Genomic DNA, 138016 nt, shown 5'->3' on the forward strand with positions numbered 1-138016 from the left:
CGCGCCATGAACCGGCTACTCGGGCCACGCACCCCGAGACCCTCTTACGCCCCACTCCCTCGCCGGTCCTGCGCCCTATTGTCCACCATCGTAGCCTGGGATCGTGACCCAGCCCAAGGCGACACCGCGCCCCTGGGCACAGACAGCCAGAGAAGCAGCGGGAAGGCATACTTTCAAACCGAACCTCACATTTGCCAGGATTGGCCCAATTTCCCGATCCTCCAGATCCTGCCACTCCAAAATAAGGAACTGACACCCTCGACCCTAGATAAAATCAGTCTCTCTCCTTTCTTGGGGGGTGGAGTGGGGTGGCAGATTCTTTTCCCGGTGACTTAGAGGCCGGCAATGTAGTATGTAAGTGTTTCATGAGGTGCCTGCCACATACTGGGTTTCAGAGTTTCTACTCCTCCTAGCTGAAATTTACATACACTTTTCTCTCCAAGTGTCTGGTGCTGGTAAGAGGAGTCAGAAATGAAGAGTGAGTAGAGATGACACTTCCTTTGGCCTGACCCTTACCCCTCCAGGGCAGGCAGAGCAGAGCGGAGAGAACTCTATATATTACCAAATCTGGCACTTGTTGAAGGAATCTGGAAATTTAAAACAATCCCTTCCCCTTTCTCCCTCACTCTGAGATCTTCTGCCCACCCCCCTGTCTTCCCTTCCTTCCAGTTCATTCACTGGGCCTGGGGGAGGAAGAAGCGGGAAGCTAGAACTACACACTGCTTCCATGGATGAGGGGTTTGCTGGATGAGCCTATGTTGCAAACACAGAGTCAAAGAGAAGAAAAGCAAAAAAAAAAAAAAAAAAGAAAGAAAAGAAAAGAAAAAGTAAGTAGAGAAATGAAAGGAGATTCAGGTCTGAGAAAGGGCTCCTGGTCTTGGAGGGCAGATGAGCAAAACTCCATTGGCTCTCATTTCTCTCTGCTCCAAGGAAAAGGAGCTCCCTGACCTGTGAGTTTTAAGATATTTGGGGGGAAAGTCCCATAAGTCTCTGGTTCAAACAGCACATCCTATCATTTTAAATTCTAATTCTCAAGAGGCTGCAGGAGAGCTACGGGGTGATGGGGTGCAGGCTGGGAGATGTGGCCATTTCTATCAGAAAGATTGGTCAGAGGCAAAGACTATTATATTTTCCCCACCAAATTCCCCAAATGTTTATTTTGGGCTTTTGCCCATCTAGATAAATCAAACTAACAGATTAGGAAGTTCATAAAATCATATTCTTAGGTAATGACAGCCAGAAAGGTAATAAATATTCCTTCTGTTCTGGTGGCCACTGAAGTTAGGGAGATTCTCCATCTTTTTTGCTAAGCCTAAGAAGGTTTGCTGGGAAGAAAAGCTTTGGAACTACAACCAGCTCTTTAACGATGGGGTACCAGATAGAAAATGTGGACAGCCTGGAGAAGTGGCTTTGTGAGTACAATACCAAGCTCCCCTTAGATCAAGTTTGGGGTCAGGGGAAACAAAACTGGAGGAAAAGGATCTGCCTGTGATTGCTAGTCCTCCTTTAGGGCCCTGGAATCTTAGAAAAGCAGAGAATCCTTCCCTAGTAGAGCGTACCCTGATCACAAGCTCCAGCACAACCTCTTTGTGCGTGTATACACACACACACACACACACACACACACACTATCACAGAGAGATCAAAGGAGAGATCTCTGGATTTCAATCTTGCAGGAAGAAAGAGTACAGAGAAAACTTTTGTAGGAAACTTCATATATAAACAACAGTGAGAAACTCTCAGAGATACAAATCTTTCCCTCAAGTCTCAGGCTCTCCTAAGTTCTCGCTTTCCTTTTTGAGCTAAGTTTCTTTACTCCCCAGACACAGAAACTCCACACTGAAACTTCCGTTTCCCCAAGCAGATGCTCTCCATCCACAATTGGATTTCCCGCCTTCCTTCCCAAACACTGGGAGTTGAAACAAAAATCAAGTGGCAGACAGAGCTAAACTTTTGTGCCCTTCACCCCAGAACAGATCAAGTGCTAACTACTTACATGTCAAGGGAATTTGGGGGCCCATGGGGATCTCCAGGTGCTTGGAGGAAAGGACCTTAGAAGATGGGTGTCGCCATTTCGACCCTGGTCTTCTTTTTACTTGGCCATTGAAGATACAATGCTGCGGGCATTCATGCGCCTTGCCTCTCCCATAACTCTGGGCAAGAAATCCCCAGTCGTACAAAAGCAGTGGCATAGGATCTGGAGACCAGGGACTGAGCAAGGACTGGCTTGGGAGGGTTGGAGATGGGGGTGGGGGAGAGGTCAGAGGCGCTGCTGAATATAAAGGCAATGGGAGAGAAAATGCTGTGTCCTCCCCGTGAACCTGGGCTGTGTCCTCCCCCTCCACCCCAGTCTTTCCCCACTGCTCAACACAACTTCAATAAAAGCCTGGCCCTCAGCTTCCCAGTGAGGCTGTAGAAGCATCCAGAGGAGGAGTATTAGACACCAGACTGTTTGAGCTTGGGGCCCCATTATAGGTTAGGAGTCCCCCCCCCCCACACACCAACACACACACACTTCACCTCATGCCTGCCTAGAGAGCTAGATTCTTTTCTGGGTGGTCAGCCCCAAAGCAAAGGAAAGCTTTGGGAAAACAGCAAGAAAGCAAGCTCATTGGCAGTCAGAGGCTAAAATCTTCAAAAATGCAAGTATAGAAGATTAAAATTTTGTTTCATTTGTCAAGAATTTATGGACTTCTCATGTTCCCCCCCCCCCTTCTGATCAAGGACAGAAAGAGACACATAGCAAATAATTATGTATGTGTGACAAGAAAATAAACAAAAAACAACCTAGCAGCTGGTAAAGAAAGGGAAATAAAATAAATATCCAAGCCCCTTTAAGCTAGTTTTCCAGTGTTGAAGAATCCCTTTCAGTAAGTCATGAAGAAACTTAAATAAAATGTAGCCATTCCCCCTCCTGTTTTCATCTCTTCAAAGCAGCAAACTGAGGAAAGAACTATGGATCTGAAGTTATTTCTACCTCATCTTCTTTCGCAGGTTTAAAAAAGATACCCTGGTCTACCACTCAGACCTTCTTTCTCTTTTTCTAAGCACAGTTACCCCCCCCCCCCCCTTTTCCTGCCCAAAGGCAATGGCCTCAAGATGATAGGGGCTACAGTCAGATCAGGCCCCTAATTCACTCAATTACATAAAATAACTCCAGATAATTGTTGGCCCTGCTTCCTCATACTATAGACAACATGTTTTGTTGTCTCCAGGGGACCGTTGAGAGAGGAGAAAGTAGACCTAAAGGATTAAGCAATTCCTCCCCCCCCACCCCATCCACAGGCAAATGTGCACACCCCCCTCCCACATACACACATTCAGCTCCAAGTGCCAGCCAGCAAGTGGTTTAGGATGAAATGTAAAGCACACCAAACAGATTTTCACAGACTGATAGCCCCTAACCTGCTGATGCCTTTCGCTTTAGAATTTGGGATAAAGGAGGGGTATCCCTATGTACTCCTGATTGCTTCTCCCTGTCTCCTACTTCTCATTGTCCTTTACCTAAATTTGTATAAATTGCCTGGGGGGGGGACTAAACAACTGTTCCCTCCCACCAAAAAAGAAAAAAGAGAGACAGAGAGACAGAGACAGAGAGAAAAGTAAGTAGGTTAATCTAGGGCCTGCTCTAACAGGACCCGAATTATCTGGGGGGGGGGGGTTGGCATGAATTAATTCTTCAGGTGAGTCCATGCTAGTACTTTTTCCTTAACCCCAAGAAAACTATTTATTTACTTTTATTTTATAACCTGAGTAGTACCTTGTTCAGTCTATAACCAAGCTCTGCTAGGACCTGCTAGGTTATAGGAATGGGGAGGTGGAGCTGGCCTCTCTCGGAGTCTCTTTCTTAACACCTGGCAGGTCCAAGATAAAAGTTACACAAAAACATGAAAGTCCTTCATTATCTCCTGGCATTAGCCTTTGAGGCCTACTCATGCAAGGGGGCCTCCCAGGCCTCTGGCCTCCACTTCACCCTTTTTTTTCCAAGTCTAAACAAACAGAGATGGCATCCTGACAGGTCACTTGGCTGCTTCAGAATCATCAACTCAAAACCTTTCTTCTTTTAAGGAGAATGCAAATGGAGGAGTGGGACATCTTCTACAATCTTTTCATCCCAAGGAGTTCTGAGAGGAAAACTTTTCTCCTTTCTATTCCCTCAATTTGCCTTCCAGTCTACAGATTAGACAGGCCTACTGGACAGAGAGAAAGGAGAAGGAAAGAGAAGTGAAAAGTCTGTGTCTAACTATGGAAAAGTGAGGACATCTCCCCCACCCCTAAGCTTCACCCCCCAAATCTGGCTTCTCTGCAGACTCAGAGAGAGGAGACACAAGAATTTAGCCACAATTTTCCATATCCCTTACTCCAGACTCCTTCCTGATTGGTTCTTTTAAAGACACTGGAAAGCTGAAGTTAAAAGTTAAGGTTTATGTGTTTGCTTAGAGTAAACTTAGGCAACTATATAGAAGGTAGGATGTTACCAGGCCAGAAGGAAAGGAAGAAAAAGAAACCATCAGACATTGACGTAAAACTAATTCACAGCCACTGGTTTATTATTGATCACGGGGCATTTCACATCGACACTAAAATTCTTTATTGCAAGTTTTACAATAATCAAGTAAATTCAGTCCAAAAACACAATAACCATGATGGGAATGTTGGGAGGGGCGACAGGGAGATTCTACCTATAGACTGCCTCTCTGAACTGAAAGTTCATTTTGATTTTCTTTTGGCTCCTTAAACTGAACAGCTCTGAGAGGCTCTCCAGATGCATTTAGCTTTGTCTTCTGTCCTCCCCCCTCCTTCCACCCCCCCCCAACAATAATACAAAAGAACTTCATAGCTTTGTTCTCCTTAAAATGACTTCCCCCTCACTAACCTCCCCTGGTGCATTTTCAATGCAAAAGGCCTAAGGAAAGGGGGGGGGGGGGCGCGGAGGAGGAGGAGGTGGAGGAGGAGGAGGAGGAGAATTGGCTTAAAAATCTCCCTTTCCTTTTTTCTTTTCCTCATTTCTCCTGAAATTCCCCCAAACCAGACAGACCATCGTGCCTTGCAATATATAATTCTTGCAGCTTTTTTTTTCCCCTTAAAAAATAAATAACCCTCCCCAAATGGCCTTAAAAATAAAAACAAAACAGCAGGTACCATGCTAAAACATCACATGCTTAAAAGGGTCTTTAACAGTGGAAGGGAGAGAAGGGTTGGGGGCTTGTTTGTTTATCTGTTTTTGTCTGTTTGGAATTAACAAGGGAGGAGGCAGGAGGAAGAGAGAAAAAGAACCAAAAATATATATTTATATATTAAATTCTATAAATAAGAGTCAATTTGTGTGTGGGGGGAGGATGGGGGCATGGGGTGGGGGCAGGGGTGTGAGTTATGTTTTATAACCTGGTAATATCCTCTGCCCGTTGCTGCTCCGGCGGCGTGGCGCTCTGGGAGTGGTCTTCAGAAGTGCCCGGGGTGGCTGCCGAGAGGGTGCTGGGCGCAGCGCCCGCCGGGGGCGCTGACCTGACTTTGGTGTTGGGGAGTCGGTGGTCCTTCTTCCATTTCATGCGACGGTTTTGGAACCAGATTTTGATCTGCCTCTCAGATAGGCACAGCGAGTGGGCGATCTCGATCCTTCTCCTTCGGGTCAGGTAGCGGTTGTAATGAAACTCTTTCTCTAATTCCAGGACTTGCTGCCGAGTGTAGGCTGTCCTCGAGCGCTTGGGCTCCCCTCCGTTATAATTGGGGTTCACTGGGGGGAGGGAGGGGGGAATGGGGGAAAGCAAATAGTGGGGTTCAGAGGCATCAGGTTCCCCGCCCCCCCACCCTCCACCCCATCCTCAGCTTTGAGGAACAGGAGGAGGGATTGGTGAGAATTAAGTCATCAACCTAAATGGGTTATAAAGAAGTTGAAGGAAGCTGGAGACTTTGTAGTGTAATAAGAGGGGAATCCTCATTGTAACGACACTGAATTATTTATGCGCCCTTAGAAAGCGAGCATAGTTTTCACACATACATAACAGATCGTAGCACATGGCTCGGACTGCCCAGAGTAGCTAAGCCATAAAATTTATGGGGGATGTAATTACCCATTCTCGCTCGTAAATCCAGTTCAATTGTGCTAACCCAGAGTCGCTCCTGGAGAGAGAGAGAGGGGGAAAGGAGAGAAAGGAGGACAGGGGGCCGGAGGGGGCCAGAGAGGGTGGGGAGCGCCGGGAAAAAAAAAGAGGGGAGGGAGGGTAGGGAGCAAAAAAGCAAAGTTGCCTACCCGTGCTAACGTGAATTTTTTTCATCCATGGATAGACTATGGGTTGCTTGCTGGCGGCGCTGGAGGGATGGTCGGGGGCTGGCTGGCTGCAGGCTGGCGGGGCTGGGGAAGGGGAGGCGGAGGCGCCTGAGAGGGGCGCCGGCTCGCAGAGCGGCTGCGATTTCTCGGGGTGATGGTGGCCCGCCTGGGCCGGCCCGTGGCCTCGCGAATTGCCCGGCCCCTGGAGACTGGTGCAGCTATATTGACGCTCGGGGTAGCTAGGGCGCGGAGGCGGTGGTGGGTACAGCTCCTGATGGTGATGCTGGAATCCCGATTCCCTGGTCCGGCCGTAATATTCCGGACTGTGTTCAGGGATGTAGCTATTTTGCGAATATTCTTCGCATGGAGGAAATTTCGGATCGATGTAGTTAGAGTCCATCAAATACGAGCTCATGATCATTAATTTCTGGAGTGGAAAATAATTTTTCTCGCTTTGTCGTTTTTCTGCTCCATAAAGCCCTCCTACTAGCTAGCGACCCTGTAAAGTTACTTTCACCATGTGACTCCGCCGGCCAATCACACGGAGCAACCCAGTCCCCGGATAAGGAACCGAATCGCTTTATTCAAAATGTATCCAATTTTTTGTGTGTGTGGTGGTGCTGCTGCTGTTGCTGTGGGTGGGGGTGGGGGGGTGTGAGGTGGGAATAGCTGGTAGGGGGTGCTGGGGGTACCCACCAGTACACACCCCACCAGACTGACAACCCTTCTCTGCAAAAGGAGATGAGAAGCTCCCAGCTGCCCTCCAAAAGCCTGGGCACTGGGATGAGGAGGTGGGAGGGGTGCTGGCCTGAGACTGTGATTCAGCCCCCATCCAGGGGTCTCTCCTCGCCGGCCTCCAGCGGGCCCGGTGGGCCTTGGCTCCAATGATTTTCCAGCGCTTTCCATTCATGGCGAGCCTGTTTCAGCTTGTGTAGGTCACCGGGCAGCGCCCCTCTTTCGCAGGAAGAGGAAGTTGGATGAGGACTGGAGTGGAGGTTGGATGGAGAGGGCCCCAGGCTGAGCCCAAGAGGCTGAAGAGCCTGGGGTAGCCCCCCACATCCAATGGTCCAGCCTCCCCCTTCCCTACACACTCACCCAACCCTCTGGCCTTGGGGCAGGCGAGGCAGGGTCCCAGCTGGACCAGGCAGGTAGAGGCAGCGGGATGCAAATGATTCTGACGTCATTTCTGGAGGTCTGGGGGTTGTGGCCCCTCTGAAGAGAGACAGGAAGTGGTTGGCAAAAGCAGAGTACAGAGAAGCCTCGCCTCCCCCTGGCTACCCACTGACCCTCCCTGCCCCTGCCCCTGCCCCAGAGCACTGCAGGACCTCTGCTGTTGCTGCCTTTCCACTCTTCAGGCTGCCTGTCCTGCTGTGGCTGACAGCTACCTTCCAGACTGGCTCTAAGAAGCTCTGGTAAAGAAGGGCGCTTTCTGCCCTGTCAGTGCCCTGTGATGGTGCCCAGCCAAAGCCCTGAGAATTCTTCTTTTGTCCATCCCCATAAAGAGTAGATCTAGAGCAGAGTAAGGCCTGTGTGGGTAGAGCCTACTTGCTTCAAGCCAGGGATGTATCTATGTAACACGTGTGTTTACATGTAAACACATATTCCCCAGGGCCAACTCTAGGCTGTCTTCCAAAAAGGAGGGGTGAGGTCACAGAGATCGGGAGGCAAAGCAGACCTGGGGGGGCAGGCCTCATACCCACCCTCTCCCTCTGCTACCCACTCACAGGAAATACCCAGGATTTTTTTTTGGGGGGGGGGGAAGCAGGGTCACAGGGGAGGGAGGGAGCAAAGAAGGGCTGCTTTCTCAGCTCCCCTCCCTCAGCTAGGGGTGGTCACGTCATGCTACTGATTCCAATTAACTGATCATCCATAAGTCAGAGTTGGGGGGGACGGGGTAGGGAGGTAGGGGGGTGCAGCAGAAGGGAAAGCCCAGGGAGGGAGCTAGGTCCCCTTGTTGTACTTGATAACAATTATAGTTTAAAATCATAGCTTGCCCAGGCTTGGCTATATTTTACTTGATAACAATAAAAGTGACACATAAAGTTAACTGTTTATGTTTTATTTATTAGACTAAATCTGCCAGCGGTGGTAGGAGCGCTTGCCTCGTCGCTACAGCTTTTATAGGGCTGTAAAACGTCATAAATCAGTCTCGGGGAATCGCCCGCACTCTTTGTGTCGGCGGCGGCGCAGGGCTGGCGGCCGCTGCCTGCCTGCTCCCTCCTTTCCACGAAAAGTCGTAATGTGATTTTTTTCCCCTCTGATTTTATTATTATGATCGCCGCCGTGATTAGTCAATCTACCTTTAATTCGCCGCCCTCTGCTGCCTCCTCCCAGCCCAGCCTGGTTGACACTTGAATAAGTACCTTTTAAAACGGCATAACAACTATTTGAGGGTTTAATTAGAACATCTGCAATTAAGTGAATGAGGAGGGGAAAGGAAAAAAAAAATATATATATATATATAAAGCCCTGACAGAGGGAGGGTGAAAGCAGTAGTTTCCCAACCTCCTCTCACAACCTAGGGATGTGAAAGAGGGTCCCCCCCCGCATTCAAATTAGGGCTCATCCTGAAGGCTATAGTGAGAAGGTGCCTGGGCCACAGGAGATGCCCCAAGATGCCCCTGGCTGCCTGCCCTGTTTTGGGGCTTAACCCCCACCCAGCCCAGCCTATGGGGGGGTGTCTTCTATCATCTCCCCCTCCCCAGAGGATAGGATCCCCTATCATAGGCAGAATGAGGGAACAGTAGTTCCCTGTAGGGCCCCCCCAAATTTCTTACAGATGTCACACTCCTAGAGTAGATGGGAGACCCTTGCTCTGGGGACCCCCTGAATGTGAGGAGTGAGAAGCTGTTTGGTTGGTAGAGGAACTTGAGGCTGTGAGCAAAGGGGAAGGCAGCTGTTTGGTTGGAGATGCTGGGAAATGGTGTGAAGGTTTTTCATTTTCTTTGTAATTGTTTGGGGTGGGGGGAACGGATATATTGCAAGTTGCTAGAATTGGACCCAGGGAAGTCAGTACTAAATCCTGAGCTACACATATCTAAAGGATAGCCCCAGATTACCCCATGGGGGAGATCCATAGCTCCAGACAGCTCTGAAAAGGCAGAGAATATAGGTAAGAGAGGGGAAGGCTATTGTAGCCTCACTCCCAATCTCCTTTCTAGGCCAACACCTGAAGGAGGCAGCCCTACCTGGCCCAGATGGGAATATTCTTTTCTCCACCTGGAAAGGTGAGCTGCCTGCTGGCTCTTTCCCTCCCGGCCCTGCTCCCTTCTACCTTCTTTCTATAGCCCTGCTCCCAGTCTCAACCCTCTTTTCTTCAACTCTCACCACCATGGCCTAATTAGGGTGCCCTTCCTAAGATATGACCCATCCTCCCAGGTTTCTAAGCTGCTGCAAGTGGGTCAGGAGACCCTTTTGGGGCAAGTCTGAGTGAGTAGACACAGAGGGCTCAGATGCTTTCCACTAAAGGTCTAGTCTTTCTTTGGTTATTATGGTTCTCAATAGATATGCATACATGGTACTCATATTTACCAAACTACTAAATACCTCTGCTGCAGCCCTAAGTACATGGGGTTTCCACCAAAGGTTTGTACAGCAAAAAAATTTTTTTAACATAGAGATTCAGGAAGTGAAATCTAGAAGATTTTTCCAAGTGTGCTCACATATTAATCTACATCAATAAAAAACAAATTCCCAAACCAACAACATAAAGCTATCTTTGGGCTCTTACAGCTTGCTGGCAAGGAAGCAACCTATTGCATGGGTAAAATACTTCTCCACACATATACACACAAACATTTTTACCTGGACATTATTACAAGCATGGGAACCAAATCCTATCAGGGGGCTCCAGTATTTAGCAATGGCTTAATGATAATAGGCTGGGGATACTTGCTTATGATGAACCTTAGTATCTGGTCCTCTCTTTTGTGCTTCTCCAGCCAGCCTCCTTGACAGCCAAAAGTCCTCCACCTCCCCACTGCCTCCCCACTTCACTCTGTCCCAATTTTATTTTTACATTTTTTTCTATCTTTTGCTAGCATCCAAATTCCCTCCACACGACATCCCACACCCCACTCCTTTCTAAATCTCGATCTGGTTTCTCTTTCGGAAACATGTTTCAGTACAAAGCGCTTCCCTTCTGACACCACTGAAGAAAAATATGTGTCCATTGTGTGTGAGGCCTTATTGTGTCCAGATTACCATACTGACCGTTGGATAACCCATATTCCCCCCACCCCTTCCCAGTAACAAGCTGCCGGCTGAGAGAGCTCAGCGGCTCCACAGATTCTGTGCTGCATTAAAAAAAAAAAATCTCACCTCTCATACTCTCTGGGTTTTCTGAGGGAGAAAAAATAAATGGAAGAACCAAATCAAGATTTGGAAAGAAAAAAAAAAGGAAAATGAGGGTCATTCCTTCCCTACTCTCCAAAGTGCAGTGTTCTTTTTGCATGTGTATGTGTTGTTGTTGCTTTAAGGATTAAAAATTACAACATGTCTCTTTCCTTGTTCCTCAAGTAAATTGACTTTGAGATGGTATGCAATCAGGCAATTCATTTCATTTTGATTTTTTTTCTCCCTGGGGCAACTTAAAAACCCCCAAACTGAAACAAGACTCAAACCATTTTTTTTCCTTTGTGCGTGTATCTGTGTGTACATGAGTATATGTGTGTTTTTGTCCCTTCCTAATGCCAGCAGGCAGGGCTAATGTATGCAAAAGAATATGCAAATGCTTAATTGATTTTTTTCCTTAAATCTCTTGTCAGTAAAAGTAATGAATTGGTCTAAAATGATTTTAATAACCCGGACATGTCACCAGAAAATACTCAACCTTTTTTTCCTCCTGAAATTGCTTATAGTCTCAAAAAAAAAAAAAGCAATCATAGAATGTTAATTTGCCCCCCTTTAAAATATTAAAGATGAATTTTTCTTGTTTGTTGGGAGACCATAGTCAAGGTCCTCTCGTGTATTTCCCCCACCTTGCCTTGGCTTCCTTGGAATTCAATTTTCCTCAAATCTCGTTTAAAGTGGCTTTTTAAAAAGTGGCCGCATTTTAATATTGGTTAGACAGAGTGACCTGCATTTCACCTCGGGTGTTTGACTTGTTCCAATAGGTCACTGCCATGGGGTTATTGATGGGGAAACTCCATTGAAATTTGTCTCTTCGCAAATGGCCTTTAGATCTTCCAGCGAGTTCAATAACTAGTTATAATGTGGAAGGGGAAAAATGAAGGCCCTGGGCTAACGAATTTGATGTTTCATTTTTATGCTGGAGAAATTGTTAGTTAGAGGTTGGATTCCCCCACCCTCTTGGCTCATCCCAGCTTCAGTGATTTCTCTCCACGCCCCCCCCCCCCATACACACACCCCATTCCCATCCAACCCTGCTGGATTATATACTCTTTAAAATTTGGATTGAGATATCCCTTTCTCTCACTGATGCATTACTTTTTATTAATATTATTGTTTTTGGAAAATCTGACCTGTAGATTCAGGAAGCTCGTTCTGCTGGAGGTTTAAAACCTAAAGTTCCATGTTGGAAGGAAGACTTTTAAAGGAGCCTAAATGTGACCTGAAAAGACTTAGAAATTAGTCTGTGCTAGGTTTATAGAGAGTTCCCTGGCCTGGTGCCCTCAGAATTGAGGAAAGTTTCTAGACTCTCTGGGGGAGTTAATGAAGGACCTCAAGGTGTTCTTGGCCTCTAAGCTCCCAGAGATTCATGGGATCAAATACCCAGGACCAAGGAAGAGGAGACTTGGAAAGGCTGAAGATAGAAGGAAAATTCCATGGAGTAGGCAAGAGAATCTGGATCCACTCTGGTGTCACAGAGTGTGTGAGGACAGGGTTGGGTAATAGCTTGAGGAACTCTGCTCTTTCCTAAAGAGGAGATTGTCTTCTCCTCCAAAGCGCAAAGACCAAAGAGCAGAATATGTTAATAAACTAAAGAGGGGAAGGGAGAACAGAAGCAGGAGAGTGGAGAGGTGGTGATAAAATGTTACAAGGTTTCCCTTTTTCTGGTGCTCTCAAAGAAAGAGAAAGGAAGGGAAGGAAGGTCTTTATTTTATTCTTCCTACACATGGCCAAGTTAGGGAGCCCTTGGCTCCTCCAGAGAAGCCTCTTCGAGAAGAGACTGCACTGTGCCTGCAATCTCCTCGCCCTTTGCAGCTCATTACCATTACTAACCTCAACCTCAGTAATAAACAAGAATGCCTTTCCGCCATCACCAAACAGTCCCGTTCCCCCCCCCCCCCCCAACCTTATTTTCTTCTTCCAGGAATGGTTCTTTTTTCCTGCCTAAAGGTGTTTGTTTGCTTGGCCTAAAGTTCCTCCTTTATAAGGCCATTGGCCTCCCATCCTCTTGCAAGCCTCTGCCTGTAGAACGGGAATCATTCTAAGATAGGACCTGAATCTTGGGTTAGGGATGAAGGCCTAAGGAAATATTGAAGTGTTTGAAACTGGGATGCTATACATACACTCGCTCTGTTCCCTCACACCCAGAGGCATTCAGTGCTGGAATTTTCCCACAAACTTGTCTCACAGATGCGAGGCACCATTGAGATTTGGGGAGCAATCTTCAAATACAACTGCGGATGCCAACCCCATAAAAGCCGGATTAAGGGTCATGGGTGGCTTCAGGATCCTGCTTGGGAAAGGAATACACACTACCCTTGCCAGACAAGCAGAGATCAATAGCGATCTGTAATAAACTTCCCGCAGCCCCAACGCGCTCCAGCGGCGGCAGATCTGATCTCCACGCCAGCCACCGCTCTCGCCCGACTTTGACCAGCACCTTGGTCACCTCTTCCGAATCCCAGACCCCCAGGCGCGGCGGGCGCTGGTCCCTTCCCGGTTTTAATTACTTGATTGATTTTCGCTTGGGCCTCTTCGGGACGCCTCAACCTCGGACTATTTAAATCTTTCGGCTCCTCTTTTGTATGTGCGAGTCCTCCTGACGGGTTGTAATTCAGAGAGTGTCTGTGGGCGGTGGGCGCGCGTCGGTTCTGCTTGGGTCGGGGTCCCGCGGCTGCTTCTCCCTACATTCCAACGAAATGGCCTTGTCATCGTTATTATTCAGTGCGGCCAGGTCTGCAGCCGCCCCAAGGCGCCGGACTCTGGTAGTTCTGTGGTCTTGCCCATTTGCCTTTCTTAATTATTTTGTGCTCCATTATTCCTGATTGAAAACAACGGCCACAAACCATCAAGCCGTCCCTGTGTGCGTGATCATTTCATGCCTGGCCTTGAAGCTGGGATTTCTGCGTTTTTGTGTTGTTGGGTGTTGTTTTTTTTTTCTTTTTCTTTCTTTCTTTCTTTCTTTCAAATTTCACCCGAAAAAGGTGTGGACGAAGACCGGAGGAAGCAGGCTCGGAGGGAGCCCCAGCCCCTTGCGCAAACACCTGGGCCGCGCGCAGACGGACGCGAAGCGCCAAGAGAAGCAAATTCGGCCACAACTTTCTGCGAGTAAGCGCCGCCAGTGGGGTCAAAGGGCTGGCAATCCTGGATGCGGGGGCCCTTTAACACTCAGTAGGCAATTTTCACCCTACACTTCCCTTTTCGCAGATCCAGCCCACCTTGCCCTGCCAGCCCCAGCGGGCACCCGGCCCGCCGGGTCACCTCCGGGGGTGGGTGCGGGCATCTACATCCAGGAATAGACCCTCTGCTGCATCGCAAGGATCTGAAGGTGAGGCGAAGCGAGGGAAATGTTCATCTATGAGATTTTAATTTATGAGATTTAATTGGGAGAGAAAGTGGAAGACAAGACTGAAGAACAGGGACTCTCCTGGTCCCACCGTGGCTGACCTTTTTCCCTTTTCTCATCCGGTAGGGGAAACTCTTTTCCTCCCTAAACTGCTGGGTTTCCGCTTAATCTCTCATTTATTTACAGCTAATAAACACTTCTCTGTTGATTCTCCCGCGTCCTGTTCATTCTTTGATCCTTCCTAACGAGGTAGCAATGAGTTATTGGTAGCAATATTTTATGATTATATATAATATGTCCCACCTCGTGGAGAGGAGGGGGTTAGAACGCTGTCTTCACTGCAGAAGTTCAGCAAAGCTTGAAGTGGTCACAATCCTCTCCCTGTCCACTGTCCTTATAACACCCCAATTACTTCCCCCCCTACAAAAAATTAAAAAAAAAACCCTTCCCCCCACAGCAATGTTGCCGGGTAAATAAGAGTCCGCCTGGCTGGCTATTAGGATTCTGGAGACGCTGGCATCTGTAGCGATCATTAGTCAAAGCCGCCAAAGCCAAAGGAGCCGAGGACTTGGACAGAAAAAATCTTGGAAATGATATAGAGGAGCCGAGAAGGCATCAATCCCGCCGATAAGAGCGGGCTGTGGGGAGCGAAGGCGGCAGGCTTAATTGGGCTCTGGGCACCATGAGCAATTGGAAAGGGGGTACCAATGGCTTGTACAGTCACCCTGGCATCATTTGGGCACCCTCCAAAAAACAGACAGTTAAGGCTTAAATACTCTTTTCTTTAAAATTTAAAAACCTGTTGTGGGGGGGGGGGCAGAGGAGTTGCACCAGGAGATTCTTGCTTTTGCTTATGGAGAGCTCCCATTTGTTTTTAAATGACTGCCTTGAGAGGTACTTGCAAGTTGAGGAGTTTAGATTGGGGGTCTCAGGCCACAGAGACAGCCTAGAGAAAGGATGGGATCTCTAGAGTAGGTTTTCAAGGACCAGATGACACTGTTGAACTAGAGGTGGAAGCAAGAGACAAAAATGGCCTGTTTTAATAGGCAGAGTATCTAAAAGATACCTGTTCCCCACCCGCACCAGGAGATTTCTTTATAGAGAACTGAGAAAGAGGAAAGAGAGGGAAACAGAGATGCAGTAAGTTTGAGACTTTCTGGAGGGAAATCTACGCCCTTAAACTCAGATATGTGCACTGCGCGACTCTATTTCAACATAGACTCTATTTCAACTAGTTGTTTAAGTTTACAGAAAAACTGTAATGACTATCAAGTTCTCTACATGTGTGGCTTTAATAAGTAGCTACTTTATGGGTTATATCCCTTGAATAAATGTAGATAAAAATTTCAAAATAGAGACTGAGCAGCACATGCATCATTCCTCCCAACTGAGGAGGAAACTCTCCAAATATTCATGGGGATGTTTAGAGAGAGCTATACCAATATATTCTAGCATATGTATACAACCATTATAGAAAGATTGGCAATATATACACAGGAATCTGACAGGGGACTGTTCTGTTCACTGTGGATCTATAAATCTAAAGATCTATAAATCTGCATGGAAATGGGGAGCAGAAAAGGGTGAGAAACACACATCCTGATATAGACAGAGAAAATGCATAAGTACATTTTCATGTATGCGATTATAGCTCTCCATGTATTTGCACAGTGTCTGTCCAGAGGAATAGGTGCTTATGGGTTTGTCATGCCCCAGCCAGGACTTCTTGGCAAAACTGATGAGGATAAACTAGAGAGTCTTTGCAAGTACTGAGAACGTCCAGAGATTCTGTCATATATGATTCAATTTTCTGAATATATGGATATTTCATAGACAATGGATATAAGCTCCTCTGGCTGGGCCTCTGAAAGTGTCCTGATCAGATGTAGACTAAACTCACCTTAGCCTTCTAGCTCAGGGGGAGGGACCTGTGAGGGTTGGGGTGTCTTTGCATGGTAAGGCTCATAATCATTGCAAAATGGAGTCATTGGGTTAAATATATATTTGGCTTGGAGACAGCTTGATAGAGATGAAAATGAGAACACACACACACACACACACACACACACACACACCTCTACATCTACCTTAATTACATGAAACCCAGTCAGAGCCTATGGCTTCCTCCATTCCTGTGATACTAGATGAGGTTTCTACACACCTCAGTCCCATCTAGCTAGTTCTATTATACATCCAAAGTCCTTCCTTACTAAGAAGAGGCTGGGGCTTTGGGAAAAGGAGCACAGAGAGACAGCAGTCCTAGATTATAGGAGAATCCTTAGTAATTGTGGTATCTCCTGTCAGACTATGAAGCTATTAGCTTCCAAAGTTAGTGCCCTTGTGATTAAGGGTTTGAGGGACCACAGTCTCTATGGGCAAAAGGAAATGAAAGGCTGCAAGAGTTTTGTAGTGGGAACTTGGGAGGGTGAGGGAATTCCTACTGGCCCTTTTCTTATTGGAGGCAAATGACTAGGGGGCTCTAAAGGTATTGTTATTTTTTCTCCTTTGGTTTCCCAAAGAAGGCATTAGGGAGGAGGCCTCAGGTGGGTTTGGGGAAGTGCAACCCAATCTAGTTGGTCAATTTAAGGGAGAGTGATTTACAAAGCAAAACCTCAGATGCCACTTCCTGAGAAGTCACCAGATCAAAACAGCCTCCTCTAGGTGTTTATGACCCCATCTCTATTCCCAACAGGAAAAGTACCCTCAATAAAACCTTGGCAGCCCACGCCTCCATCTTCCACTGGGGGTGGGAAGAATGCAATCTGAAGTGAGGGACCTGACCCTTGCTATACACACACACGCACACACACACACACACACGCACACACACACACACACACACACACACACACACACACATTTCTAACCAGAAAGTTTACTGGTTTTTAGAAAATATTTTTTCCTCAATGTCTGAGCAAAGAAGCCTCTGAGGGTTTTGGAATTTGAGCCTGGAAAAGCAGGAAAGGATTTAATCACACAAGAACCTAGTTTTTAGTCCCAGTGGCCCTCCAATCTGAGCCTCTGAGAGTCACCAATAGCCTGGCTGCCATCATCCATACAGACTGTTACAGGGTTCAGGGGTTCACTAGAGAGGACAGAAGAAAGAAAACTCAACAGTTAATTGCCCAGGGCTTGATGGTTGAGGTGAGATAGGGAGGCCAAATGGTTTCCAGTCTGGTATGATTGGAGGTAAGGTTTGAGATATTTGTTGAAGGCTGAGTTGCTCTGTTCAATCAAGGCTTCTCACCTCTATCAAACCATAATTGGGGCACATGCATGTATTTCTGTGTGCTCAGGTGTTCTGGTGTTTTGGGTCAGGGGTGGGCAAACTAAGGATCTTTGGAGAGCTGCTCTGTCTCTTTGTTACTTATGATGCAATAGCAAAGGACCCCAGGGAACTAAGATCACATATTCTGCCCAGCCCATTTGAGGCTACAGATCATGATACTGCTAGATAGGTAGCCTCCTCCCTGTACCAGATTCTCAGCATGCCCAGAGCTTCTAATGGGATCTCTTATCATAGCTTCTAATGGGTTGTCATCAGAGACTGAACAGGCCCTGGATATCTTAGTCTAACTTCTCTGAATCCCATATTGCAAGCACTTGTGTACACACACACACACACACACACACACACACACACACACACACACACACACTTCCATTTCAGCACTTCACTGATCCTAAAAACTGGGAGAGGAGATGAATCTTTGAGTCTTATGGCTCAAGGACAAAGAAATTTCAATCACTGTACTTTCTTGGCCAGATACTTCCTGGCAACTCCTTGGACTCTTAGGGCCAAGACAGACTTTTTAAAAAAGCCAAACAGACACCATTACAAGGACCCAATACAACAAGTCAGGAGAGTAGGAAGGGATGTGTCTACCTTGGGCCTCTAACAGCCAATTCTTCTTATATTGAATCTTGAACACCCAAAGTCCTAGGTTGCCATCCTCATTCCATATTTTATTTCCTCTCCCTTTCTAAGACCATTAGAGACTCTAAAGCTATCCTAGAAGAGGCTCCACATGGCAGACCTTGTTTTGTCAGCAAAAGTGATGCCGAATTAAAGCCAATAACAAGGATGTTGCAGCATCTTTCCTCATCTGTCTCAAAACTAGCCTAAAGAAGTTACAGAGAGGAACAAAGAAAGACAACTTACTTGGACATTAAGGAGAGTTGAAACACTCTGAGAAATTTCTCTCTTCAGAGTCTGGGTAGACAGAGCCAATCTCTTTTTTTTTTCTCCTCATCTACCCTGAGATCTGGTAAGCCCCATGTGGGAAGTCCACAGTGAAGGTAAGAGTTGGTCTTAGATAAGGCTATAACACCCTTCACATGTAGAAAAAACAGATGTGTGCTTTAACTGTAACTCATAAATGAAAATGGAACAGTGGGTGTGAAGTTGGTGAGAAGTGGGGACTCAATGATTTCTGAGAAGATCTGCCTTCTTTCTGGTTGTTCATCCTAATCCTTCTCTTTGACCTATGGCATTGTTCCCAAAGCAGCCTAACCCAGAAGACAAACAGCAGAGGAGTGTTGACAAGGCCCAAGCTATTCTTCCTACTCCTACATTCTACCCTTAATATCTCTAAAGGAATGCTTAGAGGCCCAAGGATCACAGCCTAGCAAAACTCTTGCCCCTTAAGCTCAAGGGGCACAAGGAAATCAAGAGGAAAGGGGAGGGGGGAGCAGAGGAATCCAACCAGAAAACTAGCCCTGAACCAAGATGGAGGTAGGGAAAAGAATGCTTGTTTCTGACCTACCTGTGGACTCACTCAAGGCCTAGCCCAAGTGTTCATAAAATGTATTTCTGTCATACATGCACACTGTTTGTGCCATCAAAGGTTCTCTTTCAGAAGTTTCTCACTCATTGCTGGTTCTAACCTGCCCCAAGTAAACACAGCATCAAAATCCAAACATTTAGTGATTGTCTTGGCAGCTAATGGCCTAAACAACACAGAATCATCCCCCTAGTCTGTCACTCTGTGTGTGTGTGTGCGCGTGTGTGTGTGCTGGGAATGGGTCCAGAGCCTGTTACTGAGCTACACCCTCCAGGCCTTTTACTTTATTACACTGAAAGAAAGGAAAAGAAAAGAGCTTAAACAAAGACATTGACTGCTTAATATGGAGCCACCCCCTATGTAGGTCTACTCATTTCTAGAACCTATCTCCTAACTGGCTCAAAGGTATTTGACAATCTTCAGGCACCAAACACAACTTTTAAAGATAGTCTCTATCTTTTGCTTCCTTCCCTAACCATGCCTGAGGTAGTCTGACAAAGCTAATGGTTCCTGAAGCATTTCCTGAAAGGTAAGTGAAAAGAGGTCTTCTCTAATTATTCCACCTGCCCGCAGATCCGAAGGTAAATTATAAGGTGTATTCTCAGTCAGAATTTGAATTAAGGGCTGGAGTTCAGTTTCTATCCACGTTTACTAGGTAGCATGGAGATTATATAAAGCCCAAAGAATTAGATAGAATCACACTGATAAATGTGAGAATGTTCCAGATGTCCTCAACAAGTTCAGATGCCTATAGAACTGAGATTGATATTCACTTAGAATCGTTAGAAACTGAAGACACAAGCTAAAGACTCCGCAAGAGCTCATCCAGGGGCAAAGGAACAGACTAGAATATACTCAGTTCCCATTCTGTCTTTTCTGCTCTTCTCCTAGCTGAGATGGGGCAGACCCAGAAACGAGAAGGGGTGATTAGAAGGGAGGAGGGAAGGAAAAGAGCGAAACAGACTCAAACATTTTTCTGATTGGTTGTTGGAAGCCATGTGACCCTGCCTAACCCATTTCTGATTGGTTGCTTGACCTCTTCTAAGGTTAAAGACCTAGGAACAAAATTAAAAGCTTTGTGGGTTGGCTCAGCTATCTTGGTACCTGGTTGGTTACCCATCCCCCTCATCTCAAATTATGGCGAGGAAAAAGAATAGAGGAAACACGGATTTCAACCCCCTTGTGTGTTTTTACCTTCCAGGTGAAACTTGTAAAAAAAAAAAGCTGTATTTAAAAACAAAACAAAACGAAAATTCCTGACCTGATCAAAGCAAATAGTTTAGGGCAAAGGAGGATCTATTGTTACAAAAAGAATGGAATGGTATTTAAGTGAAACTTTTGAACCCAAAGACTGGAAAGGAGGGTGAAAAAGTATTGAAGCAATGTAAAAATCTGTAAAACATAGAAACACCCCTCATATAGAGAGAAAGGAAACGAATTGGGACTGAGATTTCGCTGGGGTCAAAGAGGGCAGTGCAGTCTTGCCTGGGAATGGGGCTTTGGCTGGGGTTAATTTCTTCCTTAAAGACTATCAGACTGCGGTAGTGCCCTAGGGAGGCCAGAAGGAGGGGAAGAGTCAAATTATAGACCAAGGGAAGCTCCCATCTTGAGTCTGAAATTTTCCACAAACCCTTAAAAAAAAATCACAAACTAGTGGAGAGAGTGGAGGAGAGTGAATAAGAAGGAGGGGAAATCCTAAGAGTTAACTTCCTGAATGAGCTCTTGAAGAGAATCCTCTGGGAAGAGAATCCTCCGGAATCCATTTGCTGACAAATAAAGGGGTAGGGATAGGGGTTTAGAGGCCCCCTTTTTTTGCTAGAAGATCCAGGTACTGAAAGAAGGCACAGGAGAGTCCTCCATGTTGGGTGTCTAGAGCAAAGTTGGAGCTTGGCTTGAACTCCCTGTGTTTTGGGGCCTCTGTCTTCACAGAATCTGTGTTGGCTATTTACCCTTCCCTGAGTTTCCCTCTTCCCTAATCGCTTGGACTACCTGGGCGGTGTTAATACTATTTCCTTTTCTCTCCCCAGTAGTACCTCTCCACAAAACCTGTGCCCAGATTTCTCCCCCTACACACAGACACACACACACACACACACACACACACAGACACTCACAGAGCTTTTGGAAAGATTTTCCCCTCTGTTCACCTCCACTTTCTCCTGAGATCTGCAGATCTTTAGCCCTGCTTTAGAAAGAAAGAAAGAAAGGAGAAAGGAAGGAAGGAAGGAAGGAAGGAAGGAAGGAAGGAAGGAAGGAAGGAAGGAAGGAAGGAAGGAAGAAAAAAGAAAAAACCCTGTGTTCACAGGCACATAGAAAAACCTGAGTTCACACGTTGTCATTTTCCTGGCTTAGCTCCCAGCATTGCACTGGGAGGGGGTGCACACTCGCAGGTGTGGAGGACACACGTGCCTTCCATGTCTACTGCCTCTTCTCCTTTCTAGAAACCTGAAGGGAGTCTCTCTTGAAGATTGGTCCTTGTGTACAGTGCCCAGACCAGAGCCCCTGCTAGCTCCATCTTCTGGGCTAGGAGCTTCCCAGCTCCACAGACATTGTCCCCTCCCCACCACCACATCCAACGCACATCACATCCCCTCCCCCGACACACACTCTCAGAGATATCTCCAGGCCTCATGGCCTTCACCTGAACAAAATCCCAGAAACTAGAATTGGGGGACATAGCCCCAGGCTGACTAAGACCCGACTTGGGAGGCTGGGACAGCTGCCTACCTCAGCCTGGTGGCGAGGCAGGGGAATATATTTTGGAGCCAGTCCAGGCATCAGGCAGGGGGCTCAGAAGGAGCCTTCTGAAGGAAAGCTCAGAGCCTTCCTTCCCTGCCTTTCTTCCCAGCTTCCCACTTTGTCTGGACTCTGGGCAACTGGCCAAAGGCTGAACTGGCCCCTCCCTGGAATAGTGGACCCTAGAGGCCCTTTGTGCTTGTATTTAGAGTTTACACACTCCTACAAACACCCAACACCCATGTTGGTGTCACTGGCTTTCTTCCCGAATGAGAGAGAGGCAGGAAGAGCTTATAAAACTGTAAAGAACCAAGGCCACCTTCTACCCCAATTAACTTGCAGGCCGAGGGAATGAGGGATAGAGAAGGGAGGCCTGGTTTGGAGAGACTAGCTCCCCATTTTTCCTACTTGCCAGCGGCTTCCTCTCTTTTCCCAACCCAGCCTGAGGAAGCCTGGGGAGGCCTTTTCTCCCCCACTCTTAATGACTGGAAATAGCCTTATTTCTGGTATGGAGAGGAGGGAGTTAGGCAAATAGGAGAAAGGGTCTGAGACACAGAGAGCGAGGAGAGAGAGAATTAACTTACAGATTTCGCCTGGGATTCATTTGCGAAGATGTAACCTCTTTCACCATCATCCCCAGCGCCGTAATCCCCTCTAACTGCCAGGCCCTCTGTCCTAGCATTAAACCTCACCAGCAGCTGCGTGGCTGGACAGTTAAGATTATATATGATGTAAATATATTGTGGGTTTGTCAGCTCTCCCTACACCATAAAACTTGGTTTAATGACATCACGTGGTCCCCCAAGAGCCACTCATGGGCTTGCCTTCGGGCCATTCACATAAATAACCTCCAAAAGTTTCAAACTCCTAAATTCACATGGAAGCTGCGCCTATTTCTCTAATGCTCAGTTACACTAAAAAGCCCTCATGCTGCTCCTTTGCCCCACCCCCACCCCCTTGCAGGGTCGGGAGGGGGGGAGAGGGTGGATCCTTATTTATTTATTTACTTACTCACTTATTTCCATAAGGACCTGTCGCCTTCCAGGTCGTGTTGATATTTTTTTTCTTCCTATTTTTTTTTTCCTCCTCTCTCCTCTAATTGCTCAGAGTGGGCCGTGTCCCCTCTTCCCACTCCCCCGGGAAGGTAAGTCACGCTTCTTCCCCCTTCTTTCTTGCTGCCAGCATGGGTGGGTTCCAGGGCAAAGTGGAGAAACTGGCTCCAGGGGCGGCTCCTTTTGGGAGCCAGAAGCCCCTCCACTTAACTCCCCAGAGCAATGGCAAGCCCTGGTCCTTGGAGATCGCTTCAGGAAGCTGCCTAGACGGTCCATTACCCCCAGAAGCTTCTGTTCAGGGAAAAAGCAAGGGTCTGGGCTTTACCTTCCCCAACACAGGAGAGAAGGTCGGAGGCCTCTGGCTCGGTTACTGCTGCCAGCATGGGCAGCAACACTAAAGCTGAGGCTCGGGCCTGCAGACTGACAGACAGGAGGGAGGAGAGTAGGCAGGACCCGCAGCGGAGCGGGCGGGCTTGTGGCTCCCCAAGCCTGGCCAAGCTGAGTCAGTCCTTCTTTCCTTCTACTCCTCCAGGGAAGGAGAGGCCCAGGCCCTGCTGAGAGGAAGCAGTCAGTGTATGCATGCATGCATGCATGCACTGCACACATGTATAGCAGGGGCTGATGCACCTTGCTGGGTCATACCAACATTGCCCCAGTCCAGGCAAAGCCTCTGGGTTCTCCCTGCTGCTTGTTCCCTGGGGAGGAAGCACACAGACTCCACAGCTTGGGAGGTTGGAGTGGGTGAGTGCGGGTGACATAGTCTCCTCTTTACTTAACTGTTACCCATCAGAGACGCGAGTGCTTCTTCATGCTTCACTGCTCCCCCAATAGTTTTACTCGGCATGGAGAAAAAAAAATTAAAATAACTCCCTGAAGAAAATTACACATTTTATTTCAGAGAGGGGGGGGAGGGAGGGAGGGACGGAGGGAGAGAGAAAAGAGAGAGGAAAAGAAGGAGCTGGAACTGGATCGTCCCTGTGGTGCACATGTTGAGTAGAGATGTTGCACGCACCCTAACTTGTCCTGAGTGCAGTGTGAGAGTGGGGAAGGGAAGAAGTCATGGGAGCATCAGTAAATACTTGGTCAGACCTCCTATGTGCTAAATATGGGGTGAGGAAAGGCTCACCCATCTTCTAAAAAAATTAAAAAGCTGGATAGCTTAGGCAGTGGGATACAGCAAAACCATTCCTTACAATAAATCCAAGGAGCATCAGCATTAATAATCATAAATATTGTCCCTGCCCCTCTCCAGAGTCACTCTGTTCCTTTTCCCTCTTAGCTGCTAGGCCAGCTCCCAGTCTAGCTCTCAAACACTGACTCCACCAATGTGGGGGGCCTAGGCTTGACTCCAGGAAATCACTCCATTGTGAGAGGCGGGAGAGGAAATGCTGTAAAGTTTTATGGACCCTTCCCACATTTGTTTCTCCTGTAAAGTACTTCCTCTCCCAGCTCATCCCAGGAGACCGGATAGGAGCAGAAGCAGAGTGTAGGCCTAAGCCAGCCTCAGGCACCACCTGAATTAGCTGTCTTTCCCCCTCCCTGTAAGGCCACTCTCCTCCTCCATACAAAAATCTCAGAGACTGAGATAAATGATAGCAAACAGACAGGACTCCAGCCCTGGACTAGCCAGCTCGTAACTTAGTTAATTGTCCTGCATCACTTTACACTCTCGAACGCAGATTAAACAGTCCGAAGATTTTCTACCAGGCAGGTGCACACTGCAACTGCATTTCCAGAATCCTTCTTTCCCAGGTCATGAGAAAGCTGAAGTACACCTTCGCCAACTCCCCCAGCACCTCTTGACCAAGCAGGGCATCCTTAGATTGAAAGGGTCACCCTCCTATGTCCAGTAAGGCCCCCCCAGAGACCAATTAGCTCCAGACAGGACCTTCAGAAGCCTGAAGGGCCTGACTCTGAGCACGGCGGAGCCACTGGTCCCTACTCATTAGCTCTGGCATAGAGTAGGATCTACTGCTAGGGTAGAAGCTTTACATTCAGTCAGCAAATGCGAGAATCAAGTGCCCAGGCCCGAATGTCTTAGACAGCTACAGCATGGGAAAATCTGTGCAGGAGGCCCAGGTGTTCTTCTTTCCCTCTCAAAGGCCCTTTTTAGAGCTAAGAAATCAGGAAACGAACTAATTTTCACTGCCTAAAGAAGTACCTCAATTTTTAAAAAGAGAAGTCTTAGAGGCCAGGCGTGGTCTTCTCCTACAACCTCATGTCCCACTTAGACACCTTTTACCACGATACGTGCCCTGAACAGACAGGAGCCACTGCATCTTTTAGTCCTGTTCTCTCTTTTATTTGATATGACAAAATATAGTTTCAGGAAAGACTAGGAGTCAATAAATAGTTGGGCAACAGCAATAGGTCAGGAGGGCAAGAAAGTCATGGCAGGAAATATGGGATAGCAAGGAGCCTTGAGAACCATTTGCTGGGGGGGTCCAATGGCAGGAAACCCCAATAGTTGAATTAGCTAGTAGGCTGGGGCTCAGAACCTGAGAGGGCATGCAGCAGGCATTGATTGGGGAGGTTCCCTGGGGTTTTTTGGGGGGGGGTGAGAAGAAGGTTAAGACAGCATAGGGAAGCTCCAGGGCCTAGGCCCACATCTACTCACCTCCCCCTTTCGTATGCAAATTCTTAATAAGTGAAGGACTTTAGTTACTATAAGTACCCCCCAAATCAGGCCATAGACTCTGCCAGGTACAACCACTCGCTCACCAGGTTGCAGCTGCCCTGTCCGCCTAGCCAGAAACAAAGGAGAGGGTGAGGTCGGGGTGAAGGGCCTGTGACTGACCAGACCCACCTTAACTCTGGCCCCGGCAGAGCAGGGTTAGGTGCCAGAGTAGGCGGATGAGGCTGAGGTTCGTTTGGTACCAGCCTACCGTGCCCTGCAGACCCCTGGGCAAGTCCTGCAACACATGCCCTGGGCCCCCTCCTCCAGTGCCCAGTGGAGTGGATGGGAAATGGACAGTTCGGGCAGCCCCGTGGGAACCCTGGGTCAGTGGGGATACGGAATGCCAAGGGGGGGGGGGGGAATTGCTTTTTGTCTGTGAGGCCCAGGAGCCAAGGCTCCAGCCTTCACCTCCAAAATACAGAAAGGAAAATCGAAAAGGAAAGGCGCAGGGAGCAAAAGCCGACTTGGGGGTTTAGGGGTTGGGGGTTCTCTCTGCGGGCGGGCGGGCGGGCCTTCCTTCCTGCGGCCTCAAAGAGCCTCTTTGCTTTTCATTTTGGAATCTTTCTTCCACTTCATCCTGCGGTTCTGGAACCAGATCTTGATCTGTCTCTCGTTGAGACACAGGTTGTTGGCGATCTCTATACGCCTGCGGCGAGTGAGGTAGCGGTTAAAGTGGAATTCTTTCTCGAGTTCCAGAGTCTGGTAGCGCGTGTAACTGGTTCGGGAACGCTTGCCGTCCGTCTCTGGAACAGAAATCCCCCCCCCAAACACACACAATGCCAGGAAGGGGGGTGAAGAGCGTGCAGCACCCCAACATCCCACCCCGGGCTCCAGTGCCTCCCATCCGCCCCGCAGCCGGGAGGGAAAGGAAGCCAGAGCCACAGGACAGGCCCAGAGGGCCGCAGACAAGCGGGGCCCACCCAGCCTAGCCCCGCGAGAGGCGCCTCCGCCTAGGCAGGAAACTTTCCACCGCAGCCTTCACTCAGCAAGCCGGAGGGGGGGGGCTGAGTGGGGGTGGGGGGAAGAGGGAGACCCAGGCTCGGACCGAACAATAAGCACCCTCGAGATCCGAGCACCGGGGACCCCCCTCCCGCCCCTCCCTGAGTCGCAGGAATCCTCCGGAGCTCGGAGCACCGGCCGAGCCGGCTCCGCAGGGGAGGGAGGGAGGGTACCGCGGGGGGGAATCCCCGTTCGGAGCCCCTCTCTCCTCACCCTTCAGATCCCTCTATTTTTTTAACTCCCTCCCTCGCTCTCTCTCTATCTCCCCCCCAAAAAATTGAATATTGCCTTTTATACACGTTTTGTTCCTATGATCCAATTATGTCGTCGTAAATTTGGGCGCACACAGCCTCTAAGCCTTTTAGTGGACAGTTTTACGAGCCATTGATGCCTGGATCGTAAAATTTATGGCCGCAGGTTTTTTTTTCTTTATTTGCCCCGCATGGCCTATAAAACCCAGGCGGACCCGAGCGCGCAAAATGAAGTCCTAAAGTTTACCGTGGCTCATGTGCAGTTTGGTCATCCACGGGTAAATCTGTGGCGGGGCCGGTGGCTGGCTCAGTCCGGCGGGCTGCCCTGTCTGCGCCTGTTCCTCTTTGATCTCCCCACTGCTCTTAGCTCGCTCCTCCAGCGCTGGGCGAGCCGCCTTCTGACTGTACATCCCGGGGTTCAGAGGAGCCGCTTCGTCTCTGCCCAGAGCGTGTCCCGGAGCGGCTGCGGCGCTGCAGGCGGGGCGGTCGGGGTGAGCCCGGGGGTTGGCAGCCATGTCTACCCCGTGGAGAGAGTTGGAAGGCGCAGGCGGTGGGAAAGTGATGCTTAAGTCCAATCCGCCGTAGCAGTACCTGGATGCCTGCACCTCTGAGGCCGATCCATAGTTCCCACAAGTTTGCATGTTATAGGCAGGGATATTGGGGCTCTGCTTATAGAATGAATTGGCTACGTAGGAGCTCATGGCGGGGAGGGCCCAAAAAAAATTTCTGCACCCTTTTTGATTAAGGGTGATTTGTGACTCTTTGAAGTTGAGGGGGTTTTTTTGTTCTCCAAAGTGCACAATTTATAGGTGGAGATATCTCTTTCTTTATCCTATGCGCTCTTCCCAAATAAGGGAGCCTTAAATAGAGTCACGTGACTTGAGCGGCCACTCATAAATTTGGCTTGATGACCTCCGGGAGGTTAGTGATGGAAGCCGGCGAAACGCATCTTGATATGTTGGCAAAGCCCAACCAAGGGGGAGAGGGAGTGAGAGAAAAAGAGAGGGAAGGGGGAGGGAAAAAAAAAATGGTTCTTGGAATTGGGGGGTAGCCGGGATAACGAGTCCACAGCGACACCTGGTGCTTACTTGAAGGAATTGCATTCTGATGCTGCGGTTCGCCTTCAGGCTGCTGGATTTTTCTGTCCTGTAGAGAAACTAACTGGTTGTTGCTGAAACAAACCCTTGAGCTGGCTTTTCTAATTCTATTTAAATTGGGGGGAAGAGGAGACAAAGCCCTATTTAGGATGCACTGAAGTACTTTTGGTAGTGGTCCTGTCCTCCCTGCCTTCAGAGCCTTTCAAACTTCAAAAGGCGACCAAGGATAGGGAATTAAGGTAGGGTGTCTCCTCCCCAGGCCGGAGAACCAAGGAGGCTTATCTCTGGTTCTCCAAACCAAAGGACAAGGTCTCTTGGCTGGGAAGTCTCAAGGACCCACGTGGGAGGAGGTGTCTATCCACGTGGGAAAGTGGACTTCAACTTCTGGAGAGGCAGATGGGATGACCAAGGAAATGGACTGAACTAGACTGGAAGGACAGAACTTGGGTGGACAGAACTAAATAGGGAAGTCATGACGTGGAGAATGCTGGGTACTTTCTAGGATGTGTTTGGAGATGAGGAGCCAAGTGGAGCTGCCAGCCCCCGACTTAAATGACAATGGGGCAAGTGTGTGTGTGTGTGTGTGTGTGTGTGTGTGTGTGTGTGTGTAGAACCAGGCACAATGGGCTGGAGGATTCCTCTATAGCCCTGTGTGTGTATGTGTGTGTGTGTGTGTGTGTGTGTGTGTGTGTGATCCTCACGTGGGATAGATGCCAGATATTTGAGATTCAAGATAGAAGCTACCTGAAGGCAAAATATTGTGAATAATGCAGAGGAAAAGGTCTGTTTATGCCCTTTGGGTGGAAGAGGCCTATGGATTAGGCTTTCTAGGAACCAAAAGCCAAAAAAGCCCACAGGAAAGCAATTTTGCAAGCATAGAGATGGGGCAGTGGGTAGGCTTGGATCTAGGACAATCCCTGCAGTTTTGGGCCAGGGTCTCTACAACTCTTAAGTCTTCTTTTCCTAGTTTCAAATTTTACACTTTCCTGCTTGCTTCTCCCCAGGAAATCACTGCCTCTGCCAGGAGAAGCCCCCCTCCTTGCTGATGGAAGCACTGGAGGGGGCAATGGTGATGCTCTGAGAGTCTGGAAAACTCTGGTGGAATGTTTTTTTCCCTCGCTTAGGGAGATCCCTCATTACTTGTCCCTTAGGCCCACTCAGGTTTCTCTGGAGGAACTCGAGATCGAGAAAGCTAGAAGTGAGAAATGGTCAGAGTCCTGCTGAGCTCTTCATCCAAAAGATTTGGGGAGGGGGGGGGGAGGAAGGAATCAGACTGGCTGGGGTTGTAAGGAAAGAAGAAGGAATTTCGTCTTGGCCACGTTAGGAGTCCCAGCGCAGGCGAGAGATCAGTTTCCAGGCTTTCTTTTTCGAGATGTCCTTGAATCGCTCAATCCCTGCGGAAGGACGGCGGTCTTCTGCGTCCCTCAGCTCTCCGTCTCCGCCACGTTTCGCAACAGCCGGCTTGGAGCTGGCTGGACACTCGCCGGTCTGGCTGAACGTCCCCCTCCCCACACCCCTGGGAGTGGGCAGGGGAGGGTACCTCTGGTGCCTCGTTGGTGCTGCTTTCCTGGTCGTTTGGGGCTCAGGGTTCAGAAGCTGAGGACTCCAGGCAGGCGGTCACAGGCAGGAAGAAAAGGCCTGTGTGTGGCTTGGAGCACAACTCGACTAAACCGGGTTCCGCCCCCCCACCTCCCCACCCCCCGCCCCGTCCCCAACGAAAACCTAAGAGGCTTGATTTTTGGCCCCGGGGTGTGCTTGACTTGCTGTTCGGCACCCCAGAGAGACCGCCCAGCCCCCTAGAGCGACCCCCAGGCCCAGCTCGGTTCCAGGGAAAGGCGACCCCAAGGCCCAGCTCGGTTCCAGGGAAAGGCGAGCGCACAGTATTGAGGATCGCAGGCGGCGGGCAGACGCAAGAGCACTTGGAGCCTTGCTCCAGGCCGGCGGGGGAACGAAGGAACAGAAATGCAGATATAAACTTTTAAAAATAATATCAATTTTATTAAATATTCGAGAACGGATCCAGAGATCGGATTTATACAGGAGGGTAACACGAAGGGACTTATTTATTCATTTATTTTCTCCTACTGGCTAAACAAACGTCATTCACCTTTTTTTTCTCCTTTTTTTTTTTTTGGTAGTTTTTCCCTCTTTTTTTTCCTTTTTTTAAAATGAGATTGGAACACTGACGGTGCTAAACATAAATATAAATACAGAGACCACAAATACAGCTAAAAATATTCACACAGAAACGGTCACAGTTTGTAATATGCCATAATGACCCCGAGGAATCTTTTAAATACAATTTGCCTGGGCTGGGCATTTGCTGGGGTAAAGGGGGGACCCGGATAGAGGTTACAGGGGAGGCCCTGGGGGGTGACTGTGGGGCCAAGGCAGCCCCCTCCTTGGGCCTCCTGCCTTCCCTGGCTCACCAGGCCAGGCCCTGAGGCCCCAGAATGGAGGCCCAGGCCCAGAAGCTGGCTTCTCAGCGCACGGATGAAGTGGGGGGCGGGGGGAAGGCATCCAGGGAGTATGGAGGGGGGCGGTACAAGTCCTCCATTTGGAGGGAAATCTGTGGAGTCTGAAGTGAGGTTCAGGGACTGGGCCCCCAAGGCCTGGGTTGGGGAAAGGGCCTGCGGACAAGCCAAGCCGGGGGAAGAAAAAAAAAAAAGAAAACACGAGCTAGCAAGGGAGCTAGGAGAAGGCGCAAGAAGAGTTGTGCAGGGAAGGGAAGGGAGGGGGTCCAGGGCTGATTTTTCAGGTCCATGTCTGACTCCTTACTTTTGTTTCAGGGAGTCGAAACATATCATTTGTGCCAGTGATAAATACAGAGTGTGTGGAGGGGGGGGAGAGTTGGGGTGAGCAAGGGAGAAAGAGGGAAGGGGGTGGCACTTGGTCACTCTTTCTGCTTCTCCTCTTCTGTCTCTTCCCGCTTTTCCTCCTTCCCGCCCAGGCTGTCAGCCGCAGCCCCTCCGCCGCCCCCCGAGAGCGTGGACGTGAGATTAGATTCTTTTTTCCACTTCATCCGGCGGTTCTGGAACCAGATTTTGATCTGTCGTTCGGTCAGGCAGAGCGCGTTGGCGATCTCGATGCGCCGGCGCCGCGTTAGGTAGCGATTGAAGTGAAATTCCTTCTCCAGTTCCAGAGTCTGGTACCGCGAGTAGATCTGGCGGCCGCGCCTCCGGTCCGCTCCGTAACCGACCCCTAGAGATCCGGGCACAAAACACACTCAAAGCAATCAGCAAGGCGCCGTGCGCTCACCGTTTAGCCTAGCAGAAAAAGTCCTGACTCTGACACTCTCTCTCTCTCTCTCTCCCTCTCTCTTTCTCTCTCTCTCTCTCTCTCTCTCAACTTGGCCAACAGCTACTGAGCCCCCTCCGGGGGGCTCTAGCCTGCTCCCTTTTGCTCTGCCCCACCCCCACTGGGGGGTACAGCCAGAACCCCACTTCATGCAGCGCTCCCATAGGGTGGGATATGTGTGTCCCAAAGAAAGATGGGGAGGTGGGGCGGGGCAAAAAAAAAAAAACAACCCTCAGGCAGCGAGCTGACAATCTAAAAGGTGAATTTTTTTTGAAAAAATCTCCAATACTGGGGAAAAGGGCTCCCCATTTCTCTAAGGATGGGGCTTTCCCCCACTTTACCAGGCACCCTAGTTCTTTGGAAAGTTCTCCCCCACTTCTCTGCCTTTTCGCTCTCCCTCCCTCCCCTCCCTTCTCTTCAGCCTAACTCGACTTTGGGGGGCTCCTCTGCCCTGTGCCCCCTCCCCTCAGCCCCTGCCCTGTTCCTGCCCCCTCAGCTCGTCTTGGAGCCCTCCAATCCGTCAGGGGCCGAGGGGGCCAGGCCCCTGTGAGCCAGCGCGGGAGGCGAGCAGAGGGGGCAGAAGCGGGGGCCCTGTCTCGGCAACGGAGGAGACGAGAGCGTGATTGTTTTTATGGGGCCATAAAAAACTCTCTCCGCCCGTTCTTCTAGGGAAGCCGGTCATAAAGCCAGTTCAGTTTATTTAATTTATATCTTGGAGCTGTAAAACTCACCACTGTGCGAATTCATTCGCTGCATCCAGGGGTAAATCTGGATACTGGCTTTCTGGTCCTGGGGCGCAGTCCTGCCCTGCTCAGAACTAAAATCCTGAGCGATTGAGGTCTGTGTGTTATGTCCTAAGGTGTTTTGTCTGCAGTTTGAAAGCATGTCTTTCTCCTGGTAAAAGGAATTAGATCCATAGTCATACGGCCCCCGGCTGGAACTGAATACGACATTCTCCTGTGGCGAATAAAAGGGAGTCGAGTAGATCCGGTTCTGGGCAACGGCTGCTCCATAGGTCGAGAAATGCCTCACTGGATCATAGGCGGTGGAATTGAGGGCGACGTTGGGAAGGACTTCCTGGCCCCCGGCGAGGTGGCAGGATAAGGAAGGGTTAGTGAAGTAGGAATTCATCCCTTTGCCTTTACCTGGTCGGGCTATGATTTCTTTAATATTTATTTCTGTCTCCAGTTTGTAGTCGGAACTAGATGGTTATAGGGACGGCTCCAATCCAGGACAGACAAAATGACAAAGTCAGCTGACCCCCTTCCAGCCAATCGCAAGCCAGATGTCAAGAAGGGGGAAAAAAATCGCTTCTGCTTCTGTTGATTCCCTAGTTGAGACTAAGTGTGTATGCTTTGAAAGTAAGACTTGGATTTCTTTTTAAAATATATATACATATATATATATATAAGGGAACTGGCTTGGGGGGGTGAAGGAGGGTACATATCCAAGAGCAGGGCTTTGGACTCCAGGGAAAGGACAGATGTACTTTAAAGAAATCGCTCAGCCCCAGCTAACTTTGCTGTGCTGTGGCCAGGGCCAGAGAATTTTCTGTATTTTCCATTTTATTCCATTTGTTAAAATATCTGCCCCTATTCTAAAATTACATCCTGACTGCTTCATTAAAGGAACCCCTTCTCAATTCAAGGGAGTGCTCACAATTCTACAGGACATCCTTGCTTGAAGAAGGAAGTGAGTCCCTGCCACTAGACTAGCACATTTCTCCCCCAATCACTAAAAAAAAAAGTCAAAAGGAAAAAGAAAATTAATAAAGCATGGTGCCCAGAGGGAGAAAAGCAGGGCTGAAGAACCTTGGGTGTAGAAGGGATGTGGAAGCAACTGGATCTAAAGGTTGAGGGTGAGATTTCAGGGTACAGTGGCAAAGCTGAAGTGGGCAGGAGACACATGCATGTTGTCTCCTCTGCCTTCTAGCCTCTTTCTGCCTTCTCCTCATGCCCACCCCCCTTTGGGGGAAACATAACAACTTTTATCTAAAAGGGAAAATGTACAAAAAATAAAATAGGTAAGGGAGAAAAAGAAGAGAAAAAGAGGGAGAAAGAAAGAGAGAGAGAGAGAGAAGAAAGAACACTGAGTCTTTCTAGAGACATCAACTCCTGTTTATGTTGGTGAGAATTTATGATTTGGAGCTAGCCAGGGCCAGTGGGGTAATTCATGTAGGTTCCAGGCAGAAAGAGAAAACTGGTGGTATTCTGGTGGACAGTTAGCTCTAGCAGGCTCAAGCCCCTGTACAGGTCAGAAGCCCCCAGCCCCTCTGGATTCACTGCCCTGCCAGGGGAGGCGCCCCTGAACCTGAGTTCTCAGGCTTGAAGACTCAAGCAATGGGCTGTTGGGGAGCTCTTTGCCCAAGTGTCAGTCATCTTTAGACTCTGAGCAGCCCCTACCCTACACACACTCTCCCCTCCCCATCCTATGACTGGAAAAATAAAAGAGAGAGAAAGGGACTGTTAGGAAAAGGCAGCTGTGTGGAAGCTTTAGAGGGAGCTGCAGTGAACTGAAACAGAGGAAGGTGTGCAGATGGGGATTTTTCTCCTGATTCATCCAAACTTAATTTGATGTCGCAACATACACTAAAAATGCTGTGAGTTGACAAAGGGGTGCAGTGGGGTGTGTGTGGAGAACAGTGAAAGCTCATATTCCCCCCCACACAACACACACACTATTTGGGGGGGGGGAGACTGGCTATAACAAGAACCCGGATGTCGCCAGATTTTATGATCTTTTCCTTCTGTGTAACAAAGCGGAGTAATCAATGGGTAGCAATAAAGCCATAAACGGGACTACGCTGGGAAAAAACTCGTTTATTCATCTTCTGTAACGTTAAGGTTTCCCTGGAGTGTCGCTAGGGGGGAAAATAAAGTTTCCAACCCAAAAGCAGACAGTGTGTAGGAGCTGGTGCAGACAACGTGTTAGTTAACACATGAACCTCGTTAGGGGCTGAAGCGTCTTCCTGCCAGACAACTGTGTTGGCTTTTAAAAATCCAGCCCCCATCCTTCAGACAGGAGGGAAATTGGTTGGTATTTTAAAAGGTAGAGGGACAGATCCCTATAATTATAAAGGTTCCTCCTTTAGGACTATTCATCCCAAAGAGATAAAGGTGAAAGAACAGAGCAGTGTGCTTCCATCAAGAAAGAAACGTTAAGAATAATTTCATTCTAGGGACACATGACAGGTACAAATATAGACACCAATGTGAGTTCCTTTCTGCTCTCAATCCAGCTGTCCTCCGATTCATGGCATGCCTGGGCAGAGGTTTCCAACAGCTGGCTGGGGCTCCAGTCCCCTTGGAGGGCAAGAAGGTAGGGAGAGAGATAACAAGGGTGAGGAAGTAGCCTGGGGCTGAGGTAGAGAACAAGTCAGTGCACCCCTGGACACAAGTAGCCTCTTTCAAAGTTCCCAGCCTCCTTTTTGCCCCTGAGGGTAGCGATGTAACAAGCAGGGGAAGCCGGAAGAAAGAGGAACTTCTCCCCCTATTTCAGAGCAAGATTGCTGGAGGGATAAATCATGTCAGTGATATTTCCTTCGAGATATAAAATTGTTGCAATGTACAACAAATTGAATGATGGAAGATAGGATGTCTTAATGAGGCTTTGCTTTCAATAGGTGCTGATTTTCTATGTATTTTCAAATCTCTTTTATAAGTGGGTGAGGGGAGGGAGGGACTTTGAAAGAAAGAAGGAGCTTTTGGAAAAGCATGTGCTACAGCCCCCACCCCCAGCAAGGTGGCCTAAGTTTCTACTAACCCCTCCTCAACTAGATCTGAAGAGGAAAGGGGCCCTCAAAGTTGGGGGAGATTATCTTTTGGGGCCTAAAGTCAGTGGGCTTGGGGGGTGGGTGACCTGAGGAGCAGAATGTAAGTCTCAGGCCGGGGAAAGTTAAGTGTTTTATTACGTCCCTAAACAGAGGGCAGAGACTGAAAGGTCTCGCCGATTTATAATGAACAGAAACCAGCTGCTGAGGGGAAAAGGCAGAAATGCTGGCAGGGGGAGAGTAGGAGAAGCACAAATACAAATAAATCCCCTCACTTAATGCTTAAAGACTTTTGGCAAAAATTAATTTCCAACACACTCTCCTCTGTCTCCTTCTGTTCCTAAGGAAAGAAGCTGCCTTCTTTTACTTAGATCTTTAATTATGCAGCTGAAATTTACTATAAGGATTCGCTCCAAGGGGGGAGAAACAGGTCATGATGAGCCCGATCTTCCCTCCATTGGCTTTTATTTTCCTTTTCCTCATTTTGTGTTAATTTAATTTTTTTTGGCAAAAGAATGGCTGTATAGGGTGGAGGAGGGGGAGAGCTGGGACTTGGCTTTTTCTAAATATATTTATATTTTCCTGTTAAATTTGTCTGAAAACAATTATGGAAACTCATCAGCAGAAGCAAGAACAGATGTTTTATTAAAACTGCAGTTGAGCTCTGTAAATATGCACAAGTCTCAGGAAGGAGGGAGCGAACTCATTCTTTGTTTCTATAAAAACAAGCCTAGAGAAATCAGAGCACACACACCCCCCCATCAGGCCCCGCAAGTCTCGGAGAGGCTCGGAGCCCTTCGGCCTTCTGAATTAGACATTTGCAGAGGGACTTGGGTGTCAAGAGCAGATTTTTGCTTTGGGAGCTGTAATTAGTGAATTCAAAAAAAAAAAAAAAAGACAGAATTTAAGGGGAAAATGCAGCAAAGGAATAAAGGGGGAAAGTGACCACGCAGCTCCAGTCCCTCCACCCCAATCCAAAACACATGCTTTTCATAAGCACTAATTACTAGGAGAGGAATTTACTGCCTGTGTCTTGGAACTGAGTGGGGTGCAGTCACTAGCCTGGAGTCCCCAGGGCAAAGGGTTTCAGGGGAACTGGGCACTTGGGTACACGTTAAAAGTTTCTACTTCAGCCTTGCCCTGTTGCAGGGCAGGGCAAGGCTGGGGATCCCTGTGGCTCTGAACTAGGTAAAGGGTGAGTGGAAGCAGATATTGGTCCCGAAGAGGTTCATGGGCAGGCCTCACCTTGCCTGCTTTATGGGGAGAGGCATTTGAAGAGAACCTGATGAGAACTGGAATTTTTGTGGGGGGGAATATATTTTCCAAAAGTCCTCCTTATTTTGTGTTCTGTCGTCTCTCTCTGTCTCCCTAGATCCTTCAACTCACTCCCAACACAGACATATACACTCTAGTCCTGGCCGTGGGCTGCTCCATCAACTAAACCTCCCGCACTAAGCAGGTACCCTAACACTGGAGCCATAAGACTCTCTAGTCCCTCCACCTGGGTGCTTGGCTGCTTGAAAGCTACTACAGCTGGCGAACCCCATTCTGTCACCACCCCTAACTCTTGATTTCTAGAGACTGAAAAGAAAAGTTACCCCCGTCAGCCCCTTTTGTGCCATTGGGCGAGGGCTGAAATCCCTCTTAGAGAGAAAGCCGAGTTTCAATAATTGCTCAGCTCACCTCACAATCACACTATTTGGTTAAGGCTTTGCTGTACTAGAGTGACTGTTCAGTTAACCCCACTGGAATAAAATTCGATTTTTTTCTTTTAAAAATTTAAAAGTGATCCCTGCTCCAAATGCCTGGTATTTTGTATACAAGCTCCTTTGATCTCCATGGAACACTTGGAGCAAAAGGATTGTAAAGAGCTTCACTGGCTACCAAAGAACCTGAACGCAGGGGCTGGACTGTTTGGGGACACCAAAGTCTGGCTTGCCCAAGGGGCTGCCAGTTTTCCTAACACAAGCCCCTCCATAAACATCTTGCATTGCAAAAAAGAAACACTCCTCCTTTCAAAGTTCAGACTTATAGACACTAGGAGGAAAGTGAAATTTGATGTATTCAACCTGGAAATAAATCCCATTTGTAGGTGCTGATATTTGGGGACAGGGCCCAGGTTGGACAGCTGAAAGGAGTTGGGGGTCAGCAGGAAGAGGAGGGGAGGAAGAAGGGACCAGATGGGGCTTGTCCAGCTGCTTAGAACTGGCCCAGACACCTCCTCAGAGGCCCTCACTGGTGACTCTTTTAATCTAAGAAGAGGTTGTAAGACTGCACTGTGTAGCTGCTTTGGCTCTACTGCAATTCAACGGAAAAGAAAGGTATATGGAGGGGGCTCTGCTAATTCATGTCATATTTCCTCTCTTTCCGGATTTCTGTCTGACCTTTCTTTACTGGCTCTCTACTTATTGTTGCTACCATCAGCAGATACAAGCCATCACATTGGCCTGTCTGGCTTTCCACAGTGTGATAGGTACTATCACACTGAGTCCTGAGCTCCCTTCCAGATCCTCCTGAAAAAAAAAAAATCACTTCTAGCTTTTAGGGACCTAGCCTTCAAGTCTCCCACCTTTATCCCAAGCAGCTAAATATCAGCTGAATCTCATGCCCATTGATAATGGAAAGGGAGTTCAGAAGCCAAGGAATATTTTAAAGGACAAAGCAAATAGCCCTATCTGGCTCAAGAGGAATATTTAAAACCTAGAACATTTAAAATATTTTAGACCACTAGATCAAGGCCTCAGGAGTGTGTTTGATAAAGAAGGCGGGGCAAGAGGGGGTTGTGCTCTGTGCTAGGATCCCCAACTATATCTTAGATTCCAGATCATGGAGCATTGATTGGACTCAGTTTGAGGTTTATGAGAATTGTAAAATTGAAGGGCTTGGCATTTATGACATCATGGTGGGTTATCATACGGAAATTGTGAATGTCATTAAAGTTATGTACTGTAAGAGTTTTATATGTGAATGCCTGGCCTCTTTTCCTTTCTCTCTTTTCTTTTTCTTCTTCTTCCCTTGGTCTGTTTTCTTGCTTGAAAATAAAATATTTTGTTCTGGAACTATAAGCCAACAATGAAACATCGTCCTCATTTCTCAATAAATAAATTTGTCCTTTATTGTTTGTGGATTGAAAGAACCATTTAATCCATGCTGGCAAAAAAAAAAAAAAAAGAAGGAGAGAGATAGGGAGGGGGAGAACTAATTTCAGAAACAAGAATATTACTTAGGAGATACTCTTTTAGGTTTGATAGCCAGGAGCAAAATTAGAGGCGAATGGCGGTCTCTCAGACTCTACACCTGACGGGATTGGAGATTTATAACAGCTTTAAAGAAGGGACAATTTAATTTTGTAGGATTTGCTTAAATTCACTACTGTTTTGGGGCACTGAAGAGAGCAAGGGGGGGGGGAAGAGGTACATGCATTATGAATCTGCCAACATTCTCCCAATGAAAAACCAACCATCTGAGTTTCAGAGAAACTCCTCCAGAAAGGAATACAGGGATGGGGTGAGGAAGGGGTTCAATATTTTCAATGACTGTTGGCCCCCTTAACCAAGCAGTTCCCAGAGAGAAGGAAGAAAAGCTGGAAGCAAGAGTAAGGCTATTCTTAAGTCTCTTCTACCAGGACACTGGGAGGTTTATGGTATCACTGTAATTCTTCCACCCTATCAACAGCTACCCTATTTTAGGACGATTTCTGCTTCCTTTCCTGGAGAAGGAAAGAACAGGAGAGCATGTGGGGGTGGGAAAAGGGAGGGAGTTGGAGATAGCGCCGCACTTTGTTCTCCTAGGCGAATTTGCTGGTTTGGCGGGTTTCTGACGCAGGGTGGCAGCAGACAAAACAAGTAAACAACTCACAGACACAATAAACAGGGGCGGCTGCAGGCGCCCAGCCTTCGGTGGCAGTCTGTGGGCTGAATAAGGGGCATGGTCCTATAATAATATCACCTTAGCACCCTGGGTGACTGAGGCCTAAGAGCTTGAGGTCACACTCAGTGATGGTGGAAAGAACCTGGAAGAAAGCATCAGGGCCTCACGCCATAGCAAGTCAGGACAAGAGATTCTGGGAGGAACGTGACAGTCTTGTCAGCAGCAGGAAACTCCAACAGCCCTGCAAGTATCCTCATTTTTATTTGCCCTCTGCTTGGTCTTTTGGTGGCCTGAGAAGTAAGAAAGCCTGCGAATGGAGGTTAATGCAAGCCCACGGAGGCCCACACTCAGTGCTCCAGGCCCACAGGCAGTAAGGCCCTGCTTTGACTCCAGAGTGGCAGTCACCACCTTTCTCTCTTAACCTGGCCTCACCCTGGCTCAGGTAGCAGACAGGATTAAAATACAGTCCCACCAGAAACCAGATTTGAATATTTGGAGAACCTTAGAGAGCTCTCAATCTGTGCCTACAGACACAGACAAATCTGGTGTGGGTTGAACAGCAGCAAAGAGAAAAGATCTCATTCACCACAATCCACTCCTTCTGGCTTGCCTTCTACACCAGCCTCTCCAAGCTCCTTGGCTGATAGCCACCCCAAACCACTGCCTGGAGGCCACCTTATTAACCACTCTAATCCTTTTGAAACCCCAGGGAGACTTGTAAAGCCAGGGCCCAACCATATCTGCTCAGAACTGCAGAACTGCATACAGGTCTGCAACACCTACAAAAGAGGCCATAGACCTTACTTTCAAGATGACCAAAATCACCTTGTGAGAGATCATCTGTACTGTTGGAAGAGTCTGTAAGGAGGCGAGGAGGGAGAACAGAGGGGTTTAGTATTTTCCAGCCAGGCGGCTTAGACAGCAAAATCCTTACACCTGAAAAAGCCCTTGTGGGCATCCGTTGGTATTGGAACCCGCATATTCCGATTTCAGCACACATATATATTTCCAGAAGAACAGCCCAGAGGCCTCCTGAGTGCCCCATTCTCTTCCACCGAGGGTTAACAAAATTTCACATGCACATAAAACGGCGTTTGAACGTATATAGCCATGGTAATATACAATTAACCACAAGGAAATATGAGTCTCTCTATATTCCTACAGAAGTCTTGAGCCTGTACATTTGAACCTGTATGTAGTAAATGTATAAAGCCACCAAGCCTGGTTTCAGAACAGAACAGCGGACCCAACAAGGTCGTCTTTTCCAACCAAGGTCACATTCTCTGTGGGGATCACAACTGTCAAACCAAAGAGAAAAAGGCATCATTGCCCTGCCCATTTCTCCATGGTTAGGAACCCTTGCATGAAACACAGTGGATAGTAGGGCTCACAAAACCCTTTAAGGGGCAGACCAGAGGGTACCTAAAGGGTGGGCTCAGTTGAGGGAGGGGGGGAAATGCATGGGCCCTGGGCTTTGGGGAAAGTTGCCAGGCCTTAATTCACAGATTCTATGTCTGCCCAGCCTTAGTCCTTGGATGTGCAGAGTCTTTGAGCCAAATTCTATTCTGGGCTACTCTGGCTATTATTAGATAATCACAGAAGAACTCCCTTGTAGTGAGGATCACATCTACAGAGAATTTGGGCTGCAGGGAGGTTAAGGATTGCCACTACTGGCTCCTCTTGAGGTCCTGTTAAAGGCAGGGAGTGAGGGGAATGAAAGTAACTAGGAAGCAGAGGCAGAGAGAGGCTTTATACTCTGGCCAGATGGGAAAATTGGAAAAAATAGGGCCAGGCACGGCTGCCTTCTTCGTCTGTATCTCTCTATCTCCCAAGAACGAGGCCAGGGGTGAAGGGCATGGGGTAAGGTAGGGGACCTGAACAATACTAGCAAGAAAAGGATAGGAAATCGATTAAAAAATAATATATAAGGACACCTCAGAATGGTGCTGTTAGTTAACTAATAACCTTGCATCCTAGCACCCCGATATCACGATATCACACTGTTAGCACATTAAGTTCGACCCTTGTAGGCCTTGAGAAATACCTCGGCCTCGCCCAGGCCCGCCCATCCCATGGGAGGGGGGCCCCCTCTAATATTCCAGGTGAATCTTACTGGCCTGGATAGCCCTTCTGCGGAAATGGTTTTCTTTCAAGGAAGAACAAAGAAGACCTGTGTCCCCCCCGCCCCCCACATACACACGCACACAATTCAGGGAGTTCATCCACTGGGGTGGGGAGGGGCAGACAAAATACAAGCGAAAGAGAGAAATAGTGGCCTCACCGGTTGGCGGTTCCCACATTATGCCAGGAGAAAGGCTCCCATTTTCGGGCCTCTCAGGCCCCTCCACCGTCCCACCGTTCTCCCCTGGTCCCTTTCAGGTCCCCACAGACTCTGAACCCGGTCAGCCGCAACCTGGTTGCTGCGGGCGTCCGCTCCCAGACCCGGCCTGGGCAGCAGGAGAGCGCGCTGCAGCCGGAGCAGGCGGCGAGCTGGGCCCATTTGGGGAGAGCCAAGCGCTTTTTCTCGATCGTAAACAAGGAACGCGAAATTAGCCCCTCGGCAGACGCCTCAGCCGACACACTAGTCCTATTGGGGGTGGGGTGGGAGGGGGAGAGAAAATGCCATTTCTTCCCCCTGGGAGAATACCTCCGAGGCCTTTATGCCGACTGAGAAAGGGAAATTTTAGGGGGGCAGGAGAGGAAGCGAAGGGGGTTGTTGGGGGAGGGGAGCAAGGATTCACCATCAACGCTCAGGGGGCCCAAGGGGTTTGATTTGAATGCAGACGAACTGTATTTTTTTTTTAACCCAACAATTTGATAAAGCCAGATTTTTTTTTTCTCCCCCACTCTTACCCCTCCCCAAGCGACGACGACGACGAGGGTCAGGGTTTAAACAGGAAATCGAGGCGCGTTCCCCTCCCCCCACACAGGCTTGGCGCAGAATCCCGGTGGCGCCTCTGGGAGAGCACCTCGGTGTGTGTATGGGGGGGGGTATGGTTGATCTGGATAGAAGGTGAGTCTGATGCTACCCCCTACCCCCGCCCTCCGACCTGATCAAGACTATGTCCCCCTCCCCAGCTCGGTGGTGTAACTGCTTGGGTTGTATAAGCATTTGCTTGTGCGTTGTCGCTCTTTAGAAGACACAAATTCACACGTGTAAGAGTGTCCCCGGCTGGGGGCGGAGGGGGGGGAGCAGGGCGGGGTCATATATCAAATTACAGCACTGTCAGGGCCACGTACATTTGGAAGAAATTAAGCCACTGTGTTATGAAACCATATGTGTCAGGTTAAACCTATACAACACGCCATTAGCACCAATTATGAGCGAGATCCTAAGCGCCCAGGGCTCCCTCGGCCACCCTATTCCGACGCCCCTACCGCACGAACTCACCGTCCCTCCCCAACGCCCCCTCCCCGTAACAGCTGGCAGCCCTCCGTGGCACCCGGGAGGCCCTGCCAAGCCCGGCCTGGGCCTGTCCCCGCCCAGCCCTGGGCCTCTGTCATTCCCATCTCTTCCCTGACAGGGCAGGTCCTAGTCTAAGAGCAGCCACGCGAGGCGGAGGCAGCAGTTCTGTGGGCATCCCGGGTAGAGTGGCCGCGACTGGGGGTAGTTGGAGGGTGGCAGGCCTGGGAAGGAAAGCCGAGTAGGCCTCTCCGAACACAAAATGGCTTTTGCTTACTGCATCCCCCCCCCCCTCCCCAACTCCTCCACCCGCAGCTCAGGGCACCTCCCACCCTTCCATCCAGCAGGGTGGGGGCGGGAGCAAGGGGTGGGCAGACGCTCTCCCCCCTCCGCTGACGCACACCAGCCACCAGCCTCCCCCCTAATTGCCAATTAACAGGCCCCGCCGCCCGCCTAGCTGCGCGCTCGCTTCCTGCTCCCTGAGCCCGGCCCTGAGCTCACACTGCGCATGTGTGAGCTTCGCAGACTCCCTCTCTGGGAGGGAGGGGGCTGCCAGACTGGGAGGGGGCGCTGGAAAGTTTGTTTGGGGGTTGAGGGGCTGACGTTGCTTCAAGGGGCAATGGGCACAGCCTACAGGTTCTTTCTCGTGCCCTGGAGTTTGAGATTCCCAGGCCCCTCCGTCCCAGTCTCATTAGCCAAGACAAGGAGGATTCTGTAATAAAGCAGGTACTACAGACCACACAGGGTATCCAACAGAAGGCCCTCGCCCTAAACCTAAACCCGGGGCTTGCACCCCGCGGGCCAAGTCCTCTTGGCCCCCTTGGCCTCCAACTGCGGCGCACGGTGACACCAAGACAACACACTCGCCCCACTCCCACTCACCAGTATTCAGTTAACCCTCTTCCTGCCCGCCCCCATTTCTTCCCCCCCATAATCACCCAAGCGCCCACCCTCTCACCTCTTCCCTCTAAGCAAGACAAGTCATTGCTTTCCTTATCTTGAAACCGCCACCCAGCTACGGACCATTAGTTACATATTTGAACCAATAAGGAAACACTTACCCGGCGCTGCTGTCACTCTCCCTCTCTCCCTCTCTCTCTTTCTCTCTGCCTCTCTCTCTCTCCCACTCTCTGTCTTTCTCGTCTTTCCTCTGTGCCGCTGCCGAGCCTGTCTCAGCTCCATACACACACATATTTTGTATGAATTTTAAAAATTAAAAAAAAATAGTCACGATAATCAAAAAGCCAAATAAAATTAAGGAGAGTTGCAGGAAGGGGGCAGGAGGGAGAGTCTGGGAGAGGGGAGGGGTGGAGGCATCCGCAGTTCTCGATCTCAACTCCTACTCCTGCATTCCTTCTGCCCCTTGGGGGGCCAGAGGGTCGGGTAGGCGAGAGGGTGAGATGCTCTCAACTCCAGCCTCTCCCCTCCCACCCCGCCCTCCCCAGGTCTCCCCCACCCCAGCTTCCAGCAACTCCACCTGGGAGGAGGGGAAAAAAATTAAATAGGGGAAAAATAATTATTAATTAGATTAATAAAAAAATTACTAGTAATGAAGGGAGCGCCCAGCGCAGGTTTCCCTGGCAATGGTTAAGCTCTTACAGGGAGGACTGCTCTGCGGAGCGCTCGGAACGGACAAACCACAATAAAAAGTTCACGTTCATGGATGGAATCCACATGACTTCTTGTGGCCAATCCAACTTGTGAGTCGATCGTAAACTTTTATTACTCAGCTGTAAATTTTCTGCAAACAACCGGGAATGCGATGCATTTGTGTAGCGTGTGCAAATGGGCGCCGCGGTCGCCATGTTTACCCAATTCTCTCAGAAAGGGAGCATCCTTGCGACCCCCAGCCCACCCCCACCCACTGCCCACTCCCCACTGGCCGTCTGCTCCAAGCCAGCGCGGAAAGCACAGAAAAGGGATCCAGGCAGGAAAGAGGGCAGGGTTCAGATGCTGGGGGGTGGCTGCCTCTTCTTCCACATACCGACTTTTAAGTATTATTCTTAATAAATGGAGATAATAGGGATAGATCTGAGGGAATTAAAGCTTTGCAAAGATTTGTAGCCTTGGGGCAGTGAAGTCTGGTGAGGTAAAGGGACTGAAAAGGAACACCCTCCTGTGCTTATCTCTTTCTTTTTTCTTCCCCTAGGGAAAAAAACATCTTCCCTACCAGGGTGCGCTCCCCCTGCCCCCCTACCTCTCACTGCACCCCAGACAGGAAAGAACGGTAGTCTTAGGCCATTGACCAACTCCCAACCAAGCCTACTCTAGATGTGCTCTGAAAAGCAAAGGCTGGACCAGCCCAGAACAATCTGGTGGAGGCAGCAGGAGGGGTGAAATAATGATGCAGCCCGAAGGACTCTCTTCAAGGGAACCACCTTCATCCCCAGGTGGTCCTTTCCTCTGGCAGAATAACCAAGACCATCCCTGTTTTCAGGTCCCCTAAATTCCTAGTTTCTAATAACCAACTTACGTTTATTTTTAGCATTAAAAAAATTGAGGGCCAAGATGGTGATCCCACTTTTTTTTGTTGTTTGTTTGATACCCAAGACAGTTTGCAATCTTTTTAGTTCTCACAGGTCAAAGTTGCTGACACCCACCTGCCATTACTACTATTATTATTATTTTGTACTCGTTTGGTGTCAGAGCAAGAGGATTGGGATTCAGAGTCCCTGTTTAAAAAAAAAAAAAAAGAATATCTCACCGTGACTTCTACCTTCTGCACTAAATTTCTGAACACCTCATTTTCCCAGAACCCTAATTTTGGTGGGTAGTAGATGATGGGGGTCCAGAAAAAATTCTTCTATAGAAACTATTCATAGGCTCTATACCCCAACCATTCTCTCCCCGCCCCCCATAGCTGGAGATCTGAGGGCCCACAGCTCTCCCCTTGGTCCAGCGGCATAGGGCTGGCAAAGGAGGCTCAAAGGTTGGGTGCCCCCGCCCCAGCCAACCAGGAATCCTTCACCTCCTCCTCAAACTTCCTCCACAGTAAGCGAAGCAGTTCCCTCCGCCGGATGCAGAGACCTCGTTTCTTTTACAAACCCACCCATAAATTTTATAACAGGTAGTTAAAAATTACGACGAGGAAGCTCTGGCCCAGCTTTTCACAATGGGCAGCGGGAAGAATGGGACAACGCTGAGGGCTGCTCACCGGAAATTTTTTTTTCTTCTAGTCTGTGGCACAGCCTGTCCTGAGTTCTCTCTAATTGGGGTTGGGGGCAACTTTCGCAGCCGCCAGGCAGTGGGCTAGAGCACCTCATTTGGGGATGACGAGTCGCGGGAGGTCAATCCACCCTCCTGTCCCAGGATTCCCCAAAGGAGACTTTCAGAGGCGCACTACCACCCCTACCCACCGTCCCCACCCACCCAGATTTCTCCAAGGTGTACACCTCCCTTGGCCTCTGAAATGAGGAACGGCTAGAGAGAAAATGCTGAGAATATGCATTTTTTTCCATCCAGAGAAACGAATTTACCCCCCAACTTAATAGCTGCATCATCCTGTCTCGACGGTTGAGATTAGAATAATAAATTCAAGGCGAAATGAGCGAGATGCTTCAACTCAGCATTCTGAAACATACTATTTTTCACAAATCACAAATAGCTTTCGGAAGCCACTTTGATTGGCTAATAAAAAAGTAAAGAATGGAAGAAAGTCCTATCTGCGGCAGCCGAATGGTACCCATTCCAGTAATGGGGCGGCGGGAGCCATTGGCAAACACGCATTTTTCTAAAGAAAGCGTATCTCGCTCGCAATTACGTTCTCCCCCATAAAACGGGTTTTTAACCTCCTTTTCTTTGCAAACGAGAAAACAGAGGCGGTGAGCAGAAAGAGCGGGGAAGCGGGTGCTGCGTGAGGGGGCAGCTGGGGCTCCTTCAGTCTGACCCTGCCTTCGCCCGACATTTCCATGGAAGCCGGGCGCCAGACGCCCCCCGCCCTGAGACGCGTCCGTCGGGCTTGGGGCCACGGACATTGCTGAGCCGGGCCAGGGATGAATGAGGACATTTGGTATGAGGAGTAAGCGATGAGGCCCTTCAGAGCCACTTATGGCTGGGTACACCCCGCTCAGCTACTGGGCCAGATATTTCTTTTTTTCCTTACTAATAGTACAAATGAAAAGGCCAGAAGCAGACCCTTAGAGTTTGAAGGGGCCGCTTGTGGAAGGCTGAGGTCGGAGCGAATTGCACTACTTTTAGGGTCCCCCTGGGCAGGAACGGGTGTGTCTCCTAAAATAAACGGGGCTACCTGGCTGGCACCTCAACTAGCAACTGGGACCTTACTTTCCCCAGACAGAGTTCCCTGGCGCTCTTGCTCAAAGCTGTTCCGGGCTAAGGGCTTGCCTGTACTTCGAACCTACAACAACCTCTCTGTAACTGCGGGCGTGTCCTACAGAAGCAAAATCCTGTGTCACTTTCCATAGGAGACAGAACTTGGGACCCCCAGTGACACACACTGAACAATAATTTGGCTTGGGCCTGGGTCTGGGGAAAATAATAATCCTTCATTGAATGAGAGAGAGAGAGAGAGAGAGAGAGAGAGAGAGAGAGAGAGAGAGAGAATATGAATCTAACTTCAAAAATATTTCTGTCTTTGGGGTCTGGTTTTGAAGACCAGAAGACTTCATCCCCTCCCCTTTCCTCCTCTCTCCTAGCTGAGTCAGAAGACTTGTATCTCTGGAATTTGGGATTATTTGACCAGAATCCTATTGACATAAACAGATTTCTCCGTCTAGGACCCTCCAGAGAGAAACGTGAGATCTCTTTACCCCTAGTTCCCTGAGCCTTCAACTCTTTATTTTAGGGAATGGAGTCCAGTGGACACCCCCCCAATCCCTGCTATGGAAGAATGTCCACTCAGTAGGCCCATCTCCCCCCCCACACCCCTGGTCCACACTGAGGGAGGATGGGGCAAGCTGCCCAATTGTCAAGGTGAAGCAGCTAGAACAGAGGCTGGAGTGGAGAGGACTCTGTGACTGAATTTGAATTCCAGGATGTAAATCGAGGCCCCTTGATCTACCAGCTCACCCATTTCCCCATTCTCTCCCCTCTCCCCAGGCTGAAGCTTCTTCATACCCCCTACACACACACACACACACACACACACACACACACACACACACACACACACAGTCTCTTTGCTCTTTCAGCATCTTCTAGTCTAGCCCTCCTGACAGGCCAGCTGCCTGGATCCTCACACTTCCCCCATCCTGTTCACCATTCCAGTGCTAGGTACTGGGTGCCAAGGGCTGGACACAGGGACATGGGAAGATGAGAAAGAGACCTACTGCCTCCTCTTCATCAGAAAAGGACATAGCCTGAGGAGGAGAATGGGCTGATTCTTTGTGTGGGCCCAGTTCAGAGCTGAAGAGAAAAGGTGAATGAATGAGGTCTTTCTTCCCATTGGGTCTCTAACACCTATGAACCCATTTTATTTGGAGCCAAGATTTCCCATGAGCATACTAGTATACTCCTTCCTATCAGTGAATGGGTCTTCATTCTCCTCCTCTTCACCCCCCTTCCCTGGCACCTGCCCTCCCAGCCCAGCCTAGCCCTCCACAGGAGTTTTATCACCCCAAAGCCAGACCAGTGGAAATCTTTTCCAGACTATTGATAAAAGGGAGGGGGCAGAAAATGGGGGGTGTTATAGAGAAAAGAAACCCAAGTCAATCCAGCTTCAAATATTTTTCACCTTTTTTTTTTTTATTATGACTCACGTATACAATACAAAGTACTTGGACCAGGAACAGGGCTGTCGGGACACAAAATCTACATTCATAGCTGGACATAAAGACAAATGACCAAAAATTATTATTATAGATATATTTTAACGTTTTTTTTTCCTTTCGAGCACATTGCATAAACAGAGAATTCAAGACAGAGTTAACTATACATTCAGTGCAATTTAGTTCTACTCTACTGGGGTTAGAAGCACAATAAAAGCGCACAGGACCGGCGAGCTAGGCAGTCTCAGTTGTTGGGTTTTTCTTAGTGAAATAAGCAGCAACAAACGACAACAAAACCGCATTACGAATACTCTCAAAGCAGGGTTTCTTTCTATAGGTAGTGATAAAATACGTCGGAGGTTTCTTTCTTTTTTTTTTTTTTAAATTCATTTTATTTTTTCTCTTTTTTTTTCTCCTTATAGTAGGATTTTTTTTCTGCTTCTTTTTCAAGATTATTGCAGGTTCCCTTTAGGTAGTATGTTAAAGATTATCAGTTTTATTATTATTATTTTCATGATTATGGTGATTTCTGAGTGCAAACACTAATGCAGCTCAGAAGAAGCAGGGCCCAAAAGAACAGAAATCCAACAGCAAAGGCAAGGAAGGCATGGGCCCTAGTGTCTATGGGATGGCTAGGTAGGTTTCAGAGATGACTATAGGCCCCTCTTGACCCTCTAGCAAGGGGAGGGGAGAGAGACACAAGTCTTCAGGTTTTGTTCATTTTCCTGGAGAAAGTCAAGGGGGTTTTCAAAGCAGGGAGCCCTAGGGGAGAGGATCTTCTTGCTATCTTTTCCTTATTTCTTAAAGTATTTTTTTTCTTTCTTTTCTTTCCACATTTTATCTTTTCCTTTTCAAATAAAACGTAGTGCACTAATCCTAGCATAAAAACAAAGCCAGAAGTCCACTTCTGCACTTTGAGGGGAGAAGAACTCTCCTCTAAAATAAATACCAGTCAGGCAAGGGGGTAGGAGTATGGCTAGAAGGGGCAGGATGAGGGGGTCAGGAGGCCTGGGCTCTGACCTTAAAATCCAGGAAGACTCAGAAGGTGCAAGTAGGAACAGGCATGTGTGTTGGGGCGTGGAATGGAACAGAGAGACAGAACTTTTTGCTGTGTCTCGGTCTCCCCCCCCCCTCCAGCCCCCAAACAAATAAAGAGCGGGGGAAGTCCAAAGGTAATAAAACCAGAGCTGCAAGTATCTGACAGGTAGTTAGAGTTGTGAGTGTCATTCTATTCCCTATAAAAGCAAATGACAGTCGTAAACTTCTCAATTTATCTGCTACCATAAAACGAAACTTCAAGGGAGTTGCTAAGGGGGGGGGGGGAGGATTTCTTCTCTCTCTCTTTTTGCTTAGTCCTTGTTTTCTTCCTTTTCCTCTTCTTCTTTCTCCTCTTCTTCATTTCCTTCTTCCTCCACCTTCTCCTCGTCTCGAGCCCCAGGCAGTTTATCTTTGTTGTTTTCCTTTTTCCACTTCATCCTTCGGTTCTGGAACCAGATCTTCACTTGTCTTTCAGTCAGTCCCAGAGCATGAGAGACTTCAATCCGGCGCTTCCGTGTCAAATAAGGATTAAAGAGAAACTCCTTTTCTAGTTCCAAGGTCTGATACCGGCTGTAAGTTTGCCGTCCGCTGCGCCGCCCCGGAGCTGGACAGAATAGAACCCCAGTCTGGTTATGTCTGGGTGGGGGCTCGATTTTCCCCCCAGCTACTCTGGCTCCCTTGAAGTTCCTCCTCTTCTCCCCCACTCTCCAGATCTCCTCCCTCCAAAGGATGAGGCAAGCGCAGAAGGCTGGCAAGGGCAGGGAAGTTTGGGGGATTGTTTTGGTTTGGCTTCACCTTGGGAGGTGGGTGAAGGTGGGGGGGGGGCAGGGAGTGGAGCTGTCTGGAAACTCGGGGCTTGAAGAGTCCCTACAGAGTCCTCCAGGCCTGCACTCCCCCAGGAAATGGTCCTGGCAGCTTTGTTTACAAGTGCAGTGTGGCGTTTGGTTAGCAGAGCTGGGGGCACAATCTGCTTCCAAAAGAAAAGCAAAAGCCTGGGGTAAACGAGAGGGGTTTTGCCCACTGTCTTCTCCTTGGCCTCTGTCTAATGCTTTTCCAATAAGGAAAAAATCATTGATCTCCTGGAATGTATCTCTGCTCGGCCTGATTGCTAACTGGGGACCAGCAAATAAATCACGGGCCATCCCTGCCGGAACTTGTCTTTATCGCTTCCCCCTGTACTTCGAAATTGGGCCATGAGGGGCCACCCTTGGAGGGGCTCATGACCTGAGCTGCTCTGCAAGTCTCAGGGAGACCCCATAAGCTCTTGATTGGAGGGGAGCTTGGCTGGAGTCCTCTGGATTTCAGAGACCCTCCCTAAGCTGTATGCTCCTCTGCTTTTGAGCACTCTTTCCCTCTCTCCTCAGGCTCTCTATCTTCTCTCCAAGTACAGATCAGAAAAGTTGGGCATAGTGGCCCTCAGGCTGATGTCTCTGAGATCAGGCAGTGGGGAACCTTAGACAACCAGAGTGCCTGTCCTTGGGGTTTGGGTACTCGCTCTGGCTAGGAAGGGGAAAGGGAGGTGTCTCCTTTCCACCCAAGACAGCTTGGTCACTGTCTTGGGCTGTCTGTCTTGGCAGAAACTGGTTATCACCTTCAAAGACAGATAACCTCAGGGCACCCTCTCCAGTCACCTCCCCAACTTTGACTTTAGAGGTGAGGAGAGGGAGAGGCTGGCAGACAGACAGACATGGATAAAACGATTTTTTTTTAACCCTGTGCACTCACACGTTACCTTTCTCCCACCTTCACCCCAAGCCCTCAAATGTCTCAGGCATCTCTCCCCTGTCCCAACCCCAGCCAAGCCTTCCCAACCTCAATAAACCCACCCCGCCAACACACAATGATGGGGATGAGAGAGACCCCCCCAAAGCCAAGAGGGAAAGCGAGAGCAGACAAAAAGGAGAGAGACAGAGAGACCGAGGGAGGGAGGGAGAGAGGGGGGAAGACCCCGGAGCGCGGGAGACCAAGGGGGGAAAAGAGAAAAGGCTTCTCACCGTGGGGTCTCATCCATGGGAACATGAGGCTGGGAGACGAGTTTTGATTTAAGTGGCCTTGTCCTTCGCTACTGTTAGTGTTGGCGGAGGATTTACAATCGGGATATTGCACCACGCTCGCCTCTTGCTGAGCCCCATAAAGGGACTGTCTGGGGAGCGCCTCGTAGCCATAGAATTTGGAGGCGTCTCCGTGGCAGCTCAGCGAGCACGGGTTCTGCTGGTAGCCCGAGTTGGAGATGCCGGAGGTGCCGTGGTGGAAGAAATCTTGGACGTGGTGCGAGGCGTGCTGGAAGCCGGGCGCCGAGCCGCCGGGCCCGTACACCAGCGCATGGCTCCTGCCCACGCTCTGGGGGAACCGGCAGTCGTAATAGGCCGGTTCCAGGGACTCGCCGCCTTTGTATTTGGAAAACAGGGGGTTGACGAAGTAGGAGCTCATGCTGGGTACATGAACACCCCTGCGGGCCCCCTCCCCTCTGGCTCCCGGTACCCCCTGGAAACTCCCCTCCCCCCCTGGGATCGAACCCCCCAAATCCGGGCCGGTTCTATCCTTCCCTCCCCCCACCGGACTGGGCTGGGTTGAGGGGGGCTGGGCAGGTCGGGGGGCGCCTGGATGGCGAGCTCCCGGGGTCTGGGGCGCGGGCGGCGGCGGTGGCGGTGGCGGTGGCGGTGGCGGCGGCGGCGCTCTTCACTGTCGGTAGGTAGAGCTCGCGCTCCCTCACTTAGCTCTTTCCTTTAACAGCCCAGGCGAATTCCTCAGACTCCCGGCGGTGGCGGCGCTTACACGCGATTCGCGTTCATCAATCCACGACATGAAGACAGGCGAGAGAGGAGAGAGAGGAGAGAGAGAGAGAGAGAGAGAGAGAGAGAGAGAGAGAGAGAGAGAGAGAGAGAGAGAGAGAGAGAGAGAGAGAGAGAGAGAGAGAGATGGTGGGGGTTGAGGGGTTCAGGGCTATGGGGGGGGGACCTGAAGGAAGGGGTGGGAAGAAAGGGGAGGGAGGAATGGATGGGGGGTGTGGTGTGGATGTGGGGGGTTGGCAAACCAGCCCCAAGCTAATGGCCGAGGCCAGCTTTTCCAAGGTACCGCAGTCAGATTTGAAGGGGCTCCCCACTTCCCTTTTCCTCCCTCTCAGAGAAAACAGAGGTACCTGAGCCAGCAGGTCAACTCAGGTTATGGGCAACAGGTATAAGACAACCCCCTCCCCAGGGGGGTGAGGGGGTGGTGGGATGTCAGTAAGTCAACCCAGAGCTCCTAACCCCAAAGATGAGTGCCTTAAGGGGTGGGGGGCGAGTCTGGGAACTCTGAGGAGGAATGAACACATCATGTTCTCCACATATTTCAGACATCAGACCCTCCAGTCTCTGGCTCCTCCCTAGAGTCTGAAGCTACACTATCTTCCTTAAGGCCAAGACTCTGCTTTGCCTTCAAGGGGTAGAGAAGGAAGCTGGGGAGGGAGGATGGGGGATACTCCACACACCCCATCAGAGCCACACTGCCCCTTTAGAATAAAAGCTTCTGCAAGAAGCAGAATATCTAGGCTATGGCCACACGCTTGGCTGAGAGTCTGAGAGCAGAACTGTTTATGGGGACTAAAATGGAAGGAATAGCTAAGAGTGTCCCTGTCTCCTGGCTTGGCAGGATCTAGTATCTATCCTGTTTCTTCCTCGGGTATTATTTGTATCCTAGTTGTTAGAAAGGACGAGGGCAGGCCTGCTACTGATCCCCACATACCATTACCCCATAGGAAATGCCAGCTCAGCCTGGACACCCCCTCCCTTCTCCGCAGCCCCTTCATCCCTAGGCAAACTGCCCAGGCCAGGATGTGGATGGGAACTGTCAACAGACACTCTTTAAATATTTACCCACACTTTCTCAGGGGAGGGGGGTTCCCCTCATCCCAAAGGCTGGACAAATTCAAGGTAATTCTAATGGATAAAAAAGAACCTTAGTTCATTAGTATCCTTTCCTGGCCACAGTGTATACAGTTATGTGGACTTGACATAGAAAAAAGAGAAAGTCAGAGAGAGAGAGAGAGAGAGAGAGAGAGAGAGAATGTGTGTTGTGTGTGTGTGTGTGTGTGTGTGTGTGTGTGTGAATGAAGATCAATAAGAACAATTGTTTTCCTGTCCTCTCCCTTAACACTGTACATGGTTGTTAAAAACAGGGCCACCCTGGACACACTCAGGACACACACACACACAATGAATGTGCCACATCCTCACCTTAAGACACACTAAGTGCAATGTCTCCTTTAAACTAGCACATACATTTTCAGAAACAATCCTGACACCTCACTGTACGCATGCTATGCACACAGTACAGAGACACTGTACATACACGTGCACACCAGGCACATGTGCGCATAATGCTTGACACAGATGCAATTTTTTTGCATCTTTACAGCAAAGGGAAAAATGACTACCTGTATTTATTTCACATCCTGGGGTTTCAGGGTTGAATGAGGAAGGAGGTGGTTAGAAAGCCAGATCTTTTCCTTTCCTATCACCATCCGGAGCCCAGCTCTGGAGTGAGGGAAGAAATCGCAGTGTATGGTAGGATGGAAAAGATACAAATGAGACACCCCACTCCCCGCCACCCCACCCCTCTATTAAATAATTGCTGGGGAAATGGTCAGTCTGTGCAAAAATTCCCAAAGGAGATTCACTGATGTCCCAAGGAAAGGGTCCCTTGCATTTTTAGGGGACTCACCGCCATCTGAATGAGGGACTGCTCAAACTCTTAAAGGCACCCAGAACTCTGGCCTTGGAGCAGCAGGAGGGGTCACAAGAGGACTGTGCCAGGGCCACAAGCCTCCCTAGGGTCCAACCATAGGGAGGGAGGGACATAGCATGGCTCTCAGAGCCTGCTGCATCTCTGGCTTCAGCCCTGCCATTTCTGAGGCTGCTCTTCGGGTGCCGGGATGAACAGAGTGGACTCTGAGCTCCCGGCATCTGGGTCCCTGGGGACTGTCATAAATACTTTTCTCTTCTCTGCCTGGAAAGAGGAGGCTCAGAGGGCCGGGCCGGATCCTCTCTGGGGCCTGCGCCTTATCTTTTAAGGGGTGGGGGAGATATTTAGACATTTTATGGTCCAGCGAAAACCCTGCTACAGAGCTATTCTTCAGGGCCTTTGTGTCTTGGAATGCGACTGTCCTGAGTGAGCGGCCACCACTGCCTGTCCAGAGAACCTCTGGTCCAATCCAGAAACCCATGGCTGGACTTGATTTCCCCTTTGGGGAGATGGGAAATCCCTTGACTTTCATTTGATTTATTATTTTTCAATATGTGTCTATTCATCTATTTATTTTTGGCTTTTGCACGTATCTCGTTTATTTGGCTCCCTGAGCCTTGGAAATAAAGGAACCGCAAGCAGCCATCCTCGCCGGGGGCCCATCTCTGTCCCTCTCCCAGAGGCCTGCACCGCCCTCTTAGGTACCACGGATTTATGTTCGTTTTTCCGGGTCATTCTGCCTTTCTGTGTTAATTATGCCGTGCCTGCTTCGCACTTATCTCCTCCTCCGCCAAGCGATGATCATTCCCTCCCCCCCCCCCATGCCTACCCTCCTTCGCCTCGCGAACCCGCTGCCAGAATGAGGGCTCGTCTCTCGCTGCCACTCGAGAATTATTTACACCTAGCAGGTGAGAGGATTGATTTGCTCAGAGCCAGTGGGGTCCCGGCCCGGCCGGGACTGAGACGCGGGGCCTTCTTCTTGGCTGCCGCTCCGGCTTGCTCGCGGTACAGCCTCAAATGTCAGTGCGGCCAAGCCGGCCGGGGCAACGCGGCCTCTAACATTGAGCAACAGCGCCACCTCGCGTCCACTTGCTCCAATGCAATCCGGCTCAGAAAAAGCCAACAGACATTGATCCCAGGCTTGGCCCAAAGGTGAGAAGTGGGAGAAATTTTTAAAAAAAGAAAAAAGAAAAGAAAAAAGCCTCCACAATGGGGTGCAGAGGAGAGATTCTCTGGTCAGACAGGAAGCTGCCCTGGAACGGTTGTTCTTTTGTTTTTTAATACGGTCTTGAAATAAACCTGGTGAAAGGTTCCACACTGTTCTTTCCTTTTTGTTAATCCTCTCCCTTCTTGCATTAAGAGACACTGTGCAAAGGAATGGCTACAATCTTCCCTCTACTCCGGCGCTTTACTGGCTCGTAACACCTTTGCGCACGAGGACGCACGAACCGAATCCCCAACCACCACCACTATCATGCCTGGCCTGCCTGCTCGAGGCGCTGTACCCTAAAACTTCTCCTTCTTCTTACCCTGATGCTGCCCCCACCCCCGCACCGCCCATTCCGCCGTCGCCTACAGGACTTTGGGGTGGGGACTCTTGACTTCAGATTGTTTTGCCCCCTGGTCTGTAGCCCATCCCTCGTGCGCGCGCGCCGCGAGACCGCGCGCTCCTGGCTCTCCACCTCTCCCTCCCAGCCAGTGAGGTCCTGTTCTCTGTTGGGGCATAGACAAAACATTCCTATAATCCGATTTCAAAGGAAAGAGTGTCCACCTTATTTAAACCATAAAACAATTAAGCCCAGACGTCTAGCCAGCTCCGCGCTGCTGTTTTGTTCGGGCCCCATTCAGAACCCAGAGCTGGGAGACAAACAGGGCCATAAAAGTGGCATTTCGGGGCTGCGGAAATGTACCTATCCACTGCCTTCCCAAGTGGAACAACCTTTAGGGTTTTGTGATTCTGACAAAGGAGCAGAGGAGAGGTGGGAGGGGAAGGTTAGGGGAGGAGGGCGGTCACTAACCCCCTCTCTTCCGCCTGCTTTCATTTCTTTCCCCAGATATGGATCGTGGTTGTTTTTAATTCATAAATGATCCGGAATAAAATTGAATCCGATTCCCGACCCTGAAGGCTGGAGGCTGGGATTCAATAGTGGACCGGGCAGGTTCCCACGCGCTTGTCAGCGTCCTCCAAGCCCGGCAGCCCTCCTTTCCGTCCCAGCACAAGGCCGGTTCCGGCGGGCAGGCTGCGGAATGCAGGCCGCGCTGACCAGCTCGGAAGGGAGGCGACAGGGCCTGGGAGCAGGGGCGGGGTGGAAGCCCGGAAACACCGCCGAGCTTGGGCTGGGAGACAAGCCCGTGCCCTGGCTGCTCTGACCCGGGGACAGAGGGGTGTCTTGGCTTCCATCAAGAGTGGAATTGGGGCCAGCTTCCAGAGCAGCTCCAAGAGGCCAAAGGCCAGAGCAAAGAAGTGAGAAAAAGAGAAAACTATAGGCAAAGCATCCTTCCAAAGGACCAAGAAAACAATGCTTCTGGGATTGGGGATGAGGTCTCTAAACCGGAAAGAATGTTCCAGCGACAGCTTAAGGCCGTTGCTGCCATTTCATTGCACCACCAAATAGTATCTGAACAAAAATGCTTCCTCCCTTCTACCTTCCTCCAAATACCCCAAATTGGAGTGTTTAATAGGGGGGGTCAGGAGATGCAAATAATGGGGGAAGAGACTGGTCTCCATAGCATTTCACCAACCATGAAAGGTGATGCTTTGGGGAAAAGAGCATATGGGCCGTGGCCCCCCAAAATATTTTTAAAACCACTGTATCCTTGGGTATTCAGAATGACACCCTGTATTCTCAGCAGAATGGGCAGCTTGAGATATTAAAGGGCTATATTTCAAGCAGTCTGATTTTAATAGTTTCCAGATTGGGGGATTTCCGAGAAAAGGGGCGCTGGGCCGAGGCATACCCGGCAGCTCATGTCTGCTTCTGATTAACAGATGAAAACTGCTGGTTCTAGAGAAGGAGCACTGGGGTTCAGCATAGCCAAGAAGCCCCAGCAAGCTGTTACACACACATCCCCACACCTTTTGTGCTTGGGGTCCCACAGCCACCAGGGAGCACCCCACTCCTGGCTAATTCTTCATCAGCATCCTTAAGATCCTGGTTTGGCCATCCCCTAGGAGTGATGCAGCTTCTTAGCATGGCCCTCTTACCCCTTGCCTCACCAACATCCAAACTAAACACCACAGAGACAGAGACAGATAGACAGGGACACAGAGAGACAGAGACACAGAGAGACAGAGACACAGAGAGACACAGAGACAGAGACAGATAGAGACAGAGAGGGAGAATAAAGTAAAAAGACCTAGAAGTGGAGCTGAGAATGAATTGAAGAGTAGAAACTCAATTTCATTTTAATTGTATTGACTTTACCATCTTCTTCCTCCTTGCCTCCTTCCTTCCTTTCCCTCTTTCTTTTCTTCCCTTCTTTTGTCTTTTCTTCTACCTTTCCTCCTCTTCCTCTCTGCCCTTTCCCTCTCTCTGTCTCTCCAATCCCGGGAGCCTATCTTGATCCCTAGGGGCTGTCAGGCCTTCCTCCAAGCCAAACATCCCTACCAGCATCCAGTCCCAGACATCTCTCAAAGCACCAATGTACCAATGCAACCCGGCAAGAATCCAGCCCAGGCCTTCACCCAGCACCCAACTTTTATCCTCACCTATCTCCTCTCCAATCTCATGTACTCATAAATTATTACAATTAATTACAGTCAAGGAAAACCATTCATGCTTGCAGCCACCTCCCACCCCCACCCCAACACACTCCATCTAGCCATCAGAAAACTTGTAGGCAGCCAGCCAGGGCAGGCACAAACTAGGCCTCCACTTCAGCAGCCTCCACCCCTCCCCTGCACCCCTACCCCCACCCTGCCCTGTTTGGAGAGAACCGGCAGGCTTTTGCCCTTCCAAGGTAGAAGAAGCCCCTTCTGTGGCCCCAGCCTTCCCTAGAGGATCACACCACTTGCCTCCTCCAAAAACAGCAGCCTGGGAGCCACAGGGAGGAGAAATAACGAGAACTAGATACAGTTGGGTTTCTGGTTTTTTTTTTTTTTAAGTGACTTCGATATATTAACACAGAGCTGTTCTACCATAACAAACAGAAGCACATTACAGGACGGACGCTGGGGACAGCCGCTGGGGGTGAGAGGGGACACTGCTATATACACGCCCGAGGCACCGGCCTGCGCCGCCCGACCCAGCCTGCAGCTCAGTCCTGGCCCTCGCCCCTCAGCTCCAGGGCTGGAAATCATCTTTGTGTGTGTATGTGTCTCTCTTTTTTTTTTTTTTGTACAAAACTGCACGCAGAGTGCCCAAGGCCCAGGAAGGGATGGCCTGAACCAAATACGATACAGGAGGAAAAAATTAGAAATATAGCAATTCAAGTACTGGCTTCTCTGAAGAAAGGAGAAAAAAATCACATTTGTGTGTGTCATTTATTTCAGTTGCGCTGGGTTGAGAGAACGTAGTTTCTCTGTTTCTCTCCTGCCTTCTCTCCTCGCTGGATAGAACTAACTCTAAAACATCAATTTTTCAACACTTAACCCTCCCAAATTGCAAGAGTTTTCCTTTTCCCCCTCCTCTCTTTTTTTTTTCCTTGTTAAGCTGCTTGACTTTTTCTCTATCTTGCTCTTTCCTTTTCTTTTCGTGCTTTCTCCCGCCTGGGTTGGGATATTTTTTGTGGGGTTTTTGTTGTTCTTTTTATTATTATTATTCTCTTGGCTGGTGCCGAGGCAGCAGGCTGGGGCAGGTTTTAGGATTGCTCCTTGTCGGTTTTCTCTTTATTCATCTTTTTCATCTTCATCCTTCGGTTCTGAAACCAGATTTTGACCTGCCGCTCGGTGAGATTGAGAACCCGGGCCACCTCATACCGACGGTCCCTGGTTAAGTACATATTGAAGAGAAACTCCTTCTCCAGTTCCAGCGTCTGGTACTTGGTGTAAGGGCAGCGCTTCTTCCTCGTGGAGCGGGCGTGGATCCAGTTGGCCACAGGGTTGCCTAGAGGGTCAAACACAGACAGGGGTCAGTGGAGCCCCTTTCCAGCTCAGAACCTCAGCCACCCAACCCCCAAGCTTACCCAGGCTCCCCAAACCCAATAATTGAACCTGAATTTGGACACTTTTTATTTTTTTTGCTTTAGAAAATCTCTCCCTTTTTCCTTTTGCATCCTACCCTCTCCTCATTTCCCCTTCCTCATCCGGTTTTCCAGCACCTAAAACTAGGAAATCCAAAGCTATCCCAGTCCCTCTGGTCTAGTCCTCAGCTTCAAGAGTAGTAATTCGAGAATATCCTCATAAAAAGTCCAAATTCCCAACCGTTTCATAGGCCCATAAACGCTTCTCTCTCTTGTTTTTTATTTTTATAGCGAGGTCTCTCTCCTCCCTACCTCCCTCCTCCTCTGCCCCCTCCCACCCTCCCAGCCCACGACCAAGTCCTGAAATTTCAGCAGTCCCTCCTGACCCTCAAAGTCCCTAAACCTCTCACCTCTTTCCACTACTGCCTGTCTCCCGCTCAGAGTTCAACCCTGCTGAGGCGAATTCTCAGGGTGATGCTGAACTAGGCAAGTCTTTCTCCTCTCCCCAGAGAGCTGCTGGCCTTGGGGACAAGACTCCCCCCCCATCTTAGCTTCACCATCAGCCTCCAGTGCCCACCCCCCCCTTCTGCCAGCCCCAGGACAGGCTCTCCAGGAGCTGAGCCTCCAATTTCAGGTTTATGGGAGTAGCTGAGGGTAGGGAGGGAAGCCTTCAGAGAGGTATAATTAGGCCCTGGCTTCTTATGGGGATAGAGGAAAAGATTTCCTGAAGCCCCTCCTGGAGTCCCAGACCCTTCCTCACACCTAGGAGTACTGCACCCCCTCCTTGCTGCTTTTCTTCTTTCCCCCTTTCTTGAGTTCTGCAGCTCACACCTGCCCCTCACCTACCTCTAGCCATCTCTTCTTTGCAATACTCAGAAGGCTCCTGTCCCCCTGATTTAAGTGTGTATGTGTAAACTCATGTGTAGAATAATCCATGATCCCTCCCCCTCCATTCTTAATCTTTCTCTGCAGACCCTCAGAAGAGGGTTCTCAAGTTTAAGGAGACTTAAATCTTACTTCTCTCTGGTAGAGTCCTGATCTCTCTAAGTTTCAAGGCAGTGAAATCCCCAGACCCCTCACACAGTGCTCCTGGAGCAGTCAGTGGACCTTCTTGTGTTTTATGAATCGCTAGTGGAGTGAGGACCCCCATGCTCACTGGCAGATAGGGATAGTTTTTCCTCTCTGAACTATTTACTCTACCCCCCCCCCCTCCAGAGTCCTCCTCACTTCTCTCCTGTCCCATCTCAAACCATAAAATGAGCCTCACCCCCTTGCCCCAGCTCCTGGATGTATTTTTCTTGGAAAGTGGCAACTGGCCCCCCCCCAAAAGAGCCTGGACCAGGAGGAGGGGGGGGGCAAGGGGGTCTCTCATCAGAGCCAAGCCCCTGGGAGAGGAGTCCCCCCTCGGCAGCCCTCTCCCAACCTGGCTGCTTGGGCCAACCCCCCCCCCTCCCCACTTCTTAGACCTTCCTGTCCCTGAAAGCTTCCCCAAGGTAATTCGCTTTTATTGAATCCTCGCCCCCCTCGCCCTCGCCCCCTCTCCCGCGCTCCCCTGCACCGCTCCGAGGGGCTGTAATCCGGCTGCCCCCCTGCCTGTCCTCCCCTCCCCTCCCGCGCCCGGTTGTAAAGGAAAATTGCTCCCAACTTACTGGGGTCCAGGTCGGCCTTCTCCTCTTTGTGCTTGCTGCCGGCGAGGGCGTCCGCCTCGGGCGAGGGCAGTGTCTGCGGGGCGCGGTCGCGCAGCTCCCCGGGCGAGCCATACATGTAGTCCGGGTAACTGCGGCCGTCGCCCGGGCCGCAGTCGGTGCGGCGCCCGGGATAGGCGTCCGGTTTGAGGGCGTAGTGACGACCCCCGGCCGGGAAGCTAGGGAAGGAGACGGCGCCGGACAGCGGCTCGAGCCAAGTCCGCATGTAGCGCGTGTCGGCGCCGAGGTGGGGCTGGGGGCCGTACGGGTGATAGACCACGGACGACTGCGAGGGCACGGGCGCCCACGACGTGCTGAACACTGCCGGCTTGGGCGCGAAGCTACAGGACGGAAAATCGCTACAGTCCGGCACCAAGCCGCTGGGTCTGGCGGCGGCGGGGTGAGCCCCCGTGGCCGGAAACCTGGACGCTAGGAGGTCTTCATTGTCGTGGGAGATGAGCGAGTCCACGTAATAGTTACTGATGGGCCCCGTCGCCGACATCGTAACGGGGTTTTACATACATAAGATTATTGTATGAACTGTATATGTACTTTTTATCTGCTCACAGAACAATCAAGGCAGGTAATTATTTTTCCAGCCTTTTCCCGGCAGCTCATTGGCTCTCCAGCCCCCACGTGATCGTATTTACCCAAAAATACGGCGCGGATCAATGCGCAGGGGCTTTTTTTTTTTTTTCCCCTCTGCCCTGGCTTTTTTTTTTCTCCCCCCCCCTCACCTCAACCCCTTTTCTCTGCTGATCCCCGCGACCTGCGCTTTCTTGGGGGTCTGCAACTAGAAGACCCAAGGCGCCTGCCAACCTCCCCCCCCCCCAGGACGGCTCACGTCTCATCAGGGAACCCCCCCTGGCCCGTGTCCACCCGTAAGCAGATGGCTCCCCCCTCCCTATCACGAAGATTTTTTTAATGGGGGTGAAAATGCCAGGTCCACCCCCTCCTCGGGGTTCCTGGACACCCCCCAGGGCCTGAGCTGGGCGAGGGAGCCCCCATAGGGGCGGGGAGGCCGGCCGAGGTAGGTGGAGGAACTATTTCTTGACGTAATCTGTCTCTGTCGGCCCCAACGCTCCCGCAGTCTCTCAGCGAGCCGAGATCAGCGATTGTCAGTTCGGAACGTGGCTTTTAAAAATGCGTTTTTAAATAGTGTGTATGTATGTATTTCTTTCAGGAGCAGCAGCAGCAGCAGCAGCAGCGAGGGAGGGATGTGGGAGGGGACTGGACAAGCTAGGATGGAGGGAGGGAAGGAAAGGAGGAGAAGAGAAGCGTCCTCTTGCCACTGGCCAACTCAGCCCCCCAAATCTGGGGAAGAGAGAAGCTTGGGGGAAGATGGTGTAAAGGTGGGAGGGGTAGAACTTCAAGATCGCGAACACCTTCCTCATCAGCCCCAGAAAGCTTCTCTTTGCTTTGGCACAGATACACAAGCGCCTTTATTTTAAATTTATTGTCTCTTATGTTTCTTTGCCAGCTTGAAGAAGTGGAGCAGAGATCTGCACAACTTAAGTGAGGCATCCCCATCCTATCTGCCTGCTCATCCTCTTTGGTTCCCCCCCCAACTTCATCTCTGCGACACCCTTCCCCCCCCAAAAAAACCCCAAGAAGTCACTCCCGGGTTCTGTCTGCAGAAAGCCAGGGTGAGAAGCGGGCAAGGCGAGAGAGCGACCTCGGTCGTGGGCAAGTAGCTTGTTTTTACGTCCTTCAATAAAAATTTTATGAGGATCATTTGATTGTTCATAAATGTGTCTTTCATTAAATAAAATTGTAGGCTGTTTTTGGAACGGGAAAAAAGCAACGGAGGGATGGGAGAAAGCAGTTTCTTTGGGGTCGGATGCAGGAATTCCGGAGGGGGTTAGTATGATTGTAAGGAAATATTAGACAACTTGGATTCTGCCTCTTGCCCCCCCTCTGCCTATTAGTTGCTACCCTCCTTCTTGAATTTGGGGTTTGTTTCACAGCCCTAGGCTTCCCATCAGACTATCCCAAGGTGGTTTAATAAATGGGGGCTAGAGGCTTTAGGTAAGCAGAAAAATCCTCAGTGTGAGCTGCAGGTGAAGGGGTAGGGAGGTTGGTTGGGGAAAGAGATGGACAGGAGCTGTCCCTAGAGATGTGGTGTACCTAGGCATGGCCAAGTGAGTTTGAAGGAGGGGTGCAATTTCAGGGTCAGAGAGAACAGACCCAGACTGTGCAAGAAGAAACAGACAGAAGCTCAGGATGCAGGCTCTGAAGGCAACAGAAAAGGCTTCTCAGACCCAGCCACCAAGCCTGCCCTTCTTCTCCCTCTCCTGTCCCCAAGAGGGGACCAAACGCTTAGGGTGGGGGCAGGGGCTGTTTTTCTTCCGTGTCACCATTGATCTGTCTCCTCAGGGGTAGAGAAAGACTGGGGAGTCCAGTACAAGTGTTGGGGGCAAGAAAGTTGGGGGAAGTATACTGATGTAGTCCTCAGCATGGGTTCCCAGCTTGTCAGGCCCCCTTTTTGCTCCCCCCCCCCCACCCTGGTTCCTTTCTTTTCGGTCTAGCGGGGCTGGGATTTCCAGGCACAAGGTGGGGGGGGACGAGAAAAGTGCCTGTCTGAGGAGAGGCCCTCATCCCACTAAGCTCCCATTCAACTCCTCTGTCTTCTCCCTGTGGCTGGACTGGCTGGGAAACCCAAATTACAACAAGAAACAGAATATCTCTTTGGCCTTGATGTAGCTGTCAATCAAAAAATCTCTCCTTCTAGTTCAAGGAAGAGGCAAGGGGTTACAGTCCCTTTATAATGGCATTCTCCAACCTCCCCCCTCCCTGGAAGTCAGCACCTCCCCCAGCCCTGGGTGGCTGGGGACCCAGCCTGGCTCTTGGGCTGCTGCTGGCAGCAAGATCTTGTAGAGACATTTAGCCTTCAGCAGGGCCCGGGGCCAGACTGCTACCAAGAGGACATCAAGGGACACAGCCTGAGACAGCCTGAGACAGCCCAGCTGAAACACGGCACCAGGCCCTATGAAAGAAGGAAACGGAGGATTCGAATAAAAAGGAAAAAAGGAGGAGAATCAGAGGAAAGGAGGAAAGCAAGATGAAAAAAGACAGAAGATCTGGAAAAGGAAAGCTTGCAGAGAGTAAGGAGGAGGCAGGGCAGCGATCCACAAGCAGGGCAGGGCAGGGTGAAAGCTGGCGGAGCAGAGCAGCCATGGCATTGTGCAGTTCGCTTGCTTGCCGGCCTTTGCCGGGACCCGCTCCTGGCGCGGCAGTCACTTCTGTCTGGACACAAAGGAGGAAGAGGCCTCCTCTCCTGCCCCTCCTGGAGGACCTGCTGGGGTGGGTACCCTAGGCCTCCAGGATTTAGAATCCCGGGTTGACCCAGGCAGATAGCCCAGGAGGCTGGGGGCTGAGCCACATTCTAGTCAAGGAGGGAGAAACAGAAGGGTAAAGAGGTTTCATGCCTGCTGTTCCTTTGGCTTCTTCGCCTGGCGACAGAGCCTGTCTGCTCCAACCTCAGCTTTTCTAAAGGGAAGAGTCCTTACAGATTCTCTCCTATAGATCTCAGCTATTTGGGAGAGCCCCTCATATGGACTACGTGGCTGTAAAGGGACACTCCCTTCTCTCTTACCCCCTTTGATGCCTTCTTTTCAACTTCTGAGCTGCCTGCACACCCAGCCTGCCTACTCTGAGGACTGCAGCAGCTGGGCAGTCAGGATCGCCATCCAGGCATCCCTGCTGCCGACAAATCCCCTCGTGAAGTCAGGGGAGAGATTGTCGCCTTCCTTCCTTTTGGAAGCAGGAACTCCGGACCCTCCCCACTGAGGTGCAGCACAGCTGTAGATCTGCAAGCAGGCCTCGCCCACAGCCCCCTCCTGGCCAAGGTCCCATTTCTCCCTTGCCTCTCAGCGAAAGGCAACCTTGGGGAGGGGTCTGGAAGAGACTGGGAGTCCTGAGTCCACTAGGCCCAGGCCCCCAGGGTGCTATGAGTGCAAGTGGGTGGGATGTAGCCCCCCCTTCCCACATTTAGAGGTAAGGTGTCAGAGCATGCTCTGACGTCTTCCAGACTTCTTCTAAATCCGAGCTTGTAGGTGTTGGGACCCCAGGAAGGGGCACCCAGAAGGAGAATATCATCTTCCTGGGGTTCAGTTACTTCTGCCGAATCTTTGGGAATATCCTAAAACTCTGTCTCTCAAGATCTCACCTATACCACACCACTGCCTTCGGTTTTTCTCAGCCTTGCAGGGACAAAACCTGAAGCACTGGAAGGTAGCTGAGAGCCCCCGTTGTGGAGGAGGAACCCCAGCTCTACCTAGCAGCTCTGGGTTCACTCTAGTGGTTCTTAGCATTTACCTCCCACCTCATCCCTGGGCACAGAAGAGCCCCCTAAAGGAGGAAGCATCCTTATGCCATCACCTCAAACCTGGACAGCTGAGACCACAATCAAGCTAACATCATGGGAAGGACAGACAGACGACAGGTTGGAGTCCACCCCCTCCTCTGGTCCTGCATCTCCATTTTAGTGATTTAGCCCCCCTCCCCCGGCTCAATCCACACCGTCAAGTTCGGATTAAATTTAAAACAGGCTTTTCCCGATGCCCCCAGCTGACCAGCCGGGCCTCCGTAGGAGGGGAACCCGCGCCCTGCTCCCCCAGCACCCGCCCTTGTCCTGCGCGGAGGAAGCCGGGCTCCATTTGCTTTCATTTTCCGTCTCCCCCTGGAAATGGGCTCATTGCACCTCCCCGCCGCCCTCTCCCCCTCCCCCCTCCTCCCTGCTTCCCGGCTTACTTTCCTCTCCTTCTCTCCGGATCCCCTCTTTGGGGGGGCGGGAGAGAAAAAAAAACAAAAAACACGGCCACACACAACTCCTAGCTCAGGCCTGCGCTGCTGGCAGCAGAACCTGAGCTTCTCCTGCCTGCCGCGAGGAGACCCGCGTCTTGTCCCCACCCCAGGTGGGTACCCCGGATCCCTACTCGTCAGGAGACAGAACCCTCGTCCACTCAAGCCCAGCAAGGAGTGCAGCCCCTCCAGGGCCTGTGAACGTGGCCCTCTGAACGCCACGGCCTGCCTGCCAGGCCTGCCTTCTCGCCGGCGACCCCCGCCCTGACTCTCCGCAGCAAACGGGGCTATTTCCGGCTCCCCCAACACGATCTGGTTTTCCAGCCTTGGGGAGTGGCTGGAGGGGGGGGGGAGCCGCCCCCATGCTAGGGGCTGCTCTCTGCCCGGTGTCCTCAAGGGCCTGAGCGCCTTGTGTTACCTGATCTTTTGTGTGATGTATGTGTCGCAAGGAAATTTGCAGTGACTTTGGAGCCCAGACTGAGGAAGCGGAGGTGGCGAAAGAAGAGACAATAAGGGCTCCGAAGTACAATTAAGGGGCCCCCCTGAGCCGCTCGTCTCCCCCCCCCCCCCCTGCCCACCCCGCCCTCCCTGCCCGACTGGGAGCTTGTCTGGCGTCAACTCTCAGGGCGACTGGCGAACCTGGAGCCGGAAACTCAGCCCCGTGGTGGTGGAGGGAGCCAGAGGACTCCGCACCCAGAAAAGAGGGTCACTCCCTCCCAACTTGGGGGCGCCGTAACCAAGCCCCGCTGAGTTGCACGAGAGAAGCAAATGAATGAAAGTGCACGTTCTGACGACGATTTCCCTCCCCACCCCATCACACTCTGATTTTGTTTTTGTTTTTCCCAGTCTTTAAGACAGAGAGCCCAGGGTTATTGGGGGAGACCATCTCAGACAGACAGTCCGACAGGCAAACAGGCAGGCAGACAGACAGGCAGACAAATCACATCTCCCAAAGCAGACAGACTCACAACATGAGTGTGAGCCTGAAATCATTAGACAGGTTCAACATTGCCGGAGACCTCTTTGCCAGGCCTGGCGGGCGCCGATTTCCCTACCTTCTCTCCCGCCAAGGCCTCAGGCAGAGACACCCAGAAGACTCGGTCCCTTCTTGGTTTGGTCCAATCCCGCCTCGGGAAGCGCCTTCGTTACCTGCTCCTCGGCTTCCCACGGCCACAGATGCAGGGCAAGCCTGCCTCCCGCCGGGGGAGGGAAGCCCCGGCCACCACCGCAGCCGCCGCCACCCACCCACCCTCCTTCCCTCCCTCCCTCCTTCTCGCCCTCCCTCCCTCTCTCCCTCCCTCACGCGCTGCCGATCGCGCGGGGCCCTCCCGCGGGCAACCTGCTCTGGACCAAATCCAGGTATCTCCGAAAAGGGCAGGGAGGAAAAACAAAATAAGGATCTCTTGTGCAGAAAAGAAAAGAAAACGCCTTAAATGCATTTATTTTGCATGCTCTGACCCTGCTTGGGACATAGCCCTGCCGCCGCCGCAGAGGTGTGCGGGGCCTGCCTGCCCACCGCGCCACCGAACACTGCGCGCTCCACTCTCCGGGGCCGCCGCCCCCTCGGCGGCTCAAACACCGGACAGACCTCAAGGTCCTTCCTACAGACTCAACATCCGGTTGCCGGCCATGCCGCTGACCACAGCCCTGGAGCCCCCGCTCTGCTCCGTCTACAGCCAAAGTCCACACACAATCCACCTTGTTGCTGCTCAGTCTGGACACCTCCTCCTAATCCAGCGGCCCTTCAGGCTACACTTGGGCAGGCCAGCCCTGCCTAGGACTTTTAATAAACAAACAAAACAACAACAAATCTGGTCACCCTCCATGAGGACCCACACACAAACCTCTTTGCACTAACTAGCATTCTCAACCAGAGTCCCCACTCCCCAGTTGCTGCTTCTTTCCACCACCACCACCCCCGCCCCTTCACCTGTTCCAGAGAAGGGTGGCAGCTGCTAGCAAGCCCGCCCGAAGCAAGGCCGATGGCCAGGGCTAGGGTGAGGTCCTGGGAAGGCCACAGCGAATTGACTGGGCTGAGCGGGAGCCCCCGCAGCCAGCGAGGTATGCCATAAACCAAGACTCTCCTGGGCGAGCTCTTGCCTTTTCCTCCTTCTCCCGCAAGTCTCCAACATTCGCACGCGAAGAGTTCAGCTCTATAAATCCTGCTCCTCTTTCCCATATCATAATTAAAAAAAACCAGTAGGGGAGGTTTTAACTTTTATTGCGATTTCTAGAGTTGGGCTGCCGAGCATATATTAAGTTTACGCTTATGCGCTCTCGGCGGGGAGGGTCCTTTAAGAAATAAAAATCCATCTTAATATCCACAGACGAGAGAGATAATTTTTTCCCTCCTCTTCACGCTGTTCTTTCTGAAGACTCCCTTCTAGCGAAGCGAATAAATGATTACCGTCATCGCCTTAGCCATGATCCATAGCCCCAGGGCCCAGGGGTGGGCTCTGACCACCAGACTGGCCCTCACCTTGGCCCTATGAGACCTTGCTCCGTTCCTAGGGACCTAGAGAGGAAGGGATAGTCTGACCCTTGGCTCTGTGGTCATCTTCTGTAAGCCCACCCGCTTTGAAATAAAAATGAGGGCAGAAGGACCCAAAGCACTGGAGTCCTTCCTTGGTGAATTTCGGCCCATCGGGGCTGATACTTCTAAGCCAAATATTCTTGCACACCCCGTTGCTGCCTGAGACTCTCTTGACCCCAACTAACTATATCCTGGGGGGCAATCTGAAGACTTGGGGGTTACTAGGTACTCTCAAGGCAGGGGAACCCCTTGTATGCCTCCCACCAGCTGGCCTGCCTTTCTGGAAACCTCATTTCCTTGGGAGCCATAGGGATTTGAGTATTCCACTCTAAGGGAAGAATTATATTTTCATCCACAAAGGAATGGGGGACAGACAGACCGACAATTCTATGGGGAGTTAAAAGGTTTAGTCTCATTTTTTTCCTCTAGTTTTCACAAAAGGAGTCAAAATCAATCTCTCTTCATATAAGAGAGAGAAATAAATACGTATGTAGATAAGTACATATAGAAGATTTGCAAATGCCTAGAGGAGACCCAGAGATAGAGACAGACCTACACTTATTCCAGGGTCACATGTATCACACATACCCTGCTCCAGCAAACCACTGTGCAGATATACCATTCTATGTATATATTTTGTTTGAAACATGATTTTATTCTCTATTTAAATTTTATAATGTTTTAACCATCATAATTATTCCAAAAGGAAGAGAGCCAAGAACCTGACCTCTTCCTTTCAACCTTATTGTACAGCCTCTGTCTGTGAACAGAGGTGTATCTCCCAATTCTCTAGGACCCCTCATCCCACTTTTTTCACTGAAGGCAAAGAAATCTCTTTTAAGATTATTCTTGTAGCAATCAAGACCAGAATGGAAGAACCAGAGAGGGAAAGGGAGTAGATAAGGCTCTGCAAAGTTTCTCACTGCTCAGATTTCCCTTTACCCTATACTTCTCCCCTCCTCCCCTTGGCATCAATCAACAAACCTTCCCAGCAGTATGGTAACCGTGGGTACTTGGTAGCTGCTGTTCAATCAGATATTTCCACACAACACAAAGACAACCAAATGCTTGATAGCCACAGAATGACAGGCACATAGACCAAGGCCTAAGGCAACAGATAGCTAGACAGTCCAAAGCCAGGCTTTTGCCCCGTTATCTCCCAGTAGGGTGTGTTGTTGGTAAGGATTTCTACTTGGACTTGGTAGCTTTCCTCTAACCTACTGACTCCCCACAGATGTCTTTCCCCTGGTGATGGAACCATAGACAGGGGAAGAAGAAGTGATCAGGGCTATCGCTCAGAGTTCCTAACTCTTGGGACCTCAAGACACCTTACTTTTTGAATGAGCAGCTCCCAGCCAACTGAGACCATGTTCTCTCTTTGGAGGTGGCAGGTGAGAGAAATTAACTATTCTAGAGACTCTGTCCTCTCTCTGTGCTCCTCTTTCCCCTAATGATTCTGCCCCACCCTGCTGTCCAACTGAGCTAGCCCCACCAGGCCAAACTCAAACTCCTGAATTTCCTTGGAATTGGCTGGACCTTCTTTGTCTGTCTCTATCAGCTGGGCCCAGGAGACAATAGCTGCTGGGGGGGAATAAAAAAACTCCTCTCCCTCAGTCACAGAGATTGGGACAGACTAAGGAGGGGACAGTATAAAGCAGGATTCTCCAGACTTGTCCACGGCCCCACTAGCCGCTTGTCCTCCTCAGTCTGCACCCACTTTTGTTTTATCTAGGAGGGGGTCATGGGGCAGTCCCACTGGGGAAGAAAAGAGCAAGAGAGGTGGGTGGGGGCCCTCGACGAAAACCGACTGATGTAACTCAGGCAGTTTCTTGTTGCCGAGTTCAAAACTCAATCCCAACAACATGAAACTACCTAAGCCACAGATCAGCTGAACAAGCAGGGCGGGAGATTCGGCTCTGAATCTATCCGGAGGAGAAGGGAAGGGGGTTGGGGAAGGAAGAAATTCAGCCCCGTCCCCCTTTCCGCCCCCCACAACCTCCCTAAGGACCAGAGAGTAGACTTTGGGTGGCTGAGTGGGTAGGGAGTCTGATTGCCTTCATTAGTTTCTGGACTAAGCAAATTGCTCAGAGAAAACCTGGTGAAATGGGACCACTGGCCGCCAAATTCCTGCCCCACCCCACCCCCTACTCCAGCACCGCAGTGGAGCTATTCCCCTGCATCTGGTCCTGGTCCTGGAGGAAGCTGGATTGTCCTTCCACTCTGGAGCTGGGTCCCCTGTCTTGTCCATCTGGCTCTCCAGCACTCTTCTCCCAGTCTCTCTCTGATCCCCTCTCTTCTCAGCTTGATTTTAGGCTTCCCAGCACATATGGGTGACCAAACCACAGTGCCTGTTCTCTGAAGCTACTTCCAATCAGGCCACTTGCCTGGCAAAACCCCACAGGCAGGAAGCATGAGGACCAAGAGCATGGACAAGAATCACACCCACACCAGAAAAAAAAAAAGAGGCAGGAAAACCTAGGCTTCAAGCTCCAACCCTCTCTTCCACTCCCTCCTCCCCCTCCATAAGACCAGACTGAGAGACACCTAGACCGATGTGTGGACCTCGACACAACCCTAAGAACCCGCAAAGAAAAAGAAGCCAAAGCCACCAATTTACCCCCTGTAATCACCGAATCTCATAAGCAATGGGCCCCCGGAGGCGAGAAGAGGGAGCTCACAGCAGCTACCTTCTGTTGCCAGCGGCTACAAGACAAGCCAGGGCTCTCAACAAGAACGGATGTCTGAGCCACCTTCCTCCAGGCTCTGCCCGCTGCACTCCAGGCACCTGGGGACGCTGCTAGTCCCGCACTCCACTCCGCCACCAAGAGAAGAATAAGAAACCGCTTCTCTTACCTTCTCGTTGCCTCCTCCTCCGGCTGCTGTTGTAGTCTCGGTTAGCTGCTATCGACGGTGCTGGTGTATGTAGGGGAGGGGGCTGAGCTCCTCGTGCCCCTCCGGTGGTTAAGTTTATTCCTTGGATAGGTGGGGGCCACTTGGGGTGCCCCCCATCAGCAGTGGGGTGCGTCCAGCCCAGTACCCCAGGCAATCAGATCCGTCTGCTCCTCAAGATTGCAGTTTGCTCTCTGCCTCTTTCCCTCCTCCAGTCACCTTTAAATGCATCTTTTACTGCAGCACCACATTATATTTGCAGATCATAAAATCCACCTCTCGCGCGCACCAAGACCGTCCTGACATTACTGTTTTATGACCTTGACTTATTGTGGTCACCTGGATAATATTTAAATCAACGTTATGGTCTCTCACTTACATTAAACCCGCCAAGAGACGTTCTAGAAAGGCTCTAGGAGATGAGTCAAACACAAAACACATACATTCATACACTCAGCTTCTTTGGGGGAGGGGGGTGTCGCTAAAAAAAAAAAAACCACTAAAAACAAAAAAACCACCCAGTTGAGGATTACGATTCCGGAAATTTATTAGGATTTTTTTTCTCCATTAAGGAAGCTACATGCAAAAGATACAACATACAGAATATCTTTAAATAACACAACTCCCAGACAGGGATAGGGCAATTTTTTTGTCAAGGGGGGGGCATTCTGTCTTTGCTTTGCTATATTCTATTTAAAAATTCTTTTTTTTCCCCTCTGGATGGAATTTCTGAGGTGTTAGTGGATGAGGGAGATAGGGGATCTGGGAGAGGGTGGGAGAAAGCAGAAAGCAGTACAAATACACGACTTCAAGCAGATTCTCAAGCGACTGGGAGGTAAAGACACGGAAAGGGTTTGGTGGAGAACGCTAGGTGCTAGGACAAACACACAAACACTAGCCGAACTTTCAAAAAATCTATTATTCTAAATAGGAAATGCAGCAAGGAGGTTGTAATTCTGACTGTGCTCTGCGAGATTACAGACCCTCTCTGGTTGATTTCCTCCCCCCCCCCATTTCCCCCCTCCCTACAATTGGGTGGATTTGATCTTAACTTTGCTTGGAGAACAGAACACTGTATGTAAGTGCGTGGGTGAGTGAGAGGTTGACACACACACCAGCCACACTCCCAACCCCTTCTAGGAGGGCACACATAACACCCCACCCCCCCCCAGCACCCCATTTCTCATGCTTCAGGTAGAAGCATAGTCCTCACAGCACAAACCATAGGTCCCTTGGAAGGAGAGTCTGAGGTCTTTGCCATTTTTTTTTTGCAGGCGTGTTGCATTTATACTCAGGGAGGAGAAAAAAAAAAATATCACCAGGCACAAAGGGAGGAGGGGGGCGGGGAAAGGAAAGAGGGGGGAGGGGGAGGGGAGGCAGCGAGCGTTCAGGTGAAATTAAAATTGGAGGTCAGTTCCCGGATTCGATTCTCTCGGTTCATTTTCTTGAGTTTCATTCTGCGATTTTGAAACCAGATTTTGACTTGTCTGTCTGTAAGGTTAATGGTCTTGCTAATCTCCAGGCGGCGCTCTCGCGTCAAATACATATTGAACAGAAATTCTTTCTCCAATTCCAGCGTCTGGTGTTTAGTATAGGGGCACCTCTTCTTCCTTCCGCTCTTTGCTGTCAGCCAATTTCCTGTGGTGTTTTCTGCCTTTATCTCCTCTGTTAAAAATAACATTATTTGCATAAGTATCCCTGGAAGAGGCAAACCCTGGGAGCTGTACTGTAGCCTTCACCAGCCTGAAATGGGGGCGACTGAGGGAGTATGTGGGGAGCTGTGGGAGCTGCTCTGGACTCCCAAGCCTGGCTGGTGGGGGTCCTCTTGCACTCAGAGCTCTTAGAATTTCTTTGGGACCTAGATTTACAGGAGAGGGTGGGGGTAGGGAGGGGAAAGGAAGTGGTTCTTGCCTTCAAAGCACTTACTACATTGACATTACCCAAGTCCTCCTTAATCTAGCAGATTCTGAGAATTCTGGCTCCCCTCCCTCCAGCTTGCTGATGCTGGTGGGTTCCCTAAACCTATTCAGACTCTCCCTTAACTCTATTCTGCCTCTGCTCTGGAAAAATACAATTGGACAGAAAAGTACTTTCCAGGCTTCAGACCCAAGTGCAGAGTCCACTTCTCACAGCTCAGAGCCACTTTGCAGAAAGCTTTCACCCACAGAGGGATTGTGTCCCTGTCTCTGTACCTAGAGGCTACTACAAGGGTCCCTGCACTAGGCCCCCAGCTCTTGATCCTTCCTGAGCTGCTACTGGAGTCGTTCTGCCCCCATTAGATCTCCCTTTGGCTATCTCTTTCTCTCCTGGCAAGGAACCTTAGGTGTTTCTAGCTGAGACAGGCAAGCTTGGAGCAACGTAGGTCAGGGGCAACAGCTCTGGGGCATGCTGAGAGGTCCTCAGACAACTTCCCTGGCCAGAGGATCTAAGGTCAAGGGAGAGAGATATCTTGAAGTATTATTACAGCCTTCTAGAAAAATTCCTATTCAGTCTGCTTACAGGTAGATGTATGCCTGCAAATACAGGTGTATACCTGCAGAAGTACACACACCTACACACACAGGTACGCCTGGGGATATATGTGTGTGTGTGTGTGTGTGTGTGTGTGTGTGTGTGTGTGTGTGTGTGTGTGTGTGTGTGTGTATACACACACAGGTTTACTCATAGGAGGAGACACCATAGTGTGTATATCTTATTGTCTTGTTGACAGCTTCTCTCTGTGGTACATATTCTTGCTAAAAAGGACCAGGCTTGCTCTTCCAGCAGTAGAAAGGAACTTGGCCATCTTTTAAAAGGAAAAACACAGAGTGTAAAGATCCGAAAGGGGACAGCCAGCTAATGACTCTGGCTAATGACTCTGCACTCTCTCTCCTCCCTAAGCCAAATGCAGCTGCTAGCTTCCAGGATCTGATCTTGATTGGAGGTAAGGAAGAATCCCTAGGGGACCCAGGAAACGCCAGAAAAAATGCAAACTTGAGGCAGCAGTCTAAAAGAAACAACTTCAAAATCTGCATGTATATAATCAGGTCTCCTCTCTTTACACCTGCAGATTTCCTGCCAAGTTGTTTACAAAGTTTTCCAAATCTTACTCCACACCTAAGTCTTTATTTTTTATTGGGGTTGTTGGGTTTAAGGGAGAGATGAGAAATTACAAATGGAGAAGTTTAGGCAAAACCTCTCTTATCTCTGACCTGCTGGAGACACCAAGAAGGGAAGTGAGGACCAGAAGAACAGAGGCAAAGTGCAGGCTGAGGAGATTAGTTTGGGATGGAAGGGGCAGCCAGGAGAGAAAGGAAAGCCCATCAGGGTGGGTTTGAGTGAGGAGGTGGACTGGTTTAACCTTGACTTTGCTTTCTGTGGGGCTTGCAGGCATCTTTCTCTGCTTCATGCTGCACCCCAATCAAGCTCAGGGTCTATGGGGAGGGTATAAAATTAAAGCTTTACACAGCACATGTGCACAACGAGGAAGGCTTTTGCATGTATGTGTGGAGGGGGGGTGCCTCCCGCTCCCTCTCATCATTCCAGGAGCACACCCATGTTCATCTTTCTTGCCAGGGTCTCTAAGGACTGATCTGCAAAGGCCACCTTTGCAGAGCAGACCCAAAAGGGCATGGCTCTGCCCTTGCCCGCCGAAAACAGTACATGTGTATGTGTAAACGGGAATGCATAAGTGTGTGAGGGACATGCAAGAGGTGTGTGTGTGTGTGTGTGTGTGTATGACACAAGTCACCGTCAGAAAGGCGTGTGTGCGTCGTCGCATCCATATACAAAGCAACACAGATCCAGTCTGCTCCCAGCTTGCTTCACTCTCAATATTTCATCTACCTTTCTACTCAATGAGTCCCTCTTCTATACTGCTGCCAGTAGCCAGGATTGTGGGGAGGTTTATTCCTCACCACCATTGGGCCTTTTCCAGTTTTTCTTTCTTTTTCTTTTTTCTTTTCTTCTTTTAGCTTCAACTTTTTGGGGAAAGCTGGTCCCCTCAGCCTACCATTCCTTGCTCTAGTCTCCATTCTTTTCTCCAAGTGTCTGAGAGAGGTCCCGAAGGCCCTCAGTTCCTACAGCAGAAATGAATCTTGAACCCTGAGCTTGAACTCTGGCTAGGCTTTCTCTCAACAACCAAAATCACAATGAAATCCAACCAAAGCCACACTCCCTTTCAGGAGTAAACCGCTTGCCACGCATACAGAAAAATTCCAACCACTCATTTGTAAGCTGTTTTTGTGGAAACCGATGGAAAAATGCAATTTAGGAAGGGGGGGGAAGGAAAAGAAAAAATTTAAAGAAGAAAAAAAAAACACCCTTAAAACATTTCAAATGCCCTGTTCCAACGCCATCTCCTCCAAGCCAGGCATCTGGAGGAGGGGAAGAGATGTGGCAGGCAGCCCTCTACCTCCACCTCTTCCGGCTTCAGCCTAGCTGCCCAAGGCCCCAAGGCCCAGCCAGAAACCGCAGGAGCCCAAACCGCATGCACAAATCAGATCCACAAACAACACATTGCATTTCGCAATAAGCAAATTTCAACTGAGAAAACGCACTGAGGAGCAATCTATTTTACTAAGCCTTCCCTAAGTCCCTGGCCCAGGAACGCCATTTTAAGCTTTTTTGTGTGTGTGTGCGTGTGTGTCTATGTGTGTTGGAGTCTTGGACCTGAGTGGGGGACATCAGCCCTCTCAGGACACCAGCCTGGAGAAAGCCAAGCCAGCATGCGGTCCGGAAACGGTCACCCGTCCTGGATGGCCCAGGGCACCCACAGGGGGAGGGTACTGCGCACCGCCCCTGCCTTAACACCCAAGGCCCCCAAGGCTGGCTCTGCACCTCCACGGCTCCACACGTCGCCGCTCACCTTCCCCAGCTAAATGACACGCCACCGGTCTAGCGCTTAGCAGACACTAGCCACCAGCCGGGGTCCATGGAGAGGGTGAGAGAGAGACCTCTCATTCCAGAGGCTAAAGGCCCAACCCTCCTCCCCTGTCCCCATTTCCTGACCACCAAGACCAAGTGTCCCCAGCGTCCCAGGCCGGGGAGGGGACCCCGCGCGGCCCAGGCGGCCTTACCTTTCGCTTCGTTATCCGAGGTGTCTGGACTGGAGTCGGCGGCCTTGGCCCGCTCCTTCTCGCTTTCCGAGGGGCTGCCTTTGGGGCCCGCCAGGCTCTGCTCCGTCTTGATCTCGTTGGGACTGGGGGTCTGGCTGTCGGACTTGGGGGTCTCAGGGAAACTCACTTTGCCCCCAAGCTGAGGCGATTCCAGATGTTCGGCGCGCGGGTTGAGACTGGCCCGCTGCGGCTCAAAGGGGGCTTCGAAGTCGTTGGCCCCGGCACAGTGGGGCGTCTTGTCCAGTGCCGAGTAGCTGGGGCTGGCGCGGTAGTAGCTGGGCACCGGCACCTCGTGCTCCCCGAGGCAGGACTCCGGCAGGGGGTGAGAGTAGAGGGCTGCCTCGGGGCCACTTTTCGCCCGCTTCTCTGCGCTGTACATGCAGCAGACATTCTCCTCCTTGACACTAGGTGGGTAGGAACAGGAGGACAGCGGCCTGCCAACAGGTTGTTCCAGGCGGTAGGCGGCTTTGGGGTCGCCCCAGGAGTCCAGCTGCGAGAGGTAGGACGGGTAGGTGTTGAGGGCGAGGTTGGGGCTGCCTCCCTCGTCCCTCTTGGAGAGCGAGGGTGCGAGCCCGCAGCCCCTCATCACCCCGCAGTTGAAGTCACTCCCAGATTGCATATACATGCCTGCGCCCCGGCTATAGCGCTCTCCTCCGCCGGGCGCAGCCAGGGGCTCCCCGTACGAGTTCGGAGTTACATTGCGAGGGCATGTCATTTTCAGAGAGAGGGGTTTTTAAGGAGCAATACTACAGCGGAGGAGCTGACATCTTTTTTTTTTTCCCTCTCCCCCATCCGGGAAGGGGGGGGGGAGGGAATCGGTTGGAGGGGCGGGAGGAAAAAAGAAGGGGAGGGGGGGTGGAAATATCAGCTCCATAATTATCCGCGCATTCGGTCCTCACCATGTGACGGCTAGACCAATGGGATTTGAAAATGGCCTTGATGATTCAGACGGCCGTGACGTCAGCGGGGTCAAGTTGTCGGCAGGCGGAGCGCGCAGCGTGGAGTAACAGCGCCACCTAGCAGCTGCCTGGGGGTAGGGGCACCCGAGCCCTTCCCTGCAAACAAAGGAAGTGCCCCCCGGGCAGCAAGGGGCAGTAGGGAGGGGGGGTAGGGGGAGATGGAAGGGGGGGTGGATTCTGGGGAGAGGGGGGTTTGTTTACCCGGGAACCAGCCTGTAACTTCTGGGGAGAGGGGGGTGTAGGGGGGGAAATGCGGGAAGAGAGGGAAAAGGAGAGGCAACTCTGGGCTCAAAACAGTCAAATTCAAAATTAAAAGGTCAAGACAGGACTCAGGTACTTCTTTCCCCTCTCCTCACCTCTCCTTCTCTTCTGGCTCTCTTTCCCTCTCTCTCTCCCTGCCCCTGCTGCTGCTGCTTCTCTTGGGTGTGGGCACAGGATGAGGGTTCCTTTTCTTTTTTCTTTCTTTCTTTTTTTGGTGGGGTGATAGTGCGTCAGTAGGCAAAGAATGGCAGAGAAAGTTAAAGAATTTCCAAAGAGGACTAAAGTTTCTATTTCCTGCATCCCATTCCACGGGTGCAGTTACTACCTAGGTGTGGGAGCTCGGAGCCTGCCTGCGATTGCGGGTGTTGGAGGTTGGTTGAGTGGCAAGTTGTTCCCTATGAGATTGACTGGGAATCTCTAAGGCTAGGGATGGGGGGGGGGGTGTCACGGTCACTTCAGGGCTGCCGAGGAAAGGACATGGAAACTCCGGCAGAAGGAAGCCTGAGACTAAAGGTACCCAGCTCCCGACCCTGGAGCTCACGGCCTGGGCCTGGCTGGGCAGACAGTTTTGGATCACCGCCTCACGGCTTTGGCCTTGGAGCCGGTTCGGCTGTGTTTGCTCCAGGCTAGAGGTCCTCCCTTTCCGCTTGACCTTGCCCTCACTAAAACCCAGAATGGTCCTGGAGAGAAAGATCCGAACCTGTGGGGGCCTAAATCGGGTTGGGGAGGGGGGAAATTGTACATCAACACGGAACACAGGAGCACAGGAGACTTAACCAAATCCGACCCAGAGAAGAAGAGTCCTTTTCTGAGCGATTGGGCTGGGAACATTTTGGAAAGGAAAAGACAGGGAGGCCAGTCTAATTTTTACTATTGTTGTTATTGTGGTTGTTGTTGTTTAATAAAGGAAAGAAAATTAGGGGGGGAAATGTATGTTTGAAACAATTCTTTCCGTTTCTCTGCCGCCTTTCTCCCAAAGCGAACTAAATTCTCCACCCCTTCCTCAGGAAACGGAATCGGGAGAATTACTTGTCTTTCCGGTAGTCCTACATTTTCCCCTGGACCGAGCCCAGGCTCTCGACTTCCAAGAGAGCTGGAGCCTGGCTAGGAAAGGACCCGAGGGCCGAATGCTCCCGCGTGGATAAGCTGGAGGCTTAAACCGCTGGAAGGGAGGCTTGAGCTAGTAAGGCTGGAAGAGGAGGACTTCTGAAAGAAATCCTTCGAATTCCCTGAACTAGGGATGAAAAGAGAAGGCTTAAGGATCTCTTAACTCTTAGGAAAATGGGAAGAAAATGTGGAGTGGTGTGACTTCCTTGCAGGCCAGCGGGGAGAAGATTTGAAATAGTTTTGTGTTTTCATTTGCAGGGCTCACCGTGGCCTAAGCATGGGGGTTCCCCAGGGCAAGGTTAGGCTGTTTAGGCCCCAGACCAGACTTGGGACAGTCCGGATAGCAGTCAATCCAAAGAGCCATTTGTCCCACCGCCCATCCCGCGGGAACCAGCCGAGCCTTTATGGCCACTCTGTTTGTATTATCTGCATAAGTCTTTCTCCACCAGTTTGATCGAAACCGTTCCCTTTTACGAGGACCCAACGAAAATTTCCCGTCATATTTATCAGCTGGGGATAAAAATTTAGTATGGGAACTGATATTTCCTCATTTATGGGACGATGAAATTAAAGACCAAAGCAATTGAGAATTATATGACTTTGGGGGGTTCCCTCCCCCCCTTTCACGTCTCCTTTATTTTCCTGCCTAGTGTGCCATCCATGGAGTTTTGTCATTTCAGTTCCCTGCCCTTGTCCCCTATTTTGGCGTGTAGTGAGCCCTTTCTCCCGTGGCCAGGTGCCGCTTAGCCACCTCCATTCTTCCTAGCTTTTCTTAGTGAGGGGCCATGACTGACCCACCTAAGCCTCCACTCAGGCCAGTGTAGACTGAGCCGAGGATGAGAAGGGGAAAAGCCTTGCAAGGAACTGATTAGAGCCCGAGCATGGGAGTTTGTTATGAGGATCAGCAGAAGAGGGGGAAAGTAAACAAATTTGAAAAATCTGCTCAAAAAAAAAAAACAAACAAACCCAACAAAACAAAACCCAAGCCCCCAGGCATAAAGTGGGGGTGCCAGCAGGAGAGAGGTCATCACTTGGCCCCTGGACGGTCTCTCTCTTTACCAGCCGGACCCCCGCCCCCCCACCCCAAGCCTACCTCTCATCTCCAAACCTTTTTCATGGGGAGGGGGATGAAGTCGCTTCAGAATCCCTGCCGTTATTAATGGAACAGAATACCCCCGGGCGACCCCCACCTCAACTCCCACCTCCTCACAAGAACAAATAGTGTTTAAAGTTGAAATAATTACAAGTATGATAAACACGGCCCATTAATGAAACAAGAAATCAAATTCATCAGCCTAAGTGGGACCCCCGGTGGGACAAATGTTTGCCTCTAATTACTCAAGATGAACGAAAATCCTGCGCTTGTTAAATAAGAGTGTGCTCGGACTCAGACTTCACTAACTTGTTGGGGTTTTTGCACACTTAGGGATCTGCTTTGGTGGAAGTAAAAGGAAGAGAGAAAGAGTGAATGTGGGGGCCTGATGGAGGGAGCATTTGTGTGGGTTCAGGCGAAGTCCAACCTAGTCTGGGTCCCAGCCCTGCCCCCTTGAGCTTATCTTTCCCCGAGGCCACGAGCAAAGGCAGCTTGCTTCCTATTGTCCAGGCCTGGCGTTCAAAGGCATGCAGACCGCCACAGCCACCAGCCTTCAGCCTGCATCGCTGCCATGCACCTAGCGGCCTCTGCCTACAGAGCCAAAACCCTTTTCCCACTCCCTGTGGCACTGGACTGGTGTCTACAAGGAAGTCTCTATTGTTAAAATCACCCATGTACCGATTCTTATTAAGCCATTTCTCCAACTTGCTCATTGTATTAAGAGAGCAGAGCCTTTGCCTGACTCCAGGGCTCCCTCCTCCTCTCTCTTTTTACCTCAATTTAGGGAAGGAAAAATCTGCGGGTCCACAAACCAGAATGTGGTTCAGATTATGCCTATGACTCCACAAATCCCATCTGCCCTAAGGGTAAAGCTCATACCCTTTTTGCTCTTCCAGTCACAGGGATACCGGGATCCTAAAGAGGCAACAAGGCCAGACTAGGCCTCCTGCCGCCTGTGAGTCTGTGAGCAATGAGCCTAGGAGGGTCCAGCAGCTCCTGGCTAGCTCCAGGAGGGCCCAGCAGTTCCACGCAGCCTGGGGCTCTAGGAGTCCTGGGGGAAAAGCACGAGGAGAGTGTAGTGCTCCAAAAGACCAGAAAGAAAGCTCGGCTGTCTTCTAGGCGGTAGGTAACCCTCAAATCATCCCCAGAAGCACCCCGATTTCTCCAATTAAAAATTGTTGGAGGTTTCCCCAAAAGGTTAAGGAAGTCATCTGGGAAATTTAGAAGATTAAGTCAAAAAGGAAGCGTTTCTATCCCTTTGGGGTGGAATAATAAACTAGAATAAAACCAAAATGTATTTATTGAAATCTCTTCAAGCAAAAGCAAAACCACACCAGTCATTGCAAGGATGTTTTTTCCCTCTTGTGAGGGAGGCCTAGATGAATCATTTTATTCCTAAATCTTGAAGGAATGGATTTGCTTTTCTTCACTAGTACCAGTTGAAATGGGAGCAGGATAATCCCAGGAAAAATGTGAAATAAACAGAGGTTCAGAAAAAAAAAAAAACAGATAAAAGGAAGGGTTTTTCAAACAGGTATGGAGCTGAGAGGCTGCTGGTAGTTACAAGGGCCTCACTGCTGTATTTCGGATCTCAGTTATCTGGGCAGGCTGGCGAGCGAAATTCCTCTCACATCTGAACCCTGGACGCAATTATGCCCAAATACCACTGAGTTGAGCATCTATACACATGTCCGACTTGCACTTAATTGTGTGTACCCCGTCACAAATAATCACTTTTACCCAAAATGTTCCTAGAGATCCACGAATCCTGAAGTCTGATAACCCGCATCAGCCCGACCGCTTTCCGGGCCCTGCCGAAGCCGATCAGCTATTTAAGTTTGCCTTCTGAATCGAAACCAGACTACAAATGCCTCCAAGAGTAGCTTTGAGAGGAGGAGCCAGATGAGAGAATGTCTTGGTGGGGGGAAGGTCCTGGTCCCCACTTTAATGGTTTGTTTCTAAGTTTTCCCTGTCGGTCAGATTTCCCTCCAGTATTGGGCTGTGGTTGGACTGCCTTGTTCCTGGGAAGAAAAAGAATCCCATCTTTCTTCATGGAGCTAAATTCCTTTTTGAAGATCTCAGTTTTCTTTATCTCTCTCTCTCTCTTTTTCTTTCCTTCCTTCCTTTTTCTTCTTTCTTTTTAAACCTTCCTTCTTCCTTTCTCTGTCATTTTCTTTATTCTTTTTCATCCTCCTTTCTGGTTGCTTTGTTCTGTTTTTCGTGCTCTTGTCCCTCCATGTATTTTTCCTTCTCTTTTTCTAACCCTGTCTTAAAAAAAAATTGTTATTGGCTTCCTTACTTTCCTATTTTCTTCTTCTTTCTTTGTTTTCAATTTATTCTTGTGCTTTTCTTCTCTCTTTTTAATTCTTTTCTTCCTCTTGACTTTCTTTCCTAGGTTCTCTTCTTTTTCTCTCTTGTGCTGGCTCAGACAAGGAAAAACAGCCAGCTCCGTCACAAGCTTCCCCATCCTGGCTGCTCAGGCTTGGAGTTGACCTTCTGCCTTCAGCCTCACAAGGCAAGGTATACAACTTCCAGTGGGCCGGCAGCCAGCAGTCAGGCCTCAGCAGTCGCCATTAAAGGGAAGGAAAAACCAGCTCTGGGGCTCATCCCTACAAATGCTGATGGCTTCCTTGAAGTGCCAGGTTCCAGAGGTCAGGTATCTTCTTTTCCTTCATACCAGAGGAGCTTTGTCCACTAGGCCTGCGTTTAGAAACAGTCCCCTCATCTTGATTCTGACTCCTAAGCTAAAGGCTAAATTTGCCAAAGTTCAGCTTGGTGCCCCCAAGACTGGAGCCAGAGGAAATGAGGGAACTGAGTTCTGTCAGTTGAAGTGGAGGGCAAGTTGAAGGGGTCATCTGTGGGCTTGGCAGCCCAAAGGCCATGTCCTCAACATGAGCACCTTTGTTCTCTGTGTTCCTAGACTGCAACCCTGCTGGCCTCTCTCTCTTTGGGTTCCGCAACAACTGTGCGCTCTGGGCAAGAGTTTCTTGGCATTTTGGACTGTTTCTTCACACCCATTTTTTACTTTACAGGCGACAGGGGTTCAGGGCTATGTGTTGAGAAACCCTCCAAAATCAGCAGTCTGGGTCAAGGTTATAGGACTTCTCCACTCTATGCAGTGGGCTGTGTGTGTGTGTGTGTGTGTGTGTGTGTGTGTGAGAGAGAGAGAGAGAGAGAGAGAGAGAGAGAGAGAGAGAGAGAGAGAGAGCCTGCTGGAGGAGAACAAGAGAATGAGATGGTCCTGGCTGGCATTGTACAAACTTTGGTGATTTATAAAATGCATAGTATACACAGTATTGCCCTGAAGGCCTGAAGCCACTGGTCGCTGGCAGCCCCCAAAAGCCAAGGTGAACCTCAAAAAGGACTGGCCGAAATCCAAGCCTTTTTGCCTTCAGCAAAGAGAGGCTACACCCACAAAATAGAGCTCCACAGCCCCTCTTGTTCCTCTTTCAAGAGATCTCATCCTATGGCACAACCTAAACATTTAAGCTTTTTTTTTTTTAAGGGAGGGGGAATCTTGTAAAACTTTTTATGCCAAACAAAGTTATAAAAACTTCCCAGGCGTTGCCTTTTGCAAAGGTTTATATGAATAATAAAGAGTATAGTCGCGTGCACAGTGTTCTGGCAGGCTCTGAGCAGGGAGGGTTGAGCCAAGAGCCCTCTCCAGCCCTAGAACTCCTAGAAACCCCGAGATTGCCCCCTTCAGGGAATATTGGCCTAGAAGGAATTGCCCTCCAGATTCCTGAGGTGGGGAGGGAGGAAGGGGTGGTGCCCTTGACTCTCTTGAAGTTCAAAGTTCTTCTTTGGCCTGGTGAGAAAAGCCCTTTCTTTTCTCAGTCCACTCGAGAAATTGGTTCAAAGGTGGTCTCTTCCCCTCTGCTTCAGGGGCTGAAGGCAACTGTAAGTCTGCGCACACACCAGGTCTGTACCTTTTCTTTTGCTCCTCCCAGACTTCCCCAACCCCTCCATATGGGGGCATCTAGAACCCATGAAAGCTCTGTTAGAGCATTCAATGGGGTGTTAGGAGCCCACCTCCACGGAATCCTTGCATTGCTATCTTCCCTAGCAGATACTCAGACCCAGGGTCCGAGTAACAAAGAAACTCCAAATCCAAGGCTATACCAAAACTACTTCTCATGTCAAGTACCCCTGGCTTCCCTTGCACCCCCAAAGCCCATAGTGGGAGGGGGTGGGGCCCAGAGTGCTCTCTTAGCCCACACCACTTAATACCCTTGTAAACTCCCACGTGCGCTATAAACTTGGATTTTTACAACCAACATTCCTCCTCAGCTCCGGGAAACTTTGAACTCGGCCTCTGGTTTATTTACTTGGGGGTGGGGTGGGGAGCTGGGAGCTAAGAAAGGCTAGAGGAAAAGAGGGAAAATGTGGGGGTAAAGGGATGATGGGGTGGGAGGGGGGGTCTGGGGTGTGCTGGGAGAGCGAGACCATCCACTGTTGAGTTTGTTTACTATTTAGGGCGGAAGCGTTTTCTAACACAGGCCAGACTGGGTCGTTAAGGGCGAAATGAAACTGGGTTTAGAGGCGCGGGGGGCACTTTATGGCGGCGTCTAGACGAAGATCTTTTGTTCCCAGGCAGCGCTGCGGCTGGAGGGGATTACCCCAAGAGGTTGAGCCCAGAGTGTCCCTGGACAGTAAGGGGGGCTGGACATACCAAGAGGCTGAAGGTGGATTGGTTGGGGGGCCACGGGTCCTCTCCCCCACCTTTTAGAAGGTCACCAAAGAATGGCAGGTTCTTGGGCTTGGGTCACAGAAAGTAATTGTTTTTCTTGCACTATGACTCTCATCCTTCAGGATATTCTGTATCTGAAGGTCTTTTCTGGGCTACACAATGCAGGGAAAATGGACCTGCCGGTTTAAAATATTTTTCTTCAAAATCCAAAGCCTTTTGGAGGTTAATAGTTTCCTTTATAAGCTGGTTTATTCTATCGAGTTATCACCATGTCATTTAAGAGGAAACATGGCCGCGAGACTAACAGTCCTTAAGACGGCCCGCTAGTGGGCAAACATCATACCTAGAAACATGTATGTGTGTCTCTCTGCACACAGAGAGGACCCTCAATTGCTGACCACACTCAATAAACACTGCTAGTGGTTACACCGTATGGAGGATGCGCACTCTAGATGTATATGTGGTCAAATGTATTCCACTACAGGCAAAAGCGTGCAAACAGGATTCCTCCTCACATACACACCTAGGTACACTGCCTTAAATAATGCAATGCTTGTGTTGACAAATTTTGTCTCAGAGACTCACATTTACAAATAAAGATTCAGATACCTCAGCTGCAAAGACCCCTGCCATCAAAAACAGGCTCAATGGCCTCAGTGCTTTTTCCTTTCATCCCACAAAACTGCAGTGACAAAAACATTTTAAATCACACAAGAACCAATGGGGGGAGAGATGAGAGAATCAGTCCAGAACCTCTGCCCTCAAACAACGAATATTGAACAGGGACTGACAAGTTTCCTTCACTAGAAGTGTGAAAAGGACCACATTAATCTTTACACAGAAGAAACATGCAGTAGATACAGACTGGTGTATTGACAGTCCCTACAGCTCACCTCCTTCCCCAGTGCCCTACTTTATGTCAGTTCCTACAAAACACATCTCTGAGGCTTTCTATTCTGGGACACCTAAAGTATAAACATCAGGGTGGCCCCAGCCTAGGTGTCTGTGGTGTCTGAAGGAGCCTGGCCATTTGTGCCAAAGGAGAAGGGGCCAAGCACCACCTCTCCCTACCCTGAGGGGCTGCAAAAGAGAAAAGTAAGGGACTAATTTCTCCTCTTCTCTCCTCCTTCCTTCCAAACTGTATATTAAAATTCCAGGGGGGAGTGAGGGGTGGGGGGAGAGAGGCGCGAGAAAGCCTTACCCTCAACCCTACGCATTTAACATAGACAGACGGAGACATCTGGCAGGAGAGTGGTGGAGCCAAGAAAATTCCTATAAATTTAAATTTGATGATGGTTACAATTAACTCCACAACAAATGTTCACTTAAACGGAAAGCTTTGCTGGGCATTTGGACTCAGTTCGAGCTGCACGTGAGAGAGGAGCTCAGGAGGAGCCATGGAATATCCTTCCCTTATAAAACTACAGGAACAAGCTGCTGCCTCACTGTTAGCCCTGCCAGTGGAGAGAGCAACTCCAGGTTGGCCAGCTCTGGCCTACCTCACCTCTGAAAGAGGGTCCTCCTTGGCTGGGTTCTCATGCTGCCTGCCTCCTGCTGCCTGCCTCCTGCCTCCTGCCTCCTCCTCCTCCTCCTCCTCCTCCTCCTCCTCTTCCTCCTCCTCCTCCTCCTCCTCCTCCTCTTCCTCCTCCTTCTCCTCTTCTTCCTCCTCTTCCTCCTCCTCCTCCTCCTCCTCCTCCTCCTCCTCCTTCTCCTCTTCTTCCTCCTCTTCCTCCTCCTCCTCCTCCTCCTCCACCTAGGAGCATGGAGGGTTTTAAGAGGAGAGGGGTTAATAAAAAGGTCAAATAAAATCATAATATTGAACAGAATGAAATATCTTTATTTGCCACGGGGAAAAAAATTCACAGCAATCCCTCTGGGACAGGAGCAGGGTGGGGATTGCACACGTACACATCGCACTCACACACATGGAGAGAGATGGGGTATCTGAATCTCATTCCAGAGGGTCCTCCCCATCCTCTCAGGATAGAAAGAAATACTTATGAAATTTATTTACAAAAAAAAAAAAAGTCCGGCCCCAGCAAGGGGGAGGCAATCCCATCTCCCTATTGCTTCCTCCACCCCAATCTTTTTTTTTTTTTTTAAGGAGGTAACAACTGCATAGACTAGCTGTAAATCCATGGTGAAGGGGCACTGCTTTAAGAGGTTAAGACAACGCACCAATTATTATTATTATTTTAAAGAGGGCTCGAGGAGGCTCAGGCGGGGCCAGGGCGCAGACGGAGGTAGGACACAGACTTTGCACACCTAACACCAGGTCAAAGGTACAAGAATTTCACAGCAAGGCAGGATCACATTTAGCTGCCCCCCTCCCCATTAGCAGAGGGGCAAGCGGAGTCAGGGCAGGGCGCCCGAGGGGTCTCCTCTGGCGCAAACAAGGTGTCTTAGCGAATCTTTTTTTTTCACTTGGGTAAGGGAAGGTTTCTAGTTCAAGGATTGTTTGGGCTCAGGCGCCCAGGCAGGCGCCCAAAGGCCCGCCCCTCCCCCACCCAATCCGAGCAGCAAGACTTTGTCGCAAGGTGTGTTTTCTTTTAAATAAAGAGTCTTGGGGTCTCGGCGCGCCAACGGGATCCACTCGCCGTGGGTCAGACACTTCCGTTCATCCCCCCTCCCTTCCTTTTCCAGCCGGGTCTCTGTTTCTATAGTTGAGAGTCAGACCCCAAGGTACAGGGGGTTCCTGGAGAGAATGCCATTCACGGGCAGTGAGTGCCAGCCCTGGCCATGGTCCAGTTTTCCACCCGCGGGAAGGAAAAAAAAAAACCAACAACAACAAAAAAAACGACGAGTTAGAAAATAAAAAATAAAATAAAATAATTTCCCCCTTCTCCCTCCCTCTCTGCTCCCTACCCCCCCTTCCAAAAGAAAAAAGGAAAAGAAAAAGGCTCGGTCTGCAGTTACAGCAGCGGGTTTCCTGAAAAATACTGCAGCCGATCTCTGCTCAGTTTTTTTTCTTTCATCCTTCTGTTCTGAAACCAAATTTTCACTTGTCGGTCCGTCAGGTTCAGCATCCGGGACAGCTGCAGCCGCTTTTCTTTGTTGATATACACGTTGAAGAAAAACTCTCTCTCCAGTTCCCGGATCTGGAATTTCGAATAAGGGCAGCGCTTCTTGCGGGTGCGGGGGGCGTCTGGAGGGAGGGGAGGGGGCAAGTGCGAGGAGAGGGGGGGGGGAGGAGGAGAGAGACACGTGAGACCCTGGGCGACCCCAGCCCCGCTGAGCGCTCAGCGGCCCTTCTCCCTGTTCTCCCAGCCCCATCCTCCAGGCCGCCCTCCCGCCTGGCTGGCGGCTCTCCTTCTGCAGGCCCGGGCGGCGCTGAGAGCAGGCCTCGACCCCCTTGGCCATGTTTAGCTTGGGTGGGGGGGAGCACTGAGCAACTCTGAGCCCCCTCCCCCTCAAGGCTGGAGCTTTAGCTGACAGGATGGGGGGGGGGTAGGGGGGAAAGGGGGAGAGGAAGCGCGGGGCCATGTGCTTCCCTTTGGGCCTGGCCCGTGCCCCTACGGTTCTCTGCGCTTCCCCAGCCGCCCTCCTAGTGGTTATGAAAGCCCAACTACCCTCTCCCCACCCCAGACATCGAGGTTGGGGAGGGGGTTGGGGGACCGCGGAAAACCGGCGCGAAGAAGTGAGATCTGACCAGAGCAGGAGGAGACCCGCGAGCAGACACTTAAAAGACACTCTCTTTTTAAAATTGGGGGCTTGGGGGGCCTCTGGCGCCCCGGGACGCCCGCCTACCCGGCCGCGCCTGGTACGCACACTGCCTGGCTACGGTCGGGCCCTGAGGCCGCAGACCGAGGAGCGACGCGGAGACCCCCGCCTGGAGCGCAGCGCAGCTCCGATCCGCCTCTCCCGGTTCCCCGGTCGCCGCTAACCCGCCCCGCGGCTCAGATTTCTCTGTTCAAAGATCCACAAACGCATAGTTTGCACATTTTCAAACATAGTTTCAAAAAGAAGTAGAACAGCCTAGGCTCGCCGCTTTGCTGGGTGTGTGTGTTTTTGGGGGGGGGGGTGTCTCAAGTTGTGCTCCACAGCTTCCCCCCCCCACTTTCCCCCCTCTCTCACTGGGTTTCTTCACGTCTTTCCCTTGCCCTCCCCTTTCCCCCCTTCCACCCCTCCCCTCCCTCCCACCCCTTCTGGCAGCCCGGCTCCCCATCCTTCCTTAAATGATCCTCTAAGTTCACGATCAAAGTTAATATCGCCCGCAATGGTGGCACTTTTAAAAATTTCACAGACCGAGGGAGATAACGGGGGAGGAGGCGGGGAGGGGGGGGGGTCACCCGGCTTTTCCAAAGATCCCTTTTCCCTCCCTCCCCACCCCTTCTCCATCGTAAAAAAGTCGAGTCGTTGGGAGAGAGGGCTTTGTAGGTTATAATAAAATCCTTTGAATGCTTATAAAACTCCACATAAAATCGGACTGACCCAAAACATGAGGCTGTCCCTGCTCCCTTTTGCCTTCCCCCCCCCCCTACACACACCCCACCCCTACTCTAGCCCTCCCTCCCTTCCTCCCTCCCTCGCTGCCCGCCGGTTCCCGGCCGCTGCTACCTACTGGGGGCGGCTCCCTTGGCCGGCTCCTTGGTCGCCGAGTGGGCCGAACCAGACGAGCTGGGATTCGTGTTCTCCTCCTCGGCCTCGGCCTCAGCACCAGCCTCAGCCCGGGACGTCAGTCCCGAGGCCGGGGGCGCCTCGGGCTCCCCCTTGGCCTCACCCTTGCCCGTGCAGGGGGGCTCGGAGGGCGCATCTCCGCCACCGCAGTAGGCGTTGTCGAAGAAACGATCGAAGGCTTGGGGCAGGACACTGTTCTTGTTGACGGAGGAATAGAAGCCGGCGGGGGCAGCATGCGGGGCGCTGGGGTGGTGGTGGCCGCCGTAGGAGCCTTCGTTTTTCATGAGGATCTCAGTGACGGTGGAAGGTGGCAGGCACTCTCGGTGCATAAGCTCGTCGGCAGCCGCATAGCAGGAAGAGTAGCTGTTCCGGTGGTGCCACTTGCCGGATGGCTCCAGGCCGTAGGAGACCTCCCGGACTGGAGGCACTTGGGCCGAATAGGGATAGGAGATCTGACGAGAGGGGGCCTGGGGTAGGAAGGAGGAGACCGTGGAGAACTCGGGCACGTAGTAAGTGCAACTGGGCAGATAGAGGTTAGAGGCGCAGCTCCCTCGCTCGCCGAAGTCAGCGCCCCTCTCCTTGCGCGACGGCGAGCAGAAGTTGCCCAGGTTGACCGAGTTAAACATCGTTCTCCTCTCCCTGCCCTGCTCCGGATTGGAAGGGTTTTGGACCCGGTCTAGCGAGGGGGGGAGAAAAAAATTTGGGAAGGCGAGATGACGCGTTATCCGTCTTAGTAGTCTTCTCTTCCCGAGAGCACGTGATCCAAAGTAGATATTGTCATATATCAGTTCGGAGCACTTCGCAGACGTAGGAGGGGTTCTCTCTCTTAGGTAAGATCGGGGACGTTCAGGCGATTGGTTTGCAAACACCGCAGAAACATTATGAAAATCAATTGCAGATTTGTATTCGTTTTTCTCTCCTCACTCCCCTCCTCTCCATTCCACAGAGCGAGCAAAGAAGGAGAGAGAGAGAGAGAGAGAGAGAGAGAGAGAGAGGGTTGGGTGGGGTGGGGTGGGCGGTGGGATGGGCGGGGGCGGTGGTTGGGAGGGGGTAATTGTATTTTTTTTCTAGCTGCTGCTCTTTTTTTCCCCTAGGATTGGGGAAAGGAGGGGAGTTTTCAGGATAGAGGTCTTGCCTCTTCCTGGTGATCAGTACCAGACTCCGGTAAAAGCAAGGACTTCTTTACCCACAGTCTGCTTCACCCAGAATAATGAATTCTTTCCCCCCACCCCCAACTCTCAGGGACTCTTACCCCTCCAAACCCGCAAAGTCAGCGCCTGTTTTTAAGAGTTTGAAGAAGTCCAGTGGCTTATTTTCTGGCTAGAGCTGGGTGAGCTCCCTTTTAGGTTTGTCTTTAGAGAGTCTCCCGGAAAGAGTAGCTGAAGTTTCCCAAAGGTGAGGCAGTTTAGCTATAAGCCAGTGTCCCAACTTTGGCTTGCTCTGCTGCCGCCGGCAAGGGACTCGATTAGTCATAAACGAGTGGTGAGCAGTGCGCCAGCCGCCCAGCCGGTGCCTGGCGAAGTCTGGGAAAAACCTTCTCTAATGTTGTGTTAAATATTTAGTATGAGAGAGTGGCCCTGGGTGAATATTTCATGCCTGCCTTTATTGTCAATCAATGTGCAGAAAGCTACATCCACTGTGGATTTGTAAATCCCAAGCCTCAAAGAAAAAGATTGGGATATGTATCCTCTCTATTCTGGCCCTTTTGAGTTGAGGGTTTAGCCTCAACTAGTAAGCTGACAAGAAACCTGGTATTGGGGCCCAGGACAGGATATAAAAGGGGAGATACCAAGGTTTGGGGCTCCTGTCTTTAAATGATTTAGAAAGCTGAGGTGATTGGAGGATCAGGTATGCATGGGTTTCCAGCACAAACTAGTAGAAGAGTGGGAAGCTGTAGACCCTGAGATGGGAAAGGGAGAGGGCCAGGAGTCACTTCCTAGTGGAAGTCCCCAGACCTCTTTCTGGAATTGCAGTCAGACCTTAGTACCTCCCTGAATCTCAGACCTGGCTCTGCTCTCCTTCAAGTCTGTCAGTCTTCTGGATGCCTGTGGCCCTAGGAGTAGACTCAATGATTCAGCCTCCTTTGCCTCCTATTCTTCTTCAGATCATAACACACATCTGGGAAGCTGAAAAAATAGCTTTCTTGAAAGGTTTTGGATGAGGGTTAAGGGGACTCATGGCTCCATGATAGGGATGCCAGACCAACCGACATAAGCAGAAAGCGATCTTGGTCCTAAGGAGGGGCTCCCAGGATATGAATTGTTAGAGAAGAAAGAGCTGAAGCCTCCGAGAATTCAACCCACTGCACTCGCAGGAAAAGGGGAAAAAAAAAGTGAACCTTCCTTTATCTCTTTGCTAAAGTTGGTTTCCACTGTCAAATTATTTGAATTTGCTTTTCCTTGCTGAAACATGGTGGAAGTGCTGAGCTGCCTCCCTGGACCAGATAGGGAAGAAACAAAACTGGTATGTTATCTCCGAATACAACCTTTAAAGTCCATTCTTCGGCGACTCGCTGCCTCTCCAAATTTGTTCAGCTTTAGAACAACACCTGGGTGGAGTCTGTATAGATCAAGCCTTGCATTATTGTTGGGGATGGTTCTGGAATATGCTGGGAGAGGCCTCAAGTAGCCTTCTACCCACGGGATGCTAGGCACTGTTTCCTGAATCCTCATTTAGTCCTGGCTTAATCTTAACTGAATGCAAAAAGGAACTAGATTGGGGCTTTGCTAAAGTGTGGAACTTCTCCTTGGGGAAGGGACCACAAAAAGAAAAATCTGTTGCATTTTCTCTTTTCCTCTAACCTTGTTTTATATGGTGAGCTGGGGGGCAGCATTTTTAATTATAATGGTGGGGAACTATGGACTGTGGCTTTTATGGGGTTTGCGCTGACCTCATTAAACTTGAATTTATTGGAGGCAAAGTGCTCCCCACACAGCGATAGGAGTCAGTGAGCGGGAGGACAGGGGTACCCCTATCCCTGCAGAGAGGTGGATGAGAACAGAGTCCTAGCTCCTGTTTTCCCCCCACTAAACTGGTCAATATGGGGCCCAATCCCCCAAGACACATTTTGCACAGCCAGGGCAAAGTGGGGGGTGGGGTAGGTGGGCTGCTTCCTGTGAGGAGACAGCTTGTGGGCCTGAGCACTTGAATTTGACCACCAAAGTTTATTCCGGGGCCACCATAAAAGTGAGCCAGGCAGCTATAGGGACCTGTTGGCTGTCTTATTTCTTTGAGACAGAAAAGAAAGGCAGGAAAGAATGTCAGAATGCTGATGTCTAGGAAACTTTGGAGCCTTCCACCAGTAATATTCTGCCCCTTAAAAGTATTTTTTCTAGTATTTGAGATTTAATTTTTCAACAACTAAAAATAAAAAATAAAAATCCTAGCAACTGGTGGTTGCTTTTGGGATCAAGGAGAGAAGACCCTGGTCTCTGAGGTCAGCTAATTGTTCATTGGCAAAAAGTTCACGGTATGGGATAGCAGATATTGTGGCTAGCCATGGTTCCAGGTCACCTGAAAGCCTCAGTTGAGTTTGCTTGCTTCAGGCTGCTCCCTCTTCCCTCTGAGCAATGCTTGTCTCCCCCGACTTTTGGACTCATCCTTAGCCTCCAATCTCTTCCCTGGCGATCTCTGGCGGTCACCACTCAAGGTGGTTCCCCTCCATCCTCCTCACCTAAGAGGCCCTTATGGCCCTTCCAATTGCCCAAAGTCTCAGCTTTCACCTGAAATCCTCTAACCCTCCTCACTGGCTCTTGATGGCCTGAATCCCAAGCACTAGCAGGCGGCTGCAGTCTAGGCAACCATCTCAGTAGTCTGGCCAGGGCAATGACCAACTGCCCTTTCCTCCCATACTGGGACCATAAGGGTAGCTTCAGAAGGGGGCAGAATCTACTGAAAAAACTGTCTGCGCAGCAACTTCTAGCATAGCCTCCTGAGCACAGTACTGGGGCCTCCTTGCTTATCTATGACTTGCGGCTACTCTGGGCTCCAGAGAGTTGATCATGATACGGGAAAGAGGCTACCTTGCAGACCATGAGCTAAGAAGAAAACCCTGGGAGGAGAAAGAGTATCGTAAGATTACTGGTGGGCTTGGGTTATAAATTCAACCCCTCATGGAGTCAATAAAAAGATAAGCAAAGGGAGTCCCAGGCATGGACACCCACAGTTGTTCCCAGGCTAGCCTTGCCAGGAGGAGCCCTCATTAAAAATCAACTTGCACCTTCTTGTGCATATTTCTCTCTTTACAGCAAGATTGCTGCATAGAATAAACCCTTTAGCATGCTTTGACATTTTAAAGCTAGAAGTTTATTTTCCACTCAGGATACTCACTACCATACTCCATGTCAGGGAACCACTGAGCCTGTGAACCTGTGGTTTGCCCCTCTCCTCAGCCTTGGTTAATATGGCAAGCTCAAGCTCAAGGCCCCAATTCAGGCCACCTATGCTGATAGACCCTACTCCAAGGTTCCTCGGGCCTCTGAAGGGTATGGGGGGAGTAGGGAGGAGATGGCAGCAGCTTCTCCACCCTTGCAACCCCACCTAGCTTCCTCTGGGGAGGGATTGTCCCTCAGGAGACTAGCAGAACGACCCTATTTCTCCCCATAAAAGCCCCATTTTACGAGCCCCCATTTCACTGCCCCCCTCACCAAATGCTCTAAAATGAAGGAAATGTCTTAAAAGCAGTTTGAAATGGAGAGGCTCCCATTGGACCTTAGTTTTCCAAAGGCAGTTGGGGCCCCACAGAAAATACCTTTTCTGGGCAACATTGCCCTCTTGGGCCACCCGGATCTCCCGCCTAGCCGGGAAACACAGGCCGGGTTGGCCAGAGCCGCCATTCCCTGGCTTTAGCGCCTACTTAGGCTCGGACCCAGTCCATGCTGATCAAAGTGAGCTCGCGGCATTTTTATGAGATCAACTTCAGTGGCTCTTTACTTGTAATCAGACGCCTGGGTTGAAAATGCAAAAGGGAAAGACCCATCAATCCAAAAGGGGGAGAGAGAGAGAGAGAGAGAGAGAGAGAGAGAGAGAGAGAGAGAGAGAGAGAGAGAGAGAGAGAGAGAGAGATATTTTCAGGTGACAGAGCAAGAAGATTCCAGTCACTACCACCACCAAAAAATAAATCTTTGCTCCCTGCAAGAACGGTCTGTGGGTCTGAACCAGCCCTGACTTCTGCCTGCACATTCTCCCCTGGAGCCTAACGCCAGGAAGGATATTGGGGAGCCAGGGAGCTCTGACTCTCCTGTGGTCAGAAGTTTAACCCCAAAGCTTTCACATTGTGGACATGCTGCGTGGGGGCAAGCTTGAAGGCCTGTGGCCTGCGGACCCAGCGAGGAAGCTGCCTTCTGCTGGTGATTTAAGTATCCCCCATTTTGCTTCTCTCCTCTGCGGTCTCTGTGGTTCTCTCGTCACTTCAACGAGAAGTTGAGTTACAGGAAGATTCGCTAGAGATTTATCACCCGGCCCCAAACTTGGAGAGCTTCGTTGTCATAAACAGCCGTCTATTGTCTAGACTTTTATCTCTGGGTATGGATCTGGATCTTGCATTAGCGAGGCTCAGGGGACACAGGCTGGCTTGGTAGGGTGTGTAGTGCAGCCGGTGTCTGTCCTTCACTGCCAGGGGTTTCTTTGATTCGGTTCAGAAGAGTGCAACAAATTTGTTCTTGGAGCTGGGCAGGTATTACCTGAGTGTCCATGAGTAAATGTCTGAGGTAGGGAAGGTCCTCTCTCTCTCTCTCTCTCTCTCTCCCTCTCTCTCTCCTCTCTCTCTCTCTCTCTCTCTCTCTCTCTCTCTCTCTCTCTCTCTCTCTCTCTCTCTCTCTCTCTGTGCCTGGGAACATTCCGGTACGTGTACTTGTGTGTTGGGTGAGAATTTGTCACGGTGTGCTTTGTTCTGGGCATTTTAAGTGTTCCTGTCTGGGCTTTTTTTTTTTCCTTTTATTAACCTGCATCCGCTTGGCCTGTTTATATGCCTTCGAAGCAGGTCATCTGGGGTTTTTCAATATTGGAGCCCATTGTGTGTTTGGCTTCTCTGAGGAAATGGATTTGGGTGATACCTTCTTAGTCTTAACCTTCCCCCTAGACTTCCCAAACTACCTTGAGTCACACCTCAGCCTCTGCCTTCACCAGGGTGTCTAGATCTGCCCCTCCTCTTTCTGCAAGTCCCTAAATCTCCAAAGAGCCTTCCGATTGTCTGTAGCAGACACGAAGAATATTTTTTGCAGGATGAATTATCTCTATCTTTCCCACACTAGAGGGAAGCATCACAGCTAGTCACTTCTGGGAGCACCCCCTTTCCCAGCTGATGGCACATAAGAAAGCCCCCCCCTCCAGTCCACTTGGACTGGTTAAAAAAAAAAACAACTCTCATAGAACTTTAGCTCTTGCCAAAGAGAACCTACTATTCCCTCCCTCAGGCTTCCTGTCAGCAAAGACACCCTTCTAGCCTTTATGCAAAGAACCCAGGCACTTTGTGACACAGTGGCACTTTTCCCAGTCTAAATGTCCATGGGTGAAATTCATCACCTTAGATCTTTAAGACAGAAGCAGCATGGCCAACCAGGATTCTTTAATATCAGTAAAAACAATCAAATCAGATCTCTTTGTTTTTCCACTATCAGAACAACAGGGTAATTGAGCACCAAGTACCTAGGCCTAGAAACTCCACTGACCTGTCTGCTGCTCCAGCTGCCGCTGCAGGCCCCACATCAGATCTTTAATAACAGAGATATCCCAGCCAGGTAGGGAAAGTGGAGGGGGGCTGATTTCCCCCTTCCAGTTGTGGAAGGTGTAGGTGACAACAATTAGGGTTGGTTGGGTTTTTTCCTTTTGTTGAGCATCAGATTTAATTGGTTAAATATTTCATTGCTTTCTGAGCATCCTTCTCTTCCCTTGCCATCAGAATGCCAATTTAAAAACATCATCAGACCTTAAGATGGCTCCATGAGCACAGAGGAGTCGACAAGGAGCTGCGAACTACAGGAGGGATAAAAGGAGGTAAGCCTTCTGCAGACACCCCACATCTCAACTTTTCCCCTACCCCTGCAATCTTAGCACTGCCCAGGAGGAAGAAAATCAAGCTAAAGATCCTGGTGTAGGCTCCTTCTTCCCGGCACCTTCTGCTAAGTCCTAGGCTGCCCACCGCAGCCAACACTGCTCCGGATCTCACTTTCTGTCCCTCTGGCTGACTGCCTGTGGCTGTGGCTCCGCCTTTACCCTCCATATTTCCCTGCTTTCCTCCATTCCTGCTTCCCGCTCCTTGAAACCAGCAAATATGTCATATACTTGCTACTTAGCACCCAAAGCCTGGGCTAACCCAGCTTAGTGCTCAGGAGATCACTCTGGGGGTACCCAGTCCTATAAGCATGCATTCTGCTTCCAATTCTACCAGTTCCAGTCTCCTGCTTTGCTAGTTGACTAGAGGAAAAATGCTTCTCTGTCATATCCCTGCTTCTCTCCTTTTCTTTCTGCCTCTGGGTTTGAGAAATAAATAAAGCCAAACCTCCTGCCACACCAACCCTCCCCGACCCTGCTACCTCACTTCTTACCGAATATAGCGCTTTGTTTCCCGAGGAAAACCATGATATTCAGACATTTAAGCTGTAAGGGAACTTTTCTTTGTGCTGTTTAAATTTCTCTCCGATTCTTACTCTGCTCCGCTAGGCTTGGATTTGGAACGGATTTACAAGTCTGCAGTAAAGGAGAGGGGGAGCAGAGAGATGGAACCCAGAATTACAGACAGTGCTGAAAGATATGGAAAACAGGGAGATGGGGGGTGGGGTGGAGGAAGCCCCAGCTGGCTGAGAGCAAGAGAGGGGGGAGAGGGAGAGAGGGAGAGAGAGAGAGAAAGAGAGAGAGAGAGAAAGGAAAGAAAAAGCAAAGTTTCCTGGAGTCTTCATTAGTCAACTTTCCTGTCTGCAGCTTCCCTCAGCCGGTAGAACTCACTCCCAATAAAAGAGGGAGGGTCTTTTTTTTTTTTAAGTCTCACCGAGTCCAGTGTTTACAAGACCAGAAATGCCACTGCCGCTTCCTTCTAGAGAAAAAGGCTGAAATGGAGGACCCGACGCCTTCCTTATAAGGTACGATGCTAACTTGACCTTCACTTTGTCATGGCGCCCCCGCCCACCCAGACTGCTAGAAAGGGCCAAGCTGAGCCGATCCACAGATCACCCTCCTTGACACCGCCTTTCTCCCTCCTCTCTCTTTCGACCTCTTTTTTTTCTTCTTTCCACTCTTTTATCCCGTCCTTTTGTTTTCTCCTTCCATTCTTCTTTCTGCCTCTTTTTGTTCCCTCATTCCTTTTAGTCTTGACTATGGTTTCATATTTTCCCTCAAGTCTTTCTTGCCTCCTTCTCAGGCTCTGCCTTTATGACCATCTCTTTCTTGTTCTCTCTCCCACAGCCTTAGGTATCTTGACTTCAGAAACAAGAAAAAAAATTCAATCCTCTGTCACCATGCAGAACTGACCTTAGCAATTCTAGTTCAGCTTTTACCTGTCCCTAGGTATCCTTGATGAGTGGGATCCGGGAAAGCAGGCCAATTTGGGACCAAAATGGACTTCATCTCTGGCCCAGTGACCACATAGGGTTGACAATGAACTTGATTTTGATTATCTTGCTCTTATTGACTTCACCTGTCAAGTCTCCATAACCCTAATAGCTTTGTACTAAGAGCTAAGCCTTTGAGTTTCTGTTAGTGGGGACCAAGAGAGGGCACAGCCCTCTGTTCCCTAGACTATGAGAGGCAGAATTTGAGTATCAAGTTGTTGTTCACTCTTCTCTAGGCTTTCCAGTCCCTAAAATTGTAGAAATTTCCCTTAAGACGCAAGGGAAGGAATTCAGAGTATCAGGGATTTCTAGAGAAACCCATACATGTAAAAACAGGAATGAGAAAGACTCAGGGCCTCCCTACCTTACATCTTACTGCCTCCCGGGTTCCAAAAGAGCTTCAGACACTAACTCTAATCATATCTTGTGTGGCTATAAAATAATATTATAGACACCCCTATAATTATCTATTATCCACTTACTTGTGATGATTACAATACTAGAGGAGGCAGGTTTATGCAGACAAAGCGAAGCTCAGCAAATAACGAAAATGAAACTGGATCAGAGGACTTCAAACTGGATCTCTTGTGCTTTCTTGAATGTGTCCTAAAATCTGTAAGCTCCTGTCTAAGGCCGCCTTGATTTAGGAGTAGCCATTTTGTAGAATTTAGGGTGATACTGAGAGACCCTAGTAGCCTACTTTTTCCTCTATATCTCACACACACACACATCCCTCCCTCCTCTTTCCCCTTTGCTCAGACACCACCAGAAAGGGTCAGACAATAAAACAGAAATGCGTTTTCTCTCCCCCTACAATTATCCGGATAATTGCATGAATTCTTCCTTGAATACCACTGTGTAGCCAGGGTCCAGATTTCAGCAGGAAGTGCTGGGGACAGGATTCCAAATGGGGGATGCTGAGAGAGTCCTGCGTTCTTACATTCCCAGACTTTATAGTTCTGTCTAGTGTTACATTGTTTCTTCAGGCAAAGATCTTTGTTCCCCTTCAGTCATATTTCTCCCTCCCCCTCCTTTCATTCTCTTCCTCCCCCTCTTTTTTTTTTTTTTTTTTTTTGGTCCCTTTAAAGGAGACTCAGATCATCTTCTGCTCTTAATAGATGACTATAAAAGTACAATTAATTCCCTATTGTCCTTTAATATCAATACCATCCTGTTAAGTTGTACGTTGTTGTGAATAAACAGAATTAAATGCTACAACCCAAACCAGCAATTACACCCAAGGTTGTTGTTGTTGTTTTTTTTTTAATTTTATTTTCACTGGGGCTGGTTTAATCTGAGGGTGTTCATTCTGGTGCAAAACAACTAGGGGATTTTTGTTTTTGTTTTTGTTTTACAAGCTCATTGGAACCTAAGCCAACACCGACCTGATAGAAAAAGCAGCCAGGAAGCCAGTGAGGGAGGGAGGGAGGGAGAGAGAGAGAGAGAGAGAGAGACAAGGAGAGACAGAGAGAGAGAGAGAGAGAGAGAGAGAGAGAGAAAGGGAGAGAGACAGAGACCGAGAGAGCCCACAAGCTGGAGAAGGGAAGAGAACACAGACCACAAATGAAAGAGAAACACAGGGAAAGGAACAAGGGAGCAAGTCCTGGAACAAGTGTGGCAGTGGGCAAAACATGGTTAGAGGTTTATGTTCATGTTTTTGTTTTTACTTTAAAAAATTGATTTGGGGCTGGGCAAAGGGGGGTGAATTTCAGGGAAGGGGGGAGGAGAATAATTGGTGTTCTAGCTCATAGAGTGCATTCCCCTCGGGTTATCCCGAGTGGGCGCCAGGACTCCCCATCAGCCTCCGTCCCACGCTGCCGACAAGCTGGGCCCTTAAAGCCCCCCCTCGTGGTTGCCAAAGCTTCCTTGCTGTCCTTATCATCTCCATCTTTATGACGAAGCTTGTTAACAAGACCAGCGAGTTGGCCACGCACATCTATCTCTGCTACGCGCGATCAGCGGAGCAGCGGCCGGCGGCAGGGGGAACTGGGAGGCGCTAATTAATTGATTCCTTTGGACTGTAAAATATGGCCGCGTCTACACGGAACCGGCGGACCCATAAACAATATCTCTGCTGGGTATGAGTGCACTGTCTCTCAAAGAATTTCTCCATAGGTATGTGTGAGACTCTCGGAGTTTTAGCTGCTAAGACTCACATAGGACTAATATTTAAGGGACCAAAACAATGCCAGCTCAGTGCCAGAAAAATGCCTATCCAAAAGTGTTGGGAATGGGTTATGTTGAAAAAGCTTGGGTTATGGAAGGATCTTTCCCTTTTGCTGGGAAGGGGCTCTGGTAAATCTAGAGATAAGATTGCAGATGGCCAGTGACTAACTTTAAAGATCAGAAAGGATGACAGCTGAAAGTCTGGGAAGGCAGGTATTCAGGTTGGTTGTGGAGCAGCAGGATTGTTGCCACATTTGAGAGATAACATAAAATAAAAAGGCCCAACCTTTGTTTTATGCTTCTCCCTAAGCTCAAGATCTCAAAATTAAAAAAAAAAAATCAAACTATTAGCCTTCAGGAACCCTTGGGTGCTCAGCAACACATCCTAGAATAATCTGCCTGTCTATATACCTCACCAGACCACTATGCCTCCTTTACGTATTTTTTTTTTTGTAAATCACAGTGTTGTTATACTAAGTGTGCATTGTACCCTAAAGAGTGCATCTTGATACACATGAAATGACCTAATTGTATAATACTGATTCTCTACAGACATTATACCATAGACATGACTGCAAACAGCAAACAGGATTTAGCCGTTAATACAGACCCTGGCTGTAGACAAGAGGTACTGTTTCAAAGTAGAAGCGATTACTTATATGATAGAACGCATAAACAAAAATGACAAAAAATGGTAGAAAGACAGAAAAAAGATATAATGTAAAATGGTATAATAGAAATGCAGAAAAAGACATTATTTGGAAATAGAAAAGACTTATAATGCTCACAGACAAAATTACAAAAATCATATAATCACAGAAAAAAAAAGTTCAGCAGGTAGAGACTGGCATTATCAATACTCAAGTCTCCTCTTGCTCTTGTTTTCTTTCTTTTTTAAAAAAAAAACCTTTTAAGTATTTGTATAAAGTGGCTTTGACTCAACAAGTAAGTTTATGAGTATAATGCATCTTGATCCATGTTCCTGCCCTTATTTTTAAGGCTTCCAGAGAAATGTATATTATAAACACAATATGCAAGCCTGAGGGTAATATTTTTAATGTATTTGGTACATACACCAGGTGTGAAAACATGAATTTTTAAATATTTTAATATATGGGGTAAATATGTACTTTGTGGGTATATAATAACATGCTGTAATTTTCATATGCTTTTTATATAGGTATATTAGTACAGGGATACGTTTCTGTGTTTTATGAAGATACAAGCATGTAGCTAAACAGATTTGGGATTGTAATTCTGTATGGAAGATATGTATATGTGTAGTGATTATATGTGTAAATAAATATTTACATGTGAATATATATGCTATGTATGATTTTTCCCATGCAATGGAGGAAAATGCCCCTGTATGTATATTTTACAAAGAAACATTTTGCATGCCCCGAATGCATATGTAATATAGATTGTTTCCATGCACCCAACACAGTCAAGTGTATATTTTATGGAGCCGTGGTCCTATTTGTACCAGGTCACTTTCATGGCTTTCCAAGCAAGGACTGCTTGTGGGTTCCATCTGCACAGACGCGTCCTGGAAGGAAGTTCTCCACTCTAGCTCAGAGAAACTGAAAACGTGAAGACTTGACTCCAGTTCCCCCAGTAAGTGGGTTGGCTTGACAAAGAGGCGACATCGCCCACCAGTAACTAGATAGTTCTATCCTAAAGGTCTGGTGGAGGCCCAGTTCCATGGCTCCTATATCAGGCTACAGCTCTTAGCCTTGATCTTAAGAGCAGCTGTGGGCAAAGCTGCCAGCCCTTAGAAGCTTGGATGAAGGGCTGGGCAGTGCAGCGCCACTTGTGCCCCCCCTAGGAAGACACTTAGGAGAGAACAGTCTGGTCCCTGCATTCTAGGCGGTGCCTCCAACCGGCTGTTCTTCCTGGTCTCCCACAAACTCATGGAACATTGACCAGGCCCAGGGTGCTCAGGGATGAGGGATCGGATAGCACCGCACCGGTGCACCGGGTCCGAAGAGATAAGTCTCCAACGGTCCGGCCAGCAGGGGTCATCCCGTCCTTTGAGGGGGCTCACAGCTCCCGGGAGGCGACCAGAGCTACCGGCACGTTTGGAAGGGCAGTTACTCCGAGTAGTCGGGGTTTGGATCTCATTGGGATTCCTCTTGCTTGGACCTCTTGGAATGTACCAGAGGCGAGACTAAAAGGTGGGAAATTAGACCAGGGTATCAGAGTCCTCGGCACCTAACCCGGGCTTTGGTTGGGGAAGCGGCCCAGGCGCTCGCGTCCTCCATCAGCGGCTGACCTGCCTTTGTCTCGGGGGCCTTCCCCTAGGACAGCAATCGCGAGCCAGGCGCGCGGACCCGCGACGGTGAGCGGCGGCAGGAGGCTGGCGTCTTGCGGTAGTGGACAAGGGCCTCTGCGGAAAATCGGCAGATAGAGAAAACGCGGTCGCTCCAGCCTAAGGCTGGGGATCCCAGGCCTATCATTCGCCTCGCGCGGAATTAATTACAAGAGAACCTTTGGCGCCTCCAAACATGCACCGCACAAAGAGGCCTGGCGGCTCCCGGATGGGTTTCCCGAGCGATCGAGAGCCTAAAAACACGGGTGCTGGCTTTCCGGTACAAGTGTACGGAGGAGTGTGGGCTGGGGGGTGGGGGGGCCCGGAACCCAAGGTCTCAGGGGTTTGCTTTGTTTGCGGATCTGGGCCGGCGGTGCCCCGCTCCCTGCTCAGGTCTGGGTCTGAGCCATCGATCGCCCTGGGTTTCCGGCTACATTAGCATCCACAAGACCCGGACAGCCGAGCCCATCTCCTGTCGCTAGCTCGATAGTGGGTTTGAATGCCCAACCGAAGCTGGGCAGATGAGAGGGGAGTAATAGAACAACTCGTTGGGCTATCAGCTCCAAATACGGAGCTCGTTTGGATGATATAAGCTTACCTACGCACAATAGAAAAATGATCTCCCCCATGTACATTATTCAGATAATTTCATTTTCTTCCTCCTTCACATCTAGTCAAAGATGCCGAGGTGCATTGTCTGAAATTCAGTGTAGTAGATGTATTTTGGACCTTAAATTAGGCAAATGGTGGCAGCACAGAAATAGTCTGCACTTGGGTTCAAAGCTCAACCACAGCACCCTAAGTGGTTGGATATGTATTCTAACTATGACCTCCTCATTTATCGGGAGACCTAAGGAATCACTTTTCAGGCCTTAGGAGAAAACTGCAGTGTTCCTCCTTTTTCTGACAACTCTTTCCATTATTAAATCTAGGAGGCTTCATGGACACCATAGACACCAACCAACAAGTGCCCCTTTCAGATGGCAATGTCTGAGAACATACCAAGGACCTCAATTAAGGTTTAGTTACACAGGTTTTCCCTACATTTCCTGTTTGTTTTTTTTTTTAACGTGAACCCTCCCCCAAGCTGTTGACCCTTCCAGTGTAGTACCTCTTAAGAAGTCTTAAGACAATTCTTTTTCCTGGATTTACTGGGATTCAGACCTCCGCCTCTTTATTCAGACCCAGGCACAGCCCTCAGCCCCTCCCCCTGCTCATGGCTGCCAGAAGTGGGATGCCCCAGCCTTTTCTGCTTTGGGTGGGGCCTTTGTATGAGTACTCCAAGGCTTGACATCTCCTTCTTGCCTGGCTCTGCAAAGCAGATGGGTATTAGGGGCAAAGGAAAAAAATGGGACTTGGTCTAAATTTGTTAGCCTCTCTAATACAAGAATAAGCAAAAGAGAAGGGAGAGCAAGAGTTCAGGACAGAAGGCTGGCTGTGAGGTCCATTCAATGGGGGGTCCTGCTATTGCTACACAGGCCTGGGAGTCTGGTGGAGGAATTTGGAGTTATCTCCCAGACTGGAGACAGGCAGCCTGAAAGAGTAACTGGAGGTGATGGAGGAGCAAATGATACATGAGAGGAAGCAAAGAGAAGGCCCTTCATGGAGGTTCAGAGGGTTCATGACTACAATGGATCCATGCCAGCTACTAGCCAGGACCTGGGCTCAGAAGGTTTGCTGGCTCCAAGAAGTAGAGCATATTTCAGTAGCACCAGGAGGTCTTTAGTCTCTTGCCCAGTCATCTGACATTCCATAAAATGTCCTCTCAGAATGAAGCCCAGAATTAGAACCACTGGATTGAAGTTCTGGGCCCACCAACTCCTCCCTCCCCACCCCCTCACAATTCCCATATCCCAGCCCAGTTTCTATTCCAGTTCCTGCAATATAGACCTTCTTTTCTGAAGCTGGTTTCTACCACCTCTGGGCTGTCCACATTATTTTTTACAGCCCCATGACTCCTCAGAGCTCTCTCCTCCCCCAGTCTACCGCCCCCCAATTTTCTCTTTGCCAGTAATTGCTTGGGACTAGCAATGGCAGCTCATCAACAGATCCTGGCTGGTCGTATATTTTTGTTACCCCTGCAACTGCTCTTCCTTTATTATTATACATTTATTATTTTTATTATTCACCTGAGCTGGAGAAAATAAAGTGGGGAATGGCTAGAGAGTGTGGGGGAGTCCCATTCTTTTTGAGCAGAAGAGGCCATATATACACGAGAGCCAAGATTTAGAAATTGTTCTAAAAATCACATTGTCATACATCCATGTTTTAATTATTAATATTAATATGACGAAACAACTCTGTACAAGGACCATATAAAGGGGAAACGTGCTAAAGACATGTTTGAATAGGAAGGTACATTACAGTGAGCTTGGAAGGAAGGCAGGGGAGGGGTTACTACTCACTGGGACTACACTAGGTGCTAGCGACAGACATTGAACAGGACACAGATTGACAAAGAAGCTCACGGAAGTCGTTTAAAGCAAAGGAAAGAGAATATTGCATATCTGTGTGCCCCTCCCCCCTCCACTCCTTTTTTTTTTTTTGGATTGTTCTAGTCTCTTTTCTATTAGGCTGTGAAAATTGGGCCAGAGTGGTGGAGCTGGAATCCAGCAGTCATAGGAATGGCTGCAAGAAGGGCAGGCTGGGAGGAGGAGAAGAGCTTTATTCCTAGGACCAGTCCACAAAGGCTGTGGACAACTGGAATGAAGACTGCTGTTTAGGAACTGTGGCTGAGAGTAAAATAGGGGAAGTGTGTCAGGTGTCAGGTGCCCAGTGGAGAGGGAGGCCTGTGATTGTATCTCCTCTCTACAGGATTACAAGAAGACTGTGAAGCTGCCTATTTGCAAATACACATAGGGAGAGTGGGGTGAGCCCAATGGTTTCCTGGGCTCAGGTGTGTGTATAGATTACCTGTGCTCCTTCACAGCCCTGAACAGAGACTTGAAGCTCAGCGCTGCTGGGAGAGTGGAGCACTCCCTGGATTGCCCTTGGAGGGTGGGGACATTCTCCCCAGGCTGGAAATATTCCAAGCCAGCAGGCACACTGTCCAGATTGCACTCAACGACCGCCAGTCTCCTGCTTCTCAATCTCCTTGCATTTACAAGGGGTGAGAGAGCCAATGAGAGGTTTGGGTACCTTAGAGGAGATGAATAAAAACTGGGTGCAGGAGAGCTGGTGCACTCTCTCAATGGTTCCTGTCTCCTTAGCCAGCCTAGAATCTACACGACCGACCGAGGCCTGTAGGGCTTTATAGATAAAAGGCCTTCCGGCTAGGAGAAGCCACTCTTTGGCTTCCAACTGGTTCTAGCAATGTGCCCCTCCCTCTGGTCTGGTACTACGTGGCTAGCCGGCAGGGAGGCGGAGGCAGCGGGGTCCTGAGACAAAGGGCGATGTTGGGGGGCGGGTAGGGAAAAGAGAGAAAGGAATTGGGTGGGGAAACTGCAGCGCCCCCCTCTTTCATTGTCGCCAGCCTGGGAAAGGGGCTGAGAGGGGCCTCCACAAGCCGGTAGCCCCTTTAAGGGCAGCTTCTCCTCCCGCCTCGTAAATTACGCCGGTCCAGCCTCCGGCCGTGACCGTGAACGCCAGCGGGGAAGGGAGGATCAGCGGCTGCTGCCGTGGATGCCGGAAACTCTTCCCCACCAATCAAGGCTGCGCTCCACAGCGCCTTCCACAGCCTCTGGCTTCCCGGAGGGCCAGGTGGTGGCACCTGGGTGGCTACTTGAACCCGCGGCTGCGTGGATTCGACTCTCAATTTCCCCGCTTGCTGCTATCTGGTCTGCAGCCGCCTAGGCGGAGGGAAGGGTAGCTAGCAGCGCACACCTATGAGCCGATGTTCGCCCGGGGCGGGCAGGAGGAGAGGGCTGGAGACCCGAGGACCTTTCTGACAACCCGTTCTACGGGGGACTTATCTCTGGTCCGCAACCCATTCTGCCAAACGTGGGCACTTCAGTTCACTCTGTGTCCAGGCCGGGAGGACTTTGGCCTTGCTGATCATTCCTTTTTCCAAATTTCAATCCCTCCTTGGTTCCCAGCTTAGTCTGGCCTTGCCATTTAGAGCCGCTACCCTCTCCGCTAATACTCTATTCTTGCTCATTCCTTCCAGCCTCTCCTAACCCCACTAACGTGAGTTTGGGTGCCTTGGTCCCACTGTTCCCATCTTCGTCTGCTCCTTCAAGTAGAAAGACTTAAGACCACGGAAAGGGAGTGGAGAAAAAGGGGTGAGTGGGCCGCTGTTTCTCCAGATCCACAGTGGGGGAGACACAGCTCCCCAGTTCCACCTCAATTAAAACAGTGTCTCGTAGCTCCCCGACACCCTGGTGGCAGCTTGTAGGCTTCCATTCTCCCTGTCTAGGTTTCTTCCCCTCTCTCTGGGACCTGGCAGGGCTTGCCGGAGTGTGTGGGAGTGGGAGGGAACCACGAACAAAACAGACAAGAAGACGTCCAGGGAGGGCCTGGCAGAGATGCCTGGCGTTCTAAGCGGGGACCATGTCCCAGGCGATGCCCCCTCCCCACCTTGCTCTCTGCCAGGACAGGCTCAGTTTGGGGCAAACGCCCAGGTCCTGTCTCCTAAAAGAAGGAGAGAGCTTGCTCCCTCAGTAGAAGTCTTTTCTTTTTCATTCTCCGGTTCTGAAACCAGATCTTGACCTGCTGGTCACTAAGATTCAAGCGATCAGAGAGTTCCCTCCGGCGTTGGCGTGTGATGAACTCGTTGACCAGAAACTCTCCCTCCAGCTCCGCCAGCTGCAACTTCGAATAAGGCTTGCGCTTCTTCCGTGAGCGGCTGTGGATCGGGTACCAGGGCGCGCCTGGGTGGAGATGAACCGTAGGGTTGGCCAGAGGCTCAACTAGTGATCAGCCCAGTGCCCTAGGCCCTTCCCCTTGGCCTCATACCAGACCACCGACCATCCCTTTCCCTTCTAGCATTCAGGCACCCAAAGAAGTCTTCTAACAGGGACTGCTCCCTCCCAATCCCCCCACTTCAACACTCTTTTTCCTTCCACTCTCTGCCCTTTGCCCGATCAACCTCCTGCAACATTTCCACTTTCCTAGCACCTCGGATCTCCCCAAACCTTTCCCGTATTCTCTTCCCCTTTCCCTAGCCCAGCTCTCTCGTGTCCTTCAGGACTGAATGCCCATCAGTTAGAATAGACATGGCCAAGAGGCAAAGTAAGACGTGTTACTGTTTCTTAAAAATAAAGGTAAGGTATGTATGGGAATGCAAAGAGGGGAGGGAGGGAAGGAGGGAGGGAGAGAGAAACAGAGAGACAGAGATAGAGAGCGCAAGATTTTCCCACCTAGTTACTCGCAAACCTGGAGAAGTCCAGATCAGTATCTCCTTTCTCCGAGGCTCCCTACCCGCCCCCCCCCCCCCCCCAGCCTGGAGCAAAAGAAATCTCACCAGTTCTTTTTATGGGGATATTTACATGTTTATAGGGCTCCCCCCGCCCCCTCCCGCCCCTGCTGCACTTCTTTTTTTTTTTTTTTTTTTTTTTAAAAGAAGCGCTTACTCACAACTCCCCAACCTGCCCTGGTAAGACGTCCGGTAGGAGTTGGTCGCACCAGTAGGCTAGGAGTCCTTACCGCTGGCTGAAAGCCCGCCGCCAGGGTTCAGCGGTGATACCAAACTGCCAGGGTCTCCCGTGCCGGTGCCCTTGTTGCCTTCGTTGAGTAAGGACGAACTGGAGTCGGATTCCAGCGACTGACACGATGGCGGGTCGTGTGGGGGTCCGGTGCCCCCCTCACCACCACCGCCGCCAGCTGCGTAGTCGTACTTGAAGCCGAGCGCAGGCGGCCCCGACGGCTCCAGCTGGAGCAGCGCTGCCCCCGGCCCGGCTCCCGGGTCGCGCCCGCGCTCCTCACGCTTCATGCCCCCGCCACCGCCGCCCTCCGCGCACGGCTCGCGGTAGTAACCCTTGCTGTCCTCCACCCTCGCCAGCTCGCACGTGCGGCCGAAAGGCGGGTTGAGCGACACTGGACTGCCGAGATAAGGCTGTGGGTAGCCATTGCATGGTTCAGCCGATGGCCAGGGCAGCGAGCACACGTTGTCGCGACGTGGGTAGGACAGCGAAGGCAGTCCGGGGAGTTGCGCCCCGGACGCGCGGAAGTTGGGAAAGTAGAAGGTGTCTCCTGTGTGGATGTTCACCAGCGGCCCCACAAACCCAGGATTCAGGAGATTATGCTCGCCCATTTCCGCGGGGCCCGACCGGCAGCTTCTACTTTATTGCTATCTGACATTAAACATAGTTAAACCTGCACCGGCCACCCATTGGCCGCCTTGCTCACGTGGGCGCCGCGGCCAGGGGGAGGGGTGGGGACAGGAGATCCCCCCCCCCTCCAACACCAACTCCAACTTCCCCCTTCCCCAATCCCTAGTGGAGGTGGGGGTAGTGGGGGGGCCGGTTTATTCGCTGGATTCTGGTTTTGTAAAAAAAAAAATCATATAAAACGTAGCGCAGACTGTGAAGCGATCGCCTGACACGGGGCAAGAGGGGGGAAAAAAACCACACCAAAAATATCATCCCACGCACACCCCTGCACAACCCCCCAGATGTATTATCTTATCGCCAACAGCTGGCCAAGTACAGCCCTTCCCTCTTTAATTAGCTCCTTTATTAACTAAAACCGTTGGAATTTACAATATCTCCCCAATAAATTACTATTAGATATTGTGTCATATAAAGTTTACTGGCTGTTTAAGGAGACGGATGAGCCCTTTGGCTCGGGGTTTATTTACAGTAGAGACGAAGTGGGGGTAAGGACAGGTTTTCCTGTGGTTATCTTTTCCAGCCCTGTGGCTGTGGTGTTAATCTGCATCCTGCTCCTTCTCCTGAGGAATTTGGAGAGATATTTTGGGGTCCTCTCATCTAAGAAAAGAAGAATTGAAAACGTCACTTCTCACCCACTCAAGCCAGGAGCCATCTCAGTGTCGTACTTTTCACTCACTCTTAGAGCAAGGGTGGGTAGGCAGGCAGAGGGAACGGAAAAAAAACTGGTGTCAGCTGAGCACAGACCTGCTTACCTGCTTCTCGAAAATCTAGGGGAGCTCAAGCTACTCTTCTGCTGTGACTTCTGGGAGGCTCAGGAGCTTCGGTGACAGGAGACTATGGTCCCCCCATTAAGGTTTGGCGGGTCCCAAAGCCTGAAAATTATGTCTTCCAGATTCCTACTGCAAAGGAGACACCTACACCCCCCAAACCACCAGCCTGCTCCTGAGACCATCAAATAATGGTACAGAAGCCAGCAGGAGGTTGCTTCCTGAGTGGGATGAGAATGAGGGTAAGAACCATGGACAATTATCTTGTTGGGGGGTTAAAATGATAACATGGTGTAAGCCTCAGAGATTCCTTTCAGAGACAGCTGAGAACCTAATGCTAGCTAGAGGCTTGATAATGCACTCCTGTTAGTGCACGTTCAGATCTCAACTAGGGGCAGAGCACAGTCAGGGGGGTTTAAAAGAGAAGTAATGTCCTTCTCCCCAATCCCCCAGATGTATTTTTCTTGAGTCCATAGTAGAAAACAATCATATTTATGTTGAACTTTTACCCGGCTTAGGAAGTATAAGGTTAGATAAATGGTTTGGCAAGCTATATAGTTTTTAAACGGGAAATTTTATAGAAATTTGGAGAGATGGGGATAGTCTGAGTTAATATAAAGAAGGAAATCCATGTACATGAAATCATCTTGGGGATTAGCCAAGCGCAGACTGAAAATGGAAAAGGTTCTCCCCCCCTCTCCTCTCTCTCTCTCCCCCCCCCCTCCCTCCCTGCTCTTCTCTGCAGGACGCGGTAGAGAGAAACGCAGATTCTTCGAATTCCACCGCTCCCCCAGCGATTTCATATCCCTAACCATAGCTGCTCACCCCGACAGAAATGTGTCCCTGCGGGCGCCGCCCTGTCCAGCACAGCGTGGAGCCCACCCTTCACCCTGCCTTGGTCAGCCTTTCCCCACCCCAACCCACCAGGCGAATCTCCCGGTCTCTCCTGCCCGCCCGGTCCCTCTCTACGTAGGGCCCACTTGGCAGAACCGAAGACGGAGCGGTGGCGGGGTTGACAGCCCGGAGTAGTCAACCTCCAGTCAGAGCTGGGAGAGCCTGGGGTGCCCAGCAATGGACAAGGAAATCTGGCCTGGGTTGGCCCTTTTGTGCCTAATTGATAAAGAAGCTGAAAGGCTGCAGAAAAGAGCATCTCTCATAGGCAAATTTCATGTCACATCACCCACAGCATCTTAATCCACCTTTCAAGATGTATTAATGAATGCAAATGAAATATGTTTACAAGTTTTCATTTGGGGGGTGTATTTTGGACATAAAGATACATGGTGTAACTTAAACATCGCCGATTGCAATCAGATCGCCGATTTCAATCAGGCAGTGAGGTCTCCGCCCAGGCTCTCCAGGCCTCCGCAGCCCAGCCGCTATTGTTGGTGTGAGGGATGCCGAGCTCCTTTGCCGAGCAGCCTGAGCCTTTGTGGGGTGGAGTCCCCCCAACCTCTTTTCCCTTTCCTGATAACTCTAATCTCCTAGAGAAGAGACCTCCCCAAAGGTCTCAGTTTCTCCCCATCCCTCCCCAGTTCACAAATTTCTGGCTGGAAGCTCTTCTCTCAGTTTCCCTGGGCCAGACGATTAGGCGCAGAGAACGGCGGCGCGATGGCCACAGGGAGGCAGATGCAACGCGGGGGAACAGAAGATGGGGTGAGGATTTTTTTTTTTCCTTTTAGACAAGAGCTTCTCCCAGCCTGGTTTGGTCCCATCAAAACAGGTCCGTGTTCTCCAAATTTCAGATTCAGAACAGATACATGCACAAACCCCTCTGTCTTTTGTGAAACCAATTCTGATTTCTCTCAGGAAATGCTGCTCAAAAGCCACCAGCAACATCTGAATCCTTAGGGTCCAGCTCCCGAAGGCCCAGTGTGAACCTAGCTTTTTTAAAACCCTGCCATGGACCTAGACCATCAAAGAGGCTAGAATCTCCGTGCACCAACCACCATGGCTCTGTTTGCCTCTAAGTAATACATCGCACATGCAACTCGGTTCATGAATTCAATAACTGGGCACAGACCAAGTTAAAGAAAAAAAAAAAGACAGAAAAGAAAAAGGAAAAAAAAAAAATCGGCTCCCAACCTGGATACCCGGGGCCGGCGGGAGGCTAGGGTGTAAAGCTTCAAATAAAAATCCAGCCTGGGCAAGAGCTATGTGCCAGGAGTCCGATGAGTCTGGTTAAGGAGATTAAGAGGGACTCGCAGCTCAAGGCTTGGGCAGCTGCCTTTAGCTTGGTTTAATCTGCCTGCACTTCTCTGGCCCCATGCAAAATTATCGTTGGTCAACAGCCGAGCAATTGGTGCATCCAAACTCTCCGCACATTCATCAAATCACAAGGCTAGAAGGGGTGGCTTGCCTGCTGGTCCCTGGGCCACTGGATCCCCGCCGCAGCTGGCCAGGCTCAACCGTGCCCTGCTCATTAACTCAGGGGTTAATTAAAGCTGAAGGCAAAGATATAGTCCAAGGCTTTCCTTGAAGAAAGACCCAAAGCAAGCCTGCATCCTTCATCCACCAACTGGTACCCCTCCATCTCTGCCACACTTTCTCAGTCTACGCCTTCATCCCTCCAGCATCCAGTCCTCCCGCATCCTAGAGGCCTGTACTGTGGTGGAGCCCCCAGACAGGACTTAATTATAATATCTAGCGGCTGCAGGACGCATAGGCCGCCGGGAATGGGCTTTCCAGCGGCTGTGTTTGGGCTCCCCATCAACATAAGGTCGGGAATTATTCAGTGCGACGCTGCTTTTTTTTTTTTTTTTTTCTGATGTGTTGAGGGGCTGCGGAGGCCCAGTTCAAGGTCACTGTCTAGTTTGCCCAGAGCGTTTTCACCGCGTATGCAAATGAGGCAAGGCCTGTGCTCCCAGAGAGGTGAAGCTTGAGCTATGAGCTATTGGGGGGTGGGGGGAGTGAGCAGTGGCCATAGGAGAAGGGGGTTGGGCCCGGCCTGACTCCTCTGCCTTTTCTCTTCGGTCTCTTTGGGACCAGATGGGAACTTTATCTGGTTCAAAGAGGGCTTTGGGGTGAGGGGATAAGGGTAGGAAGTTTCATCTCCTAGTCTTCTTACTAGCTTCTTTAGGGATTGGAGTCCAGTTGGCTCCTGTCCTCCCTGAGGGTGCTCAGGACCTAAAAGTCAAACTGGGTAGATCATTTCCCCAGTGCTGCTTTCCAGGGATCTGCAGTTTGGAGGTGGGATCTTGGAGGAACTTTGGGAGCTCAGGCAGGCTTTCAAGCTCAGGGTCCTCCAATCCTGCTATTCTTATGAGTCCCCTCCCACTAAGAATTTGGGAAGGAGGTGAAAGCCCCAAGGGGTGGATATCTAAGAAACCATCTCTCTCTTCCTCTCCCCCCCCCCATAAACGAGCATCCCTAAATGAGCTATCTTCTCCCATTTTTCTCTATCATTTTCTATGGCACTCTAACAGTTAAATAGAACCGCAGCTCTGACATTTTCCCCCTCCACCAGCAGAGGATCTCCTCTGCCTAGTGAATTACTGAGTGTCAGGGAAGGTGTGGGGAACCAAGTGAAAAAAAAAAAAAGAAAGAAAGAAAGAAAGAAAAAGAGAAAAAGCTCATAAACAGCCACACCCACAGGCTCCCACGCTGCAGCCAACAGCCTTGGGGCTCTTATAAGCTTATAGCATCCAGAGACCTTAGAAGCTGAGTTGGAAGGGTGGTGATTCTGCCCCCCCCCCCCATCTCCAGTATCCTAGCTCTTGGTCTGGCTGGCTGATTCTGACTATCCACTGGTCAGGCCCAGTTCTGGAGAGAGCCTGGGATCTGCTTGGATCCTTCACATAACTACCCACCCAAACCCTAGGCCCCAATCCTGGGTGAGTGGAGCTGATTGAGCAACCAACCCAAGGAGATTGGTGATTGTGGGGGAATGTATACCGCTAACCCCAAGGCTAGAGGGCTGGGAGAGCAGGAGCGCACTTACCTTTGGAGACTGAAGAGACTGGGGGGAAGGTGAGGGTGTTTCTCTAGACATCTTCTGGATACCCACCTCCCCATTTCCTCAAGGCCGCCTGCAGGCATGGCCGAGGGAGGGGCCGGGAGGGAGAGGCAAAGGGAGCAGGGGAGCGGCCAGCGGCAGGCTCGCAGGAGCTGAGTTGCCAGAGCATCTCTGGAGAGGCCGCCTTTTATGGGCGTTATTAGCGCCCCTGTCTAGACTGGAGACGACACCTCCTCTGTGTGTAAACAGAGGCGGCGGGTTAAGGCGGGAAGAGGGATGGCGCGTCTAAGGGACAAGCGGCCCTCCCCTTCTCTGGCCACCGGAAGATCAAGGCCTTTTCTACCCTCCCCCTTTCCCCTGTGCTCCCTGTGATGTCAAGGTCAGAAAGACCTAGTCACGGTCAAGGCTAAAAGAGGAAGAGCCTGGTTGGTTGTGAAAAGGCTCTGGCCCCCTCCTCCTCCTCCTCCTCCTCCTCCTCCCAGAAGCCCCTTGCTCCCCAGGGCCCCTCAATCGTCCTCCAAAAGCTGGTCAAGATACACATCTGCCCGAACCAGCGCTTGGAGTTTTCTTGAGGGCGCTCTCCAAAACATCCAAGACCAACTCAGGGGGAACTTGGGGTGGGGCGGTCTCGGAGCTGAAGAGAGGGCTGCTGCAGGGACCCTAGTTCCAATAAGAGGTCTTTTAGAGAGATGGAGCCTTGCGCGCCCACATTAGACGGCTGCACACCCCCCTCCCCCCAACCTCCTCCTCACTGCTGACCCAGCGGCCTGTGGATCAAACTCAAGAAGATTGTCTCAGGAGCAGACACTCATGGAGGGACCTGATGAGAGAATTGCTGGTCTTGTTCCCTCAGGTGGGTTACTGGCTGTGGACTACTGGTAGAAAGCCCTGTAGTGTTGGCCTTATGTCTAAACTTAATGCTGGTTGGGGAAGGGTTCCCCCTCAAACTCGGGAAAGATCTAGCTGAGCTCTCTCCCCAACCCTGTAGCCTGGAAGAGACCTCCAAAGGGAGTGTATTGTGAGATCCCAGTGCCTAGGAGGTGTCCTCACCCTTGTCTTAGGGGAAGAGGAGTGGTGGACAGTGTCATTAGGAGAAAAAGAAATCACAGGAGCCCCCGTTCTCAGTCTGTTTCCAGGGGGGAAACCTCTATGCTCACAGTCCTTCAGTCTCCCTCCTTACTCCCTTGTGTCCTTACATTTGTCTTCACAGTCTTATCCCAACACAAACTCTAGGAGACTGGCCTTGGAGAGAAAGACTTTTTATAGGTATAAATAAAAATACTCTCTACACCCTGAAAGGAGTGCTACCTGCTGACAGCACTCTCATATTACACGCCCATACCCAAGGTAAGATTTTATTCATAGCTCAGAGGCTGTCTCTCTTTCTTTCTCTCTCCCTCTCTACCCCCTCTCTTTTCTGTCTCTCTCTCTCTCTCCACTATCTCCCCATTTTTACAGAAAAATCTTCACCACACCCCAAAACAATATCATTTCTTAAGAGAAGGAAAAGTAACAGGTCCAACACAATCAGGGAGCTAATAATACACTTCCCAACTTTGCTCCCCCCATACATTCAAACAATGTTCACTTGTTCTGATTAAAAGATACATCGCCAAAATTAACCCAGATATAATAATCCTTTTTTTAAAAAAAAAAAAGTGTTGTAAAGGTGATGAGCAGGGCAGTTATACTTACATAAATAAGCTATTAAGTATATTCCTTTTCTGGCATGATAATCCTTAAAAGCCAATCTGGGTATATTTAATCAAGTGCTTAAGAGTTCTAAACATCCTGGCACACTGAGGTACCCACTCAGGGGAACTATAGTCTTGCCTTTGCCTTATGCCTGTCCGGACCAGTGTACCACCAAGGAACATGTAGAAGGTTTCCTCTTCTGTTTTTCATCACCCATTTCTGGGATCTTAAAATGGGCAATTTTTTTTAAGAAGGGGTTTGGCTGTGTTACCTAAGCTGGCCCTGGACTTTTGAGCTCTAATGATCTTTCTATCTCAGTTCTACCTAGGGATCTAGGACTATAGTCACTGCCTACTGCATGGCTCTATCATTTGATCATTTGATTACATGTTCGTGAAGAAGTGTAAAGAGAACTCAAGCTTCTCTTTCCCTGCTGAGCTATGTCTCCATCTTTCTGTGCCCCCTTCTCTCTCTCCCCTCCTCACTCTCTTTCCTACCTCAGTCAAGAGGGCTGAGGGTCTGTAGCAAAAAAGCCCCAGGCTTCTTTGTCCACTTAGTTCCTTTCTCTGACCACACATACTTGTGTAGTCTCCAACTCTTTCTAGCTCAAAAGAGATCAAGGGGTTTTTGGAGGAGTTTGAGTGGTGGCTGGGGAAAGGAAGTGGAGATAGAATTAAGGGTGAATTTTATTCTTGGGAGATTCACCTATTTCCTCTCAAATATCCATTGCCCAGTATGATCCCCACTGGTCAATCCAGAGTTAAGTCAGTAGAATTAGAACTGGCAGTCACATCAATAGCAATGTCTTCACAGAGAGTGAGTTCTTCAGGTTCTTTGTTTCTCAGGCTCTGTGTGTGTGTGTGTGTGTGTGTGTGTGTGTGTGTGTGTCTGTGTGTGTGTGTGTTGTACATGTTTCACTTTCAGAAATATTTATTCAAATTAAGATTTAAAAGCTTTAGCCCCATTGGGCAAAGAGAAAACAGAACTCCGATTTCCAACCTGATGCCTCCAGTCTTTCTATGTCTCCGGAGAAGAAAAAAATTATATATAAATAAAAATTGCTGCAGTAAAGATTTAATCTGAGATAACATTGTTTTAGGCTATATTGCTTTTTAAAAGTCTCTTAACCTGACAACTTAACGATCTCATTAACTCTACCAGATAGGGAGATAGGCACAGACGCGACAAGGAAAACAAATTAGTGGCCGTATCTACCCAGGCTCCGAATTGCCTGGAAGACTGAGGTTCACAGGATTGTTGGAGAGTAAAAGCGGGCCTGGCTTTGCTAACTGGGGGCTCAAGGAATCCTAGCTTTCAGCTCTCTCCACATAGGCCAATGTGGAGGTGCTGCCAAGGAAAACTGAGCTCAAAGCTGCCTCTGTCCCATGATGCCATTGTGGACCCCAGCCCTGATCTAGCTGGAGGCATTTGGGAACCTCTGGGGAAGTAGGACTCCAGAAGCTTAAGGCTAGTTATCCACCACTGCTGCTAACACCAATGCTTTATCCATCTCCCAGCCCAGATGCTGCCTTCTCAGCATCCAGAGCCAGACTCCCTTCTCCCCTACTTCCCCCCCCCCCACCCCTGTTGCTAGGGATCAATCCAAGGGCCCTGCACAAGCTAAGTAAGCTGTCTTACCCTGAGCTAGCAGTGACCAACAATGCACTTTTCTCACTTACTACTTCCAGGCCTTTTCAATCATCCATCACATCTTCCTTTCTCCCTAAATACACTTATTTAATTTAGGTGTCAAGGTGGGACATTTTCTCTTGTTTAGGTAGTATAGATAACCCACATAGCTCAAAACTTAAATGGGGCAAAGTACAGCTTGAAGGCCTACCCAGCTGGGGTGATGCCTATGTCTGTCCTCAGCACCCCTCACTCCCCACCCATTCTGGCTGAGTCAGGGGAAATTGTAGACAATCCTAAAATGCCAGTGGATAGAAAGGGCTTCAGAAGGAATCAAAGCAATAAAATCAAGGCCCAAAACAAAAAGGTATTTTATTTTAAAAACATGTTTGTGAGTTTTTTCTTTCTTTTTTTTTTTTTGCATTCAGTACATTGTCATTCAGACATCACAATACTATATACAGATACACAACATTAAAAAAAAAGCCTATTTCTGATGGACATTTCAAAAGAACACTGTAATGCGCCAGTGGGAAGGGAGGAGGTGAGGGGGCCCCCACAGCACCAAGTTGGCTTTTGAGGAGGGAAATTATAGACCGCATCTACATTTAGCTGGCTAAATGGGGCCAGTTATTTTAGCCTCTTAGACTAGATCTTCTAGCTTTCCTCAAGTAATCAGTGAAAGTGAAACTGTGAGGTCTCTCTAATGAACTATTGCTTCCATGACTGAAGAGGTGCTCTCCTGAGCAACCCACTCTCCAATCCCTTTGGAAGAGAAGTTTATCCTTAGGGAAACTTTTACATCTGAGCCTGGCCAAATTCCCACACAGGAGAGAAAGAGAGGAGAGATAAGCCTGGGTTAGCAGGGGAGTTGGAGTGTTTTTGGTTTCCAAACAACTGTGAGCTGTGGGCACTTCCCTCCCGAGCAATTTTGGGTTGGGATGGGAGTGGGCAGGATAGGGTCTACACCAACTCCATCTTTTGTTGAAATAGATAGGAAAGAAAGAAAATCTACAAGCTCCAAGTGTAGTTTGTAGTCCAGTCATGCTGCCAGCTCCCTAGTATTTATCATTAATATTAACACGATTTTTTTTTAAAAAATGGACAGAAAATCATAACTGGAAAAAATCCTGCTTATGGAGTGGAGGGGTAGGTAAAAGGAAGGATAGTGTTAACATGCCAGATCCGGTGCCAATGCTACCCTTAAGGAGGGCTTTCTACCATACTGGACATCGGATGGAGGCAAGAACTGGATCACTTGGAAGTCCCCAACCCTGCTTTGGTTGGAGTGGTTAGGCTCTCCTCTTCCACTCTGCTTTCTGATGAGGTGAGGGGCCAGGGGGGAGTAGAGGCCGACTGCCTTCCTTCCACACCCTAAAGCTGGACCCACTCCCAAAACTGCTCCTAAAGCTCTGTGGGTACCATGTGAATAGGGAGTTTGGGGGTGAGGTGGGATGTGGGGTAAGGCCGAGTGCGGTCTCAGTGACTCTGCGCCAGGGGCGCGCCGATGCCTCTTTCTTGTTGAAGATTAAATACGCGGTCCGCACCGGTGCAGCGTCCTTCGATGGGTTCCGTTATGGTACAAAGCGGCGACATAAATAGACGGGGCGGGTAGCCGGGTGGGCGGTCAGGTGGAGTGGAGATGAGGCGCTTTCGATTTGCTGACCACCTTCTTCTCTTTCACCCGCCGGTTCTGGAACCAGATGGTGACCTGGCGCTCGGAGAGGTTCGTGGTGGCGGAGATGCGTCGGCGCTTCTCTTTGGTGATGAACTTGCTGGCGGCGTACTCCTTCTCCAGCTCCTTCAGCTGCACCTTCGTGTAGGGTACGCGTTTCTTGCGGCCACGCCGGTAGCTGCTCACTTCGGGCTGTAGGGGAACCACGTCTGAGAGGAGAGAGAAGGCGGGCGGGAGGAGGTGAGGCAGGCGGCTGGACCTGGTATGGGTGACTGAGAGACTCACAAGGCTCAAGGCTTTGTGCCCGCTCTCAAAACGGGCCTGTGAATTGTTCCTTCTGATGAAGCCCCCTAATCCTCTGCATCTCTTTTATTTAGGAAGGCCACACATGGTGAGGCCACTCTGTTCCTAGCTTCAGGTACAAAATTTCTGGGAAGGGGAGGGGTTTCAAAAAACACAGTGATCAACATAATACCTCAATGCAATACTTTTTTTTTTTAAGGAATGAAAAAAGTCCCCGATGAGCAATGCTTCATTTTCGGAAAAAAAAAAAAATCAGGATTAGTATTGCTGATATTTTCTCCCCTTTTACTTCAGTGTCCAATGTGTATTGGGAACCTTGGACGTTTAGAGAGGATTTTCTAAGTCACTAGTCTGGACATCCATGCCCGCAGGATTGCAGGTACTCAGAAAAATTACTTCTTCCAGCGCTTAGCTCACTGGGTGGGGAGTCGATTAGCCTATAGTCTGCCTAATTATATATAAATTTCTGCTGCACAAAGGAGGTAGGGAAAAATATGGAGTCCGCTTCAGCGGACAGAGACTACCAAGTCCCTTTGGGCACTAGTCCTGCTCTAGAGATCTGCAGCCCCAACAGAAAGAGAGAAACATGTCCTGGTGAAGCCAGCCAGCTTGGGGATCAATCACTGCAGTAACTGGGGCCTAATGTTGTAAAGAACACTCCAGAGTGGATGGTCCTACCTTGACTCACCCCTTAAGTAAGGGGTGCATACCTACGTCCCACCCAAAAGAGCAAAGTCAGTTCCAACCTCTTCCTACTTCAATGGCTGAGAGGCTGAAGGAAACCACCTAAATCCAAGCACCAGCCTTAACCCTAGGTACCAGCTCAATTTCATTAGAGCACAAGAAAGTGTTGTTTATTTCTCTGTCTTCCACTCCACCCTCAAGCCTGAAAGTAAAAGGTCATAACAGCACTTTCAAGGTGAAATGGTGGTAGGTAGGGAGGAAGATTATCTGCATAATGTAATCTTTGATTTCTTTTTCATGTATTTCTTAAACTTCACTTAATTAGATGGAATATTTAAGGTTTCTTCTTCATTTGTATTGTCCTCTGGAACTGTACACCAGCGCCTACAGAAGATACAACGCTTCTCCTGAAAATGCTTCTCTACATCCCATCCTCACAAAACACTTCTCTTAGTTGATTCAAAATGAGTCTGTTCCTTGTGAGGGACCCTTGTCTACATAGGAAGGAGAATAGAAAAAAGCACAGTTGCATGCAGGGGGAAACAACTATTCTCAGGAATCAGCAGAGGGATTCCAATGGTCTGCTTTGGCTACCTTCATGGTAACAGTTCCTCAGAAAAATCGTCCAACTTGTCATTTTTCTCTGCCTCAGTACACATAACTCATTTTTAAATCTGAAAAATAAAACAACTTTACAGATAAGATACTTTGGGTTAAAAAGGATTTTTTTCTTGTATAAGACCATTAAAAACCCCTTTAGGTCTCAAATTTGTTTTACCTTTATAGATATAACCCTGGTTTGAGAAACTGATAATTCTGGGATGAGAAGAAAAATGAAGAAGGTAAGTAGTAATACCAGAGGATTTTTGTTGTTGTTGATTTTGTTTTGGGGTGTGTGTGTGTGTGTGTGTGTGTGTGTGTGTTTAAATCCTTAGGAAATTTCATTGGACTTAAAAATTTTTTTATTAAATTCATTTAAAAGATTAGGAATCAGAAACTCTTATTGAGTAAAATATCTTGTAAAAGAGAATCAGATTTTAAATCCAGACTCTTCTGGAGTCTATACATAATGATATTGTATGTTTTAAAATGGAAAAGGGTCATCTAGTACAACCCAGCTTTAAAACACCTCCTTTTTACTAAAGGGCAAAGTGTTTGTATGTGGGGTAAAGGTGGGTTTTATTTTCTGAATTAACTGTGTAATTATTCCTGATTTTTTAAAATCTCACTTTCAGTAAACTCTAACAATTACCTACCCAGTTTTGGCTCCTTACACTCTAATTCTAAATTTCCAATGAGGTTTAATCAATACAACCCTAAAAAAATATTTTTGTCTCAGTAGGACGCCATGGGGTGATCTGTCCAAGTTTGTCATGAACCAAACCAAACAGCAGGTTGTTTTGTTCCTTGAAGAAATAGCTCTAGTCTTATCTTCTCAAAGAAGAAGTCTCCTTTCATTCCTTGCTGCCTTGTCTGGAAAGGAAGTGGGATCTACAGATGTGGGAACATCTGGTAGCTTAGACCTTAAGCTGTGTCTACATTGCCTAAAGTAAATGGGGACTGGGCTATTAATTTTCCAAACGCTCCTTCCTAGTCACCCTCTTGACCACAATCACATATCTCAACCATGTCATACCTAGGAACCTAATCAACACCTTCAAGGAGCAAATAAAAATCATAACAATGCCCAGCCATCGCTTTCTTTTGGGGCTGAGAGGCTCTGTTGTATAGGACCCCACAGCCCACCTTCTTTTGGCTACCTACCTCACAAACAGGCGTTAGGCTCTGTAGATTATCTTTCCCATTAGGAAACCTGCTAGCTGCTCTTTTATCCCAGAATCAAGGGTTTGTCAATAGAGATTTCTAGTATGGCCCTCCCTAAATCCACGGGTTGTCTCTTCCTCAACCCTGTCTCGCCTAGAATTTCTGGCTCCCAATAACAAAAAGAAAGAAAGTTGTCTATACTCATCATCATGAGAGAGAGAGGGGAGAGCGAGAGAGAAGGAGAAAGGGAGGTAGAGAGAGAAGAGAGAGAGAGAAGAAAGGAGAGAGAGAGAAGAGAGAGAGAAGCTAGAGCAATGAAGCAAGGTCTGTATAACTGAGAGAAGCAAGAAGCCACAACACATCTCAGCCCTAATTATCTGAATATTTCTGAACAATTGCTTCCATCTCCCATACCAGCCCAGACTACCATAGAGGAGGTTTCTCAGAGCCAGAGGCACTGAAGAGAGACAGTAGTGTTTATGCCTAGATGTTGCTGAACAAACCACAATTGCATAGACAGAGTTATCTGGAAATCTCACAACTTCTAAAAGATCTGTGTGGGTAGAAAGATGGAGGGTGTCTGGAGATAATTTCTTTTTCATCTGCCTCTAGCCTGGATCTCTGCACACACTGAGATATAGAAAGCTCACCCTGAAGTACAGCAGCCTGCTTCTATTTCCACAGAGGGAGTGTGAGCACAGAGTTGCTGAGACACACTGGATTTTATATCCACTTTCCTGATGTAATTTGCAAGTGTATTAAATCTCAATTGGACTATATCTTTTTTATGTCATAGATATTTTTCTCTAGGAGACTGTGATCAAAAAGTATTTTTAAAGGATTTTTTAAGCTGTTTGTTTTGCTCAGATACATTTCCGACCTCTCTAGTCCTTATCCATGTCAGAATCCCAATTCATACACATGAATGTCACAGCAGCTCTTTCTTTTCCACCTCTCCATTCTAAAGGCCTGGTCCTCTGCGCTCAGATTGCTCCCACCCACAGTGGATCTAGTAAACACCTGCTCACCTGCCCTTCGCCCCGTGGCATGGCCCATCAGCTCCAATGCCCCAGCAAGACTCTAAGGAGCTTTCTGTTTGCGTGAGATAAGAGAATTAAAGGGTAACCACTCTATCATACATTATAGTATGTCACATGTAACCTGATCATCTTCTAGAAATGTATTATTATATGTTTCCTATTAGGTAGTTGGTACAAATCATACTACATAAAATCTTCAAGACAGCACATAAGGGCAAGGCGTGATCATTTACTAAAGTCATAGCATCCTCAATTCTTGCAGCTAGAAAAGAGATGCCTTGTGTTGGTCCCACCATGTACTGAGTCGTGTTACACCAAGTAACTTCATGATATTTACAAGAATGCTATTTGTTGTACCACCTAACACCATTCAGTGGTTCTTCATCATTGACCTCTGTTTCTAATCCGGGATGCAGAGGAATTTCAGGCCCACCCTTAGGAGTTCTTCAGGTCTGTGCTTTTCAATGGGCCCTGCATATAGAGCTGGGAGGGTCCCTCAGGGTAGAATGGAGAGATAGCTATGATTCTCCCCCACCCCCAGACCCCTGCTGTCATTAGAAGGGAGGAACTTTTTCCACTGAGCTCTGCTAACAGTGAGAGCAGACTTAAATACTGGCTTCTTTAGACCCCCAGACCCTTATTTCTTAGAGCAGTTTGGAATCCAAAGATCCTAATGTAATTCTGAGAAACCTGCAATTAGTCTTTCTTCTCATAGTGATGGGAATTGCAGAATCCTTTCCTATACAGAGATAGCCTCAGTGAGAGAGGGAATGAGACATCAATGAATTCTTCACTTCCCTACAAAGCCAAACAAGACCCAAGGATTCCCAGGCAGTGGCCTGGAACCCCAGACTAGCAGAACCAGTCAAGTCTTCTTCCCCAGCCTCTCATTTCCAGCCCCCCACCCCCATACAAACACTCTGTCTGGAGAATTGGTAACTAACTCTCTTGACCACATTTGGAGAACCTAGCTGTGGAAGGATCTGAGCTCAGTATATGAAATGGACAAGGAAATTTTTATGTCACTGGAGGGATCGGAGCCTCCTTCTCTACACTCCTTCACAGAGATTTTAGCTCTTTGGGTCTTTAAGTGACACTGGTAGGTAAAATTTTAACCAAACAAATCATGAACAGAAAAAAAGCCTACACATTTCTGTAGACTCTGGTAAATTAGGTCCCTATTTAAAAACTATTATCTAGTGCCTGAAAGGTCCTGAGAAATTCGGGCAAGGTGATGGTTTTGACCACGCTCCTAATTATTCAATGGGTTGAAGGTTTTGTTCTAGATTTCAAGGCATGGGAGGTCCATCCCTATTCTGTCTGGAAGCGGGTTAGGGACTAGGAGCCCTGCTGGAGGCTGGAGCGGGCAGGGGGAGGAGGAGGCGATCTCCGCAGCGGAGCCGAGCCGGCGCTCGGGCGCCTCTGATTGCTTCACTCTCAACCCGGCAGCTCCGGGGAACGTGTCGGAGCAGATTTCTTCCCCAGCATTCCTCAGAGCAGCTCGCCCGGCCGGCTCCATCGACAGCCCCAGCCGAGCCGGCGCGCCGGGGCCAGACGGCGGGGGTGGCTGGGGAGCTGAGCCCCGGGGCAGGCAGGGCGGGGAGAGGTCCCCGGCCAGCGGCGGGCGGCAGCGGCGATGGCGCTCAGGCCCCTTCCTTACCTGGGAAGGGAGACTTCCAGAGGTGGGCGGACTGCGACTGCTCCTTGGAGCAGTACACCTGACTGTCCCAGCCATTGGAAAGAGCCCAGTGTTGGTAGCCTTCGACAGGGATGAGTGCGTCGTGACGCGGCTCCGGGTGCCCGCTGATCCCGGGCACCACCGACACGTCCAGGTAGCCTGGCATCGCCTGGTAGGAGCTGGCAAAGCTGGGGTAGAAGGCGAATTCCTTGGCCCTGGAGGACAGATCATCACCGGGCAGGGCGCCCGACGGCTCTGGGTACTTATCGCCCGGGTGATAGGCGCAGGGTTTCTGCTGCAGATTCACGTTGTGCGACAGGCGGCAGCCGTAGTAGCTGCCCCCGAATGGGTAACCGTAGCCCAGGGTGGCGCTGGACGAGGTGGGGGGCGCGGGCGGCGGGGCGCACTGGCGCGCAGCCTCCGGGGCCGTGATGTCCGTGTAGACGGCACCCTGCGGGGCGCCCAGGGGAGCCGGCGGGCGGCCCAGCACCGGGTGCGGAAGCAAGTCGCGGCAGTGGCTGGCCGGGCAGCCGCTGCCCAGGCCGTCCATGCTCGGGGCTTTGCCGGGGCTCGCTCCGCTGCAGCCGCCCCCCGCGGCCCCCGCGCCGCCGCCGCCGCCCCCGCCGCTGCCGCCGCCGCCGCCGCCGCCGCCGCCACTCTCGGGCGCGCTGTCCTCATAGACGTACATAAGGCTCTCCGGCCAGCGCGGGTGCAGCAGCAGCGAAGTCGTCATGACATGATCTGCTCGAGCTTTTTAAAAACTCCACTTGCCAGAGGCAGAGAGCCGGGGAGACACCTCGCTCGCTCTTTTCCCTCCCCCACCCCTCCTCCCTTGCCTCTCCACCCCTCCCCGTCTCCTCCCCGAGAGCTTCCACCTCCCTCCCTCCCTCCCTCCCTCCCCACATGCCCTCCACGCATGCGGAGACACTTCATTAAGAAATCCGTGGGCTCGGGTCCTCCTTCCCTCCACTTCCCCGGCTCCCCACGTGACCACGGCCCGCCCACGTGACGCCCAGCCCGGGTCTCCTGGGGTTCCCTCCCAGAGAGGTGGGGCGTGGCGAAAAGAAATTAGGTCTTTGATGATTGGCTGTCAGGAGGCGTGAAGGCGGAGGGAACTGGGAGATTTAAAGGGACATGGCGACGCCCCCCTTTGGCAGGCTCTGTAAGGGAGGGGGGAGGAGGCTGATTTTGGCCGACGCAAAGGGGCCTAGGGAGCTGAGGACTGTTCTGGGCTCCACCCCCTAGGCTCAGAATTGTGCACCCGGGAGACCGACACCCATCCCCAAGCCGGTTGCTTTGACTGCAGAAGCCTCCAAATTGGGGCTTGGAGCTAAGAGTGGGGGTGACACTGGATTTTAAAATAATAATAATAATAAATGAAGAAACTAGAAAACACACTGAAGCGATCCGGCCCTAGCAGAGTAGGCTGTTCCGGTCCGTTTCTGGGAAGAGTCCGATGACGACTTGCAGCGCGCCTTTGAAGGCCAGATTGTGTTTTTATTTCCGATCTTCAGCCACTTTTCCCAAAGCCACAGTTGTCTGAAAAAGGACCCTCTCTCCTTCCCTCGCTGGTATATCGGAGTTGGGAGAGGTAATGACCCTGAATCATCCATTTGGGAGATCGTGCAGCGATGGAATACGCTCAGTGAGATATAGAAGAATAGGAGGGAAATTAGAGTGGACAATAAAAAAAAAACCCACTGATGTTTCAACACGATATAGCAATAAAAGCCTCGGCTAGATCTTTTTTCCCCCAAAGAAATGGGGAGGCAGACCTAGAATAGGAAAGCATAAAGCCTTAGGTGCCTATCATACTGTCTGTCTACTTTAGGTATACGAAAGAAGGTGAAAAATAAGGAAGAATCCACGCTGTCCTTTGGAGAGACCTCTTTCAGGTGCAACTCTTGGGGATCACTGAGGCTCCACCACTGTCTTTCAGGACCTGCCTCAGCCCAGGGTGGGTAAGGTTCATGGGGTGGTAGAGGGCCCAGGGGCAAGACATAGCCGAGATCCAAGTCATCATTTCCAGTCAAACAACCTTGCTCTGGCTGCCTTAGCTGTCTTGGGGTTACTGTCTTTAATACGGAGTATATCCATACCCTAAAACTTCCCCAAATTTCAAAGAAAAATTAACACCAACATACTGATTTTCAACAGCCCCCTAATCTGTCCTCCTAATCCCCCATTCCTTCCCACACCTCAATAGAGTTACCCTTTGGAGGGGCATCTCCGTGGCATTGAGCCAAGTTCCCTTTCAGTACAGGGCCTCCCTGAGGAGAAGTGGTAATAAAGGGGAGGGGGGGAGAGGAGAGAGGGTCTGCAGCGGCTCCCTTTCCTGCCTCTACCACAGGTTTTCAATGCTGGTTGCATCCGTTTGCCCAAGCTGTGGCCATGCAGTAGGCCTCCTACCCTGCCAAGCTGAATCTACCAGATCCCTCAAGCCTGGGGCAAATGACTGGTCTACGCTGAGATCCCACAAGCCTGCCTCCCTCCTCCCTGAAGGAGGAAGATGGTGTTTGACGATTCAGAGCATTCAGGCAGTTGGTGAGTTAGGATTTTTTTAAATTAATTCTTATCACCAAGATCTTTATCCAGAAGGGTCAGCTGAGAATTGGGGGAGCAGACTGAGCATTGGGACAGCAGTAAGAAGAATACAACAGAAAGGGTTCTGGAGCAGAAGAAGCAAGCCAGCTTGCCGGTATCGAGGGTGCTGCTGCTGGGGTGAGGAAAAATACGCCAAGGGAAGGGAGGGATCTTGTAGGGGTCGGCTAAACTGACATCAGTCTATCCTGCCATTGGAGTCCAAGGTCAAGGTAAAATGAGGAAAGCAAACACTGTCTGGCCAAAGCTGGGCTAGGTCATTTGACCTTGGCCCCCTTGCCTAATGCCTGGTTAGGGCGGTTGTTGGATGGAGAGGTCTAGTTTTCCAGCCATGGTGATAGAAGTGGTTCAGAGGCTTGGGCCTCCCATGGTGTGAAGTGCCTGTACCCTGCTGGAAAATCTTCTGGCGACTGTGGACCAGGCTTAATGGGGGCTCCAGTAGAAACAAAGGACCTGGAGCCTGGGTGCCATTCCTGGGATACTCTCCCTGGTTCAGCCTAATGTCCCAGGCCATCAGAGACCCAAAGCACATCCCCCAGCCTTTGAGAGTAGAGAATAGAACGGTGGGAAGGAGTACAGGGAGGCCCAGCAATAAATAAAATTAATAGTATGTTCTTTTCCAGGTTTATATAAGGGTATTAACTATTCCTTTGCAATGAGATATAGATTTAATTAACCCAGCAACTTTACAATTCCATTTATTAGGGACACTAGGCGGCCAAAATTTAGCGGGAAGACAAGAGAGAGAAAGAAACAAAGTCGCCTTCATCAAAAAGACCAGCAGAAGATACAAGCCCTCCTTGCCCGCCAAAGCGACTTGGGAGAATGAAAAGACTGGAGGGAAAAGTTGGGGGCTAAGAGCAGCTAGGGAAGTCCAGGAGCTCTGATTAACATCTACTCTCTCTCTCCTGGTTCTCCAAGATCTTCCGTTGCCGAAGCACCAGGACTGGGGCACAGGAGATCCTGGATGGAGGCGCACGGATGCCAGAGCCTGCCGGGCGGGCAGGCGGTGGAAAGTAAAGTGTTCGCTGGTTAATTAACTTTAAGCCTTGGGGTCGCTTCTTTCCCCTCCCCTGAAAAAAATGTGGATCTCGCTGAGACACAAATAAAATCAAATTAAACACTCCAGGAGAATCTGCACCACTGGAAACATAGTAATTACATCTGGGAGGCGATCCACGCCCTAGAAAGCTCGGCGCAGAAACCTTGACTGCAAAGCGCAGCCCTCACCACATGGCCACACCTCGACTCGCCTCGCCGGCCGCGGGGTGCTGCGGCGGGGCTCCGCGGTGGATGAAGTTTAGAGAAAAGCAAGTGAAATGGAAAAGGATGACAGTTCCCGGTCTTTGGCTGAGCTGCTGCTGAGGGAAAAAGACTGAAGGGAAAGGAAAATGGCCCTCAGTCTGATGGGGGGAAACCCGGCTTCATGCTGCCCTGGCTGTTTGTTCAAAGAACATCCACGGGAGATGTGTGTCCTTCAGCGCATCAAGTTCTCATCTTAAGTTCAACTTCTCCTGTGTATAAAGGATATATTTCATGTGTCTTGTCACTGTGTGTATGTATGTGTGCATGCGTATGTGTGCATGTGACACACAGGATGAGAGATGAGGGCAGGATGCAAGTACTGTCTCAGCACATCATTTGTGGACACAGCCCAAATGTGTGCAAGAAGATACCCAGCTCTCTGCCCTAATCCTCTACACACAAATAAAGGTCCCTGCTTGTCTGCTTATCTGTCTGGACACTTAATTTACACACTCACCCTACTCCCTACTTACAAAGAACATTCCCAAGGAAAATACTAGGGAAATGAAGAGACAGTTATTTGGGTCTTTCTGAAGTTGAAGAGGTGTGTGGGTTTCTTGTCTAACCGTAACAAACACAAAGTCAAGGATATACCAATGCAGCATTTGCAAAAGGAGGGCACAAGTTGGAGCACACACTTGAGGACTGAACATAGTCTACCTTCTAGGCTAGGGAGAAGGTTGATAGAAATGAAATTGGTGTGTGTTTTCTTTAACGCTCACATTGCCTTTTCTGAGACTCAAGCATCAGACAATTTCCCTCTCTGACTCCTTCTCCTCTATTTCTTTCGTATTCTTTAGGAAGGAAAACACAAACAAAACTCTTTGGAAGTTCTGGAGCTCCTGCTTCCCCCACCCCTTTTTTTATGGGAGAAATTCCAGTTTTAAAAAGAGGAGGGGGTGGGTTAAGGCTGTAGGAGAACAAAGAGCCTTACCACCATGAGGTCTGGATTCTAGCCCAGACTTGGGGCCTTGTAGGGCAGGAGTAGAGTTTGGGGGCCCTTTCCTGCCCAGAGTCTAAGCTGCAGGAAAGAAAATAAGAAGACAGATTTGTAGAGGACAGGAGACTGGAGGCCTCAGCTGTCCAGGCAAGAAATGGAAGTTGAGATTGAAGAAGAGGCTGGGGGTTCACAAAAGTCCTATGAGGGGGCATTCTGAGTATGTGTTTGAGTAGGGAGTCCCTAGGAAATTCCTGGTAGGCAGCAAAGGGTGATTTAGATAGGGAAAGAAAAGTGGCTGAACTTGGACTTGGTGTTCCCATGCCCTGCCTAGTCCTGTTTCTTCCTGGAAGGCTGGGGCAGTGGTGGAGTATACAGGAACAGTTGTTACCTCCCAGACTTCTGGATCCCTCAGGAACCTGTTCTACTTTGATCTCTCCACTCCCACAGCCAGGCCTCAGAGAAGGGCAACTGGGCCTCTTCTCCTAGCTTGGGACTCACCTTGTGGACAGCAGCTGCCATCCAGGCATCTTCCATGTTATTGTCCTTTCTCTCTAGGCTCCCACCTTCAGAGGGATGGGCACCAGGATGGCCAAGCCTTCATTTCACTCCTTGTTTCAGAATGTTACACTCTTAAACCTAAACTTGCCTTCCTCCCGACCCCACTCACTTCCCTCTGTTAGGCACCAGGAGAATCTACTTCCCACTGCTACCTAGCAAGGACTTGCAGTGCTGGCCCAGGATTTGGGGCCCTCTTCAGCTTCCCCTCTTTCATTCTATATGGATCTATAAAAGGGGCCCAGGTTTAGGCAATCCTCAGTCTTTTCCAAGATTCTCCTCCAGCCTGTTCCCAATTTCCCCAAATGCAGACTGTTTGGTAGTACATTATGTTTGATCAGAGGAATTCAGATGGCCTCTTCCACTGGGGAACTGTCCAGAAGCCACCTCCAAGCCCAGCCCTCTTTCTTCCCTAGTTCCACCAACCCATTCCACAACCCTTCTCATCAGCTGTTTCCCCTGCTCCTTTCTGATTTTTATCCTTCCTACTCGCTTTTCTTTTAGGGAAGGCAGCAACTTAGTCTGTCACTTTCTTAACCCCCTTAGACAAAAGAAGTTCAAGGTAAAACCACAGAGTTAAGAAATTAGCAAAGTACCTCCTGGCCTCCCCTGAGCCTCCCACTCCGTCCTCTGCTGCTGGAAAGGGGCTGTCACCCTCCCCTCCCCCCAAACACCTCCTCCTTTTAGGAAGTCCTCAGAAACAGACAAATAAAATCTCTCCTGGTTTTAGGGCCTGTCTGTGAGGGAAGTCCAAGTTCATTTTCAAGTTAGACAAGGGAGCAGAGGGGGGTGGGGGTAGAGGTGGAGGAGTGTTTGCTGGGGGCTGGATTTGGCTTCCTCTAAGAGATCTAACAAAGGCTCCTTTTGGTCCAAAAGCCAACAAACCGAATGCCTGGAAAAGGTATTTATCACTTTCAATCATTTCCTCTATCTTTTAAAGTTTAGGTTTGGGGCTCCTAGAAGAGAGGCTGACTAGCCACTTTAAAAATAGATTTCCAATTACTTTAAAGAGAAAATATGAAAAATGGCATTTTTTCTTAGGGCAAAGAGGAATTGTGGACCCCAAGCCAACATTCTTGTGGGTCAAAGAATAGCTAAATATAAAGGGGTCAGCTGAAGGGCTACGTGTTTTGCCTTCACTGAAGCAAGGGACCCCCTGAATACTAACAGGATGGTATGGAACCAAGAGTCTGGTGGGATCCTATGAGGCAGGTGGTGGAGTATGCTATTTCATCATGAGAAAGAGGAAAATTATAGAACCAGTGGTAGAGTCTAGTTCTATGTCCAGACACCTTTAGCAATAGCAGCAAAAGCACGCCCTAATCTAAAAATCACTGAGCAAGAAATTAAAGGATCGTCAAGGGCTGCTTCATTAAAAGAAAGAAAATTTAATTCCTCCATCTCTAAGAAAGAGGAAAGAGGAGACTCAAGGTTCAGTGGAAGAGGAAAGAAACCCCCCTCTGCTAATGACCAAGCTCGATTGGGATCTATGGAGCAAAAAAGGTAGAAGAAAGCTTGTATGTCTGGGTATCTGGGACAAGATTCCTGCTGGGGCTCTTTATTACATCTTCCTAAAAGACAAAATTTGATGCAGTCTTAGTGAAGAGGGATACTATCTTGCTGATTTCCTTGGAATAGGACTCTTGTTGTACTTTCTCCAGCTGTCTCCCTGTTATCCAAATTTCCTTTCCTTAAAGAAAATTTAGGTGGACTGACTCCTTCCCACCCCCACCTTGGTTGTGGTATTCCTTGTACTTGCAGCAAAGGTGACAGGACCAAAAAAAAAACTAAGGAAGAGGATGAGGGCATTTCTGTTCCTTCTTCCCAGAGATTACTCCCTTTTTTGCACAGTCAAAGAAGCCTTAACTCAGATAAGAGGAACTATCCTTTAATGAATAGAGGTGGTTTGCCAAATGTGATGAGATATTTTAAGGGATAGAGTTAAATTTATTGAATTTGATAATCTTCAATAATTTTGGTCAGTAGGATTGTTAAGTTCTGGGGTTTGGGGATGGTGTGCTTGCTGGGGAACATGTATTATAGAGAGTGTTTATTTATTTGCTATGTAGCGTGGGGATATTTGTGCATCAGCACTAGCAGGGTTGCTGGTTGGCACAGACTTATGGGGTGGGAATGAAAGGAAAAGAAATATGGTGAAGATGTAAGATTGGGGAAGACCTGTGAATTTCCCAGCCCCTCTTCCCTCCCCCAATGGAGTCGCTTTATAGATGAGGAAAAGATAATCTTCAAGTTCCATAGAGATATAATTCTCTAGGTGTAGTGGGAAAGGACCTTGTACAATTCCTCCTCTACTCCAAGGCCTTAGGAAAACTCCTCTATACTACAATTTGTATTTGTGCTTTAAAGTACTTGTTGCCCTCTTCTCACTGTTTGGCTTATCAATGAATTTCCCTCCCAAGAAGTAATACAGATTTATTTCTCTCTCATTTATCATAGACCTGTTAATTTCTAGACAAGTAAGTATGTAATATATGCTTTGTTAGATGTTATGGGAACTTCAGAATTATTATTAAAAGCAAGCTATGTATCCTTAGATACTCATATCTCTATAATTAGGTAATCTTTGAAATATTTTCCTTAAACATAGTGCTTCCCTTGAATATGACAATATGGCTGTGTTTAATTTAAAATGTTTAAAGACTTAATTACCTTTATGCTCATACTGAGATGAGGATGACAGTGGATTCATAGTTCTGCGAGTAAAAATACGTGTTTGGCACAGACATTTTTGTTAGTTCATCTCTGTGTGTGGGGTGTGTGTGTTTTGATGCATTGCCTATTAAGTAGAAATAGTATTCTGGCATATGTAAGTGCAGAGATTAAAAACATTTATATTTATGGAAGAACAAAAAAAGATTCTCAGTTCTGAAAGGATCCAGGAGCAACTTAGCAGTATAAAATTCTCAGACCCCCTTCCCCCTCAGTTTTCGCCTAGGGGAACTTGTGTCTGAAAAGATTAGCCAATTCACCAAACTTGGCAGAATCCTGGTCTTGGCACTGTTCTTTCAGAGCAATTTTCCTCCCCAGAATTTGGGGGAGATTTGGGATAGTGATTCCACTCAGCCAGAGGAGTCTTGCTGCCTGCCTGGCTCAGTCAAGAGCCTGGCGGCGGCGCCAACATCCAAATTCTTCTCTTTCTTTTCTGGCTTGCTCCCAAGGCATGGAGAATTTGGTAGTTTAATATGCTGTGTTTTGGATTTTTTTTTTTTTGCTTTGACACATGGTAATTATTTAGCATTGTATTTCATTAATGCTGACCAAGCTTAAGCTTGGCTAGAGTAGCTTCTGCACAGGACAATAAATGGCTGAGGCGAGAGGACAGTCCTACGGGTGTCTGCATTGGGAAGCCCGTGCTCCTCTTTCCCGCACCAGAGCAAATCGAGCGAGGCAGGCATAATCACATGTGTAATTCTGATTGATGTACTGTGTGCCATGGGCATCCACAGGCGAGCACACAGGTGGGAACAGTTCATTTTCAGAGGTAGAACAGACTCAAATGAGATCCCTGGTTGCTCTCGGTGTTGTAGATAGTTGCATTGGCTGATCTGCCTGCTTGAGCATTCATGATCTGCTTGTGTTAACAGAAATTGAGGTATTGGGAAGTAGGTCCATATACCTTCAGGAGCTTCTGTACTTCTCTACAGGGACCCATTTTGACCATCAATTTTTGTTAGCAACACCTATTGCCAAGAACAAGAATTAGTTTTGCTTACTTTCTCCTGTCTCTATGGAAAGGGCACCTCCCAAAGGAAGAAAGGGGAGGGGACATATTTTGCTTTCCTTATGCCCAGGTTTGGAATAGGAAAAAAAAAGATTAAATAATAAGTTTACATCTACAAAGATTTTGCGAAGAAAGTTGAAGGATCTTGTACGGTGGGGGGAGATACAGAGGGGCAGGGAATAACAGATAGGTAGGAAAGGACCTGGGGGCCAGAGGGACAAAAAAGACTTCTGTATAACTGGGTAGATTTTAGCTGGTACAATGATAAAGAAAGGAATCAAATTATTCAGATGTTCAGAATCTTAGAATTAACTTATGTGTGGCTGTTTATGTGGCTATTTGCTGCAAATAAAACAATGAAATATGCCATTTTCATACGACAATATTCACATCTAGTTGCACCTGTTTCAAATCTACTAACCTTTGTACACTACAGATCTGCAATATCCTGTATCAAACTTTACCTTTATAATGCTCTGTGGTTTCAATAGTAGGGTCAGGAGCACAAGCAGCCATGGTTTTCTCCTTCTGAACATTGCCCATAAGAAAATTGGACTTGCCACCTTTCAAAGCTTAGCCCAACCTTTGAAGGAAGCTTCCCAAATGTGATTCATCCTGAGAAGAAGAAAGCCTAACCAATCTACTCTTTTCCAAAGATGAATGTTCTCTCCATCCTCTGGGGGGGGGTCTAGTCCCCGAGCCATAGCCATTAGAGAAGTGGGTTCTTTGCCAAGTCCAGAAACAGCTCCTTAGCCCACAGGCTGGCTTCTTCAGCTTACCCCCTTGGCTCCGAACTAGGATGGCAGTGTATCTCAGTTGCCCTGCCCATCCTACCTGGAATACAGATCTGAATCTAGTTTGAATCTGCCATATCAAGCCAAGTTTTCATCTGAAGACTCTGTGGCGATGCCCAAGTTCATTCTGCAAGTGTATATTAAGTTTAAAGATGATGTGGAGGTGCCTGATTCTGCTCAGCTTCCACCATTCTGGGGGAAAAAACACAAGTGGAACCCAAATATTCTCAGTCATCATAGTGTTTTCATCAATATAAAAAGAAAATCCTATTGTTCTTTCTCTCCATCTTCTTTCTCTCTAACACATCTATCTGTCTGTCTTTATGTATTTTAATAACTTAGATTTAGTTCTGTGCCTTTTATGACAACAGAAGCATTATCCTTCCTGGAACCAATACCTCCAAGAAGGCAGACTCTTTTACACCAGAAAAAAATGCAGAGTCCCTCTTCTACTATTCCTAAGCATATCCCTGTTCAAGTTCTCTTTTCCCTCCAGCAACGAGTAACACACACACACACACACACACACACACACACACACACACACACACACACACCCACACACACACCATGAATTTACCTTTCTGTGAGTTATTCAAATAATCTAAAGGCGTGAGAGAGGAATCTTAAGCGATTACCCTTGGAGGAAAAATGCTGGATAGAATATTGTTCCTCAATCAATCCCAGATAGAGATTCCCCCCTCCCCTCAGCTATTGAACAGAGAACATATTTATTTAACATATTTAACCTCAATATCTACCTTGGTTACAAACCTAGGACAGTGAGGGAACCATCCCCCTCCCCCCAGCATCTCCTTCATCCATTTACTTGAACATTTCAAGCTTCTAGCATCAAAAGCTTCAAGGGTGTTGCGAGGGGGGGTAGGACTTCTAAAAGGCCTAAAAAGGTATCTCTTCTTGCCCTCCTGGACCGACCCAGCCCGAACACGAAGGCTCATTCCGCGGGGAGCTTCATGCAAATTCCAGTAAGATCATAATCTCGATCGCTTTTCACTTTTCACCATGGAGATTTGGCATATTGTTTGTCTTCTCTCAAAGAGCTCAGGAATATTACCTTCCTAATTTCCACCAGTTTCATGTTCTGCCTGGGAAACTGAAGGCCTCCTCTTCCTCTTCCAGAGGAACTCAGGCAGACAGGATGGCAGGAGAAGGTCGGGGACCCCCCGATGGAGGATTCACCCTCTCCTTGGCTCTCAGCCCATTGGTTTGGACCCGCGCTTTGGGGAACTAGGAGGGATGCGAGCGGGCGATGGTGTTTAAGATTTTCTTCTCCGTCTTGTCCTGCAGGGATCTGGCGTCCAATGCCTCCAGGGAGCCTTCCTTCGGCTTCTGGCAGCTCCTGGGCCCACGCTTGTCTGGGATGAAGCCCCAGACGGTTTGCACACTTGTCCCTATACTCTTAGCCTAGGACAGGGCAACTTTTATTTTCTCAACTTCAATCAAACGAAATTTGCTTCAATCTCGAACCTCAGTTCCCAGACTGAGTGGCGCCTGTCCGTCCACGTCTTTTTTTTTCTTCTTCTTTCTTCTTCAGGGAATGCATTTAAAAGGAAAAATATTCAACCTTGATATGGGTGGAGGGAACATCTATTTTCAAATATTTCTGGTGGAACTTAGGGGGGCTGGCGCCGCAGGGCATGTGCCGAGCGACTCCATGCCCTTCCCACGAGCTGCAACATCTCCACTTGAAGTCACTTTCCCGCAACCGCGATCCCCCACACTCACTGTCCCCGAAAGCAGGTTCCCCCAGCCCCCAAGGGATGTGTCCCCTCCTTCCCGGGAGTCCTGGGGAGCTGCAGCCCGTGCAGCGGGTGGTGCCCTATGAGATGCAGCCGACGATGACGAACCGGAGCGGCCGCAGCGCGGGTCCCCCACACCTCCGTTGCCTGCGGACCCTGTTTGCTATTAGACTGGCAAGAAATAATACGGGGTAAACTGAGGATTTTCCCCCGACCTCAATTTGTAGCTTTGTAGCCCTCAGAGCTGCCCAAGGCATAGGGCTCTGATTGGACACCTTCTCCATTAAGACACTAGAGGAAGAGTAAGTTCAACCGTTAGTGTCTACACGAACAAACGGATTATTTCTCCTTCAAATCCCTTTCATTCACTTAGGAAGTCTTGGCTCTCTCTCTCTCTCTCTCTCTCTCTCTCTCTCTCTCTCTCTCTCTCTCTCTCTCTCTGTGTGTGTGTGTGTGTAAATATAACGGACCTATCCCCATCCCCAACACTCTCCAGTTTTTGTTTTTCCAGCATACATTCCAGCTGTTCTCAACCAATGGGGTAGGGAGGTACTTAAAATAAAACCCCAGTGAAACTGGGAAACAAGGAAAAAATGCTCATTGCCCACAGACACAAATACAGTAGTGAGTGTCGCAGCAGAACTGCACATATGGGGAGAATGGAGAATCTCCTTCATTTTTAGTGCAAGCTATACAGGCAGGGAATATAGGTTACAGGGGCATAGGTTGTTACTGGGAGCTTTGCCTTCTGTGATCAGACCACGAAGCTGTTTGCTTCCTACCAGAAAAGGGAATGGATGGAGGTGGCGGGTACGTTTTTACTCTCAATAATCAAACTCTTCTTGTGATGACCTCATCCCTGCCAGATGTGTCCCACTAATCCTATCTGAATGAAGCACTTTAAAATATAATAATAAATTCAGTTTTTGAATTAATCTCTGGTAAAAAAAAAACCTATGTTTATTTTATTTAGGGTTGAGTGCCAGGCAATTTTTACTTTCGTGGATTTTATAGGCTTCTGTGTCCAGTAGCAATTTTTTACTAGATTTTTTTTTCTACCAGTAGCATAAAGGATTTTTCCCCCTCTCACTTCCAGCTTCACTAGGTTTAAGATATATCTTCATTACAAAAGAGGCTACAAATTCCACAGAATAAAGGGACAGACTCCTGCAAGTAGAAAGTCATCACAGGAGTCAGCCATGTCTACCCTGGTGGCATGGCTAATTATGACTCCCCCCTTCTTCCCACCCCCCTCCTTACCATATACCAACATACACCATCTAAGAAAGTCTCTTTGAGGAATAATGACTTCCCTTTTGAAGAAAGAAGAAAGCAAGTATGATCTCTACAGTCATTGGACTTCTTCACAAGGATATTTTCTTCATAAGAATTTTATAGCAGCTGCTCCCTGCACCCCCAAACCTGGTAGCTCTTCTCCTGGGCCCACAGCTAGACTACATCCCCCAGCTTTCTTTGCACTTCGTTGTGACCAGGTGTCTGAGTTCTGGTCAATGGAATATTGACTAGATTTGATTTCCATTTCCTGGTCAAAGCTGTTAAGGAGTGTCTCTCCCCCCACCCCCTCTCAATCTTCTCTCCTCTTCCTCTAGCAGAATGCAGACCCTAAGACTCTAGGAAGTGGTGTAGGTACAAGATAGACAGAGCCTGGATCCCTGAGTAGCATGTAGAGCAGAGTGCCCTCTGACAAGCACTCTCCCGGGTCTTTTCCTGAGGGAAGAATAGTGTTTGAGACATTGCATTGTGAAATTTATTAATGATCACATCTCAGTTCATCATTCACTAATATGCCCTCTTTAAAAGACAAAATAAGGCTTAATATTTATCTTTTATTACTCTTTATAAATGTCAATGAATGTTAAATTACTCTGCTTGGCCCTTGGATTCAATTCCAGCAGGCTCTAAGATTCATTTGCCAGCACTTAGGTAACTATCCCATAACTACATTCAGTTACATACACAATGGCAAAACTGTAGTTAGAAAGGTCTGTCTATCTTTAAGATTCTGAAATTGGCCAGGTGCCCCAGGCATATGCCTGTAATCCTAGCTACTCAGGAGGCTGAGATTTGAGGATCACAGTTCAAAGCCAGCCTGGACAGAAAAGTCTCCATGAGACTCTTGTCTTCAATAACTACTCAAAAACAAAGTGGAGTGAAGCTGTGGCTGAATACTCAAAGCTGTAGCCTTGAGTAAAAGAGCTCAGGAACCATGCCCAGACCCTGAGTTCAAGCATTACCACTGACTAAAAAAAAAAAAAGATTCTGAAATTGGTTTAATGTGAACTTTTCTTCCCTCTCTAGCTTGATTCCTCTAGCCTAAATTTTGGTAAGAGGGAAAGAGGATTGCTTAGCTTCTCTGTATCATAACTTTGTCTCTATATTTTCCTCATATGTATCTCTATCAGAACTCTTCTCAGATGATTTTGCAGACCCTCTAGGTGTTCAAGTGGATGAAGAAAATAAGGTATGGCCTCAAATATTTTTAACTGTATTTTTTGTCTTTTCTTTTTTGGTACTGGAGAATGAACCTAGGATGTTGCACTTGCTAGGCAAGTGCTTTGCCACTGAGCTACATCCAAACCTTCAAATTTTTTTTTAATGGTTTTGAATTAGGGCTACTGTAATTGAAAGTACATGGCACCAAACAAAGTAGAGGCAAGTGATTGTTACACTTGAATAAAAACAGGGTTATAGATCTGCGCAGTGTAGGGTTTTAAGTAGATAAAATAAATTACTCAGTTAGGTGTGCTTCCATTTTAAGTAAAAGACCTCTGTCAATCTCACTAGTTTGGATGGGAATCACATAATGCCAACGTGGCTGGTATGAAAACATTTTTCCAAAGATGATGAGGTAACATTGAATTGGTTCTCTTAAGTTTTTCCCATCTTCTTCCTTAGATATATAGACTAGATTTACTCTCAAGAACTGAGTTTCTATTTTTGGTCCCTGTAAACAGTAGAAACTGGGCAGCCCCATTCCTGCAATTTTATATTGCATTCTGCTTATTCTCTTATGGAAATCAAGGCAGTTGTCTTACAGTCAGGTTGCTTGCCAGACTCTGTCATCTGGCACTGTGGAGACACTGACATCTCTTTTTAAAACCAATGCCAAACCAGTCAGGCCAGACTTAGGGTCACCAGGTGGGAAGAAGACCTGTCAGCCACAGCGTGCCAAGTCAAGAAAAGTATTAATAAAGCTGCTAATTTTTTTGATCTGTTGTGGGGCCTGAGCTCTGGGCCTGGGTGCTGTCCCTGAGCTCTTCAGTTCAAGGCTAATGTTCTACCACTTGAGCCACAGTGCCTCTTCTGAAGCTGTTAATTTTGCCTATGCAAAGTGTTAGAGTTGCCTCTGGGCTGACAAAGGAAATCTTGTGTCCTTCGTTGGATTTCCAAATATCCAGATGTGTGGATGCATTGATCTTCCCATTTTTATCTCATTGCTTGTCATTATATAGACCCTCATGGTACATTTTGGCTATTGAGTAGCACCAAATTGGAGGAAGTAGAAGGTGGGTGAACAAAGGGCATTTAAATCTGTGGGTAAGACTTATTTAGACTTGGAAACTTGCTTCCTATGATAAACCAG

At 49.5% G+C, this 138016-nt stretch overlaps 9 protein-coding genes and 1 long non-coding RNA gene across 15 annotated transcripts; 1 reads left to right on the top strand and 9 right to left on the bottom strand.

Moving 5' to 3' along the window:
* Positions 1-4532: 4532 nt before the first annotated feature.
* Hoxc4 (homeobox C4) lies at positions 4533-66214 on the bottom strand. 3 transcript variants are annotated; one of them, XM_042698767.1, is made up of 5 exons: positions 66047-66214; positions 7654-7794; positions 7364-7480; positions 6251-7222; positions 4533-5734 (listed from the first exon to the last, which is right to left on the bottom strand). In XM_042698767.1, exons 4-5 carry the CDS (start codon positions 6687-6689, stop codon positions 5379-5381), a joined length of 795 nt encoding a protein of 264 aa, XP_042554701.1. In that variant the 5' UTR covers positions 6690-7222; positions 7364-7480; positions 7654-7794; positions 66047-66214; the 3' UTR covers positions 4533-5378. The 3 variants fall into 3 exon arrangements, with proteins under 3 accessions (XP_042554701.1, XP_042554700.1, XP_042554699.1); XM_042698766.1 differs by having other exon boundaries at positions 6251-7252; XM_042698765.1 differs by lacking the exon at positions 7654-7794 and having other exon boundaries at positions 6251-7480.
* On the bottom strand, positions 25092-27232 carry Hoxc5 (homeobox C5). The gene is made up of 2 exons (XM_042698775.1): positions 26711-27232; positions 25092-25956 (listed from the first exon to the last, which is right to left on the bottom strand). Exons 1-2 carry the CDS (start codon positions 27162-27164, stop codon positions 25742-25744), a joined length of 669 nt encoding a protein of 222 aa, XP_042554709.1. The 5' UTR covers positions 27165-27232; the 3' UTR covers positions 25092-25741.
* On the bottom strand, positions 29573-68903 carry Hoxc6 (homeobox C6). 4 transcript variants are annotated; one of them, XM_042698772.1, is made up of 3 exons: positions 68858-68903; positions 31589-31934; positions 29573-30761 (listed from the first exon to the last, which is right to left on the bottom strand). In XM_042698772.1, the coding sequence occupies exons 1-3, from the start codon at positions 68891-68893 to the stop codon at positions 30454-30456; spliced, it is 690 nt and encodes a 229-aa protein (XP_042554706.1). In that variant the 5' UTR covers positions 68894-68903; the 3' UTR covers positions 29573-30453. The 4 variants fall into 4 exon arrangements, with proteins under 4 accessions (XP_042554706.1, XP_042554707.1, XP_042554708.1 ...); XM_042698773.1 differs by lacking the exon at positions 68858-68903 and adding an exon at positions 42858-42903; XM_042698774.1 differs by lacking the exon at positions 68858-68903 and adding an exon at positions 40778-40851 and having other exon boundaries at positions 31589-31814.
* Hoxc8 (homeobox C8) lies at positions 48045-51475 on the bottom strand. Its single transcript, XM_042698770.1, has 3 exons — positions 51302-51475; positions 50655-51260; positions 48045-49264 (listed from the first exon to the last, which is right to left on the bottom strand). Exons 2-3 carry the CDS (start codon positions 51088-51090, stop codon positions 48972-48974), a joined length of 729 nt encoding a protein of 242 aa, XP_042554704.1. The 5' UTR covers positions 51091-51260; positions 51302-51475; the 3' UTR covers positions 48045-48971.
* Hoxc9 (homeobox C9) lies at positions 57847-61276 on the bottom strand. The gene is made up of 2 exons (XM_042698768.1): positions 60153-61276; positions 57847-58427 (listed from the first exon to the last, which is right to left on the bottom strand). Exons 1-2 carry the CDS (start codon positions 60688-60690, stop codon positions 58183-58185), a joined length of 783 nt encoding a protein of 260 aa, XP_042554702.1. The 5' UTR covers positions 60691-61276; the 3' UTR covers positions 57847-58182.
* On the top strand, positions 61264-61922 carry LOC122124112. The gene is made up of 2 exons (XR_006150498.1): positions 61264-61350; positions 61669-61922. It is a non-coding gene; the product is annotated as an uncharacterized LOC122124112 (long non-coding RNA).
* Positions 68904-70942: 2039 nt separating the features above from the next.
* Hoxc10 (homeobox C10) lies at positions 70943-76344 on the bottom strand. Its single transcript, XM_042699154.1, has 2 exons — positions 75471-76344; positions 70943-72078 (listed from the first exon to the last, which is right to left on the bottom strand). Exons 1-2 carry the CDS (start codon positions 76222-76224, stop codon positions 71801-71803), a joined length of 1032 nt encoding a protein of 343 aa, XP_042555088.1. The 5' UTR covers positions 76225-76344; the 3' UTR covers positions 70943-71800.
* Positions 76345-86531: 10187 nt separating this feature from the next.
* On the bottom strand, positions 86532-88862 carry Hoxc11 (homeobox C11). The gene is made up of 2 exons (XM_042699133.1): positions 88181-88862; positions 86532-86764 (listed from the first exon to the last, which is right to left on the bottom strand). Exons 1-2 carry the CDS (start codon positions 88860-88862, stop codon positions 86532-86534), a joined length of 915 nt encoding a protein of 304 aa, XP_042555067.1.
* A 16862-nt stretch (positions 88863-105724) lies between these two features.
* Hoxc12 (homeobox C12) lies at positions 105725-107542 on the bottom strand. Its single transcript, XM_042699099.1, has 2 exons — positions 106840-107542; positions 105725-106064 (listed from the first exon to the last, which is right to left on the bottom strand). Exons 1-2 carry the CDS (start codon positions 107444-107446, stop codon positions 105826-105828), a joined length of 846 nt encoding a protein of 281 aa, XP_042555033.1. The 5' UTR covers positions 107447-107542; the 3' UTR covers positions 105725-105825.
* Positions 107543-117079: 9537 nt separating this feature from the next.
* On the bottom strand, positions 117080-123505 carry Hoxc13 (homeobox C13). The gene is made up of 2 exons (XM_042699114.1): positions 122698-123505; positions 117080-117455 (listed from the first exon to the last, which is right to left on the bottom strand). Exons 1-2 carry the CDS (start codon positions 123446-123448, stop codon positions 117199-117201), a joined length of 1008 nt encoding a protein of 335 aa, XP_042555048.1. The 5' UTR covers positions 123449-123505; the 3' UTR covers positions 117080-117198.
* Positions 123506-138016: the final 14511 nt, after the last annotated feature.

Source organism: Dipodomys spectabilis, unplaced genomic scaffold, assembly GCF_019054845.1.
Source record: "Dipodomys spectabilis isolate Male_0828 unplaced genomic scaffold, ASM1905484v1 ptg000234l, whole genome shotgun sequence".
In the NCBI taxonomy this organism is placed as follows: Eukaryota; Metazoa; Chordata; class Mammalia; order Rodentia; family Heteromyidae; genus Dipodomys; species Dipodomys spectabilis.

Excerpts from the sequence above, each read along its gene's own strand:
- Hoxc8 (XM_042698770.1), bottom strand. The coding sequence starts at position 51,090 with ATGAGCTCCTACTTCGTCAACCCCCTGTTTTCCAAATACAAAGGCGGC. Across the intron at positions 49,265-50,654 it reads CCCATGGATGAGACCCCACG|CTCCGGGGCGGCGCAGCGGA; the intron begins GTGAGAAGCCTT and ends TATTCTGTCCAG.
- Hoxc10 (XM_042699154.1), bottom strand. The coding sequence starts at position 76,224 with ATGACATGCCCTCGCAATGTAACTCCGAACTCGTACGGGGAGCCCCTG. Across the intron at positions 72,079-75,470 it reads CTCGGATAACGAAGCGAAAG|AGGAGATAAAGGCAGAAAAC; the intron begins GTAAGGCCGCCT and ends TATTTTTAACAG.
- Hoxc9 (XM_042698768.1), bottom strand. The coding sequence starts at position 60,690 with ATGTCGGCGACGGGGCCCATCAGTAACTATTACGTGGACTCGCTCATC. Across the intron at positions 58,428-60,152 it reads GAAGGCCGACCTGGACCCCA|GCAACCCTGTGGCCAACTGG; the intron begins GTAAGTTGGGAG and ends TTGACCCTCTAG.
- Hoxc6 (XM_042698771.1), bottom strand. The coding sequence starts at position 31,988 with ATGAATTCCTACTTCACTAACCCTTCCTTATCCTGCCACCTCGCCGGG. Across the intron at positions 30,762-31,588 it reads GCGAATGAATTCGCACAGTG|GGGTCGGTTACGGAGCGGAC; the intron begins GTGAGTTTTACA and ends CCGGATCTCTAG.
- Hoxc4 (XM_042698765.1), bottom strand. The coding sequence starts at position 6,689 with ATGATCATGAGCTCGTATTTGATGGACTCTAACTACATCGATCCGAAA. Across the intron at positions 5,735-6,250 it reads AAAAATTCACGTTAGCACGG|TGAACCCCAATTATAACGGA; the intron begins GTAGGCAACTTT and ends CCCTCCCCCCAG.
- Hoxc11 (XM_042699133.1), bottom strand. The coding sequence starts at position 88,862 with ATGTTTAACTCGGTCAACCTGGGCAACTTCTGCTCGCCGTCGCGCAAG. Across the intron at positions 86,765-88,180 it reads GGCCAAGGGAGCCGCCCCCA|ACGCCCCCCGCACCCGCAAG; the intron begins GTAGGTAGCAGC and ends CCCTCCCTCCAG.
- Hoxc5 (XM_042698775.1), bottom strand. The coding sequence starts at position 27,164 with ATGAGCTCCTACGTAGCCAATTCATTCTATAAGCAGAGCCCCAATATC. Across the intron at positions 25,957-26,710 it reads CAAACTGCACATGAGCCACG|AGACGGACGGCAAGCGTTCC; the intron begins GTAAACTTTAGG and ends TTTCTGTTCCAG.
- Hoxc13 (XM_042699114.1), bottom strand. The coding sequence starts at position 123,448 with ATGACGACTTCGCTGCTGCTGCACCCGCGCTGGCCGGAGAGCCTTATG. Across the intron at positions 117,456-122,697 it reads CTGGAAGTCTCCCTTCCCAG|ACGTGGTTCCCCTACAGCCC; the intron begins GTAAGGAAGGGG and ends CTCTCCTCTCAG.
- Hoxc12 (XM_042699099.1), bottom strand. The coding sequence starts at position 107,446 with ATGGGCGAGCATAATCTCCTGAATCCTGGGTTTGTGGGGCCGCTGGTG. Across the intron at positions 106,065-106,839 it reads CGGCGGGCTTTCAGCCAGCG|GCGCGCCCTGGTACCCGATC; the intron begins GTAAGGACTCCT and ends ATCTCCACCCAG.